We start from the raw sequence: 120,542 nt of genomic DNA on the forward strand, positions 1-120,542 counted from the left end.
AGCAGCTGGAAGTGAGAGAAGCAGAAGCAGGTGTGGGCAGTTCTTCCCAGATGCTCAATGACAAATATAATCCTGCTTAGCTGGGCTCTAAAACTGAACCTCAGGAGTCACTTGAAAGGCTCAAATTAGATCAATGGCAAAACATGTGGTGGTGTAGACATATTCAACCATATCATGGGCAGAGCAATGGCTCAGGGATTTGAGGCATGTAACTCCATCGTTGAAAGAGTGGCCAATCAGATGGAAAGCATATGTGGCAAATCCCAGGGTGGATGTAGGTCACAGAACACATGCCACACTATCTAGTATAGCCCAGCCAGTGATACAACTTGCACAGTGATGCATGGAACACAGCTTGTTGCACCCAGGCTGGCATTTCACTCAAGTTGTCCGATGTGCCATCTAAGTCATTGACTCTCTTGACTCTGTAACTGAGTGGGCATCTAATCTGCAGAGCCCTGTGATGGAGGCTGCCCCTACATGATCACCACCGCAGCAACTTCAGGAGATGTCCCACTAATAGCACCTCCCCGATGAGGACAACAACTACAAAGCCGAGTGAACAGGTTACTTCCAGCCCACAGGGGCCACAAGGGGGAGCACACTTCCACCGATTGAGAACAGAGGCCGTCGCATTGCACAGACCACTAAATTATTCATTGCAACTTGCCTCATGTTATTCCTCTTGGAATATGCTGTAAAGATTGTATATGCTGTATAAATCACAGGTGATGCACCCCAGGCAGTTGCCTGCGAAGGTGCTGGGCAACTTCAAGTTCCCAACATGTGGGGTGGCACGGTGGCTCAGTGATTAGCACTGCTGCGTCACAGCGCCAGGGACCTGGGTTCGATTCTACCTTCAGGTGACTGTCTCTGTCAAGTTTGTACGTTCTCCCCCTGTCTGCATGGGTTTCCTCCCACTGTCCAAAGTGAATGGGCCATGTTAAATTTCCCATAGTGTTCAAGGATGTGCAGGCTAGGTGAATTAGCCACAAGGAGTGCAGGGTTACAGGGATGGAGTGGGTCTGGGCAGGATGCTCTTCATCAAGTTGGGGGATTCAGTGTAGATTCAATGGGCTGAATGGTCTGCTCCCACACTGTAGGAATTCTATGATATTGGCACATCACATCTGAAACTTCATTCTTTAATGACAAGATTTGTGAAGAGGGATGAAATGGCTAAAAGAAGGAAAGTTTTTGGAGGAGTGGAGGGGAGTGAACTGATGATCGACCATGACTATGCACACCACCCATTATGACTCTTACTGTCCCATTGTGGATGTTTTTTCTCCTGATATAAGAGAGAGACAGGTGTTAAGGAGATGAGAGTGGGTGGCACACGTTAACTTTGGTGCATTTGTTGACTTCTGAGTGGGGAAGTAGGCAGTGCAGGGTTAATGCTGTTTGGTGTTGGGGTGGTTGCGAGTGAGTGGGGTTGAAGTTTCGGGAAAAAGGCAAGGGTGTTAAAATGTGAACCTCAGTGGTTGGAATAGCAGAGACAGAGTGAGCGTTGGATATTGGAGAGACAATGGTAGAATTTAAATTGACGTAGTGGAAGAATATGTTGATCTTCTTTCTACAGTGCCCAGCATTCCTGCAGGTGGCTGACATAACTTTAACATGGGTGGCAGCCTCGGACAAGGCTGGTATGGTCACATGTTGTGGTCTCCACTGCTGCTCCTAAGGGGAGAGGAAGTCCTGCCTCAGCACCATCCAGACCAGCAGGATTTTCAGGACACTGCCCAGGTCAGCAGAATGTCAAATTCCCTTGTCTGCCATGTGTTCAGCCCGGGCTGAGAGTCCTGTATGGTCTATTACCTCCCTGGTGCAAGGTCTTGGGACGTAACAGAATGGCTGGATAAACTCCTGGAAAGGGAGGGTGTAGTGGTTCATGTGGGAACTAACAAATAGGGAGGGACAGCTTGTACGTTGTGTAGGATCAGTTTCAGGAGTTGTGGAGTAGCACCTCCAGAGCAATAAGCTCAGAAATACTTGCTGTGCCAAAAGCTTCACCATTTAGGTAAAGGAAGATCAGGGAGGGAAATGTGTGGCCTGAGGGATGGTATAGAGGGGGCGGTTTAGATTAATGGGACAGTGGGATCACTTCTGGGAAAGGAGAAAGCTTTTCAGAGGAGATGGACTTCACCTGAGCTAAAAAGCAACTAATCTCCTGGTTGAGAGAGTGAACAGTGTAGTTGGGGTAGATATAAATTTGTAAGGCATGGGGGCTGGGTTAACTAATGGCCTAGATTTGGAAGTACAGAGAGGGCAAAAGATAAAATGGGGAATGGCAAAAAGAAAGTGAGGGAAGGCTTCAGTGTAGGCAATGAACAAAGAAATGGCCACCTTCCAATGGATAAGAAAGAGATAAGGGCAGCGTTAAATTGTATGTATTTAAATACACAGAGTATGGTGAACAAAATTGCTCTGGGGGAATATGACATAGTAGCATTGACAGAAATGTGGCTCAAGTCAGAACAGGACTAAATATTTAACATGCTGGGTTATAAGGCTTTTAGTAGAAACAGGTTGAGTAAAACAGGAAGAGGTGTAGATATCATGGTCAAAGATAATATCATAGCTGATGAAAGAGTTGATGTTCCGAAATTAAAACTTGCCTGGTTGGAAGTGAGAAACAGGAAGGGAGTAGTGACTTTGTTGGATATCTATTATAGATCACCAAATAGTGGGGAGGAAGTAGAAGACAGTATTTGTAGACAGATTATGGAAATCTACAGGACAAGTAGGGTTGTGGAATTTCAGTTAGCCCAGGGTATATATGGGGCACAGAAGGGGAGAAACTCCTGCAATGTGTGCAAGAAAACTCTCTCTGGAACAGCATCACATCGAACATGGAACATAGAACAGAACAGCACAGTACAGGCCCTTCAGCCCACAATGTTGGCCAACCTACTATCCTACTAAGATCAATCTACCCTGCACACCCTACAATTTACCATCATCCATGTGCCCATCCAAGAGTAGCTTAAAATTCTCTGAAGTACCTAGCTCCACTACCACTGCTGGCAGCGCATTCCACATGTCCAGCACTCTCTGTGTGAAGAACCTACCTCTGTACCTTCCAACAATCACCTTTAAAATTATACCCCCTCATAATAGTCATTTCGCCCTGGGAAAAAGTCTCTGGGTATCCACTCTATCTATGCCTCTCATCATCTTGTACACCTCTATCAAGTCACCTCTCATCCTTCTTCATTCCTTTGAAAAAAAAAGCCCTAGCTCCCTCAACCTTTCCTCATAAGACCTGCCTCCAGTCCAGTCAGCATCCTGGTAAATCTCCTCTGCACCCTCTCTGACGCTTCCACATGTTTCCTACAATGAGGCGACCAGAACTGAACACAATATTCCAAGTGTGGTCTAACCAGAGTTTTATAGAACTGCAGCACTTTCTAGTCCCAACAGGAAGAGGGCCTTGCAAGCCAAGAGGAGAATGCCAAAGTGGGGGAGCATTTGGGATATAGTGATCATAAGAAAATTCAACATTAGTTGAAAAAGGATAAAACTCGGTGAAAGATTAAGATCCCAGATACAGAAAGGGCAGATTTTAAGGATCTAAAAATTAACTGTAGCAGGCTGATTGGAAATGCATTTTAGTGGATAAAACAGCTGATGAAAGATTGGAGACTTTCCAAAGAAAGACGAATAGGTCATTAACTGCAAGAAAATAACTATGATCTATCCAAAGCTAGAGTACTATGGATGGTAACTAAGGATATCGATAAGAAATTAAGGAAGAAAAAGGAGAGGAGTGACGCATACTGGAATAATAATATTAGCAACAGAAATCAGGAATGGCATTTGAAATGCAGGAGAGAGGCTAAGGCTAGAATAAGGAAAGCCAAGAGGAAGCATGAGGAAAGGATGGCAGGCTGCATTAAAGCAAATAGTAAAATGTTCTTCAAACACATCAGTAACAAAAGATTAATGAAGGATTGAGGGGGATCCATAAGGAACGAGTAAGGTAAGCTGCTCACTGAAGCAAAGGTGGTGGTAGAGGTACAAAATGAGCATTTTGCTCCTGTCTTCACCAAATTAGAGAACGGTGACAGTGGCCCAGTTGAAAACGTGGGTGGTGAGACAACAGTATAGTGAAAGATAAATGAAGAGGTGCTAAAAAGGCTGGCAGCAATCCAGACAGGGAAGTCACAAAGTCTTCGAGCCCTGTCAAATAATTGCTCGATTTTGTTTTCTTAACTCTAGCTCTGTGGTTAAATGTAGGGTCTTTGATATAGTTAAACACTCGCTGAATTACATAAAATTGGATAATGTCTCCAAACTCCTATGATAACATGGTCCTGAATGTATTAATCTTTTAGGGCTCCACATTCACAACTCTCAGTCAGCATTTAGAATTTGCTAATAAAGGAAACAACACAGTCAGGTGGCTTACTAAATCGGTCACATATCACTTGCTAATGTTCCTCTGAAGGCTTAAGACTGTCTTGAAAGCTTTTATATCATCTTCATATCTCGCAGTTTATTTATTAAATGCTTTCTGACCAGATATCATCTACATTACCACCAATGGCAACTGAAGGGTATCGACCTGTTCTTTATTCATTCACAGGATGACGGTGTTTCTGGCTAGATCAGATTTATTGCCCAGAGGGCAGTTAAGGGTCAACCACATTGCTGTGGGTCTGGAGTCACATGTAAGCCAGACCAGGTAAAGATGGCCAATTTCCCTTCCCTAAGGGGCATTTGTGAACCAGATGGGTATTTACAACAATCAATTCACAGTCATCATTAAGCTCTTACTTCCAGATATTTATTGAATTTAAATTTCACCATCTGCCATGGGGGGATTCGAACCCGGGTCCCCCGAATGTTACCTACATCACTGGATTAACAGTCCAACAAAAATACCACTAGGCCATCACTTCCCTCTTTTCAACATTTTTCAGAGCTATTCATATCTCTGCGAAATTCTGGTCTCCTGGCTTTCAGAAGGAGTTTGTGAAACTTGAAAGAGTTTAGAAAAAATTGATAAGGATGTTGCCAGGATTGGAGGGTTTGAGCTATAGGGAGAAACTGAATACACTGGGGATATTTTCCGGGATCTTCAGATGCTGAGAGGTGACCTCAGCGAGGTTCATAAGATCATGAGGGGCATGGATAGGGTAAATCGATAAGATTTTTCCCCCAGCGTGAGGGAGTCCAAAACTAGAGGGCATGGGTTTAAGGTGAGAGGGGAAATATTTAAAAGGGACCCAAGGGGTAACTTTTTCATGCAGAGGGTTGTGCATGTATCGAATGAGCTGCCAGAGAAAGTGATGGAGGCTGGTACAATTACAACATTTAAAAGGCATCTAGTTAGGTATGTGAATGGGACGGATTTAGAAGGAAGTGCGCCAAATGCTGGCAAATGGGGCTAGATTAATTTAGGATATCTGGTCAGTATGGACAAGTCGGACCAAAGGGTTTGTTTCCATGCTGTACATCTCTGTGACTCTATGGCTGTATTAGCTCTGCCACCTCTCAGCCTGACGTGGTTTGCTCCATTCTCGAAATACTGTGTGTAAGGGCATCGTTTTTCATTGCATCTTTTTACTTTAGCCAAGCTCTATCTGATTTTCTAACTCTTTGGTCATTTCTTTGCATTCTGTCACTGTTTCACGTATTTTCACTCCCTCACTGTCACCAACTGATAGCACCATCTGTCATTTATTTTATCAAAGGACTTAGAGGGATCATTGCTCAACTATTAATCCAGAAACTCAGCTAATGTTCTGGTGACCTGGGTTCAAATCCTACTGGAGCAGATCATGGAATTTGAATTCAATAAAAAATATCTGGAGTTGAGAATCTGATGATGACTATTAAACCATGGTTGACTGCTTCGCTAATGCCCTTCTGGGAAAGAAACTGCCATCCTTACCTGGTCTGCCCTACATCTGAATCTGGGCCCCACAGTAATGTGGTTTGCTCTCAACTGTCCTCTGAGTTGTATCAATGACTACGAAGTCTCAAAGAAATGAAACTAAGCAAAGTATCTGGCATCAATCTAGACACGGGAAAACACAACGGCAGAAATAGCCCTGTTGACCCTGTGGTGTCCTCCTCACTAACATCAGGGGGCTGGTGCCAAAATTGGGGGAGTTGTCATACAGACTAGTCAAGCAATAGCCTTACATCTTCACACTCATGGAATCATATGTAACAGACAATGTCCCAGACACCACCATCACCATCCCTGGATACGTCCTGTCCCTCTGGCAGGGAAGACCCAGTAGACATGGCGGCACAGTGGTATACAGTTGGGAGGGTGTGGCCCTGGGAGTCCTTAACATTGACTCCAGGCCTCATGAAGTCTGATGGCTTCAGGTTAAACAAACACATCCTGCTGTACTGTAGTCCTTCATGTTGAACAACACTTGGAGGAAACACTGAGGGTGGCAAGGGTGCAAAATGTACTCTGGGTGGGGGAAGTCAATGCTAACGGCCAAGAGTGGCTCGGCAGCAATACCACTGATTGAGCTGGTCAGTACTTAGCTGCCAAACTGGGTCTGCAGCAGGTGTTGAGGGAGCCAGCAAGAGGGAAAACCATTCTTAACCTCATCCTTACCAATCTGCCAGCTGCAGATGCACCTGTTCATGACAGTACCAGTAAGATCGGCCATCACACAGTCCTTGTTGAGATAAGGTCCTGCCTTCACATTGAGAATGCCCTCCATCATATGGGTGTGGCACTATCACCATGCTAAATGGGGCAGAATTTGGGCAGATCCAGCATCTCAAGACTGGCATTCATGAGGAGGGCATGCAAGAGCAGCATGAGACTTGTACCAGGACTTGAGTATACACGACAAAATATAAATCTAACCATCAGTAAGGTCCTATCAACACTGCAATCAAACAGTACCTGCTCAGCAATAATCTGCTCAGAGATACCCAGTTTGGGCTCTGCCAGGGCTACTCAGCTCCTGACCTCATTACAGCCTTGATTCAAACATGGACAAAAGAGCTGAATTCTAGAAGTTAGGTGAGACCTTAACATCTATGTTGCATTCAACTAAGTGTGGCAACAATGAGCCCTAGCAAAACGAAATCTATGAGAACCAGGGTGCAAAGTCACTGCGGTTGGAATCATACATAACACATAGGAAGATGATCGTGCTTATTGGAAGTCAGTCATCTCAGCTCCAGGACATCTTTGCAGGAATTCCTCAGGGTGATGTCCTAGAGCCAACCATCTTCAGCTGCTTCATCATTGATCTTCCCTCCATCATAAGGTCAGAAGTGGGAATATTCTTTGATGGTAGCACAATGTTTAGCACCATTCACAACTGCTCAGATGCTGAAGCAGTCCATGTTTAAGTGCAGCAAGATCTGGACAATATCCAGACTTCAGCTGACAAGTGGCAAATAACAATCACGCTGCACTAATGCCAGGCTATGGTCATTACCAATTAAATAATCCAATCTTACCACTGCTACTTGACATTTAATGGTGTTACCATCACTGAATCCCCGCACAAGTGTAATTGTATACTTCTCACTTGCAGTTCCAACAACACTCAAGAAACTTGACAACATCCAGGACAAAGAAGCCCGGTTGAATGGTACCACATCCACATCCAAAGACCCATTCCCTTCACCACCAACACTCAGTAGCAGCAGTGTGTACCATACAAGATGCACTGCAGAAATTCACCAAAGATCCTCAGGAAACACCTTCCAAACCCACAACCGCTTCCATCAAGAAGGACAAGGGCAGCAGAAATCTAGGAACACCACCCCCTGCAAGTCCCCATTCAAGTCAATCACCATCCTGACTGGCCAATGCTGCTCGGGAAGTGATAGCCTAGTTGTATTATTGCTGGACTGTTAAGCCAGAGATCCAGTAATGTTCCGGAGACCTGGGTTCAAATCCCACCGTGGCAGATAATGAATTTGACTTCAATTAAAACATCAGGAATTAAGAGTCTAATGATGACCAATAAATACATTGCCAATTATTGGAAAAACCCATCTGCTTCACTCATACTTTTTAGGGAAGGAAGTTCTCATCCTTGCCTGGTCTAGCCTACATATAACTGCAGACCCACAGCAATGTAGTCAGCTCTTCACTGCCTTCTGGGCAATAATTGCTGGCCCATAAATAAAACTAAACTGACATTTCTTCATTGTTGTTGAGTCAAACTCCTGGAATTCTCACCCTAAGGAACAGAGGGTTGTGACAAGGAGTATTCCACAGAGATCAGTGCTGCGACATCTGCTGTTCATGATCAACATAAATAATTTGGAGGAAAATGTAGTTTGTCTGGTTAGTAAGTTAGCAGACAATATAGAGATTGGTGGAGTTGCAGGTAATGAGGAAAATTATCAGTGGATACAGCAGGATATTGATCAGAAAAATGGCAGATCGAGTTTAATTTGGACAAATGTGAGGTGATACATTTTGGAAGATCAAGTACAGGTGGAAATTATACAGTGAATTGCAGAACCCTTAAGAGTGATAATATGCAGAAAGATCTGGGTGTGCAGGTTCGGAGGTCACTGAAGGTGGCAGCGCAGGTAGATAAGGTAGTAAAAAAAGCCCTATGGCACGCTTGGCTTCAGTGGGAGAGCATTGAGTATAAAGATAGACAAGGTATGCTGCAACGTTAAAGAAATTTAGTTAGGCCACACTTGGAAAATTGCGTACAGTTCTGGTCACCACACTATCAGAAGGATTTGGAGAGGGTATAATAAAGGTTTACCAGGATGTTAGATAACAAAGAGTGAGGCACGCCAAGCAGCATCTCAGGCGCACAAAAGCTGACGTTTCGGGCCTAGACCCTTCATCAGAGAGGGGGATGGGGTGAGGGTTCTGGAATAAATAGGGAGAGAGGGGGAGGTGGACCGAAGATGGAGAGAAAAGAAGATAGGTGGAGAGGAGAGTATAGGTGGGGAGGTAGGGAGGGGATAGGTCAGTCCAAGGAAGACGGACAGGTCAAGGAGGCGGGATGAGGTTAGTAGGTAGGAGATGGAGGCGCGGCTTGAGGTGGGAGGAAGGGATGGGTGAGAGGAAGAACAGGTCAGGGAGGCAGAGACAGACTGGACTGGTTTTGGGATGCAGTGGGTGGAGGGGAAGAGCTGGGCTGGTTTTGGGATGCAGTGGGGGGAGGGGACGAGCTGGGCTGGTTTTGGGATGCAGTGGGTGGAGGGGACGAACTGGGCTGGTTTTGGGATGCGGTGGGGGAAGGGGGGATTTTGAAGCCGGTGAAGTCCACATTGATATCATTGGGCTGCAGGGTTCTCAAGCAGAATATGAGTTGCTGTTCCTGCAAACTTCGGTTGGCATCATTGTGGCACTGCAGGAGGTCCATGATGGACATGTCATCTAAAGAATGGGAGGGGGTGTTAAATTGGTTGGCAACTAGGAGGTGCAGTTGTTTATTGCGAACCGAGCGGAGGTGTTCTGCAAAGTGGTCCCCAAGCCTCCGCTTGGTTTCCCCAATGTAGAGGAAGCCACACAGGGTACAGTGGATACAGTATATCACATTGGCAGATGTGCTGGTGAACATCTGCTTAATATGGAAAGTCATCTTGGGGCCTGGGATGGAGGTGAGGGAGGAGGTGTGGGGGCAAGTGTAGCACTTCCTGCGGTTGCAGGGGAAGGTGCCGGGTGTGGTGGGGTTGGAGGGGAGTGTGGAGCGAACAAGGGAGTCACGGAGAGAGTGGTCTCTCCGGAAGGCAGACAAGGGTGGGGGTGGAAAAATGTCTTGGGTGGTGGGGTCGGATTGTAGATGGTGGGAGTGTCGGAGGATGATACGTTGTATCCGGAGGTTGGTGGGGTGGTATGTGAGAATGAGGGGGATCCTCTTTGGGCGGTTGTGGCGGGGGCAGGGTGTGAGGGATGTGTTGTGGGAAATTACCAGGATGTTGCCTGGTATGGGGGAGCTTAACTATGAAGAAAGTTTGGGTAAACTGGGTTTGTTTTCACTGGAAAGCAGGAGGTTGAGGGGCGCCCTGACAAAAGTTTATAAGATTGTGAATGGCATGGACAGAGTGGAATGTATGAGGCATTTTTCCTCAGCGAGGAGGGGTCATTTACTAGGGAACGCAGATTCAATGTGCACAGTGGTAGGGGAAAGTTTAAAAGAGATAATGGGAACTGCAGATGCTGGAGAATTCGAGATAACAAAGTGTGGAGCTGGATGAACACAGCAGGCCAAGCAGCATCTTAGGAGCACAAAAGCTGGCGTTTTGGGCCTAGACCCTTTGAAGTGATGGCCTTGTGCTCCTAAGATGCTGCTTGGCCTGCTGTGTTCATCCAGCTCCACATTTTATTATCTCGAATGTTTAAAAGAGATGTGTGAGGCAAGTTTTTTGCACAAAGGGTGATGAGTGTCTGGAACGTGCTGCCAGAGGAGGTGGTGGAAGCAAACACAGTAGCAACATTCAAGAAGCACCTGGACAGATACATGAAGATGAAGGAATAGAGGAATACAGATCCTGTAAGTGAAGATGGTTTTAGTGTGGAAGGGCAGTCTTGGAGGGCCGAAGGGCCTGGTCCTGTGATGTATTGTCAAGGCCGTTGTGGGTCAAACCATAGCAGGTGTACTGCAGTAGTTCAAGAAGGCAGCTCACTACCACCTTCTCAAGGGCAGCTGGAGGTGGGCAATAATTGCTGGCCCAACTAGTGACACCCACAATTCACAAAAAGAACAGAACAAAACTGGGACCACAAAAGACAAGTTGCAGGAGTCTAGGCTGTCTAGGCACTATTTACTGATCTCTTTTGAAACTAGCCACAGGACAGGGCTTTTCATAAGATTACTATATGAAAGCATTGCACGGCCATTCTGGTTGGCATATAGTCTTCAGTTGCTGCTGAAGTAGAGTACTGTTTTTGAGGTATTTTTACATTAACATTTTACTGTGCACCTGAAGATTTCCGTAGAGAATACTGCACTGTCAATGATAATTGTGCAATCCATACTCAATCCATCTGACTCTGTGAGGGGCTCTGTCTCTCTGTGAGCTTCATGACCAACCCACTGGCTGGAGAATCCACGATGCTGGAGAATTCACAAAAAGAACAGAACAAAACTGGGACCACAAAAGACAAGTTGCAGGAGTCTAGGCTGTCTAGGCACTATTTACTGATCTCTTTTGAAACTAGCCACAGGACAGGGCTTTTCATAAGATTACTATATGAAAGCATTGCATGGCCATTCTGGTTGGCATATAGTCTTCAGTTGCTGCTGAAGTAGAGTACTGTTTTTGAGGTATTTTTACATTAACATTTTACTGTGCACCTGAAGATTTCCGTAGAGAATACTGCACTGTCAATGATAATTGTGCAATCCATACTCAATCCATCTGACTCTGTGAGGGGCTCTGTCTCTCTGTGAGCTTCATGACCAACCCACTGGCTCCTGTGATCCCCCAAACACTTGCTCATTCTTCTGAGATAATGGAAACTGCAGATGCTGGAGAATCCACGATAATAAAGTGTGAAGCTGGATGAACACAGCAGGCCAAGCAGCATCTCAGGAGAACAAAAGCTGACGTTTCGGGCCGAGACCAGAGAGAGGGGGAGGCGGGCCGAAGATGGAGAGAAAAGAAGATAGGTGGAGCGGAGAGTATAGGTGGGGAGGTAGGGAGGGGATAGGTCAGTCCAGGGAAGATGGACAGGTCAAGGAGGTGGGATGAGGGTAGTAGGTAGGAAATGGAGGTGCGGCCTCATCGTGGGAGCAGATGCGGCGGAGGCGGAGGAATTGGGAATAGGGGATGGAATTTTTGCAGGAGACCCACCTGCATGGGCCCCAGCTATGCCTGCCTCTTTGTAGGTAACGTGGAACAGTCCCTCTTCCGCACCTACACAGGTCCCAAACTGTATCGGTGCCGCCTCTTGCTCCCCAGAGGAGCTCGAATAGTTCATCCACTTCACCAACACCTTCCACCTCAACCTTCAGTTCACCTGGGCCATCTCCAGCACATCCCTCACCTTCCTGGACCTCTCAGTCTCCATCTCAGGCAACCAGCTTGTAGCTGATGTCCATTTCAAGCCCACCAACTCCCACAGCTACCTAGAATATGCCTCCTCCCACCCACACTACTGCAAAAATTCCATCCCCTATTCCCAATTCCTACATCTCCGCTGCATCTGCACCCACGATGAGGCATTCCACTCCCGCACATCCCAGATGTCCAAGTTCTTCAAGGGCCGCAACCTTCCCCCCACAGTGGTCGAGAACGCCCTTGACCGCGTCTCCCGCATTTCCCGCAACACATCCCTCACACCCCGACCCCGCCACAACCGCACAAAGAGGATCCCCCTCATTCTCACACACCACCCCACCAACCTCCAGATACAACACATCATCCTCCGACACTTCTGCCATCTACAATCCCACCCCACCACCCAAAACATTTTTCCACCCCCACCCTTGTCTGCTTTCCGGAGAGACCACTCTCTCCGTGACTCCCTTGTTTGCTCCACACTGCCCTCCAACCCCACCACACCTGGCACCTTCCCCTGCAACTACAGGAAATGCTACACTTGCCCCCACACCTCCTCCCTCACCCCCATCCCAGGCCCCAAGATGACTTTCCATATTAAGCAAAGGTTCACCTGCACATCTGCCAATGTGGTATACTGTATTCATTGTACCCTGTGTGGCTCCCTCTACATTGGGGAAACCAAGCGGAGGCTTGGGGACCGCTATACAGAACACCTCCACTCGGTTCGCAATAAACAACTGCACCTCCCAGTCGCAAACCATTTTAACTCCCCCTCCCATTCTTTAGATGACATGTCCATCATGGGCCTCCTGCAGTGCCACAATGATACCACCCGAAGGTTGCAGGAGCAGCAACTCATATTCCGCTTGGGAACCCTGCAGCCCAATGGTATCAATGAGGACTTCACCGGCTTCAAAATCTCCCCTTCCCCCACCGCATCCCAAAACCAGCCCAGTTCGTCCCCTTCTCCCACTGCACCACACAACCAGCCCAGCTCTTCCCCCCCACCCACTGCATCCCAAAACCAGTCCAACCTGTCTCTGCCTCCCTAACCGGTTCTTCCTCTCACCCATCCCTTCCTCCCACCCCAAGCCGCACCCCCAGCTACCTACTAACCTCATCCCACCTCCTTGACCTGTCCGTCTTCCCTGGACTGACCTATCCCCTCCCTACCTCCCCACCTATACTCTCCTCTCCACCTATCTTCTTTACTCTCCATCTTCGGTCCGCCTCCCCCTCTCTCCCTATTTATTCCAGTTCCCTCCCCCCATCCCCCTCTCTGATGAAGGGTCTAGGCCCGAAATGTCAGCTTTTGTGCTCCTGAGATGCTGCTTGGCCTGCTGTGTTCATCCAGCCTCACATTTTATTATCTTGGAATCTCCAGCATCTGCAGTTCCCATTATCCTTGACCTGTCCGTCTTCCCTGGACTGACCTATCCCCTCCCTATCTCCGCATCCACACTCTCCTCTCCACCTATCTTCCTCTCCACCCATCTTCGGTCCGCCTCCCCCTCTCTCCCTATTTATTCCAGTTCCCTCTCCCCATCCCCCTCTCTGATGAAGGGTCTAGGCCCGAAACGTCAGCTTTTGTGCTCCTGAGATGCTGCTTGGCCTGCTGTGTTCGTCCAGCTCCACACTTTGTTATCCTCTACCCGTGGGTGGGCTCTGTACCCATTGGGCAGTCCCAGTTCCAGCTGGGCGGTCACTATCCCTAGTAGGCAGTCCCTGTCTCCAATGGGTGGTCGCAGTCCCCGACGGGCGGTCCATTCACCCGGTGGGCGGACCCTGTCGCCGATCGGCTGTCCCTGTCCCCGGATGACTGCCCCTACACCCAGTGGGCTGTCCCTGTACCCAGTGGGCTGTCCCTACACCTGGAAGGCGGTACCAGTACCCAGTGGGCGGTCCCTATCCCCTGTGGGCGGTACCAGTACTGAGTGGGCGGTCCCTACCCCATGGGGGCGGTACCAGTACCCACGGAGCTGTCCCTATCCCTGGTGGGCGGTACCAGTACCCAGAAGGCGGTCCCTATCCCCGGTGGGCGGTACCAGCACCCAGAGGGCGGTCCCTATCTCCGGTGGGCGGTACCAGTACCCAGTGGGCGGTCCCTATCTTCGGTTGTCGGGCAGTTCGAGTGCTCGATCCGGTTCCGTCCTGTGGTCCCGGTGCCTGTTCCTCCCGATGGCCTTCGTGCAGAAGCAGCAGCAGCAGCGTCGCTGTAAAGAGAGGTGAGGAGCCGCGGCTCAGCGCAAAGCTCGCTGCAGATTTACTCGAGCTACGGGCTCTGTTGACAGAAACAGGCCCGAGTCCTGGGCCGAACTAAATCCCGCGGGAGCCCGGGGTCTGGGGACTGGGGACTGGGGACGTGGGACGTGGGACGTGGGACTTGAGACTTGGGGTGGGGGGCGGGGGTGCAATCCAGAGACTGGGATCAGGTCTGGGCTTTGAAGGCTGGCTTTGGGTGTTGGATTGGGGTTTGGAGTCTGGCTGCCTGCAGGTCAGATCAGGGTGGGGTGGGGGGATTGCGGTGTAGAGTTTGGGTTTGGGGTTGGTTGGGGGTTTAGGGTCTGGGGATGGGTTGTGCTGAAGTGGAACTCTCTGCAAGTCGGTTGCAGGTTGAGGGTTGGGGGTGAAGCCTGAGGGTTTTGGGGTTGGGGATTAGGGTCGGCGGTTAGGTGTTTTACTGAACTGGGGGGTCCCTCCAAAGTATTAAGTCGGACCCAATATTTGGAGTATGGTTTGTGTCATGATATAGTGTAGACAGATGAAATCATCTACTGTTGAGAGAGATAATGGGAACTGCAGATGCTGGACACTACTGTCATCTACTGTTGATTCTACACAAATGCACAAAGGTAGTTTCCTTAGTTCACTCAATGCTGAAAAAGAAAAAGAACAAGAGAGGATGCATAAATCAAACTGATCGCCATAATAGAGACTTGCAACAATACAATTGCAGGTTGAGCTCTCTGTGCTCAAGAGCTTCCTGGTGTCAGACTTGGGTCAGCCTCAATTTCTTTGTTTAAGTCTCCTTCCAAATCCCTTGTCCAGGGCTTGTAATTTTAAATAACTTTATAGTTTTCTTGCCCAGTTTGTTTCATTGATGTTGTAATTTAAAAACATAAATCTTTGGTTAATCACTTGATAAAATGACACTCTACTTTCCTGCCCTATAACCATCTGGTGATTGAAACAGGAAATCCTCCTCGCCTCCAGTCTGGTTATTAAAATATTTTTCCTGATCTTTGTTCAGTGCTTCAACTACATTTATTTGAACAAAATCAACTCACAAAATAGATTGACTGTCCTCATCATAAAATGTATTTATTTATGAGTACAGAGAATGAGAGTCATGGATCATAATGTTTATATAGTGAATAACTCAGGCCATAGATGCCAGGTTTAATAATCCCTCTTAGCCAGGTTGAATGTAGGACTTGTTTTCTTTCAGTGTTTCAGAAACTTTAATAACTTCAAGCTCTTTATCACTATGGAGAAAATTCCGTTTGAAATGCAGTTAAGTAATTTGCTGACAGCTATAATTGAAGCTCTGAGGTGAATGATGGTATGGACAAGTATCTCTGTGATTCAGTGCTTATATACAACTGAATCCTGTTAAAGGATACAATGTTTTAGAGAACGTGCAAGCTACAATGTTATAATGTAAGTAGTCAATTTATTGATATCCAACCAAACGTTTTTGGGATGACACAGTGGCTCAGCGGTTAACACTACTGCCTCATGGTGCCAGAGACCTAAGTTCACTTCCAGCCTTGGGCTGTGTAGTGTTTCAATGTTTTGTGTCTGTGTGGGTTTCCTCCCACTGTCCAAAGATGTGCAAGTTATGTGGATTGGCCATGATAACTGTGGGGACAGGTTGGCGGCCTGGGTGGGATGCTCTTCGGAGTATTGGTGCGGACTTGCTTGATGGGTTAAATGTCTTCTTCCACACTGTAGTGATTCGATGATTATCTGTAGTCAAAAATTAAAGGACTGAGTTGCAGCTTAGCTCTACTGCCTTATACTTGAGTAAAATGTGTAGCTCCTGGACTTAATGCTTGTTTGAACTGTATCTGTCCTAACCTTTGCCAATGCAAATGTAACTTTAATTTCCCTCTGTAGGCATTTTCACAGCCACTATGTTACTACATATATTTCAATTATACTTTCAGTCCTCTTACTCCTGCCTTTTTCACTTGTCAGCTTTTGTTTGATTAAGTACAGTTTCTTCTGACTACATGCCTATCCCTGCTGTGTTTAGAAATGTAAGTTGCTGTCATGGGATAAGGTCAAAAGTGACACAAAACCAGGTTGTGGTCCAACAGGTTTATTTGAAAGCACAAGCTTTTGGAGTCTCACTCCTTGTTCAGGCGTTAGTGAGCGAGGTGGCATCAGACACAGAATTTATTAATAAAAGAGCTGATGCAAATGTATTGAACAAACCCAAGATGGCTGTTAAATCTTTAATCAATTAGAAAGATGATGCAGGTTTTGATTGATTTAGTTTGCAAATCCTAGAATTTCTTTCAAATCTCTGCCTTGAGATAAATAAAGGTTTTATCAGTATATCGGAGGTAGTGACTTGAAACAAATTCTGGGATTTGCATATTAATCATTCGAAACCCGCATCTTCTTTCTAACTGATTAAAGATTTTATAGCCATCTTAGTACTGCTCAATACATTTACATCTGTTCTTATGAGCCTTTGATCTTTTGCTTCTAAATTCTGTGTCGTATGCCACCTCTCTCACTAATATCTAAACAAGGAGCAAGACTCTGAAAGCTTGTGTTTTCAGATAATCCTGATGGGCTGTAGTCTGGTGTCGTGTGATTTCTGACCATGTTCACCTCAGCCCACCTGAGCAGCACCTCCACTTCGTGAGTACTGTCGACACTACAAACCACTGGCTGAAAGTGGAGAGGATCTCCAAGAAGATCACGCATATCAACACAAACATCAAGTTTCTACAGAAATGTAAAAAAGCAGAAAAAAAGCCTAAAAGGACTACAGATCACAAACCCACTCAAGTTGACCTCTAACACAGATTACGCTGAGAGACTTTGCCATTGCACCTCTCACAAACTCCTCAGTCATCTTGTACATCAACTCTACAATAGGTACCGTAACCATGAAATCAAGATGGAGTCCTTATGCTCAAGACACAGCAGCACAGTTTCAAGACACTACCAAACAGATGAGGCAGCAGAACTACACAACCTATGTGCACACCTAGAATAAGAAACTGGAGAAACTTGGCATCACCACCAGCAGTGACCAAGCCTCCCCTGCTACCACAGTTGAAAACGGTACCACCATGGGGAAATCCATTGTCAACATATTTGACCACACTCTTCAATGAGATTGAAGTTCTCAGCCGAGAGCTCAATTACTGCCCCACCACAAAGATGGACCCCACTGGTCTCGTGGCAGATACAGAGGAATTCATCAGATGAATGAGACACAGGGAATTCTTCCAAGACGTTCGCAGCAAACCCAATGACACAACCAATGAACTGGATCAGTTGATGGAGAGATCTGTGATGGAGCTGCCAAAGAAGGTGTCGAATTGCACCCCTCTGGAGGGCCATTGCCCTGGGCTTAATACATATGCTTAGTCAGGGAATGCATGAACGCCAAATTCATCAGCCCCACGCATAACCCAGTGCAAAACATCACCTAAGCTCAACGCAACACATGTTCTCAAGACCAATCGCAACTTTGTCTTCAAACCAGTAGACAAGAGGAGGCATCATAATACAGAAAAGAACGGACTTCATTAACAAAGTATACAGACAACTGAACAACCAGAAATCCCACAGATGACTACCTGTCAACCTGACTAAAGAACACATCCGTGAACTCAACAGACTGATCAAGACTTTTGATCCAGTCCTTCAGAATACCCTACGCACTGTCATTGTGTGTACTTCTCATGTAGGGGACTTCTGCTGCCTTCCAAAGATAGGGCATTGGGACCCTGTGTAAGAATCACTCTGGCTGCGTTGAAGGCATCTTGAAACCCATTGTACAGGGAACCTCCAACTTCTGTCACAACACTACGGATTTCTTACAGAATCTGAGCATCCAAGGGCCAATCGAACCAGGAACGTTCCTCGACATAATAGACATTTTGGCACTCTACACCACTATCTCCCATGCCAACGGCACCGCTGCAACAGCCTCAGTACTCAATACCAACAATGTCAATTTGCAGACGCCATCCTACAACTCATCTGCTTCATCCTCAACCACAACATCATCTCCTTCGACAACCAGCTCTTCATCCAGACACATGGAACAGCCATGGGAACCAGATTTTCACCCCAATGTGCCAACATTTTCATGCACAGGTTTGAACAAGATTTCTTTGCTGCACAGAACCTCTGACCAACGTTATACACCAGATACATTGATGACATTTTCTTCCTTTGGACTCATGGCTAGGAATCACTGAAACAAATACGTAGCAATAGCAACAAGCTTCATCCCACCGTCAATCTTGCCATGGACCACTCTTTAGAATCAGTTTCTTTCTTGGACACACATCTCCATCAAGTTGAACACCTCAGTACTTCACTCTACCACAAACCACGGATAATCTCACACTGCTGTACTTCTCTCGCTTCCACTTTAAACATATTAAAACAGTCATTTTTTATGGACGAGCCCTGTGGTGTTCAGATGAGAAGAAATGCAGCAGACACCCGAAGATGTTGAAGGACGCCCTCCTAAGAATGGGATGCGACACTCACCTCATCAGTTGCCAGTTCCAGTGTGCCATAGTGAAATGCCATAATGGCCTCCTCAGAAAACAGACATGGGATATGACCGGTTGAGTACCCTTCGTTGTCCAGTGCTTCCCAGATGCAGAGAAACTACGCCATGTTCTTTGCAGCTTTCAACACATTATCGATTTACAGTGAGCACCTTGTCAAGATCTTCCCTTTGCCTCCGCTTCTCACTTTCAAATAACAGTCAAATCTTAAACAGACTGTGTTGTTTGCAGCAAACTTCCCACCCTTCAGGACAAAATCGACCACAATATCACACAACCCTGTCATGCAGCCTTTGCAAGACATGTCAGATAATTGATATGGACACTACCATCACAAGTGGGAACACCAAACACCATGTGCATGGCAGATCCACGTGACTGAACCAATCTTGTCTATCTCCGATACTGCAGGCTAGCATGCCCCGAGGCATGGTACCTTGGTGAGACCATGCAGACGCTACAGCAATGGATGAATGGACACCATGCAACAATCGCCAGAGAGGAATGTTCCCTCCCAGTAGGGGAACACTTCAGTGTTCGGCCTTGGATCTTTAGGTATACATCTTCCGAGGTGGACTTCGGGATGTACAACAATGTAGAGTCGCTGAGCAGAGACTGATAGACAAGGGCGGTAACCGTGCGTGTGGCCTTAACTGGGAACTTGGATTTCGCGCACGCACACACGCACACACTTGCAGATATGGTCCGTTCTGTTCCGACAGTCAATGTGGCATTTTATAAATTCCCACTTTGGAAATAAAGCCAGCCTGACTCCAAGTTAAAACACAAGATTCTAAACAAGGCCTCACACCTAAAATGCATTTTCTGACCTGAGATATCACCTCTGGGATACTGATAAAATCTTTAGTTGTCGTGGGGCAGTGATTTGAAAGAAATTCTGAGATTTGCACGTTAACCAAGTGAAATCTGCATCTCCTTTCTAATTGATTAAAGATTTAGCAGCCATCTTAGGTGTGTTCAATACATTCGCAACAGTTCTATGACTCTTTGACCTTATAAATTCTGTCTGATGATACCTCTCTCACTAACATCTGCAAAAAGAGCGAGACTCTGAAAGCTTGTGTTTTCTAATAGATCTGTTGGACTTTAATCTCGTATCGTGTCATTTCTGACCTTGTCCATCGCAGTCTAACACTGGCACCTCCACATCGTATCATGGAATAAAGCATTGAATGATGTCTGGCCTTCTTTGTGTTTAGTATTGTAGTTATTTGTTGGTAGTTTACTTGTGTTTTCCAATCGGCTTCTACCAGTATGTGTGTATGTTGCATATTTCATTTAAAATTTAATAAAAATAAGTGACCACAGTACTTTGAGTGTTCCATTTTAGCGTATTATAATTTAAACTTTTAATGTTCATTCCAATTTCTGTAAACTTGTTCCAAATCAGAGGCTGAGTTAAACATAGATTATTGAACTCTTTGCAAAACCTGTGCATTGTGAAGAAGGGTCACTGGACTTGAAACGTTATCTCTGCTTTGTCCCCACAGACGCTGCACAACCTGCTGAGTTTCACCAGTAACGTCTGCTTTTGAGCCACAATAGTTGTTTTCTGACTCCTTAGTCCCTTGGAACCAGGAATGATTTTCATCGCCCCTGGAAGGAATTAAACAGTTGAATGCTGGATCCCTCAGACCCTGCCACAAGTGGGAGAGAGGGTGTTGAGGATTTGGGAGGGTGGAATGCTTATATTTCCTTATGCTTCTTCTGTTTGTTTGCCTGTACCTGGGTTTATTGGACCTGCTCGAAATGCTTAATTCCTTCACAGAAGCTTCTCCTCTGATTTGGTTAGTCCTGGGCAAGAGAATCCCATGAGTTAATGAGGACATTGCACTTCGTCCGGGAGTCTTTGAGGAGCCCCTTGATATTTGCTTTCTGTTAGGAAACACTTCCACACAAAATGTGGCAGAATTTTATAACTTTGCTGGATCAATTGTTACTTTTAAATCTGACTTTTGGATTTTTGTTAAGCGAAGGTATTCAGGAAAATGGGGCAAAGGCAGGTATGTGGCTGCAGATCGACCATGATTTTGTTAAATGTCAAAATAGGCCTAAATTGCTCTACTCCTATTTTATGTTTTTATAATTTATCTTTTGTAGCCTAGAGCTGTGGATGATCTAATGACCCACAGTGTCAACTGTTATCAGCTAAGTGAGTGCCTTAGTTTTGCCCTGCCCCAGGCAGTCTCAGCATTCTGATGATTACAGTTAAGCGGCTAGATTTTATTGATAACAACTTGTACATAAACTGCTTAAGAAACTTTATAGCTTACTGTAGGATCAGGGAGGCAGAAGTATAATGGTAAATGTCACTTGACAATGAAACCAGCATCCCAGACTAATGTTCTGGTGAAATGAGTTTGAATCCCATCATGGTAGATGCTGAAATTTTAATTCAGTAAAAATCTGGAATTAAAAGCTAGTCTGCTGGTGCCCATATAATGATTGTTGTAAATACTCATCTGGGTCTCTAATGTCCTTTAGGGAAGTCAATCTGCCATCCTTATCTGATCTGACCTACATGTGATTCCAGACCCACCTCAATGTGCTTAACTCTTAACTGTCTCTAAAATGATACAGCAAATGACTCAATTCAAGATCAGTAAGGGATGGCCATATGTCTGCATCCAATAAACACATTTTAAAAGTCATACTGTAGAATGAGCAAAAATTAGGACATTAAGTTTGGAGCTCACGGAAATCATGGGACATGGGTCATATTCTTTCATTAGGTCCTTCTTAATGATCTGAATATTAACTTTTGAAGGCATCAAGCTATCAGTCATCTGCATCAAGCATGGCATTTTTTCTTAAATGTAGTATTGCGTTTCTGTTTTTAATGCATCTGATGTGATAAAACTTTGAAGTTTGTAGAAAATACTTTGCAGGTATCATTAAAAGGAAATCCAAAAATCACACTAAAAGATCAAAAGTAGTGACTTTGAATTCAGCCAATATATTTAATGTAACTTCCTACTTTTGGAGATTGGTTTTAAGTGCAAGAAACGTACATGCTGAGGTCTTTGTTTTGGAGCCAAATGATGAAGTTGTCTGATTTGGGTTTTGGGGGATATAACAGGAGAGTGTGCAAGAATGATTGAGGAAATCTATATACATCAAAACTTCAGTCTAAAATTGGTTTAAGTTATTACATGTAAATTTCTCGGGGGAGGATGGGTGAGAGGAGAAACAGGTCATCTCCACTGTTGCCCTGTAATTGTGCTAAATTTCCAAGGATTCTTACAATAGTTTAACTTTTTTTACTTTACTGAGGCAAATTGTGTGTTATGCATGTACTTGGTTTATTAGTAGAATTTTTCGTTTTATAGTGCGTGCTTAATATTCTGTGTGTGTGTGTGAGTGAGACATTTGGTTTAATGCCGGGGTGTTCAGACTATGTGTTTGATTTGAAAACTGCACTCACCTACGGTGTAGGTAAATTGTGTACAAATCTAAGAACTGTACTTCACAACTGCTAATAAGAAAATAAATGTATTGTGTGGGTGCAACTTCGTTTTAGTGCCCCAGTTCATATTGATTTTTTTCATATCAAACAGGTTTTCTCTGCTGATGCTTGACCTTGAAGAATATTACTTTGACCATCACACATTTTATCATGTTTTTACCAACAATAAAGGAGAAGAAAGGTACTGTATGGAATTTTGAAATACCAGTTTAAATTATTGTATTTTGTAAGGGATACCTGCCTCTGCCTACTTGTGCGTTCAAGCAGGAGAGTTAAAGAATCTCAACTTACTGGTTGCGTGGCAATTGGGAGGCTGTGAAGTTTGGCTGTGATCTGTAAAGCAGCTAATCCCAGGCTAAGAAGCAAAAACTGATATGCATTATGGAGAGAATGCTCCCTGATATTTGTTACGAGTTGGAAAATTCCTTTAATTTTAAGCATAGGACCCGAGTTGAATTTTTAGACCTTGATCAAAGTGGTTAAAAGCCAAATATTTTAACCCATATTTTTTAAAAAAATTATGCACTTAAAAAGCAGGAAACAATAATGTCTTTCAGTGTAAGGTTGGGAGAAGGCTCAGTGCTGTCACTTTTCTGATTGACACCTAGTTGCTGGAAATGAATGCAGATGAATGTTAGTTGAGACCAATGCTGCTTCTATTGATATCATCATAAGTGACCACATGGCGGAGGGCTACCAGTACAGGTGGTATGTCTTCAATCTTTTCTAGATTTTTTTTTGTAAAAGAAAAATATAGCATTTTCAACATTGATATCAAATTGTTTTGGTCATGTCCAATTGAACACAAAAAGTTGACATCCAGCAAAATTCTTTCCTCTGTCCAATATAGAAATTTCAGATGGCAATGTACTATGTGCCTCAGTCAATTGTTCGTCCTAGTTATTGTTTATTTTCTTTATATAGTTTACAGTTGTAGGTCAGCTTTGGGTTTTATTAAAGGTAATGTAGCCATAGTCCCAGAAGTTCATAGAGCTGCTCTTTCTTAAGAGAGACGACTAGTAGTGGGTTTAACCTGACGGTTATCTCATGTGAGGGCTGAGTTTGAGACGATGAGACCTTCATGATGACCTCAGCAGGATAGGAATTGAACCCATGCTGTTGACATCACTCTGCAGCAGAAGCCAGCTCTCTAGCCAACTGAGCAATAACTAGCAAACACATACCTAGTGCTTCTGTGTTCATGTTTTATAAGCCATTCCACAGTTCGCAACACTGCTGTTTGTATCTTTGATTTTGCCTCTTTCAGTTACATTCTCTTGTTTCATTAACTGTATATCCATGTTATAGTAATGATTTCTAGTAGGGGTTGATTGTTTAATTTTTTTTTAATATGTATTACATTGTTTCCAACTGGCTAGTTTCTGTAGGTCAAAAAGAAATGCATAGATTTAAGCTCAGTACAATTAATTATTTATCATGTATTTATGTGGACACCAGCATTTTAAATGTATCTGTTTGTTGCAGAACATTTAAAGGTTCCCTGAAGATATGTTCGAAATCCCTGATCTTTGAACCAGATCAAATATCAGAACCTGTATTAAAGGTACTGTCAGTAACAATTGCTTTCATGTTTGCAGTTTACGTATGTTAATACATTTCTATGTGCCTTTATAGTACTTTTCAAATACTATAGCTATACTACTGTCTTGCTCCTTGTTAATGGATATTTGGTGTACACTGGTAAGTTTAAATTTGCCTCGTTCTTTATATTTGCCTTTCAATTCCTTTAGTTTGTAATTTGCATTTCCAGTATAGTGGTGCAACTTTCCAATATGACGTTTCTTCCCTATCTGCCATAAACCACTCGTCCAAAATACAGAGGTTTGTCACTGATCATATTTTCCTTTTTAAAAGTTGTTCAAATTTCTGATGAAGAACTGTGCAACCCCAAACAAATGCCTGCCATCATTGGTGCTTTTTTTGTATTTTTTACTGTTGATAAACTGAATCTGTTCATCCTTTGATTATGTTTAACATCAGTTTTCATGTTTTGTAAGAAAATCCATAAAATACTTGGACAATGCAGTTGTTTGTTTGCTTTTCGTTATCTGCTTTGATAAGTTTCTGTTGTTTCGTTTTTGTTTAATTGTTACATTTGAGTATCCTCAGACTTCTCTTCAAAATTTAATCATGACCAGAAAAGAGTTAGGCACTTTAATCCCACTGCAGCCACGGCCTGCAACCCTGCCTGCATGTTCGTATAATATAGTCTGAAGCTCCATGATAGCACCGTTCATTCTCTACACTCCAGCACCAACTCCCCATATAAAATACAGAAGGAAACAGAGACACACAAATATAAGAGGATCATGAAGACAGGAATGAGGAGGTTCGAGAAAGAGAGAGAGCAAAAGAAATAGGAACTGCAAGAAAGGAAACAGACCTACAGAGAGAGCAGTTATACGCTAGTAGCAGACAACTGAAGAGGAAAAAGTTCCTTCTGGTTATACAACAAGCTTTCCAAATGGATAGCAAGGAATTTTGCTTAGTGAAGTTTGTATTCTTGAAATTCAAAAGGTGTTGTATTGTGAAATTTTGCACATTTATCCAGCATTGGTGTGGGGGTTCTTAGTTCCTCAAAAGTGGAGTCGCAGGTAGACAGGATAGTGAAGAAGGCCTTTGGTATGCTTGCTTTTATTGGTCAGTGCATTGAGTATAGGATTTGGGATGCCCTATTCTGCTGTGCAGGACGTTGAATAGGTCACTTTTGGAGTACTGCATTCATTTCTGAGCTCCCTGCTATAGGAAAGCTTTTGTTAAATTTGAAAGGGTTCAGAAAAGATTTACAAAACTGTTGCTGGGTTTGGGGGGTTTGAGCTAAAGGGAGAGGCTGAATAGGCTAGGGCTATATTCCCTGGAGCATTGGAGCCTAAGAGGTGACCTAACAGAAGTTTATAAAATCATGAGGGGCATGGATAGGGTGAATAGCCAAGATCTTTTTCCCTAGGATAGGGGAGATCAAAATTAGAGAGCATGGTTTTAAGGTGAGAAGGGAAAGAGTTCAAAGGGACTTAAAGCTGCATGTATGGAATGAACTGCAAGTGAAAATGGTGGAGACTGGGACAATTACAACATTTAAAAGGCATCTGGATAGCTATGCAGATAACAATGGTTTAGAAGGATATTGGCCACTTGCTGGCAAATGGGACTAGATTAATTTAGGATGGTTGGTCGTCATGGACCAGTTGGACTGATGGGTCTGTTTCTGTACTATACATCTCTATGACTCATTAACTTTATAATACAGAAGGGGGCAATGGAGGACACCTATTCTCTGTGTATGCACAGAACGAAGAAAAAGGTGACATATCTAAGGAAAGTTCTTGCCTTAAGGGCAATATCTTTGGTATTTGGTATTATGTACATTCCAAGTTACATTATGATTTCATTGTTTTCAGTCAGGATTGGCATTAGGTCAAACAGCTCATGCGGCTGGATTGCTGCTTCGCAATGCAGGGTTATGCCAATGGCCGCTGGTTAATTCCCACATTGGCTGCGGTCGCCATGAAGGTTTTGCCTACTCAACCTCACCTGAGATATGGTGACCCTCAGGTTGCAGCAGAGAAGGAAACTTTCTTCAGGAATCCTCAACTTGTGGTGTTAAGATCATTCACTGGGTTTTGACCTGAAGCTTTGAGAACAACTTCTTAGAAAAGACGAGTGGGGCAAAGGATGTTGTTCTTCTGACTCTTTGGATTCAAACTCAAAATCCCCTTTTACCTACAAACCGTATCATCCAACAGTGTTAGAGCTCGGAATGAGTAGTTCTAAAATTTTCTGTCAGAGGCTGTCTGCAAATATTGGATGTCTTATCACAGATCGTGTGCGCTAAGCCTTGAATGAGCAAACATTAAATAGTGCTCCGAATCTAGATTTTTCTTATCATCTCATGAGGTTTTAATTCACTGTATAACTGTTCACTTACACCTAAAACAAAACAAAAAAAAACTGTGTATGCTGGAAATCCAAAACAAAAACAGAAATTGCAGGACTGACTCAGTAGATCTGGTAGCATGTGTGGAAAGAAAGCAGAGTTAACATTTCAGGTCCAGTGACCCTTCTTAGAACACTAGCTTTCCTAGTTCTGAGGAAAGATCGTAGACCTGAAACGTTTAACTCTGATTTCCCTCCACAGATCCTGCCAGACTGCAGAGATTCTCCTCAATTTCTGTTTTTGCTTCACTTAACCTTAAAGCTGGGTGTAAAGTCAGTCTTCCTGGGAGTAAACCTGAGGAAATCAAGGGGCCCGAATGGTGTCCCCGGCCGAGCACTTAGACCTTGTGCAAACCAACTGGCAGAGGTATTCACCAACATTATCAACCTCTCCCTTCTACAAGCCAAAGCACCCACCTCCTTCAAGACGACCACCATTATCCCAGAACCAAATAAATGCAGTGTGCCTTAATGACTACCACTCAGTGACTCTGACCTCCCTAATCATGAAGTATTTTGAAAGGCTGGTCATGGCCCACTTCACCTCCAATCTCCCAGCCTGCGTCAATCTCCTACAGTTTGCCTACCAACACAACAGGTCCACAGAGGAAGCCATATCCCTAGCCATGCGTTCATCTCTGCAACATCTGGACAACAAGGACGCCTACATCAGACTCTTGCTCATCAACTACAGCTTCACCTTCACCACGATTATCCCTTGCACACCAGTCACAAAACTCCAAGACCATTCATCAGTCTAATAATGGCAGGGAAGAAGCTGTTTTTGAACCTGCTGGTGTGTGTGTTCAAGCTTCTGTACTTCCTACCTGATGGAAGAGGCTGTAGGAGAGCATTACCCAGAAGCGATGAGTCTTTGTTATTGTTGGCAGCCTTTCCACCGCAGTGAGCCATGTAAATGGAGTCTCTGGATCGAAGCTGAAAGAACTGCAGATGCTGTAAATCAGGAATAAAAACAAAGTTGCTGGAAAAGCTCAGCAGGTCTGGCAGCATCTGTGGAGAAAAGGTCAGAGTTAATGTTTTGGGACTGGTGACCCTTCCTCAGAACTAATGGTAGCTGGGCAGAGAGAGGAGCAGAACTTTTTCAAGGTGGGCATGCCTAGAAGAGATGTGGCAGTGAGTTAAATATTAAATAAAAACCGAAAGGACTGCAGACGCTGTAAGCCAGGAACAAATGTTTTTGTTCCATGGATAGAAGGCTGGCTTATGTGATGGCCTGTGCTGTGCTACCTTCTGTAGTTTCTCACACGCTTACTTCAAATACTGCTGTTCTTGTTAGCGTTGATCTTGCCTAGTGCTCGCCCGGCGCGATGTAACCTGAATACCTCTATCCAAGCTTACAGTGATCTGCCTGCACTGCTCGCGAACAAAGCTTTTCACTGTACTTATGTACATATGACAGTAAATCAAATCAATCAATCTTGTATGTGGTTTCTGATCTGTTGGAATTTCAGGTGCGTTGATGACACCTGCATTTCACATTAAAACCTCATGGGCTCTCTAACAACTCTGGGATGTACAAATTTCAGTTTCAGAACCGTTGTTTTACGATCAGTTCTCATGACAGCAATATTGGAGGATCTGTTCTACTAATATCTAATAAATTTTTATATGTATGATTTTGACCTAATTTGAAATCATCAATCTGTACACAATGTCTTTACCTTTCTTCTACTGAAACTTAATTCATTGTGTTTGAACCCGAGCCCTTGTGTATAATTTGGAGACTAGAATTAGTACTGTCCACTGATCTCCAAAAATTTGCAGTTCCCTTTCAGAGAATGCAGCAGAATTGAAGAGATACAGGATAAAGACAATAATCCTTTTGAAGAGTGAGTTTAAAATGTGTATATTCAGATTTTCAATTTTATCGAGTACTCTGGTGAATTTATGTTTATCTCAATTAAATCACACTCTTTAGAAATCAAATTTGTGGATTCCGCATCACGTGCCGTCAGGTAAGAATCTTTCAGTTGTTGTTGATTTTGCGTGTGTTTTTATTTTCATTTCTGTTCACTGTTTCTCATGTTCTCCAAGTCTTGCATATCAGAATTGTCTGTCATGCTCTTACTTTCCCCCTCATTCAGTCTGTTGTTTACTCATTACCTCCTTCCTCTTCTTCTGATTTTTTATTAGTCGGTGCTTTCCCTGCTGTTTCTCTTTTTCCCTTTCTTACTATTTTCATCTTAATATGTCTCCTTCTTAATATGTCTCCTTCTTCGTCTAACCTAGAGCTGAGAAAGTCAGTAACACAAAACTGACAGGCAAGCTAGAGGTTGCAGCCTTAGTTGCTTAGTGGAAGGAGGTGTTTGTGGTGCTAGGAGGAAGTGGTCTGATAGCAGCTGTGATGCTGGATTTCCGTAGACTGTTAAAGCAAGGCTACTGGCAAATCTAACCTCGGTAGATTTTCTGTAAGAAAACCCATGTGATACAAGATCCTGTCCAACAGAGCAAAATGAAGCATAGGTAAATTATTTGGAAGGATGAATCTCAGAAGATTCCCTACATAAAGAAACATTATTCAGTACCTGAACTGTACATTATTGCAAAGACTGTCTTTCACTGAAGTGAAAAAAAAAATTTGGGCAGTGTGAATGCCATGGCTCAGAACATAACATAAGAACTAGGAACAGGAGTAGGCCATCCGGCCCCTGGAGCCTGCCCTGCCATTTAATTAGATCATGGCTGAGCCTGCCCTGCCATTTAATTAGATCATGGATGATCTTTTTGAGACTCAGCTCCACTGACCCGTCCACTCACCATAACTCTTAATTCCTTTACTGTTCAAAAATTTATCTAGCCTTGCCTTAAAAACATTCAGTGAGGTAGCTTCAAGCACTTCACTGAGCGGGGAATTCCACAGATTCACAGCTCTTTGCGTGAAGTTCCTCCTGACCCCAGTCCAACATCTGCTTCCCTTTATTTTGAGGCAATGCCCTCTAGTCCTAGTTTCATCCGCTAGCGGAAACAACCTCCCTGCCTCCACCTTATCTATTCCCTTCATAGTCTTATATGTTTCTATAAGATCTCCCATCATTCTTCTGAATTCCAATGAGTATAATCCCAGTCTGCTCAGTCTGTCCTCATAATTCAACCCTCTCAACTCTGGAATCAACTGAGTGAATCTTCTTAGCACACCCCCCTCCAGTGCTAGTATGTCTCTTCTCAAGTAAGGAGACCAAAACTGCATGCAGTAGTCCAGGTGTGGCCTCACCAGGGCCCTATACAGCTGCAGCATAGCCTCCCTGTTTTTAAACTCCATCCCTCAAGCAATGGCAGACAAAATTCCATTTGCCTTTTTAATTACTTGCTGCACCTGCAATCCTACTTATAGCGATTCATGCACAAGGACACCCAAGTCCCTCTGCACAGCAGCGTGCTGCAATTTTTCACCATTTAAAACATCGTCCATTTTACTGTTATTTCTACCAAAATGGATGACCTCGCACTTATCAACATTGTACTCCATCTGCCAGACCTTTGCCCACTCACTTAGACTATCTATATCCTTCTACAGACTTTCAGTGACTTCCGCACACTTTGCTCTACCACTCATCTTAGTGTCATCTGCAAATTTTGACACACCACACTTATTCTCCAACTCCAAGTAATCTATGTAAGTTGTAAACAATTGCAGTCCCAACACTGATCCCTGAGGCACATCACTAGCCACTGACTGCCAACCAGAAAACACCCATTTACCCCTACTCTTTGCTTTCTATTGGTCAACCAATCCTCTATCCATGCCAATACATTACCTGTAATACCGTGCAACTTAATCTTATGTAGCAGCCTTTGGTGTGGCACCTTGTCAAATGCCTTCTGGAAATCCAGATACACCACACCCACAGGTTCCCCATTGTCTACCATGCAAGTAATGTCCTCAAAGAATTCCACAAAATTAGTTAAACATGACTTACCCTTCATGAACCCATGCTGGGTATTCCCAATGGGACAATTTATATGCAGATGTCTTGCTATTTCTTCCTTATTGATAGATTCAAGCATTTTCCCCACTACCGAAGTTAAGCTAACTGGCCTATATATACCTGCTTTTTGTCTATTTCCTTTTTTAAACAGTGGTGTCACATTGGCTGTTTTCCAATCTGCGGGAACCACCCAAGAGTCCAGTGAATTTTTGTAAATAATTACTAGTGCATTTCCCCCATCACCTCTTTTAATACCCTCGGATGCATTTCATCAGGGCCAGGAGACTTCTGTACCTTTAGCCCCATTAGCTTGCCCAGCACTGCCTCTTTAGTGATGATAGTAGTTTCTAGGTCCTCAGCTGCTGTAACTTTCTTGCCATTAGTTTTCGGCATGTTATTTGTGTCTTCCACTGTGAAGACTGGCACGAAATAACTGTTTAATGTCTCAGCTCTTTCCTCATTCGCAGTTATTAAATTGGCCTCCTTATCCTCTAAAGGACCAGTGTTTACCTTCTCCACTCTTCTACGTTTTACATTTTTATAGAAACTTTTGCTGCCTGTTTTTATACTCTGAGCTAGTTTACTCTCATAATCTATCTTTTCTTTATAACTTCTTTTGTGACTTTCTGTTGGCCTTTAAAGATTTCCCAGTCTACTAGTTTCCCACTGTTCTTTTCAATCTGATACTTTCCTTTATTTCCGTAGACATCCATGGCTGGCCCTCTCTTTTCCTACAGTTCTTCCTTATCACTGGAATATACTTTACAGAGCACTGTGATAAATCGTTTTGAAAGTCCTCCACTGTTCCTCAATTGACCCACCATAAAGTTTTTGCTCCCATTTACCTTAGCTAACTGCTCCCTCATTCCTTCATATTCTCCTTTGTTTAAGCACAGGACATAGGTTGTGGATTTAACCTTCCCCGCACTCCATCTGTATTTTATATTCAACCATACTGTGATCGCTCCTTCCGAGAGACACGTTGATCTAATTCCTACAATTTTATTTTGGCCGATATTTTTAAGTTTAAAAATATAATGATTATACTGCATATGAAGGGAGGTGGACATAGAATTGTTTTCTTTGAGGACTTATTTTAAAAATTTTCTCAAGGGCTGCTTTTTGATTTTTGGAAGCTGTGTCTCTGTTCTCACAGTGTTTTTTTCAATGAAACGTTCTGTATTGGTATTGCCATATGGGATATTTGGACTCCTACAGAAGCAGGAAAACATTCTTCAATATCCTCACTAATTGTCACCCACCAATAATCATAAAAAGCAGAATCTTTTGGGGCCAGAGTGACATGGACAATGATGGGAAATGTGACAGAACCATGTGAGAAGTCCAACTCACTATGTCTTTTTATCTACATTACGGCAAGATTCTCGCTAAGCAGTGGCCTGTCTCCCATTAAGTGTGATTATTGGTTTTTAACACCCTTATTAACAACACATCTAGCCTCATTATTGTGCGACTTCTATTGTACCACCCATTGCAAGCAAACTGGACACTCAGAATTCTTGACTTTGGAGTCAGAGTGGACTCCTGATGTCTTCAGCTTGCTCTAAAGGGCTTGCATGTTTTTAGACATCAGAAACCAGCGTCTCAGGGTATGTTCCATGGACACGACCACCGGCGCACCATATCCTGGCATGTTGGCATCTAAGTGCCAGCTTCTAAGACACCACATGGCACTTTTCTGATCCACAAACGGTAGTTTTCTACACTTCAGTGTTGCACCTCGGGGTGCACAGTAGCTATCACTGGACTTCAGCAGCAAGGAATATTTGCATTCAGGGGCAGGAACCCAGCTCATGGACTGGATCAGGCTGCCTCTCTGGCCTGTTCACTTGCTTTCTAACTCACTTTGAACTGACCTGAATGTTCACATCATCCGTGCCTTGCAGTTTTGACTTTGCCACTCAGCCAGAGATACCAGGCTGCCAGTGCTGATGTATTGCCGTGCCATTTAGTGCCAACAGTGCTAGGAGGCTTGGCATTGCTTTCAGCAGTCTCCAGCCAAGTCAAGGGAAATAGCATTCAGTCAGGATTCCCGGCATGGTAAGTAAACTGCAGCCTCTGATCCCTGATCCAGATCCTTAGACAGGACAGTGCTGAGGCCTGTTCTGGAGTACTGTGTGCAGTTCTGATCACCCTGATGTAGGAAGGATATTAAATTGGAGAGGGTTCAGAAAAGATTGACCAGGATGTTGCCAGGAGTTAAGGGTTTGATTTATTAAAATAGGCTGTGACTTCTTTCACTGGAGTGTAGGAGGCTGAAGGTTATAAACCTTTATGGAGGTTTATAAAATCATGAGGGTCATAGATAGGGTGACGAGCAATGGTCTTTTCCCTACACTGTGCAAATTCAAAACTATGGGGCATATTTTGAAGGTGAAATGAGGGGCAGCTATTTTACAGAGAAATGCTTTGTGTGTGGAATGAATTGCCAGAGGAAGTGGTGGATGCGTGTACAGTTACAGCATTTAAAAGACATTTGGACAGGTCTGTGAATAGGAAAGGTTTGCAGAGATATTGGCCGAGTGCACACAAATGGGACTAGTTTAGTTTGGGAACATGTTTGGTGTGGATAAGTTGGACTGAAGAGTCTGTTTCCATGTTGTCTGTCTCTATGACATGGACATAAGCAATGAGAAGCAAAATGCTGAGTAGCACACCACCCATCCCGACTCTTTCTGCCCTATTTTGAACTGTTTTCCTCCTGAGTTAAAGGGAGAGGCAGGTATCACGAGCAATGAAAGTAGGTGGCATGGCTGTTATTTTTGGTGCAGTTGGGGAGGTGTTCTGAGTAAATGAACAGGCAGAGCAGAGGGCATGCAGGTTTAGTGGTGTCCTCTGTTGAGGTGAACAAGGGAAGATGTTGCAGGTAGTAGTGAGATTGGTAGTGCATGGGCCTTGGTGGGAGGTGGGTGCAGTAGCAAAGGTAGGGAGTGAGGTGTCTGAGAGAATCTTATGGCATTTAAGCTAGCAGAATGGAGAAGGTGATCGACCTTATTCCAGTATGGCTCTGCGTTCCACCAGGCACACAAGGCATTCACCCTAATATGCCGTTTGTAGATTGGTGAGTTCACAGCTAATGTGTTTTCATCTCCTAAATCAACTACAATCAAGTTTACTGTTGAAGTCTCGGGTTTCTGTATTTTGAATGTCAGTAATTGTTTTATTTTCTCTTTTAGATCTGTTTAATCAAAGAGCAAAGATTAGTGGCTCCATATAAAATTGAGAGAGTAAGTTGATGATTGTCCCTTATTTTCCTTAACTACTAATCTTTATTAATGAACTATTGAATGCTGTATGCAATAAATTTAGGTCTGTGAAAGACTGTGCAGTCCTAACTTGCATTGAAATATACCATGCCTACAGCAAATTTCCACTCTAACTGATGTTGTATTTTACTTGTAATGATCTCTTCACTTATATTCATGTTTGATCTAATCAATAGTTCATCACAATGCCTTTTCAATTAAATTCAGCAGAGTGTGAATTTTGAAGAAGGGATTTTTGTATCTCTTATGTCAAACACATGCATTAAATGAAAATGCATTGGCCCAACTTTTTAAAAAATAAATACCTCAAGCGGCCTTATTACTGTAGATTTATCATATTAAAACATGATTGAGAATGGCTGAATAGCTTAAATTCTATTTGCCTGTTATTTGAAAAAGGCATATTTTTGTGTGTTTGACTTTATTCTTTCAAAATCTTAAGTATGAGCTTTGTTCAAACTGTTGCTTTGAGTATGTTTATAATTTTTGTATTTTTATTAAAGTAAAATTTACGCCTCCATGCAGGTGGGACTTGAACCTGAATCTTCTGACTCAGAAGTAGGGATGCTGTCACTATGCCACAAGAGCTCCTGTGTCATATTTTGATTCTTTTCCTTGACTTCACGTTGTGCTGCAGTTGGATGAATTAAAGTTTACCAACACTGGGCCCGTGCTGCAGTGATAATCCTGTGAAATATTGAAGGGGGTGAAATGCATAATTTGGCATAATGTAGATGAAAGATTGCAATGCAATCTAAAGTTATTTACTTTGTGTTCATTTTAATCAATGCTTTTTCCCAAGATTTTTAAAATTTAATTTTCCAAGAGAAAAAGATTGGAGTTACGATGAGTCAAAGCCTGCATTTTTACTTGAGCTACTTTGCCGGGTTAGACAAATTAACTATTAATTTCAGTATATCTGTATTCAAGAAGTGGCCTATTTCTGCTATCCTATTCCTTCTCACATTTAGGGGACAACACATTGTCAGTTCAGAAGGCAAAAGTTTAGATTGGTTGGATTTTGTAATGAATTAAATGCAAAACAATAAAAAGGATTTGGTAATAAAATGATTTCAGAGATCGTAGGAACTGCAGATGCTGGAGAATCTGAGAAAACAAGGTGTAGAGCTGGATGAACACAGCAGGCCAGACAGCATCAGAGGAGCAAGAAGGCTGACGTTTCAGGCCAAGACTCTCCTTCAGAAATGATTTCTTGAAGAAGGGTCGAGGCCCGAAACATCACCCTTCATGCTGCTCTGATGCTCCTTGGCCTGCAGTGTTCATCCAGCTCTACACCTTGTTATTTCTGGTATTAAAATTAGTCCACAAGAGGTCAGTATATCTTAATCAAAATAGTATCCGTAACTTGACAGGCAGCAGCAAAACTTCTAAATTTAATTTGTTTCTTCATTGTTATTCAAAATGGCATGTTGTGAACTTCCAAGGAAGCTGGTTGCTTTTGGGAGGAAAAAAAAATTTGCTTTTGCACTTTATTTGTCAATGTTTCTATTTTTAAATCATTTGTTTGTAGTATGCAACGTGATGATTCAATCTTTCTAGTATTGTACAATCCAGTTCATATACCAAAAGACAAATCCGTTAATGATGAGTACTGGCCTATTTTAGTGAACTGGCCAAGAGAATTTTAAAATAAACTGAAAATAATTTGAGTAGTTTAAATAATTTTAACCTCTTTTGTAACTAGGGTCCAAAGAACTATGTTTTCAGGATCGATGACATTTCAAAAGCAGAAGATGTTGTGCAAAGTTTACTTCAGGTAAAATGTTGGAGTACTTTGAGGTATTCTGAGATTCCTTGTAAAATGTCATTTCTGTCCACCACCATGTATAATCACAGTGTGAAAAAAAGTTAATGTCTGGTCAGCATTGACAATATAATCCCTCCGTCATTCCAGCTACTGTCCTAATAGAAGACGATCCATTCAAGACTCTAGAACCAGTGATACAATTTACTTAGGCAACATGGTTTTGTCCAAATAAGATTCTTTTCGTATAGATATAGATGCATTGCACTTGTACTCAGCACCACTATGTATTTCACATAAAACAACAAATACAAGTTCTAAATTTTCAACTAATTCTCTACAATGCATTAGTAACACCCATATTTAAACTTAACTCAAATCCAGCTATCCAGTTAGGAAGGAGGACCTAAAAGTGTTCTTTTAACATTAATGTCCTTCTAGCTAATATGGCGTGTGAGTGCCTTAACCAATAACAGTTTTAAAACCAGAACTAGCATGTAAATATTGGCTATATCTGATATTAATGGATGATTATCATTGATCGACGGATAACACCTTAAATGATGATGGTATCTTGTTTTGAGAATTTGATTAAATGGTTTCGTATAGCATTAATTAGGATCTAAAGTTATTTATTTTGTGTTCATTTTAATCAATGCTTTTCTTTAGCTCATTATGACTTACTAACGTGAATCAATTATGAATGTTGTTTTCACAGCTTTATAGAGCTTCTCAGTTGGACAAAATTGCAGACCAGATTGCCATGGTAAGTGATTTCTAAATGAAAATATACATTTTTCTTTTTATAATTATTGATAGAGCTCTACTTGTTTTGTTGAATATTAACTTTCAATAACTGAATACTTGGATTTGGAGCAACAAAACTAAAATACCCTCGCTCAAATTTAAAGATGTGTTCAAGTTCATGAATTGCAATTAAATGAACATAAGATTTTTAAATTTCAGAAAGGTGAGCTTTTATTTATTATTAAGTAGCTTCATTAACATTTTTAAACATATCATTTAATTTGATTGATAAACAATAAAACCAGCAGGTCAATTAATGCTAACTCATTATATTAGTTCGGTCTTGGCAATACATATTGTGGTATGAAAGCTGTTTCTCACTTTGTATTCTTTCTGTGTCTGCCTGTCTGTCTCGCTGTCTCTTTCCACTCCCCAACTGCAGATCACAGCTATTTTACAATCTCGATTGGCTCGGATTTCATTTGATAAAAACAGGTATTTTGCATGAGCTATAATAGTTAACTGGTTAACTACTTCACCTAATGGTGTGACTGTTGAAGCTATTTTCTGATCAAATGCACAAAATTGAAACAAGTTTCTGTTATCTAAGCCAATCTCCCAGCTTTCCATTCAGGTAGTTATGGCAGGGAGAGCTAATAGTACTTGACAAAAATACTGAGTTTTTTGCCAAAACCATGCTGTGATTGTATTATTTAATAATGCTTTAAGATTGGATGTATGTCGTAGAATTGTGGAAGTAGTCAACTTCTTCATAATTTCTGAAACATTTGTACTGCTGCATCATGAATGCGGGATGAGTTAAGAGCCAGTTATTGAAGCATAGTTTACTCATCTTGCTAATTTTTATTTGAGAATACTTGATTTAAATTGGCCTTCCTTTGTTATTTCCCTATCTTTTGCTGCATCTTAAAATGTAGGAATGTGGACGTGAGGATCCTGTTGAATAGCAGAGCATGCAGGAGGAATCAAACAGCTTACTCCTGTTTCTTATGGTCTTCTTATGGTCTTAAAACATTTTTGGTAGAGTTGGTATTACAAATCCAGCTGTCCAAAATCCAGAGTTGTCTAAATAGCAGAAAAGAAAGCTTATTTGGAACAATTTGGATGGGTGCTGCATTGGCATGTTATGGTGCCAGACTAGTTAACTGTCACTTGTACACTAGTCTATTCCCACTCTCCAAACAACCCTTGACTTTACACAATCCAATGTGCTCCAAACAGCCCACAGCCTGAGCCATTTGACCTGAAATCTGGCACATCTTGATCAAGTTTCTACTAGTTTTGGGATGATGTGATTTTTTTTCAAATGGGAAAATTTGTTATTTGACAGTGAGCAACGAATGTTTATTGCTGGTTAATTCAACTGCTAATCATCGAAAAGCAAATCTGTCGGATGAGCCATTTACTCAGGCAGTATAAGAGATTTAAGAAAGATCCTTACTGTCTGAACATTCCAAGTTAAAACTAACAGCGATAGCTTTCTGGGAGGATGAGATCATATGTGTTTCAGAGTATGCACTGAAATCTATCTCATGAAGTTAATTTTGAAATTATCAATTAAAAATCAACATTGTTTTAAGTAAAGTAACTGTATATGCATGCCACCAATATCCCCTTATTCCAATATTCCTTTTGCAGCCTGATTTATTCCTCTGTCAAGTTGAGTTAATTCAAATTAAGTTAAATTTAAGAATTTTAATGTACTCATTTGTTTTTATTCCCCCATGGGATATTAGCATTTATTTCCTGTTCATAGATGCCCTTGAGAAGGTGGTGGTGAGCTGTCTTCTTGAACTGCAATCGGCGGTGTAAGAGATAGCTCACCGCCACCTTCTCAAGGGCAACTAGGGATAGACAAATTATGCTGCCTAGTGTCTTGCAGCTACTCCTGTTTGTCCATTGGTCCCATGGCCATTGATCAAAATTAGCTCCTAGTTTGAAAAAAGCCTGATTTGAACATTTTTACACTTGTCCCCAGATCCCTCAAACTTCTCTCTCCCTAACTCTGCAATATTCTTCGACCCTACAACACTTTGAATTGCAGTAGCATGGAAAACAGATTTCTCGGCCATTCCTGATTTTCATTGCTTTCACAACTGGCGGCTTGACTTTTTACTTTGTAGGACCTAAGCTGTCGCATTTCTTCCAAGCTCCATATCGGCACTCAAAAACCTTGCTCTTTTACAAATATTTGGCCAAGTGTCCTAATGTCACCTCAATGATAACCTTTGTTTGATCAAGCTACTGTGAATCTACTTAGAATATTTTGCTACATTTAAGGCATTATTTAAATACAAGTTGTTAATGTTTTATGGCTGCTGACTCATTTGGGTGATCAAATCCTCTAACAGCTTTTGAAAAGAAAGCTCACTGGAATTCATACAACATTAAAGTAGAAACTTTATGATCGTCAGTTTTATACTGTAAATGTTATCTATTTTTTATATTAAACCCATTTCTGTACTGATATTTTTTAACCCATCTCTTATTTTGCCAATTAGTAGTAACTGATGTTTCCTGCAGATTTCAGAATGTAACAGAAAGGCCTCACATGGAGTGTGCGGCTGAAATGGTCACCCCTTTGGTTTCTAATCCTGGGCATGTCTGCATCACAGACCAAAATTTGTATTTCCAGCCTCTGAATGGCTACCCTGTAAGTTATTTCTTATCACTATTTTATGCAAAAATAACTTCATTATTCTATTTGAAATTGGAAGGCTGCTTGTACATTTACTTTAAAACCTCTTTTATATTTTTATTTCCATGTTTTAACATTTTCTTCCAACTCATTGAGATAAAAGAATGTTTCACATAGCCCTCAATGTGCTACTATATATCTTGTGTTTTGTTGCATTGATCTCTACAGATCAAGAAATTACAGACATAATCAGTGGTGTGATGCTTGGTAACTTGTTTGACAGGTTAAGCACACATTATTGAGATCAAGCCATACTAGCTTGTTATCGTGACAATGGGTCTTGCACAATCAACTATATATTTATACTTTTTTTTACAATCTCTTGTAAACAACCTTGTTGATTATTTTCTCTTCTTAAAAAAAACCAACAACAAGGTTCAGCAGAGCATGTTTTAAACTGAAGTGTACACAGTCAGTTATTCTCTGACTCATGGAGAGTCATGTGACTGCTCCCCAGTTTCAACATAATCATGGTCTTTTCAATTTATGTGCCAAACTCTGTGTGCAATCCTATAAAGAAAATGTTCACGTCAGATTACCAAATTACTTGAAAACTGGGTACAATAAAAGATTTGGGAAAGCAATAACGTGTTGCTCTCTCTTGCTATAATACACATAAATGCATTCTGAGTCCTGATGGGATGCTGTTTGGCATTAGCTGAACTAAATTCATTAAACTCTATCACCGCACTAAATTTGAGGACATTTATTATAATGCGAGTGACATCTAGTGAAGAGTTACCTAGATGTGAAATGTTAGCTTGCTGTCTCTCCATGGATGCTGCATGGCGTGCTGTGATTTCCAGCATTTGTTGTTTTCATTGCAGATTCCAGCAAATGCAGTAGTTTACACCAACATCTTTACACATAAGGCTTACCTATTGGTGTTCAGTGTTCTCATTCTCCAAGTACCGAGCACACACACCTGAACAGATAAAGGCCATTGATTGTAATTGGCGTAACTGCCTCACTGCGAAGGATTTTGACGAATAAGTACCAATTAGCCTCCATAAGAATTTGTTTCTTAAGTTTGCTATGGTGCATTCAAAGAAGATTGTGAGACAAACAAATGTGTCTGTGGTCAAAAAATGGGGTGAGATCTGTTTTCATAAGGGACAGGCATATTAGTCGAATAAAGAAGTTGAATCTAGTAGGCCGTCTGTGGATTGAAACTCCTGCACTATATGTGCAGGGTAATTTTGTTCCAAGAAAATATGGTCAGATTTGAAATGACTTGCTATTTAAAGCAGAGTCACAATATGATTAGTTTCCCATGATTGAAGGAATCCTGCATCATCTAATATTCTTCATGTGATTTAACTGAAAGTCATAGAGTCGTACAGCATAGGGCCAAGCTGTCAGGCCCACCATGTCTACGCTGACCAGCAAACACCAAACTACACTAATCCCCAATAAAAATTGAAAGAAATGTGGATATTGTAAAGTAGGAACAAAAACAAAGTTTCTGGAAAAGTTCAGCAGGTCTGCCAGCATCTGGGAAGAAAAAAATCAGAGTTAATGTTTCGGATCCAGTGACCTTTCTGCAGAGGCTCAAAGAAAACAAACCCAGCCTTTCCAGTCTGTCCTCATAACTGAGACTTTTTATCCCAGGCAACCTCCTGGTGAATTCCCTCTGCACTCTCTCCAGTGCAATCACATCCTTCCTATAGTGTGGCAACTAGAACCGCAGATAGTATTCCATTTATGGCCAACCAATGTTTTATAAAGTTGTAACTTTCTTGTTCTTGTTCAATTTCTTGTTCTTATATCGTATGACCTGACTAATGAAGGCAAGCATCCAATATGCCGCCTTCACCACCATGTCTACTGGTGCTGACGCCTTCAGAGATCTACGGACTTGGATATAATCAAAGTCACTTTGTTCCTTGGTTCTTCCTGGGAACCTCTCATTACTATGTATGACCTTCTGTTATCAGACCTCGAAAGTGCACCACCTCGCACTTAACAGGATTAAATTCTGTCTGCCATTGCTCTGCTCAGTTTACTAGCTGATCACTATCAGACTGTAGCATGAGACTATTATCCTCATTATCAAGAATACTATTAATTTTTATGTCATCTGCAAAATTACTAACTATACATTGTACGTTCACATCCATGTTGTTAATCTACATAACAAATGATCCCAGTGCTACTTCACTGGCCGCAGGCTTCCAATCACAGAAACAACCATCCACCATCATCCTTTGCCTCCTATTTGAAGGCCAGTTTCGGATCCAATTTGTTGACTTACCTTGGATTCACGGGCTCTTACCTTTTGAATCAAGCTTCCATGTGGGACCTTGACAAAGATCTTACTGAAGTCCATGTAAACCACATAATCTGCACCACTGTCACCAATATATTTAGTTACCTTTTCTAAAAGTCAGCTAAAGACAGGATCTCCTTCTAACAAATCCATGCTGACAATCCCTGATCAATCCCTGCCTTTTCAAGCATTGATTAATCCTGTCCTTCAAAATCTTTTGCAATAACTTCCCTACCACTGACGTCAGAGTATTTGTCTGTAATTACCTGGCCTATCCCTGCTGCTCTTCTTGAACAAATGAACCACATTAGCTATCCTCCAGTCTTCTGACACTTACTTGTGGCCAACAGAGTATTGAATATCTGAATACCTAGCAACTTCCTCCCATGCCCCCCATGGCAGTCTGGGATATATCCAGTCAGGCCCTGGGAATTTATGCACCCACATGCCTTCTAAGACATCTAATACCTTCTCCTTATTAATCTTAACACGATCTATAAACTCACCATCCCAACTGAAACCCTCAGTGAATACAGATGAGAGGTATTCGTTTAAGACCTCACCCACATCCACTGGTCCCATGCACACTTTGCATCTTTGGTCTCTGATATGTCCCATATTTTACCCTGGTAATCTTCTTACTCTTAATATATGTATACAAAGCTTTGGGATTTTCCCATCTTAATGAGTTGTTTGACCACTGAATCACAATGCCAGCATAGTTTTGAATTTCTTCGTCATAAATTAAGCAATTACTGAATCTTTCAGGATGAACGATGTGTGGCCAGATTGAATACTCCGCTGGAAGACAAAAACAAACTCAACCCTAATGAATAAAGACAAAGGGAAAAATTTAGGGTTTAGAAATGCCTTAAAGAGGTGGGCACCGGGGGAAGAATACAAAACAATTGGAGTAAAGTTGACAAACATAGAACAGTGGAAAGGTTCTACTGGGACTCTCAGGCAGCTATAGCAAAATGAATGAAGTGTTAAATAATTTCTTTGTTTAGTTATATACTAGGTAGGACCTGGTGGAAGTGACATTAGAAAAGAAACAATAGAAATGTATCCATACTTAAAATTTTAATCACAGAAAGTAATTGAACTAATTAATGTCAAAGGCTACAACTGCAGAGCTGGATGGATTACATCTGTGCATTTCATAAGAATCAAGAGGGGAGATAGCAGAGGCACTATTATCTATAAATAATTTGTGTATTGACACCTGAATTGGGCGTTCACCATTTTTGCTTTGGGAAAAGCAGTAACTTTTGGTATGCTGCAGATGCGCAGTTAAACGCAGGAATCTGGACATTCCTGTCAGGAATGCTCTGACACAGCTTTACAGATATAATCAGTACAGAAAATGATGCCTTGATGTTAGCCTCTTTTTTCAGACACTAATCTTGCGATACAAGTTAGTGAAAGCTTAATACATTTTTGAATGAAATGTAACTCTTCTTTAAGTAATAATTTCCACTGCAAGCTTGTTTTAAAGTCTTTTTCAAAGTTTCAGTTCCTGGCTTAATCCCATGTTTAATTTACACTGTGTAAATTAAAAAGTGATAATTTTTTTTGAAATTCCTGATTTGTTGATTCCTCCACTGATCCCTAGCATCATAGATACCAGTCTTCAGCCAATTTGATTTACTGCATGTGATATCAAAAAGCAAGCTGAAAGCACTAGACACTGAAAAGGCAATGGGATTGACAGAATTCCAGCAATAGTATGGAGACTTGTACTCTAGACTGCGAAGACTGTATAAGGCTCTCTGTGGTAAAAACAGAAAGAATTGTGGATGCTGCAAATCAGGAGCAAAAACAAAGTTGCTGAAAAAGCTCATCAGGTCGGGCAACATCTTTGAAGAACAAATTAGAGTTAACGATTCGGGTGCGGTGACCCTTCGTCAGAACTCTGAGGTTCCACTCTATCCAGGCTTCTCAGTATTCTGTCAATGTTACTGAAGTTCCTCCTTCATCTTTCAAAACTCCAACACATTCAGACCCAGAGTACTGAACCGCTGCTCATATGATAAGCCCTTCATGACTGGAATCATTCTTGTGAACCTCCTCTGGACCCCTCCAAGGCCAGCACATTGTTCCCTAGATATAGGGTCCAAAACTGCTCACACTATTCCAAATAGAGTCAGAGAGAGCCTTACAGGAACAAAAAAAAATTGCTGGAAAAGCTCAACAAGAAGAACCTCAGCATTCCGAGGAAGGGTCACCGGACCTGAAACATTAACTCTGACTTTTTTTCTTCACAGATCAGACCTGCTGAGCTTTTCCAGCAACTTCTGTTTTTGTTTGATTGACAGCATCTGTAGTTCTTTTGATTTTGAATTTAAATCTGATGGTTTTGACAACCTCAGGCCAATACTGTTGAGAGAAAATTGATATGTCATCCAAGGTGTATATATGGAGAGGGTTTTTGAAAATCAGTGTGAGTGAATTGCCATCTAAGAAATAAGTATCTAGCTCTCACAAGAAATCACCAAGCTCTTTAAGAAAACACCATCTTATCCATAAAAGATACCACAATGCTTCCAACTAAGAGTCTTCACAGAAGACTTCACAGAGAAAACATTCCTGACAACCAGATCAGCAGAATAATTGCATGCAGACTTTGAGAGACTAAGTTTTAATTTATTTTCTTATTATTTGCGCTTATATAAGTAGGACTTGTATTTATTGAAACAGCATACCTGTAGAATTTCGTTCAGTTAAGGAATGGTTAGTAGTTAAGGGGGAATTGTTCGGTTTGTTAGTAATTCTGCTAATTTGCTCAATGTGGGGATTAAATGAATAAACTGTTACTTGTTAGTAATAAAGTGAATATCAGGGATTTTCATTTAATCATACTTTTAAACAGATTATAAAGGTGGGGTGAGCCTCTCTGAGTGTTTCAGCTTTAATTATTAGAAGGGAACCTCTTCTTTAGTCATAGCAGATTGGGGGCTCTTGTTATGATTCACTTATCAGAGGAGTTAGCCTCCCCTCCTCCATAGAACTATATTATTACAAATAAATGGATGTAGAAGCTATGGAGAGAGTGTTTGAAGTGATTTATAAGGACGATACTAGAAATTCAAGATAATACATACCAAAACAGGATCTTCAAAAGGCTGGTTCTCCTGCTTCTTGAATGGCTCAGATTGAAGATTGACATAATAATGGCCGCCAGGAAGTCTAATCAGAATTTCACAAGAAATTTCTTTACTCAGAATGATGAGAATGCAAAATGGTCTACTGCAGGAGTTGTTGAAGTGAGCAGTGCAGTTACTTTTAAGGAGAAGTTAGATTTTTATATGACAGAGAAGAAACTAGGGAGTTATGTTATAGAATTCGAAAATAAAAGATGGTAGGAGACTGCGTAGTTGTGTCAAACATTTTGTTTCCCTGTCACGTGCTCTTATCTTTAACAGTCTGAAACAGCCTAAGTGTGTCTCATTTTATGAGATTGTCAAATAATTAACACACATAACAATGCAATTTTTTTTAGGAGACAGTTATACAAGTAAAGTTGCACGAAGTAAGACGGATTTACAAAAGGCGACATGGATTAAAACCTTTGGTGAGTGTTCATGATTTAATTTGATTATATGTCTTTTATAACAGTTTTCAGTAGATGTACATAATTAAGCTATTAAAAGAATTGGATAATCAGTCAACATTCATTATTGTATATTTTCTAACCATTCATTGTTCAGCAAGGCGTCTGCTTTTACAGCGAGGTGTACAATTAAATTTCATCATAGAAATTTGGTGACTATGCAGTGTTAATGTTTGCTGTCCTGTATGTTGCCTCAGATTAGCAATGAGGTTTGTAATTTCTTACTTTTCCCATTTCATTGTTTCGCCCTTTAGGGTCTTGAAGTATTTTGTACAGAAGATGATCTTTGTTCTGATATCTACTTAAAATTTTATAACTCCAAAAATCGTGATGAGCTCTACTACTACATTGCAACCTTTTTAGGTCAGTAAATGACAAAGTTTTAGATTTAACTGCTAACAATCACGTGCCAATTCTAGGTAAGGAACAAAACTAATCCATTTTCTTTTCTCAAATCTTTGAAAACCAGCAATGTTTTTGAACAGAGATATTCTTATTTAGTTGTTAGTCAGCCTTGGAACTAGAATGAGTCTATTTTAGTCAGGTGAAAGTGTTACAGCTCTGTTTTATTTGCTTATTTAAGGATTATTCAATAAAGCCAGTTCCAGGCTTGTTCACACTGAACTTTATATTTTGTTACGATCCTTTTCAAAAATGGAATTTTGGAATAATAATGTTGAATCACTGCAGTATTCTTTTCTACGTTCTTGTTTACTTTATGGGAGCAACATTCAGTGACAGTTGGGGAACTGATATGGAAGATTTGTGAAATACCACAGTGCAAATAAACTGAATTGATGCGCATTAATGATTACTGAAGCTTTCTGGGTTAATAAATAAATTAGCTCCACTATGCTGAATGTATCTCCTTGATCCTAGCTCATTGTTTCATTCGCTATTTAACTAAGTGTTGGACAGAAACATGTTTACAGGACTGTTTCATAAGGTTTTTAGCTGCTGTATATTTTGTGGTCTAACATTCATGAATTTATAATTCTTCAAGCATTGCAGCATTAATTAAAACTATCATCATTTACTGCATCTGCCATGTCCATATCATATTAATTTATAGTAGTATCCAGTTGTTTAGTTTGTTGATTTTTGCGGTTTAACCCAAGTCTGAATTAAAAAACTGCATTATTGTGGATGATTTGAAATCTGATAGTGGCAAGAGGTGGGATTCTTTATGTGACAAATGCCTATTCGCAAATAAAATATTAAATGGAGCGAGGTCTTGAAAACAAGGAAGTCACATTGGGCATTGGAGGCTGAACTACAGATACTGCAATGCATCAAGGAGGTGGGAAGGGTGTCTGGATTGTTTTTGTGCCTGGAGACAGTCACACCTGTTAGGAAAGGGTGTTGTGATGTGGTCAGGGACGAGTGCAAGTGAGGCAAGTAAGGGAAACCAGAAGACAGGAGCGTGGGAGTGTCAGCCTTGGAATGGGAGTGTGTGTGAGATAGTTGAACTAAATGACTGTGTCACCATGGTACAGGAGTCCTTTGGAGCAGGGATTGGAGGGGAGCCAAAAGGAAAGTAGTGGTAGCTGGGACTGAAAAGCCAGCGACATTGACACAAGAAGAATCCAGATGGCTGTGTTAACTGCCTGATACTAGGGCTCAGGATATTTGCTGTGGGCTGGGTTATTACCTGAGCCATGTGCAAGTTGGCACAGGGTTAATCAGTTAGAAAGACGAATGTTGACTGAAATACAGGTAAGAGGGAAGTGGGTTCCAGATCGTTGGATCGACACAAAAAAAACCTGCAGATGCTGCAATCCAAGGTAGACAAGCAGGAGGCTGCAAGAACACAGCAGGCAGCAGTATCTGGAGCAAAGGAGCAGTCAACATTTTGGATATTACCCTTCTTCATGACTGGATCCTTGCGGAAAGCGGAGAAAGGTGGAGAGTGGAAGATGTTCCAGGTGGTGGGGTCTAATTGGAGCTGGTGGAAGTGTTTGCGGATGATACATTAGACGCACAGAGGCTGGTGGGTGGAAAGTGAGGACAAGGGGTCCCTATCTTTATTATGTTTGGAGGGGGTTAGTGATTAAGAGCTGTGGAGTGGGGAATGGAGGAAGCACACTGGAGGACCGTCTGGATGATAGAAGGGGGAAAAAGAGTGTTGTTTGAAAAAGGCATATATCCAGGACGCTTGGGAGTGGAACGTCACCTCATCAGAGCAGATGCAATGGAGACAGAGGAATTGGGAAAACAGGATGGAGATTTTGCGGAATACAGAATAGGAGAAAGTGTAGTCTAGGTAGCTATAGGAATCTGTGGGTTATTAGTAAATGTCAGTCTGTAAACTGTCACCAGAAATTGAAACAGAGAGGTCAAGAAAGGGGAGTGAGGCATCTGAGAGAAACCAAGTGAAACTGAGGGTGTGATGGAAGTTGTTAGTGAAGTTGATGGGCCAGTTGGAGAGGTAAAAACTGAGGGCCTGTAGGCTGCCTGTGTGAGGCATGGACGTGTATAGGGATTAAACATGCGTAGTAAAGATGAAGCACTGGGGGCCAGGGAACTGGGAGATTCCAAAGAGCTGGAGGGTATGGTTTGTGTCTCGGATGAAGGTGGGGAGTGCCTGGACCAAAGGAGAGAGAATGGAGTCGAGGTAAGAAGAGATGAGTTCGGTGGGGCAGGAGCATGCAGAAACGATGGGTTGGCCAGGGTAGATGGGCTTGTGTATCTTAAGGAGCAGGTAGAACCACATGGTGCCGGGCTGAGAGACTATAAGGCTAGAGGCTGTATAGAGGGGAGGTCACCAGAAGCGATGCAGTCATTGACAGTGTGGGAGACAGTGGCTTGATGGATCACATTAGGATCATGGTCAAGGAGGAGGGAGGATGTGGTTTTGGAGAGTTGACATTTGTAGAGGTCCGTCCTCCACCTTTGTCAGCGGGTTTGATAGTGTAACAGGGATTGGCTTTGAGAGATTGAAGTGCCGCACATCCAGAGGAGGAGAGTTCGGAGTAGGTGGGTGGTTGATGTCACGTTGGCAGTTAGCAATGAAGAGGTCCAGGGCGGGTAAGAAGCCCTAATGGGGTGTCCAAGAGGAGGGGGAGGAGGAGGAGGAAGGTTGGAGGTGGGAGAAGAGGTCCCCGGAGGGTGGTCAGGAGTCTATATCGCAGAGGTGGCGAAAGAAGAGTTTCATGTTGTGGAAGGCATGGAACTTGTTGATGTGAGGGTGGAGGAGCTCATAAATTGCTTAGTTGCCCATTGTGTTCAGGGATGTATAGATTAGGTGCATTAGCCATGGGAAATGCAGGGTTACAGGGATAGGGTAAGGGCCTTGGTCTGGGTGGAATGGTCTTTGGAGGAATGGTGAGGACTTGGGCTGAATGGCCTGCATCCATACTGTAGGAATTCTGAGACTATTATTAAAGACATTAGAACAGGGCACTTAGATATGTTCAAGATAATTTGGCAGAGTCAGCATGGTTTTGTCAAAGGGAAATCCATGTTTATCTAACTTATTGGAGTTTTGTGAAGAAGTAACTTTTGCTGTAGATAAAGAGGAAGCAGTGAATGTATTGTACTTAGATTTCCAGAAAGCATTTGTTAAAGTGCCACATCAGAGTTTCTTGTGAAAAATGAAAGCTCATTGTTTAGGGGTATCACAGTGGCATGAATTGAAGATTGACTGGCTAACAGGAAACAGAGAGTAGGCATAAGTGGGGCTTTTTCAGGCTAGCAGGACGTCACGAGTGCTTTGCAATTGGGGTCAGCACTGGGGCCTCAGCTCTTTACAATTCATATAAAATGATCCAAATGAAGGACTGAAAGGTATTGTAGCTAAATTTGCTGATGACACATAGACAGGAAAGTGAGTTGTGAAGAGGAAATAGAGTCTCCAAAAGGATATAGCTAGCTACTAAGTGGGCAAACATCTGGCAAACGGAGTACAATTTGGGAAAGTGTGAAATTGTCTATTTTGGCAAGAAGAATAAAAAGAAGCATTTCTCTAACTGGTGAAAGGTTGCCTAGCTCCGAGATGTAGAAAGATCTGGGTGACTTCATATCTTGTTATTTCTCTTCATCACCAACTATAACTTCTCAAAACTTTGTCTTTGACCGCATCTTGTTCATCTTTACTTATGTTACTTCTCTTAACTGCAAAGTTTCTGTTCCTGCCACACCCATGCCATTAGCTGCATGAAGTTTCCATATAACTGCAGACTGTGTTTGGGTTGATTTCAGACAGTGTAGGTGGAATTTCCTGGTGTCCATGAGTGGGTGAAAAAGTGGTGATCCCAGATGTATGGGATGGTGGCTGTGAAATTGGTGATATTCCTGGTACCTGCCTACCTGTTCCAATTTTATAAAATTTTCCAGAGGTAGAAAGGAGCTGCCATGTTCAATTGTTCATGCCAATTGAGCATTATTGGTCCCCTTTATAGCAAGAAGCTAATATCCAATTACTTTCTGTAACAATAATTGCAAAGTTTATTTTCCCTCACATTTCTTCCTACAGAAAATCATATTATTGAACACACTGCTGAAAGCTGTATGCTACAATGGCAAAGAGGATATCTCTCAAATTATCAATATCTCTTGCACCTGAATAATCTGGCTGATCGCAGTTGTAACGACCTGTCTCAGTATCCCATCTTTCCTTGGATCATTGCTGACTATACTTCCTCAGAATTAGGTAACTCTGTCAGTACTGTTTCTCAAACCCATATCGCCCATTTGTATCTTAAATGATGTTATGTACATCTAACTGCAATTATCATAGCCCATCTCTACTTTTGTCTTGAAACAGATCTGTCCAATCCTGAAACATTTCGTGACCTTAGGAAACCTGTTGGTGCCTTAAATAAAGAGCGTTTAGATCGATTGTTGGTATGGTTCCTTTTTCAAACGGATAGATCATCTTTGGTGCTTTAATTCTGAGCATACCTTGACAGTATTTTGAAAGTTGTTTGGAAGCAATTTGATATCCTTTGATGATTACAGATATTTATTGTTTGTTTGATTTATTTATTTATAGTCGCATGTACCAAAACACAGTGAAAAGCTTTATTTATGAGAAGTATAGATAAGTCATTGTAAACAAAGGATGTACAGATGAAAAAGACTTAGACAGAGACATACAGGTTACATTGCACAAGGCATGTGCTAGGTGAGAGATAATGGGAACTGCAGATGCTGGAGAATCCAAGATAATAAAATGTGAAGCTGGATGAACACAGCAGGGCAAGCAGCATCTCAGGAGCACAAAAGCTGACGTTTCGGGCCTAGACCCTTCATCAGAGAGGGGGATGGGGTGAGGGTTCTGGAATAAATAGGGAGAGAGGGGGAGGCGGACCGAAGATGGAGAGAAAAGAAGATAGGTGGAGAGAGTTTAGGTGGGGAGGTAGGGAGGGGATAAGTCAGTCCAGGGAAGACGGACAGGTCAAGGAGGTGGGATGAGGTTAGTAGGTAGATGGGGGTGCGGCTTGGGGTGGGAGGAAGGGATGGGTGAGAGGAAGAACAGGTTAGGGAGGCAGAGACAGGTTGGACTGGTTTTGGGATGCATTGGAGGGCTGGTTGTGTGGTGCAGTGGGGGGAGGGGACGAACTGGGCTGGTTTAGGGATGCGGTGGGGGAAGGGGAGATTTTGAAGCTGGTGAAGTCCACATTGATACCATATGGCTGCAGGGTTCCCAAGCGGAATATGAGTTGCTGTTCCTGCAACCTTCGGGTGGCATCATTGTGGCACTGCAGGAGGCCCATGATGGACATGTCATCTGAAGAGTGGGAGGGGGAGTGGAAATGGTTGGCGACTGGGAGGTGCAGTTGTTGGTTGCGAACTGAGCGGAGGTGTTCTGCAAAGCGGTCCCCAAGCCTCCGCTTGGTTTCCCCAATGTAGAGGGAGCCACACCGGGTACAGCGGATGCAGTATACCACATTAGCAGATGTGCAGGAGAACCTCTGCTTAATGTGGAATGTCATCTTGGGACCTGGGATGGAGGTGTGGGGGCAAGTGTAGCATTTCCTGCAGTTGCAGGGGAAGGTTCCGGGTGTGGTGGGGTTGGAGGGCAGTGTGGAGCGAACAAGGGAGTCACGGAGAGAGTGGTCTCTCCAGAAAGCAGACGGGTGGGGATGGAAAAATGTCTTGGGTGGTGGGGTCGGATTGTAGATGGCGGAAGTGTCGGAGGATGATACGTTGTATCCGGAGGTTGGTGGGGTGGTGTGTGAGAACGAGGGGAATCCTCTTGGGGCGGTTGTGGCGGGGGCGGGGTGTGAGGGATGTGTTGCGGGAAATATGGGAGACGCGTCAAGGGCGTTCTCGATCACTGGGGGGGGAAAGTTGCGGTCCTTGAAGAACTTGGACATCTGGGATGTGCGGGAGTGGAATGTCTTATCGTGGGAGCAGATGCGGTGGAGGCGGAGGAATTGGGAATAGGGGATGGAACTTTTGCAGGAGGGTGGGTGGGAGGAGGTGTATTCTAGATAGCTGTGGGAGTCGGTGGGCTTGAAATGGACATCAGTTACAAGCTGGTTGCCTGAGATGGAGACTGAGAGGTCCAAGAAGGTGAGGGATGTGCTGGAGATGGCCCAGGTGAACTGAAGGTTGGGGTGGAAGGTGTTGGTGAAGTGGATGAACTGTTCGAGCTCCTCTGGGGAGCAAGAGGCGGCGCCGATACAGTCATCAATGTAACGGAGGAAGAGGTGGGGTTTGGGGCCTGTGTAGGTGCGGAAGAGGGACTGTTCCACGTAACCTACAAAGAAGCAGGCATAGCTGGGGCCCATGCGGGTGCCCATGGCCACCCCCTTAGTCTGTAGGAAGTGGGAGGAGTCAAAAGAGAAGTTGTTGAGGGTGAGGACGCCTAGCCGAACTCGTCCTCACCCTCTCTCCCTCTCTCCCGATTTATTCCAGAACCCTCACCCCATCCCCCTCTCTGATGAAGGGTCTAGGCCCGAAACGTCAGCTTTTGTGCTCCTGAGATGCTGCTTGGCCTGCTGTGTTCATCCAGCCTCACATTTTGTTGCTAGGTGAGATCAACATTAGAAAGATCAGCATTATTTGAAACTAGAGAGTCCATTCATCAGTCTGATAATCACCGGGAAGAAGCATTTCCTGACCCTGCTGGTGTGTGTTCAGGCTTCTGTATCTTCTGCCTGATGGAAGACGTTGTAGGAGAATATTTCTGGGGTGCGATGAGTCTTTGATGTTGACTACCTTTCCGTGGCAGCAAGGCACGTAAATGGAGTTCACGGATGGAAGTTTGGCTTCCTTGGTGCCCTGGGCTGTGCACACCACCTTCTGTAGTTTCTTACGGTCCAGGACAGAGCAGTTGCCATACCAGGCTGTTATGCACCTGGATGGCATGCTTTCAATGAAGCAGCTGTAGAAATTGGTGAGGGACCTTATGGACATGCCAAGATAATCATATAACTGGGAAAAAAAAGCTCAAATCTGGTGTGCAGCAGGCAGTTTGTATTTCTAGCTTTCGCATCAATTTAGTGCAAACTCTCGCCATCCTGGCATTTCCCATTTCCATTTATGTAATGCTACCCAATTAAAATAGCATTGGTTAACTTTTATTTTCATATTAGTTTTGTATATGTTGGAGGATGTCTGTTAGCTCAGTTGGCTGGATAGCTGGTTAATGATTCACAGTGACGCCAACAGCATGGCTTCAATTCCTGCACCTGCTGAGTTTACCATGAAGGTGTTTCCTTTTCACCCTCTGCCTTCACTTGAGGTATGTTGACCTCCATGTTAAACCACCACCAATCAACTCGCTGTATTGAGAGTGCAGCCCTGTAGTCTGGTAGGACGATGGCAACTTCACCCTCCATTCGTTGAGCCCAACAGCAAATACATCTGAATAGTCATTCATTCATTCATTGGCAATACCTCAGAGACTAGGATGACTGCCTTCCACTCTCAGAGTGAGTCTGTAGGTGGCTGTACAGATCGATGTGGCTTCCGCTGGCTCTGTTTTAAGTGGGGCACGTGGTGGTCACAGGAAGGGTTGGGTGGGACACTGGAGTGACAACACAATCTTTTCGCTGTTTTCACCTGACATCTGCCTTTATCATGACAGCAAGTCCCGACGTGCTTGATGCCACCCTGGATGCTCCTCCTCCACTTCCATGGTCTTGGGCCAGTGATTCCCAGGCGTCTGTGGGAATGCTGACTTTGCTGAAAATAATATGCTCTTATTGCACTTGTGTCTTGGTCGCTTCTCCTGGCTGGCATCCTATGTTCAATAAGTTTCAGCTCATTCAAAACTGTGGATATCCTTTATGTGCCAACAGTCTACTCATTTGTAATCTCTATGTTTATTGACCAACATTCCATAAGACCAAAAAACAGAAGTTACTGGAAAAGCTCAGCAGGGTCTATCTGAGTCTGTGAAGAAAAAAAAAAATCAGAGTTAACATTTCGGGTCTGGTGCTCCTTCCTCGGAAATATTCCATAAGACTAGTTCCCTAATGCCTCTCACAAAATTGTTTATCTGCATGTTTAAATCCCTTTTTAACCTAATTGTTTCCGATGTTATCTGTATAATTTTCTCCAATCCTACAGCCTTATGAGAATCATACATTGCTTCACTTCTTTCATCTTGTGCATGTCCTCTGTCACAATTAGTAGCTGTGCCTTCAACCTTCCAGGTGTTAAGCTGTAGAATTCCATCTTAATGTCTCTCCATCTCCTTAAAATCCAGTTTTAACTGAAGTCGTGTACCACAACTCTGCCATAAATTTTTTGGCTTAGCTTTCACTTTTATTTGATTTTGTTTCTGTGAAATGTCTTGAGATGTGGTTCTATATTAAAGGCATTATATAAATACAAGTTATGTTGCCACTTGGTCTGAGTTCAATTAAAATGTAAGCTAAAGTCAGCTGAAATGAATTCCTGCATAAAATAATATGGGACAGTCTCTGCTTGGTCTCAATAATGTGAGCTCAAGATGCAAAATTACCCATAGATGGTGCATGTGTCAGTTTCACTCAAAAAGATCATAATGCTGAATGGTATGAGAAGATGTTATGCTGAATCTGGGGCTAAGATACATTTTTGGTGTAAAATAAATATGGTGTTTTGAATCTAGCTGTCCCTCTTAACCGTGAGTGCCCAAAATGGTAAAATGGTCCTTTCCCCATATTCACATTTCCTGTTAGTTAGTTCAAAAATTTGGTGTGTGGGTAACCATGATGTTTCAGAACATCTAGCCATGTGCTTTAAGTCTAAATCAAGTAAAGTAAATAGGAAATTCATCATGTCCTTTCATTTTAGGCTCGCTATCGAGAAATGCCTGACCCAAAGTTCATGTTTGGAAGTCATTATTCTTCTCCAGGCTATGTCCTGTTCTACCTTGTGAGAGTTGGTAATGTTACTTTTGTTTTAAACCACTGACTAGTTGAAAATTCTCTGACTCTTTGAATGGGTAGAAAATAAAGTGCAAATAAAAGCAAAACCTAATAATTTCAGATGCAGCTAGCCCATTGTAATACTGTAAATTCTGGTGCTGATTATATCCTCTGCATTACACGACCATTTTAAAAAAGAAAGCAAATTGTATGTTACGTTTAGAAACAAAGAAAGAACAAAGAACAGTACAGTGCAGGAAAGGTACTTCTACCCACCAAGATTGCACCAATAGTTTTTATTTCTATGTCTTTGTTTTCAGAAGGGATGACCTAAGACGGATGGGTATTTTTTTCAGTAGTAGTGCAAAACTCCTGATCACATGGCTGTTTGTAATTATGTAAACCATTCTAATGCTATGCAGGAGAAAATTGATATTAAGGTACCCACTCCAAATTTTTATGTACTATTCACCATCGTTTTACTTCAATAAATTCAGCCACAGTTGTGACATCCAGAAGCAGCATTAGAAAGAACAGTATTCAGAAAGGGGTTCCAGTGCTGCAGCTTTAACTTGGCCAATAGTGCCCATTTTATTGTTGCAATACCTGTATACAAGTCACTAAAGTTACACAGGTCTGTAGTGAAAGGGAGAAGAAAATAAAGATTAAAACATTTTAGGAGACATTGTTATAAAGAAACCTACAGCACAGGAACACGCCCTTCGGCCCTCCAAGCCTGCGCTGATCAAGATCCTCTGTCTAACCTGTCATCTATTTTCTAACGGTCTGTGTCCATTTGCTCCCTGCCCATCCATGTACCCGTCCAAATATATCTTAAAAGTCGCTAACGTGTCTGCATCTACCCCCTCCGCTGGCAACGCGTTCTAGGCACCCACCACCCTCTGTGTAAAGAACTTTCCACGCATATCTCCCTTAAACTTTCCACCTGTCACTTTGAACTCATGACCCCTAGTAATTGGGTCCCCCACTCTGGGGAAAAAGCTTTTTGCTATCCACCCTGTCTATACCCCTCATGATTTTGTAGACCTCAATCAGGTCCCCCCTCAATCTCCGTCTTTCTAATGAAAATAATCCTAATCTTCTCAGCCTCTCTTCATAGCTAACACCCTCTATAACAGGCAACATCCTGGTCAACCTCCTCTGCACCCTCTCCAAAGCATCCACATCCTTTTGGTAATGTGGCGACCAGAACTGTGCACAGTACTCCAAATGTGGCCAAACCAGAGTCCTATACAACTGCAACATGACCTGCCAACTCTTGTATTCAATACCCCGCCCAATGAAGGAAAGCATGCCACATGCCTTTTTGACCACCCTATTGACCTGCGTTGTCACCTTCAGGGAACAATGGACCTGAACACCCAGATCTCTCTGTTCATCAATTTTCCCTAGGACTTTTCCATTTACTGTCTAGTTCGCCCTTGAATTTGATCTTCCAAAATGCACCACCTCGCATTTGCCTTCTTTGTCCATAATTCCTCTGTTCTTTTAGGTGGGTGCCCTTTAGGAATCGACTTAAAGATCAAGCTTATAAATGTATTCTCCTGTCTTAAGAATGCTGATAGCTGGGCATCTTCTGCTATGCCTTCCTCACCCCACTTCTGTTATTGACTAAAATTACAAATGAAAAATTATTAGACTTGGACAGTTTCATAATTTGTGCTCTTTTAACTTGAATTGGTGCTGAAAATTGAGTGTATTCTTTTAAGGTCATTTTTTTCTGACACAGTTCCGCAGTACACAAAGTGTTAAACTTAAAACTAATTTATAAGTTATTTATTTTAAAAAAACTAATACTTGTGGACATTTTTAAATATAAACCATAAATATGGACAATATCCTAATGCCACAGAATAAAATTGCCATTTAGTTTTCACAGATGCTGACAGAACTGTACTATATCTGCAATGTTTTTTGTTTCTGAATTGGATAATTTTTTTATTTGAAAGTTTTTTTTTCAATTCTCACTTTTTTTGTTTCTTTCTCAGCCCCTGAGTATATGTTGTGTTTACAAAATGGGAAATTTGACAATGCAGATAGAATGTTCAACAGGTTAGTATTAATACCTTTGGGACAACCTGGTACTTAATAATAAAAATCCTGTTTGCGTGCAGATCTGTATATGTGCAATAAATGTCTATTCATTATTTAGTTTTGCAGAGACTTGGAAAAATTGTTTAGAAGGTGCAACAGACTTCAAGGAGGTAGGAGATGGTCATCATATTTATTCTATCTGAATCTGAAGTATCTAAATTCCCAATTGTTCTGTTAATTATTATTTCACTTTTTAGTTGATCCCGGAGTTCTATGGCACAAATTCCAGCTTCATAGTGAACGATTTGAAGTTGGACCTTGGGAAGAGGCAGGGAGGCAAGATGGTAGACTCTGTAGAGCTTCCACCATGGGCTTCAGGTACTTAAAAATGATATAGCTTTTTAAAATCTGATTTCTAATATTTCGTATACAGAAAGCACTGAAATTCTTTTTCTTCTGAGCCACCTTTTCTTTTCACGAAAAGTCTTGAACATTATTTGATCCAGAGTTGTTGACAATGGTGTTGTGCATTTAAGTGCCAAAGTAGAGAAGACTAGTTAGTACACTTCACATATTTTTTAAAAATTGCTAAGCTTGTTTCTTTCCATGCCACTGCTAACTTGGGAAGGTGAGGAGGATTTAGTAATTTGCTCACAACTTTTTATGTATTTCATGTATTTCACCTAAGTACTTGTAATCAGATAATGATAATCTATTTGCTTTTAATTTCTCCCCTGGTCTCTAGTCCACTGCCATTCTTAGTTTCATTCAAAACAGAGTTTTCTGAACATGAGTGACATTGGCAAAGCTACATTTATTATCACTCTGAGTTGCCCAGAAAAGATGGTGTGGGTCGCTTCCTTGATTTGGGGAGGTGATGGCCTAGTGAAATTATCGCTAGACTGCTAATCCAAAAACTCTGCCAATGTTCTGCGGATAAAAGCAGAAGTTTGTGGAAAAGCTCAGCAGATCTGGTAGCATCTGTGAAGAGAAATCAGAGTTAATGTTTTGAGTCCACTGACCCTTCCTCAGAACTGATGATAGCTAGGAAAATGTCAGTTTATATGCAGAAGATAGGGTGGTAACGGGGGTAAGGACAAAATGATACGTGGGGGGTAAAGACCAAAAAGAGAGATGAGCAATTGGACAGACAAAGGAAAAGATAAACGATCCGGCTAGTAGAGTGGATACCTGTTAATGGAAACTGTTAGTGGCTAACAATAGGTGGTGTGTAATGGCAGTCTATGTGATAACAAGGCCAGGTGTGTGGGGTAGGGTAAAGGACATGGGATAGTTCAGACCTTAAAATTATTGAACTCGATAATGAGTCTGGCGCACTGCAGGGTCCCCAAGTAGAAAATGAGGTATTGATCTTTCAGCTTGTGTTGAGCTTCACTGGAAAACTGCAGCAAGCCAGAAACCGAGACATTGGTGAGGGAACAGGGTGGTAATTTAAAGTGATGTCCACATCCCAGAAATGAATTTAAAAAAATACTGGCAATACTGAGAGCAATTGCGATTAGGATAGAGCGAAGATGATGGTGGTCATTGGGGCACGGCGATATTGTGAATCAGAATGTGGGACAGAATGGAGGATCGAGGTTTGCAAAAATTGTTAAGCACAGGTTGTTGGAGTTGGTGGCTAGTATGATCTTCATATAATTTTGAGGGGAACGATTTTGTTCATTTCACAAAAATGGTGTTCGAATGAAATAAAATAATTTGAAGTTAATGTTTCAAATGATTTATTTATTTATTCATTTCAGGATGACGAACAAGTACTACTAATAAACTGAAGAATTAGCCATCCATGTAGGCTTCTATTAATAAACCATTTTATTTTATCTCCTTTCAATTTATTTTTGAAGTCAATTAAAATATACTTGCTGCTTTGGCATGTTCTCCAATATTAGTCTTGAGGCAATATTATGCAGTCTTCAGTTTTAATAAAATTACTATTGAAGGTGTTGGCCTCAAGCTTGTAACTGAAAATTGGTTTCTAACCAGGCAATATCTATTTGCATTGCTTAGGTATTTAAAGTCTAGTCTTCCCATGTTTTACATAAAACAGGGTAATACAGGTTGCATGCTTCTGGTCATTAGAACTTCACGTATTTGAATAGAAAGGAGGGAAGAATTCCTGTATGGAAACTACATCAGAGGCACTTCAGAATACAGTTAATAACTTGAAACGAATTGAAAATTGAACAAAATTTGAACATCCAACCAATTTGCAAGCTGTAACAATTTTAATTAGGGCCTAAGCTGAATCTGCTGTGTTGTATATTCTGTTGTAATAGGTTTGTTCTGTGTGTTGATGTGGCTAAACTAGAATTAAAATGAATTGTGCCCTTTAGGCCCTGATGATTTCCTCCAGAAGAACAGAGATGCTCTGGAGAGCCAGTATGTTTCTGAACATCTGCATGAGTGGATTGATCTAATATTTGGTTACAAGCAAAAGGGGAGTGAAGCAATTGCAGCCTATAATGGTATGATTTTTCCAAAGCTGACAGAGGCAAAATATATATTTTTAAAATTCTCTAAAGTATAAATTGTCACAGTGAAGAATCTTAGTTAAGTAAGAAATACAGTGTTACGTTTGTTTCCTGCATCACTTTTTAGTGGCAGAGATGTCAAAATTTTGAATTTAGAAACATAAAATGTATTTTTAATTTTCGTTTACCGTGATTATTAAAGCTTGAAAGATATCATTAGAAGTGGAACTTGTAAAGACTGAATAGAAGGGTACAATTTTCTTACCTACTCACCACAAACTTCGATTCAGAGTTAGATACAGTGTACTATCATTGTCTTCCCAGTCCTTGTGATGGTAAGTCTTCATGAACTGTTTTTATGTTCGTGTTTTGTGCAGGCATCAGTAAGCTCAATGTAGCATTGGACCTGATTAAGGGTAGAAAGTAGAATAAAAGGAATCCATCTTTTGTTTCTTCACTTATCCTTTACTCATACCATCAGTCCTTTCGTCTTTAATTTTTATGCCATCCACCATCTTTCATTTTATCATCTATTCCTCGAGATACAGTACTAACCGTTAGGCAGGATGAGGCAACAAAAGAAGTTGGTTAACTTCACTTAGAGCGGATGATGATTTTTATTATACATTGTAATGCTGCTCATCTTGGACTGTGGAGTCTCAAACTCAACACAGTCTGAGCCCAAATAGATACTGTGATTTTTATACTCCCTAAAAATTCTTATTTGACTTTCAATATTGTAAATTCTAGTATTAAAACAAGATTGTTGTATTAAACACCCAGAAAGAACTTACTTTCATAATCTCAACTTTGTTACAGTGTTTCATCCTTTGACTTATGAAGGTGGAGTTGATTGGGACAGGTAATGAATGTTCTCAATTTTGCTGCTTCTTTAAATGTGGGCTAACGTAGCTTAAAATGTATAGTATTATATGTGAACTGTTTTCAACCGTTGTGGAAGTAAAATGTATGCATAGTGAAGCAGGTTTTTGGTATGCTTGCCTTTACTGGTCAGCACATTGGGTATAGGAGTTGGGGTGTCATGTTACAGTTGTAAAGGAAACTGCTTAGAATAGGCCAGGGCCAATTTCTGTGGCATGTCGGAGGCTGAGAGGTCACCTTATAAAAGTTTATAGAATCATGAGGGGTATGGATAGAGTAAATAGACAAAGTCTTTACCTTGGGGTGGGGAAGTCCAAAACTAGACGGCATAGGTTTAAGGTGAGAGGGGTAAGATTTGAAAGGGACTTAAGGGCAACTGTTTGACGTAGAGGGTTGTGTGTGTGTGGAATGAGCTGCCAGAAGTGGTGGAGACTGGTACAGTTACAACGTTTAAAAGATATACACATGGATATGTGACTAGGAAGGGTTTAGAGGGATATGGCCCAAATGCTGGCAGATGGGACCAGATTTACTTAGGATGTCTGGTCAGTGACGACAAGTTGGACCGAAGGATCTGTTCCCATGATGTACACCTCTGTGACTTTAATTGTAGCTTTCATTGAACAGCTACTTATATAAAATCAGGATCAGTTCAATACTCATATTTATGAACTTGCCCACAGCATCGAGGATCCAAATCAGAAGATAGCAATGCTGACCCAGATCCTTGAATTTGGACAGACACCAAAACAGTTGTTCACCAGCCCACATCCACAGAGGATAATGCCAAAGTTTCAAACCCTTTCCAAAGGATGTAGCCGAAGTACTTCTGTAACTGAGTTGCCTCCAGGTAAATTTGCAGATACTAGACTGCAATTACCATTACTCTGTACGAGTAATGATCTGGTCAGTGTTTGAGATCTGAAGATGTTATGCTAAGGTAATTTCATTTTTATACCAGAAATAATTTAATGTTTCGTCTCCAGTTATTATCTTTGCAGAGAATCCCTACAGTGTTCAAACAGGCCATGCAGCCTACCGAGTCTGCTCCGAAACCCGAAGAGCATCTCACCCAGATCCGGCTTCTCTCAACCCTATCCCTATAACTCCATGTTTAACCTGGCTAATCCACCTAACCTGCTCAACCCTGGACACTATGGGCAATTTAGCATGACCTGTCTGTCTAGCCTACACATCTTTAGACTGTGGAAGGAAACCGAAGCAGCTGATAGAAACCCATGCAAACACCGGGTGAACGTGCAAACTCTACACGGACAGTTGCCCAAGGGTGGATTTAATCTCGGGTCCCTGGCACTGCGAGGCAACAGTGCTAAACATTTAGCCACTGTGCTGCCCTGTTTGATTGCAGAGCAATAGAGTAAAGCAGCTGATCATGTGACTTCCATTCCTTTCCCCATCACATGTTTGTTTAACTCGGTCACTCCCTATCTCTCCACTTTATGTAATTTGTTTCAGATACTCTCTGTGGTAGTAAGATCCACATTCTCGCCAGCCTTTAGGTTCTCCTGAATTTCCAGTTAGATTTATTGGTACTGTCATAAGTTGTTGGCCCTAGTTTTGACCTTCTACTGATATTTTCTCAAATCATGCATTGTCATAAAGAAATCCATCAGGTTATCCCCTCAGTCTTTCCTTTCAGAGAGAGACAAACCCCAGTCTGTGCAATGTTTCATAATGGGCATAACCTCTCAGTTCATCTTTGCACATCATTTGTGTGCACCTTTAATGACTGAGTGACTGGCAAATTATGTTATCTTTGTGTTCACATGCAGGCTATTTATTAATTATAATCTCTTGCATTTATAAAATAATGACAACAGAAAAACCGTACATCAAGTTTATATTGTTCCTTATAAGTTGATATCGAGGATTGAGTTCCCTGTACAGCAAATCTCTGCACTGTTGCTGGTTAACGGAAGATGATATGGTGACATGATAACCACGATTGTGGACTTTCGTGTGCTCAATACATCATTTTCTGTTTTGCAGTTTCTTCCTGTGAAGATTCCTCATTTGAAGATTTGACAGAAGAAAGCCTAAAACTAGCCTGGAGCAATATTGGCAAACTGAGCATAGTTTACCAGCAGAAGATTCACAAAGAGTAAGTTATATGTGTTCATTCTGCACATTTCAGTTACTAACAATAGAAAAAACGAAGAGGTGATGAACTGTGCTATAGTTGAATTGCAGTGTACTAAGTAAATATTACTGTACTAATATCGACAAACACAGGAACAGAAAAGAGAAGACCTTTCATAAATGTTCATTTCTAACATATGTCGTCTGCTATTCCTGTTCATTCACTGTCTTCCATCTCCCAGGGAAAGCAATGAGAGCATAATTCTAATCAATTCAGAGATGAAAAAGTCCTTTCCAGACCCACATGTGTGATAATGCTCCTGAATTTTGTTCATATAAGATTGTAAAGAATAATTTTGGGTAATTTTAACTTATGTAGCAAGAGGGAAAAAAGGATAAGAACATTTTAAATTTAGTCTGATTTTATTTTCCATTTTCAATTTATTAGGTATCATTGCCAGTAATTTCAGTTCTTCAATAGGCATTGTATAAAATGGACAGCCAGACAGCTAACGGATGTTTGTTGCTTGGTGATGAAGGGTAAAATGATGTGATCGATCTTCACTAAGGTTTTACTGTTGGTGTTATGGCTTCTGATTGTGTTTGGATTTTATCTTTTTGTCTTTTCTTATAATTAGGGCAGTGACTGGGATTGCTGTAGCTCGCAATGGAACTTCAGTCTTTACAACTTCTCAAGGTTACTTTACTAAATATCTGAGGACATGATAACCATAAATTAGAAACCTAGCCATATTTTATCACTACAGATTCATACCAGACTATAAATTTAGATTTGATTTATTAAAAGTCAATTTTTATAAGTCTTTATTTAGTGAATAGCCAGTTTTTAATTTTCTAACACCACAATAGTTTAACAACCTCACTGTTAAGTTGCTAATAATATTTATGGTAAAACTGTAAGATAATTTTAAAAAACTTATCTATCATTTAACAATTTGCATTGCTAACTAACACAATGTTTCAGTTTTACAAGTGTCTCTGTTTTTACTTGCATTCTGTAATGTCAATATAGTTTCCAATTTTACACCCATTAATTTGTGTCATACTTTCTTTTCATTCGCAACACAGATTCAACACTAAAAATGTTTTCCAAGGAAAAAAACATGTTACAGCGGAGCATGTCCTTTTCAAATATGGTGAGACCTGGTGCTGTAGAAAAAGAATAATAGCCAAAGAATCCCCAGTTGGAGTTCATTGCTCCTGAGGGTAAAGTAACTAATTTTAAAGCAAACAAAGAGCACATGTTTTTTCTTCAAGGTCTACTCCAGAGGCTGTGCAGGATACCACTGAAACATTCTAACCTGGAGCATGCAAAATCGTATGCCTTTACGGTGGTTAACTGGTCTTGGAACAGTGCTGAGATTGACATACTTAAGTTGTATGCCTGTCTAAGGGAAGGGATAAATCCATAAGACCATAAAATAGGAGCCAGAGCAGGCTATTCACCCTTCTAGCCAGATAGTTATCAACTCCTTTGTTCGTTCAACTATTCTTCTCTCTCTTTGAGCTCTGTCTCCACCTTTATTGTTTACTCCTTACCCCCTCCCCCACCCTATCTTCTGCATATAAATTGACGTTTTCCTAGCTACCATCTTTATGAGAAAGGGTCACTAGACCTGAAATGTTAACTGTGATTTTTGTTCACAGATGCTTTCAGACCTGTTGAGCTTTTCCAGCAACTCAGTTTTTTTTTACAAAAATAGGCTGCTTGGCCTCTCGAGCCAGCTTCTCCAAACAGTGCGATCTGGTATTCCTCATGCCCACTTTCCTGCATTTACCCTGTAACCCTTGATTCCTGGACTGATCAAGAATCTGTCTATCTCAGCCTTAATTATACAAAAGGACTTTAAGTACGTCCAAGAACCGTGCACAAGGCTAGAGAAGAAATTGCGGGGTCTCTGGCTGATATATTTGCGTCATTATTAGCCCCGGGTGAGGTCCTGGAAGACTGGAGAGTAGGGAATGTTGTGTCCTTTTTCAAGAAGAGCTGCAAAGAAAAACCTGGGAATTATAGACCAGTAAGCTTGACATCTGTGGTAGGTAAGTTACTTCAGAAGATTCTGAGGGATAAGATATACATTTGGAAAGACAGGATATGATTAAGAGGAGTCAGCATGGCTTCATGCGAGGGAGATCATGCCTCACAAATTTGTTAGCATTCTTTGATGAAGTGGCCAGGAAGGTTAATGAGGGCAGGCTGGTAGACGTCATCTATATGGATTTCAGTAAGGCCTTTGATAAAGTTCTACATGGTAGGCTGTTCTGGAAAGTTAGATCTCTGGAATCCAGGGAGAGCTGGCAAATTAGATACACAATTGGCTTGATGGTAGGAATCAGAGGAAAATAGTGGAAGGATGATTGTCAGACTGGAGGCCTGTGATAAGTGGTTTGCCTCAGGGTTTGGTGCTGGGTCCATTGCTGTTTGTTATTTATATCAATAATTTGGATAAGAATGTACAGGGCATGATTCGTAAGTCTGTGGATGACACTAGAATTAGCGGGATCATGGATAATGAGGAAGGTTATCAGAAATTGCAGCAGGATCTTGGTCAGCTGGGCAAGTCGGCCGAGATGCGGCAAATGGAGTATAATATAGGTAAGTATGAGATGTTGCATTTTCGAAAGTCAACTGAAGGTAGGAGCTTCATGGTGAATGGTAGGGCCTGTAAAGAGTGTAGTGGAACAGAAGGACCTTGGCGTTCAGGTGCATGGTTCTCTAAAAGTGAAATCGCAGGTAGATAGAGCAGTGAAGAAGGCTTTGGCACACTGGCCTTCATCAGTCAGGGCATTGTGTATAGAAGTTGGAAAGTTATGTTGTAATTGTGCAGGACATTGGTGAGGCTGCATTTGGAGTGTTGTGTTCAGTTTTGCTCACCTTGATATAAGAAGGATGTTATTAAACTGGAAAGAGTACGGAAGAAATTTACAAGGATGTTGCCAGGTCTCAAGGGACTGAGAGAGGTTGGACAAACTAGGACCTTTTTCTTTAGTGTGTAGGAGACTGAGGGTGGATCTTATAGAAGTGTATAACATCATGAGAGATATGAGTAGGATGAAATGCACTTAGTCTTTTTCCAGGGTTGGAGAATCAAAGACAAGAGGGCATTAGTTTAAGGTAAGAGAGGGAAGAATACACGAGAACATGAGGGAAAACATTTTTTTTAACACACTGTGGTGTGCATATGTAATGAGCTGCCAGTGGAAGTGGTTGAGGCGAGTACATTAACAACAGTGAAAAGGCAGTATAACAAATACATGGATTGGATAGGTTCAGGAGGATATGGGCCAAGTGCGGGGAAATGAGGTTAGCGTGGATGGATTTTATGGTCAGCATGGACTAGTTTGGACCAAAGGGCCTGTCTCTGTGCTGTAGGATTCTGTGACTCTGCCCCCACTGATCTCTGTGACAGGGAGTTCCTAAGACTCTCAACTCTCTGAGATAAGAAATTCCCTCTCATCTCAGTCAGTGAGAGTTTTGTTATTGGTCATCTGCTGAAGGTGAACATAAAGTCATCAGGGACAGCTGACTTCAGCTAGGCAGTAACATCCTGTAAGAGGGAATAACCTGATGTTCATTATGTGGGCTCCCAGTGAAGAAGTTCCTTTGAAATAAGGTGATAGTGGATGATGAGAAGCTGTAGTCCAGTCTTTGACAAGAGGTGAGAAAAATCAGCAAATCAGCTGAAGGATATTAAATATATTTAAGGTGCATGAACACATCTCTGTTTTCACAGTTTTAAATTATTGGTCTCATAGACTGATCTCTTTTTTTATTAGGCCCTGTCATCTTGTTTGTTACTGGAGGATACAACAGTCCTTTGTTCATCGTGGGATAACAATGTGTATGTATTTGTATGTATGAAATGAAACGCAACTATGAATGCTGGAGATACAAAGAATAAGGAAGACTACATCCAGGAACAGGCCCTTCGGCCCTCCAAGCCTGGACCAACATGCTGCCCATTACAACTAAAACCCCCTACTCTTCTGGGGACCGTGTCCCTCTACTCCTGTCCTATTCATGTATTTGTCAGGACGCCCTTTAAAAGTCAGTATCGTTTCTGCTTCCGCTACCTCCGCCAGCAGTGCGTTCCAGGCACCCACCACCCTCTGTGTAGGAAAACCTGCCTCGTATGTCTTCTTTAAACTTTGCCACTTGCACCTTAAACCTATGCCCTGAATAACTGACTCTTTCACCCATTCTATGACTCTCCCCACAAATCTCTGTGACAAGGGAAAAAGTTTCTGACCGTCCACTCTGTCCATGCCCTTCATAATCTTGTAGACCTTTATCAGGTCGCTCCTCAAACTTTGTCGTTCCAGTGAGAACAACCCAAGTTTCTCCAGCCTCTCCTCATAGCTAATGCCCTCCATACCAGGCAACATCCTGGTAAATCTTTTCTGTACCCCCTCCAAAGTCACACATCTTTCTGGTAGTGTGGCGACCAGAATTGAACACGCTATTCCAAATGCAGCCTAACTAAGGTACTATAAAGTTGCAACATTACCTGCCAATTTTTAAACTCAGTGTCCCAGCCGATGAAGACATGCATGCCATATGCCTTGTTGACGATCTTCTCCATCTGCGTTGCTGCTTTCAGTGACGTGTGTACCTGTACACCCAGATCCCTCTGCCTGTCAGATCAGAAACAAGAACAGAAATTGCTGGCAAATCTTAGCAAGTTTGGCACTATCTGTGGGAAGAAAGCAGAGGTAATGTTTCGCATCCAGTGACATGAGTTCCGATGAAAATGCTGCTGAGTTCGCCTTCAATTTCTGTTTTTGTACAGGTATTTCTGCTATAGCGATGTTTCGTTAACGCGTTGGTTGTAATGCAGTTGATGAATAGTGAATGCTGTTTGGATAATGCAAACTTTCTCCTGTGCAGTATAGTGATGTTGTATAGATATTTCCGTATAGCATGATATTCTGTGGCGATTTTCTATAGCGTGATTTTCTGTAGCACGAGACTACACGAGCACAACTATCGCGTTATAGGAGAAATACCTGTATGTATTAAATAGTCTGCTGAACAAATGTTGCTAAAAGAACTGTTTTTATCAGTTTGTTTCTAAACCTCTGATGGCAGGAATAGTGGACCTTTTCTAAGGAGTGTGGATAAATGGAGTTAGTTCCAGTTAGAGAAGACCTAGGCTCTGAGACCAGTGTGCCTGTGGTGACTGAATAACCTCGATGCTCATTTGAATGCTGCTTTTCAGCACCTACTCCATAGCCTTGAAGCTTCAGGGGCAGATCCATATTCCTTTTAAATGATTTGAGGACTTCAACTTCAGCCATCAGACTGGGCAGCAAATTCTGACACTCAGCACCTCCTTGGAGAAAACGCATTTTCCTTCCTGATCACTCTAATCCTACAAATTACCTTATTTCTGTGTCTCATGATAATTGACTTCTTTATTCGTGGAAACAGATCTTCCTTGCCTATGCTACCAAGAATTTTGATATCCCTCATTATTTTGAATACTTTAGTTATGCCACCCCCCAGCCTCCCTGTTCTAATGAAAACAACTCTGGGATATCTAACTTCTTCCTAGCTGCAGTGTTGAAGTTGCAGCAGCATTCGTGTAAATCTCTGTAGTCTCTCCAGTGCAATTATGTCCTTTTTGTAATATGACTGGAACTGTACATAAAACCCTCGAAGTTGCCTAACCAACATCTTGATTCCTTCCAGCATTTGTATTCAGTACTTTAAATGTTAATGGAAAACATCCCATATGCCTTCTTTACTGCCTTTATCTACTTGTTCGGCCATCTTCAGGATCCTGTAGACTTGTATTTCAGTGTTTCAATTTCTCTGCCTCTCGCAATATCTTCCCATTTATTGTGTATTCCCTTGTTTAGCATACCCTCCCCACTCTCCACTTCTCCAGACTGAATTTCATCAGCCACTTTCCTGTCTACCCATCTAAACCATTGGTCTTATTCTGCATTTGGCAGCCATCCTCTTCAGGATTAACGACACGGCCAATTTTGTATTGTCCGCAAATTTCACAATCATGCCTCCCACATGTAAATCCATATCATTAATATATACCACAAACAGCAAGAAATCCTGTGAACAATGACTGGAAGCTATTTTCCATTCATAGAAGCACCCATCAACCATTATGATTTGTGTCCCTGAGGCGTTCTTAGACACAACTTGCCATACTACCCTGTATTCCACGGACTTAATTCTTCTGACCAATTTGCCTTGTGGGATTTTGTCAGATGTGATACTAAGATCTATGTAGATAGATCCACTGCACTATCCCCATCAGTTCTCCTTTTATTCTCAGAAAATATAAAGTTAGTAAGACATGGCCTTCCCTTAATGGACCCGTGCTGATTGTCCTTGATTAATCTGTACCCTTCCAACAAACAGATTCCTATCTCTCTGTATTGATTCTAGCAATATGTTCTCACCACTGCCGTCACACTGTCTGTTCTATAACTACTTGTCCTATCTCTCGGACCCTTTTTGAATAGTGGTATGATGTTTGCTAATCTTGAATCCTCACCTGTATCTAGTGAGGATTGGGAAATGATTTTCAGAGCATCTGATATTTTCTCCCCAGCATCCTTTAACAGTCGATGGTACAACTGATGATGTCTGTTCGTTCAACCACCTTCAAGGAGGTCAAACCCTTCATGTATTGTGATAAAAGCAAAATAGTGCAGAAGCTGCAACTCTTGAAACAAGCACAGAAAATGCTGGGGAAATTCACCAGGTTCCCTGGATGACAAGAGAAGTAGAGGTTAAAATATAAATGAGAAAGGGAGTTATGGGAAATGTCATTACAGAATAAAGTTGAAGACTGAGCAGAAAGAGTATGAGGGAAACTGAAAAGTGTATAAGATGGACTAAAGGAATGTAAGAGTAAAATGTAATGGGTACCAGAACAGGAAGCAGCTGCAGAAGGGGTATCTCCTATATCACAGAAGGAAGCTGGAATGGACATCAAAGAAGCTGTAACCATGAAATTTCAATCATATTCAGATATGAAAGTGAGACTACAGCATTGTAAACATTACAACCCTGTTCAAAATAAGGAAGAGGGATAAACTTGATAACTGTTACCAAACTTTTGAGAGATCATTGTCAAGGTCAAATCAATTCTCACTTCTTGAAGTATGGTTAACATGGGGCAGTCAGCACAGATTCGTTGAAAACAAATTTTACCTTACTATCTAATTGAATTTTTCAGTTAAGTAACAGAGGAGGTTGACGAAGACAGTGCTGTAGATGATTGATTTATGAAATTTCAAAATGTATTCCATAAATCTTATTAAACAAGGTTATTCTGTCAAAGGAATTTGCATGGAATTAAAGGGACATTGGTAATTTGTGTGCATAATTATTAAATGATAGGCAGAGACTCATGGGAAATAGATGATTTTCTAATTGGAGAGAATTTTGCGGGATCTTCAGACCTTTCTTTTTATTGTATTTTAATGACTGAGATTAGACTCTCAAAGATTGCATGTAGAAGTATCTAAAATTTTGAATGGGTTTTGATCCAACATGTGAGGAGCGACTATTCTCTGGCAAGTGATGAATAAGAATAGATCATATGTTGAAAATAATTAGCAAACGGTCAGAAATGAAATGTTTTCACACAGGTGATGGTTAAGATCTGTCATGTATTACCTGAATGGTTGGTGCAGATGTTATGAGAAGTTTCAGCAAACAATTGGGTGCATAATTGAATAAGGATAATTTACAGAGTTAAGATTTATAAAAAACTGCGGGTCGGGTTCTAAGTTAGACAGCTTTCTGAAAATAGTCGTGAGAAGTTAAACAGTGTCTTCCTGTACTGACTGAATGATTCAAATAAAATATTTTTGGTAGACAGATCTATATAGACAATGGTCTGATATTTTTCTGGATTCATTTGTTGCAGATATTTTTACTCAGTAGCTTATGGACGAAGACAAGATACACTCATGGGTCATGATGATGCTGTCAGCAAGATCTGCTGGTACAATGACCACTTATATACTTCTTCCTGGGATTCTACAGTCAAGGTCAGTGTTGCTGTTTAAAAGTGCTAGTTGACCTTTTGTGGCATTACAGATGGGAAGTCCAGACCAAGTGCAGTCTTCAGCAGAAGTGTGATCAGAGGCAGTAGAATAATTGGAACATTGTACATAAATATCACGTACAGGTTGGCACTTCAGTGTAACACTGCGAGATGCTGAACATTCAGAGGTGCAGTTTTCAGATAATGCATTAATTTAGACCCTGACAGCATCTTAGGAGGTTGTGAAAGATCCCATGACATTACTCAAAGATAAACAAAGTACTTCTAGTATCCTGCCAAATGTTTATTTTCCGTTTTACGTACCATGTGATATTGTTAAATGCGTGGAAATCACCGTTTTCACCTGTAAGGACTATATTGGGCTCAGGGATAATGGGAACTGCAGATGCTGGAGAATCCAAGATAACAAAGTGTGGAGCTGGACGAACACAGCAGGCCAAGCAGCATCTCAGGAGCACAAAAGCTGACGTTTCGGGCCTAGACCCTTCGTCAGAGAGGGGGATGGGGAGAGGGTTCTGGAATAAATAGGGAGAGAGGGGGAGGGGGACCGAAGATGGAGAGAAAAGAAGATAGGTGGAGAGGAGAGTATAGGTGGGGAGGTAGGGAAGGGATAGGTCAGTCTGGGGAGGACGGACAGGTCAAGGGGGCGGGATGAGGTTAGTAGGTAGGAGATGGAGATGCGGCTTGAGGTGGGAGGAGGGGATAGGTGAGGGGAAGAACAGGTTAGGGAGGCGGGGGCAGGGTGGGCTGGCTTTGGGATACAGTGGGGGGAGAGGAGATTTTGAAGCTGGTGAAATCCACATTCCTACCATTGGGCTGCAGGATTTATTTCAGAATCCTCTCCCCATCCCCCTTTTCTGATGAAGGGTCTAGGCCCGAAACCTCAGCTTTTGTGCTCCTAAGATGCTGCTTGGCCTGCTGTGTTCATCCAGCCCCACACTTTGTTATCTAGGACTATACTGGGCCTTGTATGATCAGAAGGGAAGCGGTCTAAAGGCAGCTTTGGCATTTACTGCAATTACGTACAAAAGCCTTGTGGAAAGTGGTGTGTGTGTCAGCGGTAATTGATGAGTGGACCACAATGAATGTCTATGGGGAATGCTGATAGTGAACAGAAAAGAGATGTTTGATAAGTGTCCTGCTGGAAGTGGCATCATTGCCAAAGGGTGCCAATGGTGAGGGCAAGGGCTCCCAATTCTGGGAGGGAAGATGTAAGGGTGAGAGCAGAAGTTTGTGAAATATTACAGACATAGTCAAGGGGCCCGGCCTTGTGGAACGGAAATCTTCAATTAAAAATGAAAAGAAAGACATACACTTTATTGGATACACAATCTTTTCAATTCATCCAATTTCCATCTCTCTCTCTCTCTCTCTCTCTCTCTCTATCTATCTCTCTCTCTCTCTCTCTCTCTATCTCTCTCTCTCTCTCTCTCTCTGTGTCTCTCTTTCTCTCTCTCTGCATCATTAGAACTGATGCAATAGTCTTCCATTTATGTGTTTTCAATGTGGCACTATCAGTGTTAGCTGTTTAAATGGGGATGTGAGGAGCTGTCTTGGGAGCAGGGAGGAACCAATGTACTGGTCTGAGTCATACTTTGCAGAAGAAGTTTGGGAAAGTGAGTGGGAACTGATACCAAAAGGCGCAGTGCTTTTCTCTCCTCTTGAGGTCCCAATTCCTTCTGTCCATGTATGCATGATTTGAATGGCTGGCTCCTTCCTCCATTATTTGGTGAACATCACCTCGTATCAGTACCCCAGAACCTTCAGAAAGACTTCTGTGTAGGAGAACCAGGATCTTCCAAGATCATTTGAACTAGAAATCCTTTTAATTGGCTAATGTGGTGAATGAATAGTCAACCTGACCTCTGGGATTGGGAAACAGTGTACTAACTCTTTATCTGAGTTCAACATTGAAGTGATTTCATCCTCAATCCACAAACTCTATGTCTTCCATGTTCTTTCATTTTCATCTTTGATAGTGGATTAGATTTATTGTCTGAAGTATGGTGAAAAGTTTACAAGTGGCCACTTATGGCACTATCTGAGGTACAAAGGTACCTCGGTACAGAATCTTGGTATGGAGCAGAAAAATAAAGAAAACAGCGTTAAAAAGTTAAATGCTACAGTTCCATCTAACTAAAAGGTAGAAAAACAAAGAAACACAGCCGACGGTTCAACACCACAGTTCATAAGCACCTGGCAATGCTGAGCTCGCAGTCCTCGTCAGGGCTCATCGCCTGCACTCTCTCCACTCCCCCCACCCTGGCCACCAGCCACCTCGGGCTGCCTGCTCATACTTTCGCCACCAGGTGCCTCTTTCCTGTGTACCTTACAACTATTATAATTTTAAACGCTGTAGAATCTGGCAGCTGAAGTGAAATGGATAACTAATCTGTCCTGTTGTGTTGAGAGTGAGAATTGATCAAAAACTCTTCAGGATTTGAATAGAAGGATTTTTTTCCAGAAGCTGTAATTCTAATTATACAATTTTCTGTTAGTTTGCCCTAGATTTTGGCTTCCGATATTGTGTTCCAATTCCACAATAGACTTGATCAACTGAACTACCGACTAAATCACACTATCACTTCAGAAAATTATACACTTGCACTTATTATAGTAGGACGTTGAATATTGCTTAGTCCAAAACATTTAGTAATTCAAAAATAGCAGTACGCCACCATACATTAAAGACTGGAAGGTTAATTTGCTCTTTGGTGACTAATAACTGTTCCTGTGTTAGAAATTGTAATACTCTATTTTTAACCCATTTACTGCCTTCGAAACTAAATAAACCACTAAATTACTGACCAAGGTATTAAACCACAAAAATTCATTTGTTTTATTTTCAATAATGAAGTACATTTCTGGTGTTTATATTTTGATATTCTAATCCCATTACTCCCAGTTGTTCTTGAATTGATCACCCGGGTGGATGAGCACAATTTAACCTGTTGGAAATTTCCATTTGAATGGCATTTATTTTTTACTCAAATATTTTTCATAAGTAAAATTGTGTGTATTTTGAAAGATGATGGTGATGATGAGAATTCTCTGGAATTGTAGACCTCCTTTCCTGAATAGAATCTTTTGTGCTTTCTAAAAATGAAAACTCTGTTCTTTAACTGAAAATGCTCCCAGATGTGGACATCTGGTTCATGCTCCCGTTTTCCTTCTGCCATCAAACCTGCAGGGGTCAAATTTCTGAAAACTTTCCATCACACACACAACACAAGCACCACCAGTTATAGATCATTTTAAATTGAGGCACTTGTCTATATATGATGGTCATGGTACTTAAGAAACAGTTGGTACAGATGTCCCACTGACCATAGACTGTTTTTGATGCCACATAATGTAGTAGCAACAATTGAATACTTACACAGAAATAGTAATGTTTACACTTGCAATGCCTATGCAATAATAAAATGCAGAAAATGACAGCAAGATGTTTAGAAATAAAGCTTACTAGTGTTAATTTCCAAAAAAAACAAGCAAATGTGGGGTTCAAGATAACCAAGTGTGAAACTGGATGAACACAGCAGGCCAGGCAGCATCTCAGGAGCACAAAAGCTGACATTTTGGGGTTCATTGGTTTATTTTGTGCTGTCAGTAAATTTTTCCCTGAGTCTACCATGGTTCAATGTGCATTGATTGAATTGTCTTCACTTTTTGACGATGACACACACATCCTTATCTGTCCCAATAATTAACATTAATGACACTTGTTTTCCTTCTACGTCTACATCTAGCAGACTCCGATATTTATACGTTCTGCAAGAGTTTGCCAGAATACTTGCAACTTTGCTGATGTGTTTGGTCTCTAATTTTGTTGTGGTCTTTTTTTAGGAGCCTCTGCCTGATCAATCAAGGTATCTAACTCAAAAAACATAGCACCCCTCCAGCTGACAACTTGGGCACCAGTATAAGTTTGAAAATGATAAAACAGTGTAGCTCCTTGATGGACTTGAGTGCATTCCTGTTAAGGATAAGGGAAGGCAGTATTGTGACAGAACCCTTAAAAGAAAATAGGCTTTTTAAAGAGGCCACCTTGCTTCAAAACATTAATTGTCACGTTAAACAGTGCCCAACATTCTTTCCCAGTGCTCTCCACATCTGCATCCCTGGGCTTACGGGTTTTCCCATGCTGAAAAGTGCAGTTCCTTGCCTGACCTGTATAAATTTGTTGATCCTACTATTGATTGCTGTACAAACTCTATTTCTACAAATGCAAAGCCTGCTGCAACCTCAGCAAAACAATTACAGCAATGTGTAGTCGCGTTTGTATGCTGTCGTCATTTTTAAAAATGCCCTGTGGCACTTCAGGAGGGCACATGGCAAGACTTGTGTTGCTGAACATAATACGTTGACAATACTTGAGAATTTTACTTGCAAACAACTAATCTTAAATCTCATTCCCCTAAATGTTTTCCTGTACCATATGTGTGCATATGCACACGAGGAATGGTAGAAGTTTGCCAATACCAAACTAGGAGGTGTAGCATGAAGTACTGGAGTATACAGGAGGATCAAGTCACAGGCTCAGTAGCATAGTACTCATTTGGTTCCAGGTTTGTCTACTTAATCCCAGCAAAAGCATTTCTGTACTGGGCAGTACAAACTAATGTGCCCTGTGATTAGACAGTACAATTCTCAGCATCTCCATGAGATTAACTGAAAACTGCTTGGCTCCTATTTGTGAGGCTGGATGAACACAGCAGGCCAAGCAGCATCTCAGGAGCACAAAAGCTGACGTTTCGGGCCTAGACCCTTCATCAGAGAGGGGGATGGGGGGAGGGAACTGGAATAAATAGGGAGAGAGGGGGAGGCGGACCGAAGATGGAGAGTAAAGAAGATAGGTGGAGAGAGTGTAGGTGGGGAGGTAGGGAGGGGATAGGTCAGTCCAGGGAAGACGGACAGGTCAAGGAGGTGGGATGAGGTTAGTAGGTAGCGGGGGGTGCGGCTTGGGGTGGGAGGAAGGGATGGGTGAGAGGAAGAACCGGTTAGGGAGGCAGAGACCGGTTGGACTGGTTTTGGGATGCAGTGGGTGGGGGGGAAGAGCTGGGCTGGTTGTGTGGTGCAGTGGGGGGAGGGGACGAACTGGGCTGGTTGAGGGATGCAGTAGGGGAAGGGGAGATTTTGAAACTGGTGAAGTCCACATTGATACCATATGGCTGCAGGGTTCCCAGGCGGAATATGAGTTGCTGTTCCTGCAACCTTCGGGTGGCATCATTGTGGCAGTGCAGGAGGCCCATGATGGACATGTCATCAAGAGAATGGGAGGGGGAGTGGAAATGGTTTGCGACTGGGAGGTGCAGTTGTTTTTTGCGAACTGAGCGGAGGTGTTCTGCAAAGCGGTCCCCAAGCCTCCGCTTGGTTTCCCCAATGTAGAGGAAGCCGCACCGGGTACAGTGGATGCAGTATACCACATTGGTAGATGTGCAGGTGAACCTCTGCTTGATGTGGAATGTCATCTTGGGGCCTGGGATGGGGGTGAGGGAGGAGGTGTGGGGACAAGTGTAGCATTTCCTGCGGTTGCAGGGGAAGGTGCCGGGTGTGGTGGGGTTGGAGGGCAGTGTGGAGCGAACAAGGGAGTCGCGGAGAGAGTGGTCTCTCCGGAAAGCAGACAGGGGAGGGGATGGAAAAATGTCTTGGGTGGTGGGGTCGGATTGTAAATGGCGGAAGTGTCGGAGGATAATGCGTTGTATCCGGAGGTTGGTAGGGTGGTGTGTGAGAACGAGGGGGATCCTCTTGGGGCGGTTGTGGCGGGGGCGGGGTGTGAGGGATGTGTTCGCTCCCTTGTTCGCTCCACACTGCCCTCCAACCCCACCACACCCGGCACCTTCCCCTGCAACCGCAGGAAATGCTACACTTGTCCCCACACCTCCTCCCTCACCCCCATCCCAGGCCCCAAGATGACATTCCACATCAAGCAGAGGTTCACCTGCACATCTACCAATGTGGTATACTGCATCCACTGTACCCGGTGCGGCTTCCTCTACATTGGGGAAACCAAGCGGAGGCTTGGGGACCGCTTTGCAGAACACCTCCGCTCAGTTCGCAACAAACAACTGCACCTCCCAGTCGCAAACCATTTCCACTCCCCCTCCCATTCTCTTGATGACATGTCCATCATGGGCCTCCTGCACTGCCACAATGATGCCACCCGAAGGTTGCAGGAACAGCAACTCATATTCCGCCTGGGAACCCTGCAGCCATATGGTATCAATGTGGACTTCACCAGTTTCAAAATCTCCCCTTCCCCTACTGCATCCCTCAACCAGCCCAGTTCGTCCCCTCCCCCCACTGCACCACACAACCAGCCCAGCTCTTCCCCCCCCACCCACTGCATCCCAAAACCAGTCCAACCGGTCTCTGCCTCCCTAACCGGTTCTTCCTCTCACCCATCCCTTCCTCCCACCCCAAGCCACACCCCCCGCTACCTACTAACCTCATCCCACCTCCTTGACCTGTCCGTCTTCCCTGGACTGACCTATCCCCTCCCTACCTCCCCACCTACACTCTCTCCACCTATCTTCTTTACTCTCCATCTTCGGTCCGCCTCCCCCTCTCTCCCTATTTATTCCAGTTCCCTCCCCCCATCCCCCTCTCTGATGAAGAGTCTAGGCCCGAAACGTCAGCTTTTGTGCTCCTGAGATGCTGCTTGGCCTGCTGTGTTCATCCAGCCTCACATTTTATTATCTTGGAATCTCCAGCATCTGCAGTTCCCATTATCTCTGGCTCCTATTTGTTGTGCTTATGCAATATATTGCATAAGACCTCTGTGGTTTTATTATAGGTGTGTTCTACTTTCAGACCTACTAAATAATTAATAGTAGCCATGGGATATCCTTTTTGTGTATGTGATATGGATTACAACTATTTGAGTCTTAATTTATTTCCATTGTTGAAGAAAAAGTTAATCACTTTCCAGTATTGGAAGTTCTTTTTCTTGACCTCGATGACATAATCTGGTTATCTAGAAACATTTTTAATTTCCCACTAAAGTTTAAGTAGCTGAGAATTTTTTTTCTTGCCTTTTGTTTGGCTGTAGGTCTGGAAATGTGCTTCTGCTGATCTCACTAACTCAAAAAAGAATAGCTGTGAGCTAATGGCTGAGCTGGAACATGATGCAGGTGTAAGTGCACACGCTTTGAAGTTTCTCATTATCACTGTATTCATTTAACCACATAGTGGTCAAAATTTGTTGATGATAAGAAACTGGAAACTATTTTAAATTGAGTAGAACAGTGTAGAATTTAAAAGTGCATTGACAAGTTGGAACAGGCAGACATGTGGCAGATGAAGTTCAATGCAGAGAAATGCATTCATATAATCAAGTGAAATGATTCATTTTGGCAGAAATAAAATGGAGAGATGAGATGAAATCAAATTAAAGGTACAACTCTAAAAAGGGTGCAGGAGCAAAGGGGCCTGGGTATGTTCCTGTATAAGTCATTAAAGGTGGCGTAATAGGTTAATAAGCATAGCATATCCTGGGTTTTATTAAAAGCGGTGTAGAGTACAGGAGCAAGGATGTTATGTTAGGTTTGTATGAGACATTGGCTCAGCCTCCATTCGAGTATTACATCCAGTATTGAGTGCCACACTTGTGATTCTTGATAATGGATCCCAGATAACAAATTTCAACCATGAATTTGATCATAGAAGATAGGAGACAGTTTTCTGTAGATTTGATGGAGGTATGCAAAATCAACCAGGAGCCTGGACAGAGTAACTAGGGAGAAAACTGTTCTCATTCTTGAAATGATGTAGCATGAAGAATCTTGGGTTCATCAGGGTTAGTCATCAAGGATTTGTTAAGGGAAGGTCATGTTTGACAAATTTGATTAAATTTTTTGAGGAGGTAACCAGGAGTGTTAGTGAAGGTAATGCATTTGATATGGTTGACATTGATTTTAGTAAGACTTTTGATAAGGTGCCCCATGGCAGACTGGTCAAGAAAGTAAGAGCTCGTGTGATCCAAGGCAAACTCACGCTTTAGATCCAAAATTGACCCAGTGTAGGAGGCAGAGAGTGATGGTAGAAGCGTGTTCCTGTGACTGGAAGTCTGTTTTCAGTGCTGTGTGCTAAGGCTCTTAAAGTTATTGGTGTGCATTAATGATTTATACTTAAATGTGGGGGATAGGATCAAGATGTTTGTGAATGACAATAAGATTAGTAGAGTGGTAAATAGCGAGTAAACTACAGGAGGACATCAACAGACAGGTCAGGCAGTGGCAAATGGAATTCAACCTGGAAAAGTGTAAAGTGATGCATTTGGAGATGGCTAACAAGAGAGGGGATTGCATTATTAATGGTTGGACCCTAGAAAGTGTTAAAGTTGAGGTACCTTGGTGTGCCCATTCCACAAAGCCCTGAATTTTGCAGGACGGGTAATTGAGAAGACTTGGATATCTTTATCAGCCAAAGCAGAATACAAAAGCAGGGAGGTAATGCTGAAAGTGTACAAAGTATTGATTAGACCACAACTGGAGTACTATGTGCATTTCTGGTCACCACATTACAGGAAGGATTGATTGCAGAGGAGATTTACCAGCATACTGCCTGGGCTGGAGGGTCTGAGCTATGAGGAAAGATTGTATAAGTTGTGGTTGTTACCATGAGAACAACAAAGATTGAAAAGAGACATGATTGAGGTGCGTATAAGAGAACATAGCTGGGGCGGATAGGAAGGTCCATTTTCTGTTGACAGATGGATCAGTTACCTTGGCGGGGGCGGGGGTTACATAGATTTAAGCCAATATTTAAGTAGTATTTAAATATTCACTTGCATTGCCATAGCCTTCGGGGCTATACCAAAAGCTGGAAAATAGGATTTATGTAATCCATTACTTACTGACTGGTATTGACCTAATGGGCTGAGTGACCTCCTGTGTTACGACTGTCTAAATCTGAACTGGTTCTAGCTGCACTATGATAACTCCGAGACTCTGATTCTCACTATCCATTCTCCTGAACAGCAGAGGGAAAGTGACAGAAACTCAGCATCTAAAAATAACACTATAGACTCCTAACTAAGAAATCAGCAAATATATGGTAAATTGTAAATTTTTACAGATTTAGACACTAGGCTCTGTTGTCCTGGGAAATGTAGTTTACTTTACACCAGAAACAGTTAGATGAACATGTACAACATGAATTGCTCTGGAATTATTTAAAAACATTTTCATTTTGATAAGACTTCTGAATTGGATAGATATATTAAAAGTACCCATCTGATCACGTTTGCTTGTATGTAGTGCACAGAAGAAAATTCTGGGTTCATTCTGTTTGGATGAAAGTAACTAGATTTGGATTTTCTTTGACAGGTAAATACAATAAATCTCAATCCTATTGGCACAATGCTTGTTTCAGGCAGCAAGGAAGGGACCGTCAGTATTTGGGACCTCACCACCTTAAGTATTTTATATCAAGTGCCTTGTCATTTAGGCACTGTCAATGATGTTGCATTCAGCCCGGGTATGTTTCAGGTTTAAATGTATTTTTATCAAATACAAACCTCATTACAGTCTTACATTGTGCAATGTTTTTCAAATGCATAATAGTTTGCTTTAATTGTGAACTTATAAACTAATCTTTGCTATACTATTGAGGTCATGGCTTTCTAAGCTGAATGTATTCAAAATTATGATTCCTGAATTTTTTATTGTTAACTGTTACACAGAACATTTGCTTATTGCCTGTATTTAATTAATACACATTAATTTTTTTTATAATGCAACTTGATCTTAGAATGACCTAATGAAACACAGCTTTAAAGTTTATTGTCTAACTGTCCACTTCAGTAAATTCTAATAAATATTTGAACAAGTTTATGATTACAGATAGTCGCCATGTTCTCAGTGCGGGAGAAGATTGTTGTCTGAAAGTTATTGATGTGCAGACAGGAATGTTGATCTCCACTTTGCCTACAGATCAACAGCAAAGGTAACAACTATGGTATCTATGTAAAAAAAAGTTAGAGATACATTGCAGATTATATTTTCCACTTAGACAAATTTGGAGATTTTTCTAATTTTGCAGAATCCTATTTTCAGGTGTTTTTGCTGGGATGGAAATACTGTTCTGTCAGGCAGCCAGTCTGGTGAGCTTTTAGTATGGGATCTGATGGCTGCAAAAATTACTGAAAAAATATTTGCACATTCAGGTAGGACCTTACCATTTGTTTTTCTGTGTTTGCTTCGCATTTCTCGAACTCTCTAATATCACCAACATTATTTCCAATGTTATGTTTGCACAGTCTTGCATTCTGAATGGGTAACGTTTTATAATCCCTTCTATAATCTTGTATTGAAATTGACCATATAAATGAAGCCTAAATATTCAATATATTTCATTGTTATAGTTTACATTTTCAAATTCTGCGATGACAGCGAGGTTAGAATGACAGTAGGAGTCGCTCCCAAAAACTTCCATTCATCTAGAGTTCTTTCAGGAGGTCGTGTACTGTGGATAATGGCAAACCGATAGATATACTCCGATTTCCAGAATGCATTTGTTAAGTTGCCACATTAAAAGCTATTGTGGAAAATAAAAGAAAATTCATGGATTGGGGTTAGCATCTTGATGTGGATAGAAGATTGACTTATTAACAGGAAGTCAAGGGTAGGCATAATTGGTTCTTCTTGAAGTTGGTGTGATGTAACAAATGGTGTGCCCAGGGATTGGTGCTCAGCTGTTCACGATTTATATCAATGGCTTGTATAAAGAGCAGAAGGGTATGTTTACCAGATTTGCTGACAACTCAAAAATAGGTTGGAAAGTAAGTTATGAAGGAGCGATGAGGAGGCTACAAAAATGTGTAGATAGTTTGTGTGTTGGGGGAGGAAACGGGGTGGGGGGGGGTGGTGGGTGGGTGTGTGTGCAAAAATCTGGCAAATGGAGGATAATGTGGGAACATGTGAAATTATCCGGATTGTTGAGAGGGATGAGAGCCATGTTATCTTAAGAGATTGCAGAGCCCTGAGATGCAGAGGGAATAAAGGGATGGTGTGGGTGGGGGGTCCTCATGCATGTATGCAGATCTAGCAGATAATTAGGCAAGCTAATAGAATGTCATCATTCACTGTGAGGGTAGGAAGATTATGCTTCAGTTATTGCAGGGCAGTAGGGAGAACACATCTAGAGTAATGGTAAGCTGTGTTGGTCACCTCATTTAAAGAAAGATTCATTAGAGGCAATTCAGAATAGATTTACTAGACTGATATCAAAAGTGAGGCTGATCTTTTGAAGTAAGGCTTATGTTTGCTGGAGTTTAGAAAAATAAATTTACTTATTTTTAACCAGAAGTGTAGCTTTTTCAGTTTGTCTATTTATCTATTAACTGCTGCAGTTTTCTACTTTTAAACATTAGAAATTGCCAAAGGAATCATTTTTTTTAAAAAAATCATTTGACATAATTGATTTTATTATCTTCTGTTGTCAGGTGCCGTAACATGTATTTGGATGAATGAGCATTGCAGCAGTATCATAACAGGAGGGGAGGACAAACAGATTATTTTCTGGAAGCTGCAATACTAAGTGCCTTTCTTTGAAATCCTTTGAGACATTGGCTTCTAGCACTTTTTTTAAATGAAGCAAGAGCTGTTTTAAAGCTGCATTGTCCATCATATATAAATAGTTATTAAAGCAATAACCTTCAGGACAAAGGCAAAATTCTGTGGATGCTGGAAATCTCAAGTAAAAAGGAATAAACATCATAGAAACACTCAGCATCTTTGGAGATGAAAGCAGTCAACATTTCTGATCAAAATGAGAGGTTCTCATCTTCTGGGTATTTCCACCAGTTTTGCTTTTGGTATAGTAAGATGATCTTGCATCTCTTGACCCCTTGTAGGAATGTACAAATATTTATCTTCACTCAATAAACCTCCTAAAACAGCAGCAGGATGGAAAGATTGACTTGATAGCTTGCGTATTCTTGCATTGGTCCTTCCAGCAAGCTGTGTCGTAGTGCAGTCCAAAAACAAAGTATTTTTGAGTGTTTCTGATATTGGAAAAAGATAATGAAGTATTGGGAAATATAACTTATTTGGATTTGACCAAAGTTTATACTCCTGAAGATATTTATTATGTTTTAGTTGCTGTATGAGTATTCTGCATTAAGTACATGACAAGTCTAAGTTCACCTTGTATTAGGACTGTGTCAGCTGGGTTGAGATTAGTCAGGAAATAACAGAATCAGCTGTCATAGAAAAATTCTAAACCTCAGCTGAGCCAAGGTTTAACTTTTATTTGTAATTCATTTTTGATTCAGTGGACTGGAGACCATAGCAAACCAAATTGCATGTCTGTCAAAACAGGATGTACCTGCAGAATCCACAAGTGCTTTTATCATAAACTAACTTATGAAATTTGCAAAATGTTTTACACAATTAATGTAAATATTGTTGGGCATCATCAATAGGATTTTTAAATTATGATTGTGCCTTGATGCTCTTTAATGTCTAAGAAATTTCTTGAACATGTTGACATCTCTGGTAGTTACTGGAAAGAAATTAAAGGTTGTGTCAAGTATTTTAAGCAGTATAGGAGATATACACTTTTCAGGCGACTAGGTTCTGTGGATAAATGATTTTGTGGAGTGGCAGCGGGGGTCATGACAATGTGACAAAATGGAGTATTTCATTATAAATTAAAACTTCCTGCATTAGGCAGAGAGTATTTGCCAGCTGGAATTATATCAGTAAATCTTTCCATTAACTCAGCAGATGTAAAATAAGGATTACAATTGTGGGTACAGTTTGCATTTTTATCTATTGGATTATATATTTGAAATGTTTGAATTACATTTTTATTTCTAGATTCTGTTCTGCACAACTGCATCCAAAGTACAAACTCATTAAAATTAGATATTTAATCATGAATATCAGAATGTCTTCCTGTTTCCAGAGCATTCTTTTAACACCACATTGTGAAACCCCAAATCAATTGTTTATGCAATAAGAACCCTTACCCCAGAGGTCTGCTTCCACTACCTGTCCAACCAAAGCTTTCCAGTATTCATCTCCTAACTGTCTAGTTCCTTATGGAAGGATAGTCAGATCTTTGCACCAGTTTGTTTAAATTACCATATGATTTCCACAAAAAGAATTAATTTGAAGGATGACTTTCTAAGTTAGATCAATTGCAAACATTGACTTGTAAGTCTTTCGCGCTGTAAACACTGTCAAGTGTTGCTCAAGATGAGAAGAGCATTAAAACAGACTTCTTTATCTATAAAGGTAGTTCACTTAACACCAACATTTATAAACTCTATTTAAATTTACATTTGGAAAGATAATCAACATGAGACTAAAACAAACATGGAAATTTATTTTTTTTTAAATCAGCTGGAAATAGAGTTGCTGTCGGTTTACATTGTTCCAAACTCATGTTTTCTATGGCTTTTGGAGATACATAACTTGAATGAAAAGTTTTGTTCCATTCTTTAAAATTGTTTGTAGATAGGCTTTGGTGTTTGTTATTTTGCAATTAATTTTATATGGTAGAAACTGTAACCTTGCAGTCTGGAAATCTCTAATCAGAAACACTTGTTATCCAGAATTTCTTTGAGTACATCCTCAACAAAATTTTAATGTAACCCTTTGAGTGGAAATGCGATTGTTACAATATTTGATAAAACCAAGTAAAACTAATTGTATCATTTTATGTACGGATGAGTAGTAAATCTGTAGTATTCTCTGTTCATCCACTTATGGTTAGATATTCTAAAGTCACTGTATAATCCAATAATGACTTGGTACCAAACATTCTGGACTCGAGAGGTTGGTGTATACGGAGCGTATTGATTACATTTGTGTAATTTCAGATATAATTTTGTGTTATTTGAATTTTTTAATTTTGTACTGTACATCAAACTTAAGTGACTTGCACTTTAGCCATTCTTAAAATTTTCTTAACTTAAAATACATAAACCACATACTTCACCCCAGTAGCCAATTGAAACTGACCGTAACTAATTATATAGCCACCACAGGCATGAAAATATTTCCGTATTCTGAAGAGGTAACATCTGTTTGTCTAACTGAAATAGCAATAAAGTTATGACGCAATTTATTGTAGTTGATTTAACCTATTTAGTAATTATCCCAAATGTAAAACTTCTGACTAGTATTTCCTCTGAACTGTGCAGCAATTTGATTTCCTGTGCAGTCGAGTACAAGTCAGCTTTTTGAGCTACGATGCATGTGCTTCAGCTCAAGAAAATTTAAAGGCCCAGATACTTAAAAAGATTGCACACAACAATTTGTAAAATGACTGCAAGTTTAATCAGCATTATGATAATTTAAGTGCAATGTATGACATAATACTAGTGAGGCTAATTAGTGCTGTCTACTTACATGATGAGAATTTCTAGTGTCTACATTTAGTTAAAAATACAATCCATTGAGCTCCTCCACATAGTCATGATTTTCCAAAATTCCATTAATTCTAGAAAGGTCCAACAAGACTGGAAGTTAGTAAATAGAAACGAAAAAAAAATCAGTGAACTACAGGCCATCAAGAAATGTTGTCATCTACTAATGAAGTCTAATACACCAGATGGATTGGTGCAGGGCCTCAGTTCTTTGCGATCAATATCATTGAGTTAGATATTTTATTCTCAGTCTCTTATTTAAATCTGTTGAAAATACAAAGGTTGGTGGGTATTTAAGCTGTGAGGAAAATGAAGAATGTAAACTTGCCTTGATGTAGCGCTTTTCGTGACCAGCCGACTTAATTACTGTTATACATTGCAGCTAACAATTTACTTTTGAAAGTGTTGTCACAGGAAATGTAGCAGATAATTAGCACACTAAAAGTTCCCATGTACAACAACATGCTAATGAAAAGATAATTCTTTCTCATGCAGTTCTTTAAATGATAAATGATGGTCAGAACGAGAGATTACTAATCTTCTAAATGGTACTGTGCATCTTTCGCATCCACACGAGCAGGCAGATGGACCCTCAGTTTAACAGTTCATCTGAACAGCACTGCACCTCCAGAATCAGACATCAGTGGCAGTTGTGAAAACTGTAGTTTTGATCAAATTACCACTCGACCTTCCAAATTGCAGAGAATACAACCTCTATTGTTTATTCTGTTAACATGCTCATTAGAAACAGCAACAGGCCATTCAGTACCATCATGACTGATCCAGTTGTGGCTTCAGCTGCACTTTCCTGTCTTCCTTCTTACCGTCTTCCCTCAAGGCCAACATTCCATTTGCCTTTCTAATTACATATGTGCCTGCAGACTTACTTTGATCAATTTAGAAGTATGAACCAAATCCTCCTTCTGCAGCTTTCACCAGTCTATTTAAATAATGTTCTGCTTTTCTATTCTTCTTGACAAAAATGGAGAAATCTCATTTTCCCCACATTATAATCCATTTGCCATTTTCTTTTGCTTACTGGTGTCACTTTGCAGACACCTGATGTCTTCCATAACTCACCTTGCTGCCTCTATTTGTATTATTGCAATTTTGACTACAATAGTTGATTTCTTCACCCCTCAAGTCAGTACTATTGATGCCCCAGCACTGATCACTGTAGCACTCCACTAGTTAGTTTGTAAACTTGAAAATGTCACACATCTGGTTTCCTCTTAGTCAGTCCTCTGACTGGGCTTAACATATCCCCAACAATACAAGCTCTTATCCTGTACAGAAGTGCAACAATAAAGATTTCTTGCTGCAATTTCACAGGACATGAATGGCATTACTATGCAGTTTTAGACTTAATATTGAGGCAGTGTACTTGCATTCGAAGCGTTGCAAGGTTTACTACGTTGGTTCCTGAGATGACCAGGTTGTGCTATAAATGAAAGGCTACATGAGTTCAGGAGAATAAGGTGATCTCACCGTCAACCCTGTCAATGATATCACCGAACTTCAGAGGAATTTTCTTCTGGCTGGCAATGTAGAACGTTGGTAGAGTTAAGGGTCAAGTCTCTAATTTAGGATTCAGAACTCTTTCACTCAGTTATGAATCTTTGAGATTCTCTAATCTTAGGGGTTGTGGCTGCTCCATTGTTAAAAGTACTTTAGGTTGAGACATTTGGTCTCAGGATATCAGCAATATGGAAATCAGGCAGGAAAGGAAATTAAGCAACTATGATCAGCTTGAATGGTGGAGCTATTTGTTGCAGGTAATCAGGCTTATCATTCAAAAGCATTAATGATGTGAACCTGGTGTACTTTACTCACTGGGTGACTGAAAACATTCACGTAATTAAAAGCATCAGTAGCTAAAGGCAAAAAAAAGTGCCTTTATGTGAAAGTGAATTTGTAACCCTGATAAGTGATACTCAAAAACTGGCCCATAGTTTAGACTATGGTGTACCTACATGAAACAAAATAAATAGTGTAAGGCAGCAATTCTTTTCAGACTAGAAAAACTCAGGTGATAGCTCCCCAAAGAGAAACTTCCATTAATGCAAGTAGCTGTGGAGGGATGCAGCAGCACACACCCAAACATGAATCTCTACATCAACCATTTAAACCTGTTGTTATGTCCAACTCAAACCTTTACTTTTCTTCTAGTTAAGTCAAGGTGGTGTTGGGAAATCAAATAGTTGCAAAGGCTGTCTCTGGAAATGGGAGCATGGTTTAGTGCCCAGTTGCAAAAACAAATTGCTGGAGAAACTCAGCAGATCTGGCAACATTTGTGGGCAGAGTTAATGTTTTGAGTCTGGTGACTTATCAGAACTGATAGCTCAGAAAAAAGTGGTATTTATGCTGAAGGTTAGGGTGTAGGGGGCAGGTGAGGACATAGGTGGAGACATATGCCCAGAGTTATGAAAAGGTGCAAGCAGACAAAGGGATTAATGATAGTTAAGTCAGGCTAGAAAAGACATTGAAGTGATAATGAGAGCTAGGGAAGAAATGGGTAGGCTGGGCTGAAAGCAATCCTAACAGGATGTGTGTATGTGTGCGCTTAAAACAAAAGGTGACTAGGCTCTGAAGATATTGAACTCTTCAGTCTCAGAGGTGGAATGGGCCGCACATGAAAAATGAGGTGCTAATCTTTGATTTTTCATTGGAGCTCACAACAGGCCTGAGGTGAATGTTGGCCTGGAACACCACCCGAAAACACCCAGGCAACTCAGTGCTTTCCTTCCCCTGCAACGGCAGGAAATGCTACACTTGTCCCTACACCTCCTCCCTCACCCCAATCCCAGGCCCCAAGATGACATTCCACATTAAGCAGAGGTTCACCTGCACATCTGCCAATGTGGTATACTGCATCCACTGTACCCGGTGTGGCTTCCTCTACATTGGGGAAACCAAGCGGAGGCTTGGGGACCGCTTTGCAGAACACCTCCGCTCAGTTCGCAACAAACAACTGCACCTCCCAGTTGCAAACCATTTCCACTCCCCCTCCCATTCTCTAGATGACATGTCCATCATGGGCCTCCTGCACTGCCACAATGATGCCACCCGAAGGTTGCAGGAACAGCAACTCATATTCCGCCTGGGAACCCTGCAGCCATATGGTATCAATGTGGACTTCACCAGTTTCAAAATCTCCCCTTCCCCAACTGCATCCCTAAACCAGCCCAGTTTGTCTCCTCCCCCCACTGCATCCCAAAACCAGTCCAACCTGTCTCTGCCTCCCTAACCGGTTCTTCCTCCCACCCATCCCTTCCTCCCACCCCAAGCCGCACCCCCAGCTACCTACTAACCTCATCCCACCTCCTTGACCTGTCCGTCTTCCCTGGACTGACCTATCCCCTCCCTACCTACACTCTCTCCACCTATCTTCTTTACTCTCCATCTTCGGTCCGCCTCCCCCTCTCTCCCTATTTATTCCAGTTCCCTCTCCCCATCCCCCTCTCTGATGAAGGGTCTAGGCCCAAAACGTCAGCTTTTGTGCTCCTGAGATGCTGCTTGGCCTGCTGTGTTCATCCAGCCTCACATTTTATTAACTCAGTGCTTTAGTCATTTTTACAGACTGAACGTCACAATGGTTCCCAGATTGGCACTTCAGTAACATGGGTTGCTGTGTACAAGTTACCTGGTATATAACTTGAAAAGGGATCTTTAAAATTCATTTTGGAATACACACATAGCTTTCATGACCTTTATGTAAATACATATCTTTAATGTTTTATATCTCAATACCATTGGAGATATTCCCATTTTGCCTGTTACTTTGTAAGTATACATCTCTATTTTAATCAGGTAGATCATTCAGTCAGGCCTCTCCACAACATGGACATTTCAAAAAACACACTTCAAATAGGGATACACAAATATTTTTATTCAGATCCAACAATACATTAAAAAAACTCACCAAAAGGCACAGGATTGTAAAGGCGAGGAAGTATTCATTAGTTCAATACTTTTATATAAAGATGAAATAAAAAAGTAAAATTAATCTGCTCTTTCAGCCTGCTCTACCCTTCAATAAGATCACAACAAATCTGTTCACATTCCAAACTCCATACCCCATTAACACTTTATTTCTGTGACTAAGAAAAATTTCTCATCTTAAAGAGACTCTATTTGACACCTTTTCAGTCCCAGAACCCCAACCCTGAGGAAAGCATTTCCATCCTGAAACAGTAACCCCTAAGTGTCCCCTCCCTCCCCCCAACATCTCATTCAGAAACATTATTTCAATCTCATTTTGTCCAGACCATTAAGGATGCTGTAATCAAATCTCCCTTCATTCTTCTATACACCAGAAATGAGACAGTCTGTCCAATGCTGCCTCAAAACAACTTGCTCATTCTGAATATCAAGCAAATGAATTCTGAAATGTCAAAGTCCCACCCAACAGACTGAATTAAAGGTAGAAGCTCATGGAACAGGGAAAATTATTGACACAGCTGGGAAAGTGGTTGAGTAATAGGCAAAATGGGAATAACTGGTATGTACTCAAACTGTCAGGATGTGACCCATGGTGTCTGTATTATTCAGAGTATTTATTAACAACTTGAATAATACCACAAAGTCATACATCCAACTCTGTCAATGACAGTTAGGTAACATGGTAGAGTGTGTAGATGACAGCATCAAGTTACAAAAGGCATACTGATAGATTAAATGGGCAAAGCTATGACAGATGGAGTCCAATGTAAGCAGATAACCAAGTGAGGTTACCCATTTTGGAACAAAAACAACTTTGATCAGGATTTGGTAAACGTCCTGAGAGACTTGGGGGTTCACATGCAAAGAAGTTTAAAACATCACAAATAGATGCAGAAAATAAAACAAACTACTAGAATGCTGGCCTTTAGATGTAAAGGATTGGATGCAAGGATATAGACATTATGTTGCAGTTATACAAAAGTCCAGTTAAACCCCACTTGGAGTACTGAGATCAGATCTAGCCATCATACCTTGGGAAGAAAATATTGGTCATGGAGGATGTAAGTATACATCTCTATTTTAATCAGGTAGATCATTCAGTCAGGCCTCTCCACAACATGGACATTTCAAAAAACACACTTCAAATAGGGATACACAAATATTTTTATTCAGATCCAACAATACATTAAAAAAATTCACCAAAAGGCACAGGATTGTAAAGGCGATATTTATGATACATAAATTTCAGGGATTATGTGGACAGATTTTACAAATTATGCCCATTTTCTCTAAAATTTAAAAGGTTTACAGATGAAGTGATTGAAGTCTTCAACAGAAAAAGACAGGGTAGAAAAAGACAAACCCCACTGGTTGGAGACGCTAGGTCTAGGCATTGACTGAGAATTAGGGCCAGACCATTCAGGAGATGTTATGAAGCACTTCTCCACATTTTACTCCATCCACTAGATTTTTGTCCACTCTCTCAACATTTACCTGCCTGCAAATGTCATCCTCACAGCATCTTTTCCTATTGCAGTCGTTTAGGAATTTAGCAACCATGCCTTCATTGCCCTCATCTAAGCAATTGGTGTAAATTGTAAAAAGTTGAGACCACTGCAGAATTTCCCTTGGTTATGTATGCCAAAAATATGCATGGTATTTTCTTCCAGCCATTCTCCTATACCACGAGCATTTGTCTTCTAGAAATCCTACTATCTCTACAAATACCTTTTTATTCATAGTGCACGATACTCCTTCAAAAAAACTTCACTAATTTAGTAAACAGGATTTGCCAAAACCATGCAGACTCTTCCTGATTAGAAAATTTTCTAACTGCACAGCTAAAATTGATTTATTAAATAAAATTATAACAGCTTTCTTATTCCAATTTTCTTTCTCCTTTCTGAAAAAAAGGTTGTATTTAGTACTTTCTAGTCTGATGGAACCTTTCTTAAATCTAAGGGGATGTTGGAAAATTAACACCAAGTCATCTATCTCATTAGCAACCACAAGACCCTGGGAATGAAGTCTATTTAGACCTGGAGACATATCAGCCAGTTGAGTGGTTCATTAGTTTGCTTAGTACCATTTCTATTGTAATTGTAATTTTGCTAAGTGGTGCTTGCCCTATGTCCTGATGTAGAGCTACTACTGGAATGACTTAACCCCTTAAAAATGTGTGCAACTATTGATTGCTCACCTAGTCAAATTTGCCAGTTCATCTCAACTTGCTCAAGTTGCCCTTGTTTAGGTTTAGACCCAATCTTCTCCCTTTCAAACCTGATGTAAAATTCACTCATGATCACTGCTACTTAGGTGTACCTTGATTGCATCATCATTAATCCTGTCGCTGGATAGTCAAATGGCAAACTGTGAAAGAAAACTGAGTGACAGAGAGCGTATAAATAAAACAAAAAACTTTAAAAACAGAAACAAAGTGTTCAGTTTTTTTATTTGTCAGAAACAACGTTCAGATGTCTTATAGACATTTTAATAAGTGTGTAAAGACAGTGATGTGCTAATAAGAATCACTATACAGTACAAGTGTACTCAGAAGCAAAAATTACTGAATAAAAACATGATATACCAGTCAAGATGGTTAACAACCAACTAGAATAAAGAAATCAAGATTCACAATTTGTGGATTAATTGCTCAATACTGTAAAAACAATTCCACACTAAATTATTAACTGATCTGAAAAAGTATACAAGTGGAATGATCAGAATAAAATGCTAATGCACTTTCTTTTTGCTTTGTAAACACAGTACTGAGTAAAACAGCCCATAATTTGTATAGGTATGCAGTTGGCAGCAACAGTTAACAGCAATATTAAAATTCCTCTGACATGCAAGCTGGGTATTATCCAAGCTGCTGTTTTTACTAGACTAAGGCCATCTAAAAGGCTAATAGGTTAAATCACTAAATCACTGCATTCATTAGGAGCTCACTTTACACTTCTGGAATGCCATGATCCATGAGACTCTTAACAATGCTTGAAGCCATCCTGGAAATTCAAAGGGGGAGAAATTCAAAATTACAAGTGGAAGGTAAATTGCTATAGAACATGGCTTAAACCAGCAGTTTAAAAAATTGACATTTTGTTTCAACATAGTTAAAGATGCATTTTTAAGTCCAAAATGTAAAATGGATAAATAAATAATTACTTCAGATAAAAGCAAAGTACTGCAGATGCTAGAAATCCAAAAAAGGTGTTGGAGAAACACTACCCAGCATTCCCAGAGGAACAGAATTAACGTTCCAGGAGGAAAAAAAAACAAAGAATTGCAGATGCTGAAAATCAGAAACAAGTTGTTGGAAAACCTTAGGTCTAGCAGCATCCATGCAGAGAAAGGATAATTAATGTTTCTGATCCAGTGACCCTTCTTCAGAACTTGTAATTTCATCATTAAAAATCATACTCTAAGTTCAGTTTCTCATCTTACTATCCTTTTCTAGCGTTAAGGAATCTTTTATGGATAGTTCCATAAACACTCCACAGTACTACAATAAAGCATCACCACTTTTGAATAATACTGATGATTACAGTTTAATGAAAGCTAGATCTGAAACATAATATCTCTATAGTTTGGAAAACAAAATTCCAACTGCATGGAAGGCAAGTTTATAGACATACTCAAGATGGTTCCATAATATTCATCCAGAAAGCATTAATTTTAAATCTGATTCTGTGCAAAGAAGCAAGCTACAATACTGTAGAAGGAGCTGCACAAGAGGAGTATGTAAAATGGTATAGTGAGTTTGAGAATGCTTTCATCGAGCCCATAACTACAGTTAAAATTTAAAGATAGCAAACTACATGAGGCTCAGTTGATCAAGACAGATTGGGAAGATAGCTTAAATGGCAGTGACAGTTAACCAACGCAAGCATTTTAATAAATTAAATTGTAATTTCCAATACATACCCTTAAAAAGTAGCACCACTGTGGCTAATGAGAATTTAGAAGATCATAGTAGTTTATAAGGAAGATGTTTAAAATGCAAAGAGTAGCTGACATTGGATCCCACGAACACTTGTCTTTTGGACCAGCCTTCCATGTGGGACTTTTGTCAAAGGCCTTACTGAACTCCGTGTAAACCACATCAACTGCACTCCCTTCAATGATTAGACTTTTTTTTTGAAAATGTCATTAGACAGGATCTCCCTCTATCAAAATCAGTGTTATCTATGATCAATCTGTCTTTCCAAGTATTGATTAATCCTGTCCTTAGGAAATTATTGGAAAAATTCTGAACTACTGACATGAAACTAACTGGTCTATAATTACCTAACCTATCCCTGCTGCCCTTTTTGAACAAAGGAACCAAATTAGCTATCCTCTAGTCATCTAGCACTTCATCTATGGCCAGCAAAGTCTTTATTGGTTCATCAGGCCCTCAAATTCCTCCCTTGCCTCCCATTGCAGTATTTGATATACTGCATCAGACCGGAGGGATTTACGTACTTATGTCCTCTAAAACATCTAGCACCTCCTCCTTATTAATCCTAATGAGTTTGAGAACCTCACCATCCCAGGTACAATATCTTTCATCTCTACGCGTGCGTGAGAAGTATTTGTTGTTTCATACATCACCCTGGTCTGGTTGCCCTCTTAGTCTCTAACAGGTTCCACTTTTGGCCTTGAACTCTGGTTATTGTGCAAAGAATATTTAATTTGCAGTACTGCTTTCTTTTATTAAAAGATTAGTCTATTTGTCCATAAAATCAATGTAATTTTTTAAAAAATCAGCATTTACCTTTTCATCATATGCTCATGAATGTAGGAAGGCATGATAGTAATTGTTATTGCATTCCCTGCTGTGGCCAGAATGTCTGCAATTTGTGTATCCTATTGAAACATCAAGAAAAAAAAATCATAACTTCAGCTGTTTTGTAGATTTTGATTAAAACAATTCAGTAAGAGGGGCAAATACTCTTTTGCCTTTATGGCAATTTCAAGTTCTCAGATGGAGGGTGGCAGTTCCTTTTAAATTGACTTATTACAACAGCAAGGTAGATTGGAACCCAGAATTTACCAAAGCAAGTTTGATCTGGTTAACAAGAGATTAACAGGAGCATCAGTGTAGTTGGAGGTCAAGAATGGAGAGATCCAGATTATCCAGATCCAAAAGAAAAAGGAAATATTCTTTGGAAATCACTGCAGAGACAGAGACAAACATTCTTCAACAAAATATACATAAGAGATGGAGACTGCTCCTAAACCTGACTGCCAGGAAAATAAAAAGCCAAAAATGAAAAATGTAACATGTTGAAAAGTTAATAATTCTCCAATCAATAAACAAAGTGAAAAAAAACCACTAACTGACAGTTCAAACAATGGTCATTGGATTTTGCTTAAGCAGCAACTATGAATGTTTAAGAGGGGCTCATATTTCAAGAAATAAATAGGTAGTGTGAATCTTGCAAAGATTTTCTGAAAAAAAGTGCATTTCCAATAAAATTACCCAACCTACACAAATTAAAATATCACTCTTCCTTACCTTGAGTCCAATGACATTCTGCCCATTAATCTCACAGATATTGTGTTCTGTTAGGAGTCCATTTCTAGCTGCTGAGCTGTCTTTTACAATCGAGGTGATTTTTCCATTTTTGAAAATGAAACCAACATGTCCTGTACTATCTTTATGCATAGTGATTGTGCGTTCAAAAGGCCTATGCAAAACAGAAATCCAATGAGCTTATATCCACACTAAACAATTAACAAATGCAAAAGAACAATGCTGCTATAATTCCCAAGAAAACACTTCTCCCTCCTTATTCCTTCTAAGTTTCAAATAATACATATTTTGTGCACTTGGTTCTCCACGCATCAAGGCTGAAATTTGGATTTTGCATTTTCAGATTAAACATTAAATCGAGGTCCCATCTGCTGTGTGTATTAAACTTAGTATCCACATAACACTTTTCAAAAAGCAAAAAAGTTCTCTCATTGGCCCAAACACCTGCCCAATTGCAATATTACAAAACACTAATATTGATTTGCTAGTTGTGATCTTATATTGCAGAGTTTGGCTGAATATTTACATGATATGGGGATGCCAGTGTTGGATGGAGTGGACATGGTTAGAAACCACACAGCACCAGGTTATAGTCAAACAGGTTTATCTGAAGTCACAAGCTTTTGGAGTACTGCTCTTTTGTCAGGGAAAGTGAAGAGAAGCACACAGGCGCAGGACTTGTAGGCAGAGAGATCAGAAGATCACTCATTCCTTTGGTACGATCTTTTGATCTCTGCCTACAAGTTATGCGCCTTTGTACTTCTCTTCCTCTTTCCCTGACAAAGCAGCAGTATGGCCATAAACCTGTTGGATTATAACCTGGTGCTATGTGACTCCTGACCTTAACATTTACATAGCAGCTGTCCTTCAAAAATAAGGGCTTTATAATCAAAATATTTTAAGATATTTGGTGTTGTCAATAAAGCAAAAGCAAGCTTTTCCTTCCTCAACTTTCCACATTATGCACATTTCTTTCCAAGGCCACAATCTTCCTAGTTCAGCATCAAGGAGTATTTAAATCAAGTTTGTCATCTAGCTTGCATTTTAATGTTGATGATCCAATGCACAATAAACTTCGACTCTTCATACTAGCTTCTGTTAAAACCATAAACATAATCAGAGGATAATTTTTAAAAATTTGTTCCTTCAAAAAATGGAGAGAAAATTGTACATCATCAATACTTTTTACTTGATGCAAAACAATCTGCAAATTCACTGCCAGAGCACCTCTCCTAATTGCTTAACAAGCCAATTAGAGAGAGGAGTAAGTGGGGGCACACAGAAGAGTCCATTAGAACAGATAAGTCAAACACCTAATGGTCTTTTCTCATCTTGAACTGTTATATGCACTATATTCCAAAAAAAAAATCATCCAAACTCAGAATTAAAATTTCCTTATCAACTATTACAGGGTTATTACCATCTGATTTTAACTCCTTGGAGTTCCTTCACCAGTGTGGTCCTTCTCTGCTTTCATAAAAACAGACTATGACATTAGTCTCCTTCATGGGATAACTAAATTCACATGTGTATGCTTCACCAATTGCTGAATTAAATATTTAGAAAAACAAAACTGCAGATGCTGGAAGTCAGGAACAAAAAAATAGAAGTTGTTGGAAAATCTTAGCAGATGATGTGGCAGCATCTATGGACTGAAAGTAGAGTTGATGTTTCAGGTCCAGTGACCCTGCCTCAGAAATGTAAACATGTGACAAAATACCAATGTTAAGTACTCAAATTCAAAAAATTTCCATTAGAAATTCTCTCAGCTGAAAGAGAGGAGCACATTCTTACCTATCACGAACTATGATACTAATTTTTTGATCAGAAGCTTGTTTCAGCACTTTGTGGCTCTTGTCACTGCTCCACCCTGCACAATTCTCACCATTTATCTGCAGGACCTGGTCACCAAATCTTAAACCAGCGAGAGAAGCAGGTGAATTTGCTTGCACAAGTTGGACAAAGACACCCTTGTAAACCAAAGAGAAATGCAACACTGTTACAAAATGGAAGAAGGTTATATATACTCTTTTGCTTCAGTGTCCAAAAAGGTGCAACATGTATGTGACTATTTAACCTGTCTGTAATAGCAGATATTAAAGGGGGTTGACACCAGTAGACATGCATGCGAAAACACATTACAAAAACATTAAATTCATGCAAGGCTACAGTACCCTGGTGTAACAATGATTTTATCAAAGCACAGTCAAGTAACAGAGATAGTAGGAACTGCCGATTTTTCTGAAGGGTCCAGACCTGAAATATCAGCTTTCTTGCTCCTCTGATGCTGCCTGGCCTGCCGCATTCCTCCAGCTCCACACCTTGTAATCATAGAAAAGTAACATTCTGGAATGTGAAAGACACTCCAGCCTCCACCCTACCTGATGACATTCATTTGCACTTCATGGCAAAGGTTTCCTTTGACTCAATGTAAAGGTAACAAGTGTACATCAGAATGTCAATAATAAGGGATCAAAGCCCTTTAAAAATGCAGATAAGGACTATTAGATTGACTTTTTGAGCAGAATGAAGCAAAGCTCAAGACCAGTTATAAAACAAGATACAAGATCATGATCATGATCACTCAAGTCTTCTGTAACTCAGTGAAACTGTGGAGCAACCAGTTTTGATTCTTCCTAACATGATTTATCTCACTCCATCAGATAACTTTGTTTTCCCCTCTCCTTTACGATTATCTGGCTTTTGCTCAAATTGACGCTATTATTAAACCAAACACAGATTTAAAACCAGCAAAAATGTCAAAAGGCTCGCCTATTCTTGAAAGAGCTTGACTGTTGTTGGAAGATTTCATATTTGGAAATGCTGAACAAGTTACATTTCAAATGTAAGAAACGTAGTCAAACACATTTGGTTTCACAAAGATTTCTATAGACAGCAAACATTTTTATTTTAACAATACATTGTGATTGATGTTTGTGAATAAGAAAGCAAACTTAAGTGTGATAGGATTTCAAATTGAAGTGCATTATAATTTGGAATGGAGTCAGTTTTTATTATTTTCCAACTCTATGCCTTTAACAGCTTTCTGGATAACCCAAATTGGCCAAGATGTGGTGCTCGAATAAAAGCAGTCATATGAGAAAAATAAAAATGACATATCCCAAATGTTTTTTTTTTGGGGGGGGGGGGGGGGGGGCGGAGACATGAAACTGAGTCAGGTAGACATTGTAGAGCTCTTGTGGCACAGTTGTAGTTTTGTACCCCTGGACCAGGAGGTGCAGGTTCAAGTCCCAGCTGCACTCCCACTTGGAACTCCTCTGAACAGGTCAATTCAAAATAAAAAGTCTGCAGACATTTTGCATCAGCAGCATAAATCCATCCAGCCGAGTGTGTTTTAAAATAATGCTGAAAGTAATGATTTTTGAAAGGAAAACTTTCCGGGGTGTGGATATTACTAGTGAGGCCAGCATTTAGTGCCCATCACCAACTACCCTGAATAATGTATAGAGGATCTTGCCTCTTCTGGGGCAGATCCAGAGGTAGGGTTTACTGTTTTAAAATAAGCTGCCCATTTAAACCAGAGAGTTGTGTAATTGAGTGTTGGGTGTCATTGACAATCTTCCTGAAAAAGGTTAGTAGAAGCAGAGTCTTTCTATCTTTAAGGCAATGAAAAGTTGTTGGGGTAGACAAAAATATGGATTTCAGATTCCAATCATTTCAGCCACTATCCTATTAAAACGGCATAGCCAAACAAGAGGGGACAAATGACCGGCTTCTGCTCCATTTCCACATCTTCCTAAGAACTGTCCCGCCCCCAGAGCAATGAAAGCATCAAAACGACCCATTTTCAATAAATATTTTAGCATTTTATAGCACACCTGTAAGCTTCCGTGTAGTTTTAAGTTACTGGAAGTGGTACTTACATTGTCAATAGATTTGAGTCGAATACCAATCTTTCCATCCTGATCCTTACAGAGGATTAATTCCCGGATACCCTGTTTGATTTCAGCTCTTCGAAGACCCAAATCAGTTCCAGTCACCGGTGCCACCATGTGATTTATACTAGATGGTCTTGCAACAGTTTGCTGTTGATATAAAGCATTTTCAAATCATTTTAAAAAATCCTTATAAACACTGAATGCTGCTTCCCATCAAGATCTGTGATCTTTTCCATTCCAGTTAGCTTTATACTTACTGTAGTAGTGTGGAAAAAAGAGATCTTTTAGAAGCCCTGCTTAGTGATGTCCTGCAGATTTCAAGTTGATTGAGAACTAATTTTAATATTTTTTGGCAATTTAGCAGGAAAATACTAAGAAGCATATCACTTACCTGTGGTATTGCAACTGTAGCCAAGTTCTTTTGTATTTCTTCTTCATTTAAACTAAGTCCCATATACTCTGATAGTTCAGGGTACAGACGGGGATAAAGGCCTGCAAAAATTTTAAAGGTTTGTGCAATTTATTTAAAAACAGTGTTACAGATGCATTAAAAGGGTGTTACAACTGAGCAATAGAGGTGATATTTTTATAGTAGATCAAGTGTCATTGGAAAACTATTTGGGGGACAGTGATAACTGTATCATAAGTTTTAAATAGACGATAGAAGCGGATAAAACAATCCAGAGTAACTAGCTGGGTGGGGGTCAAAATTCAAATGGGTGGGAGTGCTGGGTTTAATAAATTAGAGTCAAAGGTTCACAGGAATACCAGCAGCTAAACAATGGACTACCTTAAAAAAAAAGGAGAGAAGAGATGGTTTATGGACCATGCAAGCTATATTGCCTGAAAGGCAACAGGAAAATAAATGGTTAAAAAAGAAGTGATAAGAGAGGAGGGAATGGGCCAATTATGGACAAAGAAGATTAATGCATGCAGAGGGCATAACTGAAGTATCAGATGTAAAGATTTGTCTTTCTCAAGAAAAGAGATGCAACTGACGTCATAGAGAAAGCTTCTGGAAATTAGAAACATAGGAACAGGAGTAGATCATTCAGCCCCCTTGAGCCTGTTTCACCATCTAATGAGATCATGACTGATCTGTGGCCTAACTTAATACACCCATCTTTGGCCCACCTCTTGTAATACCTTAGCTCAAAAAATTTACCTATCTCAGATTTGAAACTGGCAATTGATGCTAGATCAGTTGTTATTTGTGGAACAGCATTCCAAACATCTATCACTGTATGTGATGAAGTGCTTCCTAACATCTCTCCTGAACAGTCTAGCTTCAATTTGCAGACTATGACACTAGATTTGGAATCACCTAGTGGAAACAGTTTATATTTAGCTATCCTGGTTTTCCTATTAATAATTGCTGGAAGAGTTTATATAACCTCAGAGACGTATAAGATGAGGAAAGAAATGGAAGGGTGAATGGAAACCAGCTGTTCCCCTTAAAGGCTCAATAACAAGGGGGCATCATTTTAAAGTGAAAGGTAGGAGATTTAGGAGGGAATTTAAAAACAAAATTCACCCAGAAGGTGGTGAGCGGTCTGAAATGTGCTACCTGGGAGAGTAGTAGAGGCATGAAACATCAACCTTTTACCAGTACTTAGATCAGCTTCAAGTCATAACATTCAAGGCTATTAGCCGAGCACAGGAAAGTGGGACTAATGCATTTAGTAGTATATTTTTGGAGTATAGACTTGATGGACCAAAAGACGACTTCTACATAATATGGCTGTGACTTTACAACGGCTCTAGTGAAACATTCATTTGGATAGCCAGTGCAGCAAAAATGGGCCAAAAGGCCTCCTGTGCACTGTTAAAATGCCCAATGTTGATTCAAAGTTTAACTCAAATCAAGCTACAATAGTTAGTGTAAAAATAAATGCCTTAGGAGCTCTTCTAGCCAGAGGGAGGAATATGAAGGAGAAAAAAAATTAGATACCATATCAGTAAGGACATCTAAATAGATGTGCAATCTATATATTAAATATATAGATAAGCTATAAATAATATATAATTCACAATCTATGTATTTGTATAAAGTAAATAAAGTCTTCCAATATAAAACTACCAATTTCAGTTAAATTTTGAAGTTGAGAATTTATATATTGTTCACTATTTCTTGAATTAAAAGCAGTGTTTCAAAATTGTACTCAACATCAAAATATCAGCATAATAGGTGCTGTCATATAATATAATCCTCAACCGTTATTTACAAATACATAACTAATGGAAAAATGCTAAAAACATTTATCCAGTAGAATCACAAATCATATAGCATGAGAAAATATGAAACTGCTCACTTTGAATAATACTTTATTCTTCCAACCAAAGTGAATCACTGCAGAATTGACAGGCAGAGAGATCTAGGTATTTAAGTGCACGAGTCACAAGATGTTTAGTACGTAGGGGATTGTAGAAACAAATGAAACGCTGTTCTTTATTAAAACAGGAATTGAACATAAAATAATGCTATGCTTCAGTTATACAGAGCTTTGATGATTCCACATCTTGAATACTGTGCATATTTTTGGCATCCTTATTTGAAGAAAGATCAAAATGCATTGGAAGTGGTTCAGAGCAAGTTTATTAGATTGCTCCAATTCCAGGTATCAAAGATTGGACAGACTGGGTTGGTTTTCACGACAGTTTAGAAGAGCAAGGGGTGATTGATAAGATCTTAAATAGCACTGACAAGATGAAAATGGAAAAAAAGAGAGGTTTCCTCTCGTGGTGGAAGGGTCCAGAGTCAAGGGACACTGTTTTAAAGGCAAAATACTGCAGGTGCTGCAAATCTGAAATAAGCACAGAATCATTGAGAAACTCAGATGGGACAGGCCCTGTGAACAGCTATGAACTCTGTTCTGAAGAGGAATTGTACTCGACTTTTTTTAAAATTAGGAGTCACACTTTTAGGATTGAGTTTAATTATTCTCCCCCTCTCCCGGTGCAACCTTGGAACTCTGCCTCAGAAGTTGGAAGCAAGTGGGAACAAGACTGAGGTAGACTGATTTCCTCACCTTACAAGAATTCAAGGTTATTGGAATTATACGAAAAAGTGTGTGGAATTCTGAACACATCTGATTGACCATGATCTTGTTGAATGGCAGAACAGGTTTGAAAAGCAAAACGGACAACTTCTGCTCCTAATTTAGATGTCTGTGCATATGCTTGTTTTATTTGGCACAACATTTCTATTTTTATAAACAGGACATAAATCCTCTCTACATCTACTCTAAAAAGGCACAAACTTACCACCATCTGATGGCACAGAGGCTGCAGTTTCAGGCAGAATTGCAGGAATTCCAGAACTTGCCACATACGAAGCTTGAGCCTGAAAAACATGTTTAACATCTGAAACACTGGCATTTCAGTTTAGTTTGAGAAGTAGATTAATATTCTTATCTGGGTACATCAGAGAAGGTGAAACCAAGGAGGGAGAGAAAGGATTGCACTTTATCTTCCCTTAATAGAGGAAGATTTCAAGTTTAAATTTAACCATATATGTATGATGGATTAAAGGACACTAGAACTGATTTACTATTTAACAAAATACGATGCAACTAAGGTACTATTGTGTTATATCTAAACAATGTTCTCTTCGTGATGGTTAAATCATACCTCAAGTTTCAAAGTCAGCCACCAATATGACTCTTAAAAATTAACTTCAATGCAATTAAAGTAACTAAAAAGTTAACTGAACTAAATACTTTATCTGATAATAAAGCAGTAGGGTCAATAAGCCTGAATGAAAAATAGATGTATATGACACACAAGTGGCAAGGTACAATTCCGTCAAAACCATGGTTGGTGTCCAAGAATATAACAACCGGTGATTAATTTTACTTTTAACCTTAATTCCCAACAACTCCTTTTCATTCCCCTATTTGAATTAGGTTTTGTCATCCATAAATGCATTCCATTTGAATGATTATTACCCAATACGCTCATAGTTCAGTTCATATTTTCACATGGTCTTAAATGCCACAATCTAACATTTTCTTCACAAATCTCTGGGTCAATTGAGGGAAATTTATTTGGTCAGAAACAAAGGAATTATGTATTTATGTTATTTTTAAACTTAGTACTTAGTATTATCTCACCAAATCTTGTAGATTAAATATTTAGAAGGTATGATACAGAAAGAGAGATTGAGAAGAGTTGATATTTAGTTAATCCAGAGATAAGTAAAACAGCTGTTGTCAAGGAATTTAAACCAACCCAGACAGACAGACAGACAGACAGACAGACAGACAGACAGACAGACAGACAGACAGACAGACAGACAGACAGACAGACAGACAGACAGACAGACAGACAGACAGACAGACAGACAGACAGACATCGGCCATGTCAAAGGTCGCATACCCCAACAATGATATCACTTTCAAGTCTTGGCAAAGATCTATAGCTCAGGTTGTGGATGAGGTTGTTGACTTGGTTGCCAAGCTGGCTTGTTTTTGTTCAGATGTTTTATTACCATGCTAGGTGACATTATCAGTACAGCATCCAATTAAGTGATGTTGTTGTACTCCACTTGGAATTTATACAGTCTAGTCTGTTATGGTGTAGTAGTGTCATTTCTGATTTTGACCTGTATAGGTTTTGTATATGGGATCCAATTCTACATGCTTATTGATTGAAGCATGGGTAGAGAACCAAGCCTCTAGGAATTCCTGTGTGTCTATATTTGGCTTGGGCTACTCTGATCACCTTGTCCCAGTTAAATTGATGGCCTTCATTGTCCGAGTATACTGATATTAAGGAGAGTTCATTGTGCTGTTTTGCTGCTAGCTGATGTTCATGTATTGATAGCTAGTTTCCTTCCTAGCTGTCCAACATAATCGTTGAGGCAGTCGTTGCGTGATATTTTGTAAATTTGTGGTGCATGTTGTGGGAATGGGATCCTTAACCCTTAAGTGTTTGTTGTAGGAGCATCTGTGGGCTATCATGATTCCAAAAGATCTTAGGAGTCTTGTTGTCAGTTCTGATATGTTTTGACGTAGAGCAGTGTGACCAGTGTGTTAGGTCTAACAATGCGGCCACAAGAGGAAACAGCAATGCAGGCCAGCAGCTCCATCAGCAAGGGCAACATACTTAAATTACTAGACTTCACTACACACTGTTTTTAATGGGCAGATATAGAAAGATCAACAGGGTGTGTCCAATGGGTCACATATCTCAGGACACATTGCAGAGGCTGTCATGCAAAGTCGAGAACGCACCACCATCCCCTGCATTCAACCTATACTGTGGATCCAGTACATAGATGACACATTTGTCATTATAAAACACAAAATTAGAAGAGATCCACCACCTCATCAACAGTGTATTCATAGGGACAATATTCACAAGGGAAGAAGAAAACGATCAACTTCTGTTTCTGGATGTTAAAGTAGAGCAATTGACAAACAGGCAGTTCCAAACCTCAGTATACAGAAAAGCAACCAACACAGGTCAAATCCTCAACTTCCACAGCAACCACCCCAACATCCACATTGCTGCATCAGGGCACTATTTAAAATGGGCCAGAGCACACTGCAACACTCCTGAGCTACGCAGGAATGAGTAAGAACACACATACAGATTCTTGCTCTAAACAGATATCCCCACAACTTCATCCAAAAATATCTACTAAACAAACAGGCGGACATAACATGACCTAACACACTAGCCGCACTGCCCTACATCAAGACTCCTAAGACCACTAGGCATCAGACTTCAATCAACAAACATATAGAATTGGATGCCATATACAAACCCATACAGATCAAAACCAGAAATGACACGATTCACCATTACGGCCCAGACAGTATAAATTCCAAATGGAGTACAATAACATTGCTTCAGAGGCTCCACTGATGATGCCATATAGCATGGGGACAAAACGTCTGAACGAAATCAAGCCAGCTCAGCGAGCAAGTCAACAACCTCATGATATCACTTTCAGCATTCCGACATTTTTCTTAGTTTTGCAGTAAACACAAACGCATTTGTAGGCATGAAGTGGACTTGTCATCAGACCTGAGGCTAGTGTTCTGGAAGAATGAGCCGAGAAGCCACCATCTCAGATGGTCAAATTTGAATTCAATAAAAATCTGGGACAAATTGAAATCACCCATTTACTATGAAACCATCATCAATGACCTTAAAACCTCAATTGGCTCACTTGGGGAACTAGGCAGAATCCCAAAGCATTCTACGTATGTATTAAAAACAAAAGAAGATAACTAGAGAGAAGGTAGGACCGCTCATGGATAAAGGAGGGAACTTGTTCTTGGAAGCAGAGGATTTGGGAGAGATCCTAAAGAAGTACCTTCCGTCAGTTTTCACACACGAGAAGGATAGTGAGATTAGTATGGAATGTGCTGATATGCTACAGGATTTTTAGATCAAGATGGAAGTGGTATTGAGTCTCTTGAAGAGCATTAAGGTGGATAAGTGCCCAGGGCTCAATGGTATGTACCCCAGGATTTGAGATAGACAAGGGGAGATTGCTGGGACCTTGACCAAAATCTTTGTATCCTTGTTAGCTTCTAGAGAGATCCAATGGACCGGTAGGTAGCTAATGTTGTTCCTCGGTTCAAGAATTAAAATAGGGATAGTCCAGGAAATTATGGACCAGTGACTCAGTGGTCAGGAAGCTATTGGCGAGAATTCTTAGGAACAGGATTAATATACATATGGAAAAGCATGGCCTAATTAGGGAGAGTCAGCATGGCTGTGTGTTGGGGCATGTCATGTCTTACTAACTTGATTTAATTTTTTGAGGAAGTGATGACTGTGATCGATGATGGTAGAGCAGCGGATAATGTCTACATGGATTTTAGTAAGGTTTTTGAGAAGGTCCTCACAGTAGGCTCATGCAGAAGATTAAGATGCACGGGATCCACGGTAACTTGGCCACTTAGATTCAGAATTAGCTTGCCAATAGATGGCAGAGGATAGTGGAACGGTGTTTCTCAGGCTAGAGATCCGTGTTTTGTGGTGTTCCACAGGGATCTGTACTGGGGCCTCTGCCATTTGTTATGTTATGTAAATGACTTGGACAAAAACGTAGATGGGGGGGGGGGGGGGGGGTTTAGTAAGTTTGCAGGTGGCACAAAGATTGGTGGATAGTGTAGCAGGTTGTCAAAGGATACAGCCGGATATAAATCAGTTGAGATATGAACAGAGAAAGGGCAAATGGAGTTAATCTGGGTAAGTGCAAGGTGCTGTACTTTGGCCATTCAACTCTTCGAACCTGCTCTGCCATTCATCACGATCACGGCCAATCATCCAACTCGTTGGCCTAAGCCTGCTTTCTCCCCATAACCTTGATTCCATTCACCCCAAGTGCTATATCTAGTCACTTCTTGAATACCTTGAGTGTTTTAGCATCCTGTGGTAAGGAATTCCATAGACTCACCACTCTTTAGGTGGACAAAATATCTCCTCATTTCATCTCCAATTGTATACCCTGAATCCTCATACTGTGACCCCTGGTTCTGGACAGACCAACTGTTGGGAACACCTTCTCTGCTTCTATCCTGCCCAGTCCTGCTAGAATTTTATAAGCCTCTGGCAATTCCCCTGCCCCATTCATCTGAACATCAGTGAAAATAATTCCAACCTAGTCAAACTCCCCTCATACCTCAGAGCCAACATCCCCAGAATCAGCCTGGTAAAACTTCACCACAGTCCTTCGAGAACAAGAGCATGCTTCTTCAAAAGACCAAAACTTGCACACAACATTCCAAGTGTGGTCTCACCAAGGCCCTGTACAACTGCAACGCATCTGTGCCTGTACACCAAACCTCTCGCAATGAAGGCTAGCATACATTTGCCTTCTTTACTGCCTGCTGCAGCTGCATGCTTACCTTCAGCAACAGGTGCTCAAGGATGCCCAGGTCCAGCTGCACACTCTCTCCTCCAATTCACAGCCATTCAGGTAGTAATTTGCCTTCTTGTTTTTGCTTCCAAAGCAAATAACGTCATGTTAATCCAAATTATCTACCATTGATTTGCCTACTCACCCAACCTGTCAGGGTCATGAAGGATCTCTACATCCTCATCATGGTTCACCCTCCCACGCAACTTGTGCATCTGTAAACTTGGAGATGTTACATTTTGGTCCCTAACCCAAATCATTTATATAGTGAATAACTGAGGTCCTGGCACAAATCCTTGTGGCACCCCACTAGTTACTGCCCGCCAATTTGAAATGGGCCCATTAATTTCTCTTCTTTGTTTCCTCTCTATCTCAGTACACTTGCACTTTAATCATTTGTCAAAAGCCTTCTGGAAGTCCAAACAGACTACATCGACTGGCTCCCCCTTGTCAACTCTACTAGTTATATCATCTTTACAGAATTTCAACAGATTTGTCAAGCACGATTTCCCCTTCACGAATCCATGCTGCCTGTCTGATCCTGCCACCGCTTTCCGAGTGCTTTTAGCAAAATCATTGGCAACGGATTCGAGAATTTTCCCTACTACCGATATTAGGCTCGCCAGTCTCTAATTCTGTTTTCTCTTTAGCTACCCTCTAATCTACAGGGACTATTTCAGAATCTGTAGAATCCTGGAAGATGACCACCAATGCAGTATACAATTAGTGGCAGTACCTGAACAGCACTGATGTACAGGAGGATCTTAGGAGCTATAGAGACTTGAACCCCGAAAGCAGACATGCAAATAGATAGGGCGGTAGAGAAGGCATATAGCACGCTTGTCTTTATTGGAATTGAGTACAAGAGTCAGGATGTCACATTGCAACCTTAGAAGACTTTGGCTAGGCTCTACTTACAGTACTGCATTTAATTTTGGTCACAGTACAAGAAGGATGTGGAATCTTTAGCGAGGGTGCCCGAATTAGGAGGTATGCGCTATAAGGACAGGCTAGAAAAACTCAGGTTATTTTCTCTGGAGTGGTGGAGGCTGAGGGGAGATTTTATAGCAGCCCATAAAATTATGAGATGCATAGTTAGGCCTGATAGTCAATCTTTTTTCTCACAGTTGAAATGACTCACACTAGGGGATATATATTTAAGGTGAGGGGAAAGTTCAAAAGAGATGAGAGGGGCAAGTTTTTTTTGTTTACACAGAGAATGGTAGGTGCCTGGAACACGTTACCAGAGGCAGTGGTGGAGACAGAAATAACAGGAGCGTTTAAGGGACTTTTGTTTTTTAGGCACATGAATTTGCAAGGAACGGAGGGATATGGACCAAGCGAAGGCACAAGGGATTAATTTAATTTGGCATTTAGTACAACATTGTGGGCTGAAGGGTTCATTCCTGTGCTACATTATTCCATGTTGTGTCTCTTTTCAGAAATCTGTTGACCGTGAAGTATAAAGTAGGCTCACTGAAATCAACAGCTTGTAAACAGGAAAGAAAACTAACCAAATCTTCTAACACTGCATCTGCAGAAGGGTGCACAAATTTCTGTTTGTACAGATATTGGTACAGTTACATGTGGATACCACGTAATTCTTTTCTGACTAACAGGTAAAAGACTTCTCAGCTGGAAATCTGGCATTGATCTCTGATATGGAAAAATCCCACAGGAGATATTGCTCTTCAGGGAAACTTGAACATCAACACATTTTTTAAGCATGTTACTATTTCTCAAACCTGGGACATGGCTTAACTCCAGACATAACTAATTCAAAAAGATAGTGAATGCATGCAACAGACTATACAGGGAAACATTGGAAACGGTACAGAAACAAAAAAGTAAATAAAATTTACAGGAACTCGATGGATTGCACTCTCTAGTTCTATCCTTTACTATATTTCTCTGCAAAGGAAACTACATTTTCAACAGATCAGCTTTGAGGCAGAAACAGACATTGCTGAAAAATCTCAGCAGGTCAGGCAGCATCTGTGCAGAGAAATCAAGGTTAACATTTTTGAATCCAGTGACCCTTCTTCAGCTTTCAGATCAGGGTTTAGGTTCAGTATAGGTTTACTAAGACAGAGAAACTTTGCAAAAAGACTTTGAAAAGCTTCAGAACTTGCATGGGTCCAAAATATATGACTACCACTAACATTAGCAACATTACTGAGAATGTATAAGGGTGCCTACTAAAAGAATTTTGTCTTTAAAAATTCATTTTGTGGGATGTGGGTGTCACTGGCAGGCCAGCATTTCTTGCCCACCCCTAGTTGCCCTTAAGAAGGTGGTTGTGAGCTGCCTTCTTGAACTGCTGCGGGTTAACCCACAATACTGTTAGGGAGGGAATTCCAGGATTTTGACCCAACGACAGCGAAGGAACAGCAATTATATAGAAGTCAGGATGGTGAGCAACTGGAGGGGAACTTGGAGGTGGTGTTCCCATATATCTGCTGCCTTTGTCCTTCCAGATGGATGAAGTCGTGGGTTTGGAAGGTGCTGACTGAGGATCTTTGGTGTCTTTTATATAATAACATTTGGTGGGAAATGTCAAGTCAGATTACAAAAAACTAATGCAACTAGTTGCACATGCCTTATTTTTTAAATCACAAACAAAATAACATTATTTTACTCTTCTGCTTCACATATATTACTCTATTTCTTTTGTTTTCAGATAGTTTCCTCATCTTGCATTTTACCTTTGACCTCTTGGGTGACAGGAGGCACATGAAGTACAAGCAAATGATTGCTATTTAATTTAAGCAATAAGCAAACAAAGCGTTCTAATGAACGTTGTATATCAAAATTTAAGAAAAATTGGAATCAGTCTCCCCCCCCCCCCCCCCCAAATAGGGAACGGCAATCTTGCAGGGTAACTTCAATGTAATTTTTCTTATTGGAAAATGCTGGAAATCATAGAAAACAAAAGATGCAGACTTATAGAAACTATTCATTTTACTTTGATTATTGATAAGAATGCACAGGCTGCCTTTTTAAGAAGAAAAGAAAGTCTATCACTGTATTTAATAAGACAAAAAATATTCAGTTCTTACGACCTGAAACATTAATTCTCATTCCTCTTCACAGATGCTGCCATGCCTGCCGAGCTTTTCCAACTTCTGTTTTGGTTTCAAAAACATTAAAACCAGCCACTGGGTCTTAAAAAAAACAAATGCTGCTTTACCAAGCTCTGGAGCACCAAAAACGCACCAACATCACTTTGAAAATCTCAGCAGTCCTCTGATCTTAGTCCCTTGCTCTCAATCTGTTGTCTGAACATTGACTGTGCAAACAGTCGCCTCAATCTCAAACGTTGAAATCTCTCATTCTTTTGTTTCTCTTTCTCCTCTTGGACGGTATCATGCACAGTAAAAGGAACCTTAACAGGCAAATATTACCTTTTCCACTTACCTGGATCACCTTGTCCACTTTAAGGTCTTCTAAGGACGGGTACAAAGACATCTTTACACAAATGTAAAAGCCTTAAGAGGAAAAGAAATGTTAAATTAGCATACAATTGAGATATAGCTATTATAAACTACCTTTGCACATAAAATATCTATTTTCAAATATTGCAGAAATTGACACCTTATTTTCAAGCATGAAAAGTTATGAATGTTTTCTTATGGAAGAGATGTCTCACCAATCACTTGTTCCTTATCTTCTGAAACTTGGATACAGGCTAGACTAGGATATGGAGGCTCATGACCTGCACCTACGTGACTAGTTGCAGCTAGGAGCAACTGCCTGATGAATGCTCTTGGTAACTTAGACGGCAACAAGGTGGCTTCTCGATGCAAGTTAGCACAACAAAATAGCTTCTAGGCTGCAAACTGTTAATTCTGCTACAGCTGCATAAATAACCAACCCTCAGACTGTTGCAAAGAAAGATTAGCAGAATGCGCCTTTTAGAATACAGCAGACACTTGATAGAGAAGTACTAACTGCTTTAACTGACCTTCAAGTGCAGGTGCAGGGGCACTATGGAGCGAGATAAAAGTGACCTAAGCGTTGTGACATAAGTTGTTTACCAGTTAATATCATTGGACCTAGTAAGTGCCAATGAAGCAATATTACATATTGATTGGTAATTGCTCGAATGTACTATGCGATCACACCTTGGACCCTGCTTTAAGAAAAGCATAAAAATGTCTTTGTATTAAGCTGTTGTGTGCAGCTCCTCCAAGGAGTACAGAAGTGCTCAACTTGCGCGCTTCCAGATGCTCTGTACCCGGCCGTGTTAAGAGTAAAGCCTTAAACAGCCAGCCCGATTGAGAGAGTGTTCACTGATCAATCACGGAACCGAGACACCCCGCTGGGGGTCTAGATTTTCACTTCCAGGCGTAAAATTTTCAGGGAAACAAACATAACACAACTTGACAAAATTGAGACAATTTCAAACTCCTTGCCCAGTGTCAGTATGGTCAAGAATGTCTTCAGCATTTAGACTGCAAATGCAGATGAACTGGAGGAAATTCTAATGTTGTAGTAACACCTTCACAAACACAGAAGCACTTAAAGCTTACAGATCCAGCTCAAAAATAATTAAAAATGGGAATATACACATCTTAGTTAATGGACAGGCCTTTTACAATGCAAGGTAGCCCACAATGATCAAAAATGCAGTGTGCATCAGTTCTCAGGAAAGCAACTTAAATAAATCCATTTTGGGTGAGAATATGAATAACAGCTAACAAGTCTGTACAAGGTTCGTGAGAACAACTGATACTCATGTAAACAATTTCCATTACCGTGCAATTTAAGTATGATGGGCTCAGCAATTTGCACAGAAAGAGAATCCATAATTTATGCTCCATATAAAAACAGCGAGGAAAGAGGCAGATCATAGCACAAGTTCTCTAGGATTTTGCTCTGAATAAAGATATCTAGAAATACTTTAGAAAAACTTGAGAAAGAGGGAAAACAGAAAAGAACGATAGCCGTGGTTCAGCAGGCAGCACTTCTCCACCTGCTCTGGAAGATGAAGTTCAAGTTCCACTCTAAGACTAAGAACAAATGTCTGAACTGACTTCAGTGCTGCGAGTGCCCTAATTCTGACACCCAGACTCAAAAGAACATTACCTAACTGCTCCTTGCGAAAGCGTGTTATGCACAAATTTGTTGTTGCATTTCACACTTTACATAAACATCATTGAAAATGAGGACAGTAATTGAGAAATCAGTAATGCAGAGATTAGCTTCCATAGTTTAAGAAATGAGAGGCAGCTGGTAAAACAGCACTAAGAACAGTCAGATCTAGTGATATAATGGTATATGTTAGGACCTCAATAAGACATAGGAAACACTGCAGAACTAAATGAGCAATCTCACACATGGGTTTGAAAACTGCAAAATGTTGGATGTCAAGAGTACAGACACTGGTTCAGTCTGAGGGGGCAGCTGGAGAGAAGTGATAAGCTAGCTAGAAAGCTAGCCACCAGGATACATGAACATCAACTAGCCACAAAACAACATTACCCACTATCACTCGTATCCTTACATACAGTTGAGGAAGGACACCACTTTGATTGGGACAACACATCCATCCTAGGACAAGCCAAACAGAGACACGCACGAGAATTCCTAGAAGCATAGCATTCCAACCGGAACTCCATCAACAAACACATTGGCTCCAAAATCAATCTACCATCCCCTGAGAAAAAGAACAGGAAATGACAGCACCAACCCAAGGAAACCTAAACAGATAAACAGAAAGCAGGACACAACACCAGCGCTTCATCGGAGACTCACTGATGCTACCTAGAATGGTGACGAAACGTCTGAAAACTAACCTTCCAGCTCAGCGTGCAAACTCACATCCATAAAGAGAGAAAAGATCCTTGTGGAACAATAGAAGAGACAGCATAGAAAAGAACAGAACACACTGCCTCTAGTTACTGGCATCTTCTCAATGTATGAACAAAAATCTCCCAAAGCTGAAATGAAACCTGACAACCACCTGGCATTGGCATAGACCCCAGAAAAAGGCTTGTCAAGACTGCAAAGTCATCTTAGTAAATAGTCCCCTATGCAGGAGCTCGTACCAAATTTGGGAAGGCTATCTCACAGACCAGTCAACCATAAGCCTCACAGAATCATACCTTACAGACACCATCACGGAATAGGTTATACCCCACGAGCAGGACAGCAGCAGCAGTAGAGGTGGTAGCACAGTCATATGCGATCTACAGAGTTACTCATTGACTCTAGAAACCATGAAGTCTGATAACTTCAGGTTAAACATGGATAAGAAAACCTCCAGCTCCTTACCACATACTGTCCCCCATCAGTTGATGGGTCAGTACTCCTTGTTGAGCAACACTTGGGAGGAAACATTGAAGGTGGCAAGGGTGCAAAATGTACTCTGGATGGAGGATGTCAATGTCTACCACCAAATGTGGCTTGGCAGTAGCACTTCTGATTGAGCAAGTGGTCTCCTAATGGACATAGCTGCTACACGGAATCCGCAACAGGTGAAGGAACCAAAGATATACTTGACCTCAAAGACAGTAGAAACTGAAGATGCTGGAGAATCTGAGAAAACAAGGTGTAGAACTGGATGAACACAGCAGGCCAAAGAGCAGAGGAGCAGGAAGGCTGATGTTTTGGGCCTAGAGCCTACTTCCTTATCAATCTGCTGGCTGTAAGTGTACATATCCAATGACAGTATCGCTAACAGTGACCACAGCACATGGTCTTTCTGGAGACAAAGTCCCACCTTTGTGTTAATAATAATCTCCACACACTACCACCATGCTAGGTGGGACAGATTTTGAACAGATCCAGGAGCTCAAGACTGGGCATTCATGAGGTGCTGTGGGCCATCAGTAGAATTGCACTCCAGCATAAATGCAACCTTATGACTTGGCATGTCCCCACTCAATCATTACCATCAAGCCAGGGGATCAATCTTGGCTCAACGCATGCAGGACGGTATACCAAGAGCAGCATGAGATATGCCTGAAATGAGGCATCCGCATCAACCTGATGATGTTACCAAACTAGATTACTTGCACAACAAACAGCACAAGTAACAAGTGATAGACAGAACTACGCAATCCAACAGCCCACAGATTAGACCCAAGCTCTGCAATCCTGCCACATCCAGTTGTGAAATGGTGGTGAACAATTAAACTACTCACTAGAGGAAGCATCTCAAACATCCCCAGCCTCGAATGGTAGACGAGCTCAAGACATCAGTGCAAAAGACAAGGGTGAAATTTTTTCAACAGTCTTTGGCCGTAAGTGCCAAGTGGATGATCCATCTCAGCCTCCGCCTGCGGTCCCCAGCATTACAGATACTAGTGTTCAACCAATTCAATTCATTCCAAGTGATATCAAAAAACAGTTGGGAGCACTGGATATTGCAAAGGCTACAGGCCCTGACAACATTCTAGAAACTGTACTAAAGACTTGTGCTCCTGAACCTGCCGCTGCCCTAGCCAAGTTCTTCAAGTGCAGATACAACACTCATCTACCCAAAGAGGAAAATTAGTGCGGTATATTCTGTACACAAAAAGCAGAACAAATCCCACTTGCTCCCATGAAAGATAAAAAAACAAACCAAATTTGGCAGTGGTAAACTATAAGTAACAGCTGCCACGACTTCATTCAGACCAGTTGAAATGGAATCATGGACAGTAACAAATATTGACTACAATGGTCTACCTGCACAGCTTCACAGGACGGCGCAACATCGAGGGCCGAAGGGCCTGTTCTGCGCTATATTGTTCTATGTTCTAAGATGGCTGTCACAGCCAGGCAGATTCCTGGATTGTTTCCCTGACAACACAGTGGGTGTGGCTCCAGCACAGAGACTCCAGTAGTTCAAGATGACAGCTCACCAACACATTCACAAGGGCAATCTACAATAATAGTGTATCTAAACATCATCCCTTGACATTCAACAGCATTACCATCACTGAACCCCCACCATCTACACCTTCAGGGCTTCTACTGACCAGAAACTCAATTAGACTCATCATATAAACAGTGTCTACAGAGCAGGTTAGAGAATAGGAATACTGAGGCAAATCCCACATCAAGTGACTCCCCATAGCTTGTCCACCATCTACAAGGCACAAGTCATGAACGTAAGAGAATACTCCACTTCTCTAATGAGTGCAGTTCCAGCAACACAAACTTGACACCATCCAGGACAAAGCAGCCCACCCATTTGATAGGCATCATATCCACTCCCTCCAGCCCTAATGCTCAACACCAGTGGCATGTACTACCAATAAGATCCTTATACACCACTTTGCAAACCCACAACCACTTCCATCTGGAAGGCAGAAAATACACAGGTACACCACCAAACTCTGCTCCAAGTCACATACTTTCCTGGCTTAGAAAGATATTTCCCACAGTCAACCTGCTCCCCATCTCACTTTCCCTCATGCCCAAGTCTGTTCTCATTACGCCCCACACATCTTGTCTCATTCCCCACGTAATGCTTCTCCTCCTCCGCCCACTCAATGTGACGTCAGCAAAACAAGGTCAGTTGCTTCCTGGACAACGGCGGCTAGAGTTGCCGGGCTATCCGACCAAGAACAGCCGCCTGTCGCCACCTCCATTCCCAGCCACCTCCTTTCAAGGCCCCCATCCTCCCTCACCCCACGGTATCCTGCCTGAGAGGTAACCATATACCAAGCGGCTGTCATCACTTGACGGGAGTGACTGACCCCGGTGCTGATGACCGTCGAACGGACGGACTGACTGACTGACTGACCCCGGTGCTGATGGTCGTCGGACTGACTGACCCCAGTGCTGATTGCCGTCGGACGGACTGACTTACCACCGCTCGCTCCCACTCCCCTAGCGTCTCGTGACCTACCACCGGAAGGAAGCGCGTCACGGAAACTGGCGCGCGCTCACATATGCCTTGACGGCGCCCCGGGGGCGGGGGAGGGGGAGCGGGTGCCTAGCAACGCGCGGCCCAGTAGCTGCAGGCCTCGGTGACAAAAAAAAGCCTTCCTTCAGCAGTGATAATGGGAACTGCAGATGCTGGAGAATTCCAAGATAATAAAATGTGAGGCTGGATGAACACAGCAGGCCCAGCAGCATCTCAGGAGCACAAAAGCTGACGTTTCGGGCCTAGACCCTCCTTCAGTAGTTGCTGCAAGAGGACTTTGTCCCGAATGTGTCATCGCCAACCTTTCAGTGTCGGTTTCACTTGTTATCAGGCGCTTCTGAGTCATGTAAGCCCAGTGCTCAACCAGCTGTAAATAAAACAAAGATAACACTCATCTGTGGATTTCACAGAACACTAGAAATTGTGGGGATTCGCTTCTCGATGCATTTGCTGTTTAATAAAATTGGTCCCCATGATGGAAGGACCAAGGGGTATAAGATTAGGATGAAGGGCAGGAGGTTTAGAGGGGATGTGTGGAGAAACGTTTTCACAAGAGGATGGTGGGAATGTGGAACTCTGTCTGTAAGGGTGGGAGAAGCAGACACCATCATCTCATGGAAGAAGGATATACATGTACATTTGGAATGCCAAGGCATCCAAGACATTGGGCCATGTGCTGAAAAATGGGATTAGAATTGTTAGATGGTTATTTTTGACGAACATGGATGTGATGGACCAAAGTGCCTTTGTCTACGCTGTAGATCTTATGACTTTTTTCTAAAAAGGAAATGATTTAATCGCTGTCGGAGATGCATTCTAGTTAAAATACGACAATGCATTCTTGTCACAATAACACCCTGCCTGCTATAACGTAGCACATTTATCAACTTTTAAACAATGCCACGCAGAGGCTGCTATTAGTGTTTTAAGTATTTTCTTTTCAATTTTCAGAATACAAAGTATTTTCCTGAGAAAAAAGACACTCAGAAACAATCTGTATGTGAAACCTAAATGAAAGCTGATTTTATGACAGGAAGTGGCTGAGAATGCAGAATGCACCTACCGCAATTGTGAAGATGCATTCAGAGGGCATCCAAAAGAATTCTAGTTGTTGGCGTCTAGCCTTGAATCGGCATTTAGAAAAGATTTAAAATATGAGCCTGGACAGTTATGATGGAGTACATTGATTGCATGCTTCTACAGTTGTAATATTTGAAATTTAAATCAATTTACAAACTATTCACAGCTACTGGGGGCATTGTTGCAAAGTTTGTAGATGACACAAAGATAGGTGGAGGGACAGGTAGTGATGAGGAAGCAGAAGGATTTGGAAAGTCTAGGAGAATGGCCAAAGAATTGACAGATGGAATACATTACAGGAAAGTGTTAGGTTATGCACTTTGGTAAGAAGAACAGAAGTGTAGATGATTTTCTAAATGGGGAAAAGCTTCAGAAATCCAAAACACAAAGGGACTTAGGAGGTCTAGTTCAAGATTCTCAAGGTTTACATGTAGATTCAGTTGGCAGTTAGGAAAGCAAGTCCGCATTTATTGCACGAAGGCTAGAATACAAGAGCAGGGTTGCACAGCTGAGGATGTGTGAGTGTCTGATCAGACCATATTTGGAATATTGTGAGTAGTTTTGGGCACCACATATAAGGAAGGATGTGCTGGGGTCCAGGGGATGTTTGCAGGAATAATCCTGGAATGAATGGATTATCATATGAGGAGTGGCGGATGACTCTGGGCCTGTACTTGATGGAGTTTATAAAAGTGAGGCTTATCTCATTAGAACCGAAAGAATACTGAGAGACCTGGATAGAGTGGACATGAAGAAGATGTTTCTACTACTAGAAGAGTCTGGGACTTGAGGGCACAGCCTCAGAGTGAAGGACGACTCTTCAGAAGTGAGATGCGGAGGAATTTCTTCAGCCAAAGTGTTGTGAATCTGTGAAATTTGTGCCACAGAAGACGGTGGAGGCCAAGACATTGAACGTATTTAAGACATAGATTTGTGATTTGTATGGGGATCAATGGTTACGGGGAGAAGGTAGGAGAATGAGAAACTTGTCAGCTATGATCGAATGGTAGAGCAGACTCAATGTACTGAGTGGCCTAATTCATCTACACCGTACAGTTTATGGTCTTCTTTAGATATATCTGAAACAGAAACAGAAATTGCTGTAGAAACTGTGCAGGTCTGACGCAATCTGTGGATGGAAAGCAGAGTTGCATGTTAACATGAAGAAATGAAAGGTCTCAAGTTGTGTGCTTGTGAGGGTGAAGCAGCAGATGAAATGGATAAAGGGGTGTTATCAGGTTTAGGGGGCATGAGGAACCTAATGGATATGGGCACAGGGAAAGAGCAGGAAGATCTGCAGAAAAAGTGAGTGGGGTAACAATGACTGCTGGAGGCTGACAGACTGGCGGCCACAATAAGCTGTAAGACCATTTATGGTGATTGAGGGAGATTCAGTCTATCACAAGGGAAGAGTTGAGTTTGAGAAGTTAAGGTGCACTCTTGTGCAGGGTCAGGAAGCATTCCATCATAGATACCAAGCAAGAGAGACAGGATGGACCTCATGTAGTTCCACAAATTTCTGGACACTGATATGTCCAGTGCATGTGAAGTGAAACAGAAACCAATGAAAAAAAAGACTAAACACTTAAATGAATCGCTGTACTTGATGGAGTTTTTGTTGTTATTGCAGTGAGGGGTCGTGAGGGATGAGTTGCAGGAAATGTGAGAGATGCGGTCGAGGGCATTTTTGACCACTGTGGAGGGGCAGTTGTGGTGCTTGAAAATTGAGGATGTCTGGGATGCCCGGGATTGGAATGCCTCATCTCGCGAGCAGATGCGGCGGAGGCGAGGAATTGGAAATAGGGGATGACATTTTTGCAGGAAGGTGGGTGAGAGGAGGTGTATTCTAGGGTAGCTGTGGGAGTCATTAGGCTTGAAATGGAAATCTAAAGTGGTTTAATCAGACAGACGAAAATGTTTTAAATGCATCACAATGTTATCGAACAATACAGGTCTGAAAATGTAGTGTTTTAAGAAGTAAACCATTAACCAATCAGTGTTTTGATATGTGCAAGTTTTGCTATCTTTGGAAAAGAAAGTAATGTTTATTGAGGGTGGAAATATCATGTGTGCAAACTTATATTTAGTCTCTAGGTGTTCCTGCACTTAATGCAAGAAAGAGGCAGAGCAACCCAAATCTTATCAATTACTGTAATGGGCTGCAACAACTCAAGTTAAATGTTTCATTCTTTTTGTTCACTGCATTATTTTTCCTACTAATTTGTTTCCTATTAGAAATCCTGGTATCAAAGGTACTGAAAAGGAAAGAATAACTGAAGATAGATCAGATTGTATTACTTTGTGATTACTTGACTGCGCCCGTGAATGCACTTCTGGGACTATTGGACTATATTATTTAATAGAATGGTGGAGATTTCAACGCTCAGTGTAAATTGTGATAACTGGGCTGCTGGCATAGATCCTTATATTGAAAGGTTCTTTCTGTTGGAAGATTCTCCACAGTCACTCAAACCATAACACGTCATTGTTTAGTCATATATAAAAGTATTTCAGGATGATCATTATCCAACAAAGTAATTAGTTACAGTCAAAATACCATCTATCATTTTTCAGGGATAGTTGCATTTACTTGACAATTTCTGTGAGAGAAGTGTCTTTACAAGGTCTGTTTTAATAAAAGCAGAGCTGTGCCTTTTAAACCTGCTGATAACGTGTAACTATCATCCGTTAATATAAGATAATCATGCTGAAGTCCATTGAGGAATTTAGTGGAAACTTTTGTACTCAAAGAGTGATTAAAATGTGGAACTTACAGTCATGGGATTGTGGAAGTTTGTAGTTTAGTCCCTTTTTGGGGAAGGCAGCTAAGCATTTGAGGGAACTGGGAATAAATGATTAACACAGCAGACTTAAATAAGATATTTTGGGAGATGGCTTGAATGCACATAGATATCAACATGGACTGGTTGGACAGAATAGCCTGTTTCTGCACTCTTATATCTTATGTAATCATAGGAACATAGGACTTAGGAGTAGACCATTTGGCTGTTTGAATCTGTTCTGCTTTCAGTAAGGTCTTGGCTGATCTGAGTGTCATTTTAACTCCAGTTTCCCATCTGCACCCTCATAACACATGATTCTCTTGACTATCAAAAAATCTGTAACTTGGCTTTGAATAAATTTAAAGAGCATGCCGCAAGTGTATTCTAGAGTGCTGCATAGACTACCAAATCTCTGAAGGTAAAAATTTCTCCTTGTCCAAATGTTAAGAGATCCTTTACTCTTAAACTATATGCTAGGAACACACGCACCAGCAGGTTCAAGAACAGCTTCTTCCCTGTCATTATTAGACTGATGAATGGATTATCTAACTTCAAATAATGCTAACCTTGTTAATGTTGATTTTGCCTTTCGCTTGTCCTGTGTGGTGTAACCTTTAGGCCTTACTCTGTCCAAGTTTTTTAACCCTATGATCTGTATGCCCTTGCTTACTATGATCTGCTGTACTGCTTGGAGACAAAACTTTTCACTGTACTGAGGTACACATGATAATAAAGCAAATCAAATCAAATCAAATCCTGTAAATCACGAGCACGATATGGAAATGAGAATAGCTGTGACAACACCTGGAGTGTGAGGTGAGTGCACCATTCTGTGAAAGAAGCAATTTCCAGTAATGTGAAGCCCTACAACAGGTAACACCATCACACACACAACCCAAACACTGGAGGAAACGCACGTTTAGGCATAGAAATCCTGGTAAACCCTTTGCATTTGTCCACTGTATTGATGGGACCTCCCTGCTGTAATCATTGTTGACCATTTCTTGCATTGGTCTGCTATGTAGAGTGCATCTCCTTGCTCTTATTATTGTAGACCAGTTTTGGCAGAGCGAAAACTGAATGCCAGTAAGGCGTATGATGCAATAACAATGTCTGTGTAGTTGGAAAAATTGAGCCTGGTTGCCAAGGTTCGTAGGCACCTGTGAGTCACCCATTGTCTGCAAAGGGTATATCAGCTGCCTACTTCACACCTCGATCCATGGAACATCATATAGGGCTAAGATGGGTGGCTTCATCGTCTGATAGCTGTAGTTATTACTATCCAGAGAATTGAACAAATAGACTACATTAAACAGTGCACATATATTTATAAACATAAGCAATGGAATATCACTCATGCCACCAAGGGTGCTGAAGTGTTTTACTTCTTCCTTTTTCTCTCTCACTACATCTCTGTGTAGTGCCAGCCTGTGCAGCTGAGTTGAATGGAGCCTACTGTATACTGGAATCCAGAGTGGGTTTTTGTCACAAGACCACAGGCATCTTGAATGTGTCCTGGCCAGATGTTGGTATGCCCTCCTCAGCCTGGACTTCCATGGGGCTGATGGTGGGAGGCCTGGCCATCTCTCAAGTGTGTTGGGAGGAGACTTCTGCAGGTCCTGTTTGTGGCAACCTCTCCAGGTGAGTGCCTACTGGCTCCACCTTGTCTCTGTGAGGATCCCCAGCAAGGCTTATGTTGCTTTTCACATAAATGGAGAGGTAGGCAGCTTATGATGGTGGGGAGCACTAAACAGTCAAGAAATGAATATGTCAATGTGTGGCTCTTTGCTGCATTGACCTCACCTTCAGCTTACATGGTAAATGCAGTGCATGTGTTTTGAGCATATGTGTAAGAGCCAAATGAGAGCAGGTCCATAGTGGAGTGATAGAGGACTGTAATCAGTCACTGGCTTCAGCCACAGTCAATCAAGTGCTTTGTCTGACTTCAGTCCAGGCCATTAGCCATTGTCAGTCAAACCTTTAGTCCTACCAGGGTATATGGACTCATTCCTTGCAGATGTAGAAAGTCAGTCCTACAACTCCAGGGAACAGTTCCATAATTACAGTGGGTGTACTGTGAAGACATCATACTGGGGAATGGACTGGGACTGTTCTGTCTTAGGTATGCGTCACGGCCAGTCATGAGGGTTTGGGTAAGAATGGTCAGGGGGTTTATCCATGCTGTCCTGAGTAAAGCAAGCCACTCAAATTGGGAGATGGACTTCAATGTATTGTGTCAGTGAGGGAATGGTGACAGTGATGAGACAGCAATTAGAGACAATAGCACAAGACCTCACAATGAATAGGAGAGCTCTGGACGTTCTAAGGCATTTGGGGGTGTTCACAAACTGATTATGATAACTCTGGTCTCTACACGGAGAGAGTGCGGGATGAAGAATTGGATGAGAATTTCCAAAGGCATGGGCTCTGTGGCATCTCTTCCTTCTGAGTTCTTGCTGGCACCACCCATTTTCTCTGAGAGGAAGGAGGAACCTGGAATGACTCCACTCCCACCATACTGTTGAGGCTGAGCACCTATTGCTAAATTGAGAGAGTATAAGTTCATACACATATCCGGAAGATAAAGAACATTCTTCTGCAGGTGGCTATTATTAATGGTCACCAACCTGTTTGTGGAGACAATCAAATGCATGTCAGAGCCAAGATTGTGCTGATAATGTTGATGGACTCCTGCATTCTTTGATCAACTTACCCAGTGTTTTTGACAAAATTACCTGATGTTCTTATGCCTGTTTGT

The 120,542-nt window shown here is 41.2% G+C and overlaps 2 protein-coding genes across 7 annotated transcripts; one reads left to right on the forward strand and one right to left on the reverse strand.

Annotated features, from left to right (window-relative positions):
• The first annotated feature begins 14,062 nt into the window (after positions 1-14,062).
• nsmaf (neutral sphingomyelinase (N-SMase) activation associated factor) lies at positions 14,063-83,467 on the forward strand. Of its 4 annotated transcripts, XM_048529405.2 has the most exons (31): positions 14,063-14,201; positions 22,328-22,417; positions 23,722-23,800; positions 27,976-28,040; positions 28,130-28,166; positions 33,335-33,385; positions 35,130-35,201; positions 35,908-35,955; positions 36,379-36,431; positions 38,481-38,610; positions 44,427-44,498; positions 44,792-44,900; positions 49,012-49,188; positions 49,303-49,382; positions 53,772-53,862; positions 55,855-55,918; positions 56,019-56,070; positions 56,158-56,278; positions 58,258-58,389; positions 59,215-59,257; positions 59,961-60,127; positions 61,288-61,399; positions 62,016-62,074; positions 62,467-62,534; positions 65,176-65,240; positions 69,303-69,426; positions 76,495-76,578; positions 78,773-78,923; positions 79,289-79,391; positions 79,502-79,611; positions 80,890-83,467. In XM_048529405.2, the coding sequence occupies exons 1-31, from the start codon at positions 14,155-14,157 to the stop codon at positions 80,982-80,984; spliced, it is 2,751 nt and encodes a 916-aa protein (XP_048385362.1). In that variant the 5' UTR covers positions 14,063-14,154; the 3' UTR covers positions 80,985-83,467. The 4 variants fall into 4 exon arrangements, with proteins under 4 accessions (XP_048385362.1, XP_048385363.1, XP_059501894.1 ...); XM_048529406.2 differs by lacking the exons at positions 49,012-49,188; positions 49,303-49,382; positions 53,772-53,862; XM_059645910.1 differs by lacking the exons at positions 14,063-14,201; positions 22,328-22,417; positions 23,722-23,800; ... (7 more) ...; positions 44,427-44,498; positions 44,792-44,900 and adding an exon at positions 46,025-46,253.
• Positions 83,468-88,911: 5,444 nt separating this feature from the next.
• LOC125451696 (syntenin-1-like) lies at positions 88,912-114,176 on the reverse strand. Of its 3 annotated transcripts, none has more exons than XM_048529197.2 (9): positions 113,865-114,176; positions 108,479-108,549; positions 100,447-100,525; positions 97,574-97,674; positions 97,168-97,329; positions 95,078-95,253; positions 93,266-93,437; positions 92,522-92,613; positions 88,912-90,770 (listed from the first exon to the last, which is right to left on the reverse strand). In XM_048529197.2, exons 2-9 carry the CDS (start codon positions 108,527-108,529, stop codon positions 90,716-90,718), a joined length of 888 nt encoding a protein of 295 aa, XP_048385154.1. In that variant the 5' UTR covers positions 108,530-108,549; positions 113,865-114,176; the 3' UTR covers positions 88,912-90,715. The 3 variants fall into 3 exon arrangements, with proteins under 3 accessions (XP_048385154.1, XP_048385155.1, XP_048385156.1); XM_048529198.1 differs by having other exon boundaries at positions 113,799-113,878; XM_048529199.2 differs by lacking the exon at positions 113,865-114,176 and adding an exon at positions 113,752-113,855.
• Positions 114,177-120,542: the final 6,366 nt, after the last annotated feature.

Source organism: Stegostoma tigrinum, chromosome 5 (genome assembly GCF_030684315.1).
Source record: "Stegostoma tigrinum isolate sSteTig4 chromosome 5, sSteTig4.hap1, whole genome shotgun sequence".
NCBI lineage: Eukaryota > Metazoa > Chordata > Chondrichthyes > Orectolobiformes > Stegostomatidae > Stegostoma > Stegostoma tigrinum.

Coding starts and splice junctions, on each gene's coding strand:
- nsmaf (XM_048529405.2), top strand. CDS start 14,155: ATGGCCTTCGTGCAGAAGCAGCAGCAGCAGCGTCGCTGTAAAGAGAG. Junction 35,202..35,907: donor TTGTGCAAAGTTTACTTCAG/GTAAAATGTTGG, acceptor TTGTTTTCACAG/CTTTATAGAGCTTCTCAGTT. Junction 78,924..79,288: donor TGATGTTGCATTCAGCCCGG/GTATGTTTCAGG, acceptor TTATGATTACAG/ATAGTCGCCATGTTCTCAGT.
- LOC125451696 (XM_048529197.2), bottom strand. CDS start 108,529: ATGTCTTTGTACCCGTCCTTAGAAGACCTTAAAGTGGACAAGGTGATC. Junction 97,675..100,446: donor CTCTGTGCCATCAGATGGTG/GTAAGTTTGTGC, acceptor AAATTTTTGCAG/GCCTTTATCCCCGTCTGTAC. Junction 97,330..97,573: donor CTACAGTTGCAATACCACAG/GTAAGTGATATG, acceptor TTATATCAACAG/CAAACTGTTGCAAGACCATC.